Source organism: Corylus avellana, chromosome 6 (assembly GCF_965113065.1).
Source record: "Corylus avellana chromosome 6, dhCorAvel1.hap1.2, whole genome shotgun sequence".
In the NCBI taxonomy this organism is placed as follows: Eukaryota; Viridiplantae; Streptophyta; class Magnoliopsida; order Fagales; family Betulaceae; genus Corylus; species Corylus avellana.
The window spans coordinates 25,962,579-26,073,210 of NC_142495.1; the positions used below are offsets into that span (position 1 = coordinate 25,962,579).

At 34.2% G+C, this 110,632-nt stretch overlaps 8 protein-coding genes and 2 pseudogenes across 12 annotated transcripts; 3 read left to right on the plus strand and 7 right to left on the minus strand.

Annotated features, from left to right (window-relative positions):
* Window positions 1-6,528: 6,528 nt before the first annotated feature.
* LOC132163245 (FAD-binding protein) lies at window positions 6,529-13,233 on the minus strand. 3 transcript variants are annotated; one of them, XM_088517463.1, is made up of 9 exons: window positions 12,930-13,233; window positions 12,670-12,747; window positions 12,366-12,433; window positions 12,118-12,258; window positions 11,636-11,677; window positions 10,321-10,460; window positions 8,787-8,888; window positions 8,529-8,670; window positions 6,529-6,965 (listed from the first exon to the last, which is right to left on the minus strand). In XM_088517463.1, the coding sequence occupies exons 2-8, from the start codon at window positions 12,744-12,746 to the stop codon at window positions 8,542-8,544; spliced, it is 699 nt and encodes a 232-aa protein (XP_088373589.1). In that variant the 5' UTR covers window position 12,747; window positions 12,930-13,233; the 3' UTR covers window positions 6,529-6,965; window positions 8,529-8,541. The 3 variants fall into 3 exon arrangements, with proteins under 3 accessions (XP_088373589.1, XP_059429439.2, XP_059429436.2); XM_059573456.2 differs by lacking the exon at window positions 6,529-6,965 and having other exon boundaries at window positions 8,409-8,670; window positions 8,787-8,885; XM_059573453.2 differs by lacking the exon at window positions 6,529-6,965 and having other exon boundaries at window positions 8,409-8,670.
* A 1,422-nt stretch (window positions 13,234-14,655) lies between these two features.
* Window positions 14,656-16,145, minus strand: LHCA1 (chlorophyll a-b binding protein 6). The gene is made up of 4 exons (XM_059574432.2): window positions 15,880-16,145; window positions 15,593-15,695; window positions 15,031-15,319; window positions 14,656-14,920 (listed from the first exon to the last, which is right to left on the minus strand). Exons 1-4 carry the CDS (start codon window positions 16,074-16,076, stop codon window positions 14,769-14,771), a joined length of 741 nt encoding a protein of 246 aa, XP_059430415.1. The 5' UTR covers window positions 16,077-16,145; the 3' UTR covers window positions 14,656-14,768.
* A 4,169-nt stretch (window positions 16,146-20,314) lies between these two features.
* On the plus strand, window positions 20,315-31,845 carry ATATH8 (Protein kinase superfamily protein). The gene is made up of 16 exons (XM_059600119.2): window positions 20,315-21,134; window positions 21,276-21,451; window positions 22,145-22,310; window positions 22,558-22,610; window positions 23,125-23,268; window positions 23,387-23,491; window positions 23,572-23,697; window positions 24,699-24,899; window positions 25,442-25,548; window positions 25,671-25,833; window positions 25,971-26,036; window positions 26,709-26,802; window positions 27,659-27,771; window positions 29,598-29,668; window positions 29,884-30,037; window positions 30,638-31,845. The coding sequence occupies exons 1-16, from the start codon at window positions 20,819-20,821 to the stop codon at window positions 31,076-31,078; spliced, it is 2,496 nt and encodes an 831-aa protein (XP_059456102.2). The 5' UTR covers window positions 20,315-20,818; the 3' UTR covers window positions 31,079-31,845.
* An 801-nt stretch (window positions 31,846-32,646) lies between these two features.
* On the plus strand, window positions 32,647-37,093 carry LOC132188736 (rhomboid protein-like protein). The gene is made up of 8 exons (XM_059603267.2): window positions 32,647-32,830; window positions 32,954-33,078; window positions 34,249-34,309; window positions 34,442-34,608; window positions 34,937-35,042; window positions 35,171-35,373; window positions 35,510-35,647; window positions 36,589-37,093. Exons 1-8 carry the CDS (start codon window positions 32,819-32,821, stop codon window positions 36,689-36,691), a joined length of 915 nt encoding a protein of 304 aa, XP_059459250.1. The 5' UTR covers window positions 32,647-32,818; the 3' UTR covers window positions 36,692-37,093.
* Window positions 37,094-39,403: 2,310 nt separating this feature from the next.
* On the plus strand, window positions 39,404-43,723 carry LOC132188649 (uncharacterized). Its single transcript, XM_059603166.2, has 3 exons — window positions 39,404-40,528; window positions 40,617-41,521; window positions 42,752-43,723. The coding sequence occupies exons 1-2, from the start codon at window positions 39,919-39,921 to the stop codon at window positions 41,492-41,494; spliced, it is 1,488 nt and encodes a 495-aa protein (XP_059459149.2). The 5' UTR covers window positions 39,404-39,918; the 3' UTR covers window positions 41,495-41,521; window positions 42,752-43,723.
* A 1,001-nt stretch (window positions 43,724-44,724) lies between these two features.
* Window positions 44,725-46,344, minus strand: LOC148585081 (ubiquitin-conjugating enzyme E2 20-like; annotated as a pseudogene).
* A 976-nt stretch (window positions 46,345-47,320) lies between these two features.
* On the minus strand, window positions 47,321-51,820 carry LOC132186047 (MLO-like protein 6). Its single transcript, XM_088517295.1, has 15 exons — window positions 51,628-51,820; window positions 51,483-51,540; window positions 51,136-51,392; window positions 50,921-51,037; window positions 50,771-50,831; window positions 50,039-50,127; window positions 49,406-49,480; window positions 49,128-49,222; window positions 48,992-49,041; window positions 48,747-48,787; window positions 48,442-48,615; window positions 48,309-48,344; window positions 48,127-48,194; window positions 47,973-48,033; window positions 47,321-47,882 (listed from the first exon to the last, which is right to left on the minus strand). The coding sequence occupies exons 1-15, from the start codon at window positions 51,748-51,750 to the stop codon at window positions 47,415-47,417; spliced, it is 1,773 nt and encodes a 590-aa protein (XP_088373421.1). The 5' UTR covers window positions 51,751-51,820; the 3' UTR covers window positions 47,321-47,414.
* An 8,670-nt stretch (window positions 51,821-60,490) lies between these two features.
* LOC132186046 (MLO-like protein 6) lies at window positions 60,491-69,470 on the minus strand. 3 transcript variants are annotated; one of them, XM_088517294.1, is made up of 16 exons: window positions 69,256-69,470; window positions 69,111-69,168; window positions 68,764-69,020; window positions 68,545-68,661; window positions 68,395-68,455; window positions 66,769-66,857; window positions 66,136-66,210; window positions 65,857-65,951; window positions 65,721-65,770; window positions 65,477-65,517; window positions 65,172-65,345; window positions 65,039-65,074; window positions 64,856-64,923; window positions 64,702-64,762; window positions 64,357-64,611; window positions 60,491-60,750 (listed from the first exon to the last, which is right to left on the minus strand). In XM_088517294.1, the coding sequence occupies exons 1-16, from the start codon at window positions 69,376-69,378 to the stop codon at window positions 60,577-60,579; spliced, it is 1,734 nt and encodes a 577-aa protein (XP_088373420.1). In that variant the 5' UTR covers window positions 69,379-69,470; the 3' UTR covers window positions 60,491-60,576. The 3 variants fall into 3 exon arrangements, with proteins under 3 accessions (XP_088373420.1, XP_059455810.2, XP_088373419.1); XM_059599827.2 differs by lacking the exon at window positions 60,491-60,750 and having other exon boundaries at window positions 63,995-64,611; XM_088517293.1 differs by lacking the exons at window positions 60,491-60,750; window positions 69,111-69,168 and having other exon boundaries at window positions 63,995-64,611; window positions 69,256-69,346.
* Window positions 69,471-80,063: 10,593 nt separating this feature from the next.
* On the minus strand, window positions 80,064-86,928 carry LOC132186049 (MLO-like protein 12; annotated as a pseudogene).
* A 2,307-nt stretch (window positions 86,929-89,235) lies between these two features.
* Window positions 89,236-101,139, minus strand: LOC132188063 (MLO-like protein 6). The gene is made up of 15 exons (XM_088517296.1): window positions 100,963-101,139; window positions 100,818-100,875; window positions 100,471-100,727; window positions 100,260-100,376; window positions 92,877-92,937; window positions 91,948-92,036; window positions 91,319-91,393; window positions 91,040-91,134; window positions 90,904-90,953; window positions 90,659-90,699; window positions 90,354-90,527; window positions 90,221-90,256; window positions 90,038-90,105; window positions 89,884-89,944; window positions 89,236-89,793 (listed from the first exon to the last, which is right to left on the minus strand). Exons 1-15 carry the CDS (start codon window positions 101,083-101,085, stop codon window positions 89,326-89,328), a joined length of 1,773 nt encoding a protein of 590 aa, XP_088373422.1. The 5' UTR covers window positions 101,086-101,139; the 3' UTR covers window positions 89,236-89,325.
* Window positions 101,140-110,632: the final 9,493 nt, after the last annotated feature.

Consider the following 110,632-nt stretch of genomic DNA (forward strand, 5'->3'; position numbering starts at 1 on the left):
TTGTGGAGTTATCATTTTCACCTACAAAAAATTATTGAATTTTAATTTATAGATATAGTCGTCGACGCGTCGTGAAAGAGGATGATCGTGCTACCAACACTTAAGACAACTATCCTTAATATATGTCTACATGAGACCTTAGCGTGTAGTGTGTGATTGTTTTGAAAAAGACAACTATAGTTGTAGTTGTCCCATGTGACACTTTTGAAAAAACCCTTGCCATATGTTTTTCATGTGTTTTCACAATTCAACATGTTTTTAACCATTTTCAACGACATCTTAGATAAGATCTCTAGTCCTCACTTTGTCTTCAAATTTATACTTTATCCTTGATCTCTTCAATCAACCAACCATATAGAATAGAATTCCTTGATTGCAATTATGTTCCAAAAGAAATTTAGAGGAAAAAAACAAACCAGTGGCACTATTAATGAGCTATTACAGTCCATAATTAAAGTTTTGGTGCCATATGGGTTATGATTAAGGTTAATTATCTACAATTCAAATCAACCGCGCGAGCATGATATTTCTTCTTCTCTACGATTCAAATCGCAAGTAATTATGAAGCTTTTGTAATCACCCAAGATCACGACCCAACTAAGAAGACCCATATATTGACTTCAACTAGCTAGTTTTGTAATTGACACCCAAAATTCACCATTTTTTTTTCAAATAATAATAATAATAATAATAATCAAGATATGAAGATATCAAAATTGCAATGGATCCTTCCTTTGGTTCCAAATACAATACATGCACAAATGTCATTTTCAAATCCATTTGCTTCGATTGGCCTTCGGGGGTTCTCGTGATTAGAGGACGGAGAGAGAGAGAAATGGAAAAGACTAGTAGGGTTTGTACGATTTGGGAGAGAAATGAGAAAGAGGGATTTACAAATTAGGGTAAAAAAAAAGAAAGTTTTTAGGTAGATAAGATTATGTGAGTAACGCATAATTGACGTAAATTAAATCTTGACGATTATGATAAATAATTTGGTGCATGGGACACTGGTCAAATTCTGAAAGGATATGACATGCCACTAAATCCATTTGCTTCGATTGGCCTTCGGGGGTTCGTGTGATTAGTGGGTGGAGAGAGAGAGAGAGAGAAATGGGAAAGACTAGTAGGGTTCGGACGATTTGGGAGAGAAATGAGAAAGAAGGATTTACAAATTAGGGTAAAAAAAAAAGTTTTTGGGTAAATATGATTATGTGAGTAACGCGTAATTGACGTAGATTAAATCTTAGGATAAATCATGTGACGCATGGGACACTTGTCAAATTATGAAAGGTCTTGATATGACATGCCTCTAAATTTTTTGATGGAACATGAACATAGAGACTAAATTAATAACACTATATTCCCAAGTACTAGCTAGGTGTGATAATTTATTAAACAAAAGTGTTTATTTAATATAATGGTCCAAAGCATAATTACCAAAATAACATTTTTTTATTTAAAAAAAAAAAAGAAAAAAAAAAAAAAAAAAAAAAAAAGAGAAAAAGAGTAATGGGATTTCTTTTTCTATTGTTTAATCGCTTTTGTACCTTGCTCCTTAGTGCTAGCTAGCAGGTATTGTCCCTACCATGTTGGATGTTCCTCAATCACAAAATTGGGGGTTGAGCCCTATTCAAACATTAAAAGAAAGCTTTGAAGTATGAAAAGGAAGCAAAAACTAGTGTTGTACAGACACACATACCCACGTGCCACACAATAAAACTGCCATACCAGGTACTGCCTCAGTAAATAATAAAATTATATATATATATATATATATATATATATTGTAAATTAATGAACCAAACTCCACCGAACCACCACTTGTATATTAATTAATTAAGAATTAAAGAATATAGAATTAACGAGTAAAAAATAGTATATACGAAAATGGACATATCAAAAGAAAAGCATTGTTTTGATTGGTCAATCAAACCAGAGACAGATCTTCCAGTTTATTAAGACTTTATTTATTTTGTGTTGTTTAATTTTAAAGCGATTCTCCTTCTCCCTCAATCAATGGAATGGAAAGGACGTAGTGCTGCGCTTGGACTTTGGCCTACGTGGTTAACGGGTGGAGTGGAATTTTTTTATTTTTTATTTTTTATTTTTAGGACCACCTTAGGCCTTGGGGGGTCCAGGGTCCCCCCCGAGGCCCAACGTGGTTCCACCCTTAGTGGTTATAGAAGCACTCGATCATTTATTTTATCTAAGCCTAATCTTAATCTCAGTACCACTCTCCTTTGGGCATGATAACGGTTAGCATTGAATGCCAATTGAATTATATCATAACGAAGATTGTCGGGGACATCCCATGTAATAGTTGATGACGGCAAATCATGGACAACCCACACGCATGCGGCCCGGCCATTTAAGGGGTAACACATGGCATAATTGTACAAGCTGGCCGGGGAGAATAACTTTGGCCTAAAACAAGACAAGACCAAAAATGAATGTAAGCCCCTCACCCCATTCATTTATTATATATAAAAAATAAAAAAAAAATTTCGAGAAGAATTAACTTATTGACTTAGGCATCAAAAGTATCATAGCCAGCTCACACCCGTAGGCCTCAGAACTAATTTGTCTCATGATTTCGAGTGTTCCTAGCCGTGGACTTGGTAGTGTGGATTTCAGCATCATTAATGTAAACGTTACTAAAAAAGTAATTATGGGTTAGTCTATATATCGAGAAGATTTTTGAAACATTATACTTGCTTTTATTTAATAAGTTACCTTATGAAATTGGGCTGTCAACTATGAATTGCAATAAAGTTGTGTCTTTCACTTAAAGAGTACTGCTTTAATTAAGGGTATTAGCTTTTACTGCAAGTTTCTTACCAATTGACATGGCGCCGACCCACGTGGTAATTATCACATTAATTAATTAACCACCAGAATATAGACTAACATGTAACATTCATCTTCATATAATGTGGAATATCACGTGAGTTTGCAAGAGCTTATAAGGTAAGTACCTCAAATATTTTCCTTACTTCAACAAATAGTGATAGTTTCACTTAAAGAGTGTTTTTTGTTAAAGTAATGATTAAGGGATTAAATTTACCTTTTCTTATCAGCTTAAGCTTTTAGGACAAGTGGTGATTTAATATGGTATCAGAGCCAAAGGTCCAGGGATCGAACCTTGACTCCGTCAATTCATCCTCCAATTAAATATTCCACATGTTGGGCATCACCTATTAAAAAAAAGAGTTTGCACACACGTGAGGGGAAGTGTTAAAGTAATGAATAAGGGATTAAATTTACCTTTTCTTATCAGCTTAAGCTTTTAGGACAAGTGATGATTTAACACTTTTAGGGGTATTAGTTTTTATTGTAAGTTTCTTACCAACGAACATGGCCGGCGCTGACCCACATGGAAATTACCATATTAATTAACCACAAAAATACATACTGACATATAACATTCATCTTTATATGATGTGGACTATCACGTGAGTTTGCAAGAGCTTACAAGGTAAGTACCCCAAACATTTTCCTTACTTCAAATAGTTGACGGTTTCTCATCCCAAACATGATTACTATATTGCAATGTCAAGTTGTATGCATTCAATCTAGCCTGATTGAAACTTCGAATCTTCGTTACTTACTTTTATAATATTAATTAAATGAGTAAATTTATACTCTTCTATTAGCTTAAAATTTTGGAATAAGTAATGATTTAATATGTTATAATGAATTCGAACTTATCTCCGCCATTTACCTAGCACTCATTTTAATTCAATATTCCATATAATTCTCTAGATTTTACTCTAAATATTTCAAAAGGAAGTGAAGTGTAGCATTACTCTAAATTATCCTTTATCTCCACTTATTTTTGAAATATATTTAATATATTCCATGTAAGCCATGCATTGTGACATAAATATGATAAATGAGTGCTATATATATATATATGATGAATGAGTGCAATATGTGTATATATGTGTGTGATTAATGCAGAATTAGTGTAAAAGAAATTAAAAACATATAGAAACGCATGCTAAAAGGGAGCATTGACATTGGTTATAACATCCTAACACCAAAAAGAAAGTAGACAAAAGAATAAAAAAAAAAAAAAAAAAAAACAAACAAACAAACAAAGCACCAACTCATTCACCACACTAGCTTGTACTCCCACGTCGCCATCTCCCATACTAAAACGTCAGCCTACCTAAACCCTCGAGGATACTTGAAGCCTGAAGTGAGTGGTTGAATGAAACCAATATTAAATAAATAATTAATTCAGAATTAGCAAGGCAGCTGCATGGTCGAAGTGGAGTACAAGGCAGAAAAAGCGTTTCTACATACTTGTTCCTCACATAAAGTTAACCCCGTAAGGACAAAGAAAGATTAATATATACATCAAAAACAGGAGTAAATTAAAAAAGCTAGCAAGGAATGCATCATCATCATCATCATCATCATAATATGTCTGATGAGAGAGAGAGAGAGAGAGAGAGAGATTATGTGTAGAAGAAAAGGCTGCAACTGCAAGAATGGAGGGAGGGAGGGAGGGATATGTAAAAAATGGTAAGAGAAGAAAAAGAATTAAGGAAGAAAAAAGAGGAGAAGAGAGGAATATTATTAAAAATGGAAAAATAATTTTATCGTGTAGAGTGTTGGAAGCAACAAGTGTGGGAATCCTGGTGTCAGACTTTCCCTCCCTTTGCTGTTTGTATCTAAGTGTCTCACGGTTAGATTCTACTCCCTCCATCTCTCTCTCTCTCTCTCTCCCTCTCTCTTGAAACAATGGAGTTAGAGTCACTGCCATTGTTTCAAACCTTCTCTGCTTCTACACGCCTCGAACGCCACGCAACCACATTCGCGCACAGATTCATATGCTGCGCATGCCCCTAAACCCCTTCTCTCTCTCTCTCTCTCAATTTTGGACTATATATTGAAAAAACTATTTAAAAAAAAAAAATTTACTGTAATTTCAAATCATTTATTTTAAATCCTACTGGGGGAAGCAAAAATAATAAAAATACCCCTTTTATCAAATTAAAAAAAAAAGAATTGAATTTTAATAGTAAGAATTAACTAAGCGTATAATTTTCCCATTAATTAAATTGATGAATTTATATAATGGATTGTAATTATAAAAACTATAGTATACCATATTTATGTGATATGAGCATTGCATCTATGATCTATGCCGGCCTGCTACATGAGACCGGTATTTTCTTAAATGAGTGACGTCATTTAATTTAGACATAAATAATTTTCATTTTCTTATTTCTTTTAAATCCAGGACAATTGACATACAACAGAATATTGGATTATGCGTATGACACATGGGCTAGCTTCTCAATTGTCATGGCAAGTAAGAAAAAACGTTTGAGGTATTACAATTTTTACTACCATTTTTTTTACAAATTTACATGGTATAGTTTATATGAGTGTTATTTGGTGTGCCCACATGGGTGAAAACTAAGCAACAGATTTTTTGAAAGTAAATTTAATTGTTTAGTGGATGACGTAATAGTTACTTTATAGGAGAAATTGTAGTACTATAAGTAGCACTCAAGCAAGAAAGTCACTATTTTTGTAAGAAAAATATTGTATACTACAGTCATTTCATTTTCATTCCACTGGACTGATGTGACAATGTTCATTAGTCTTTATTTTTTAATAAGGGCTGATTTAAAAATTTATAAGCAATGCCACGTCAACTTGGTGAAATGGGGTGAGATGATGTGTAGTATATAACACTACTCTTCTTTGGAAACAAAATACAATTTCGTGGTGAAGAGAGTTGATATACATGTTATTCGACTACTCAAAATAATTAGGAAATGAGAAAAACCCTCCTCTCTCCCTCTCTCCCTTTTCATGTAATTTGCTTAAGAAAAAAAAAACTGAAAAAGGAAATGTTTTTGGCCATTCTTATAAACAGTTAAGGCAGTTAAGGAGTACCAAATGAAGTGAATTTGAAGTACATTATTGCACTCTGCTTAGAGATATGCGTGAAAAGAACCACTCTGCCCAAAATAAAGTGTAAAAAAGCACAAATCTGTTGTAGTCTCTCTTATGACCCAGATTTCAATATTCATCACTTTCATTTTGAACAATATTACAAGTTTCAAACCCCAATCACATACTTCAACCATTAATCGATTATAAACATGTTTTTAATTGAATACTTATGTTAGATTGCAGTGAGTAATGAACTGATCAACGTCTTTTTCTTGGATTTGGCTTAGGTGCTGTAAAAACCTACAATAGTTACGATCTAGTTTTAGTTTTATGTTTTATGCATTTAAAAATCAATTACTAACAGCTTAAATTACTCTTTTCCAATATCCAATTTATTAAAAAATTGCCAAAGAAAATTATTATATGCTGAGACCCATATTGCCCAAAACTGCTCTCAAAGTGTGTAAACTCTGATTCTTTTATTATTAATATATCAATTAGGGTAAACAATAATCCAGAGGATAAGAGCGTGCTACACATTATCAAACTCTTTATTGGCATCAGCTGCGGGCTACAAAGAGCCGTAGTGGGCTTTGGGCCTTACATCATATCTGGACCAACTCCAGCATGGGCCTTTACATACATTAATATGTGGACAGCATTGGGCCTTGATATTTTATAAGTTTTTACGAACCAACTTCGTTCCATATATTGTATTGCATTTTCTCTAATATATGTAAATACTAAAATTATTTTGAAAAATTCCTTTATAATATGAATTATCATAATGTTGCGTATAGACCTATTCAAATTTAAATGTGTGTATGCCATCTAAAGAGTAATTATAACAAAATAAGGAAAGTGCGGCTAGGGTTTCTGATTGTCCAAAGGCGGTGCCGTCACTGCCGTGTGCTATATAAAGAGAATATAGAAGAGGGTAATTCATGCGAGTGCTATTGAGCCTATTGTTGTCAGTTTCCTTGAGATCCTGCGATTGTATTGTTGCTGTAAGATCCATGGAGGCTGAGAAAAGGAAAATTTCACTGAATCTGAATCCAGAATTGAAGAATGGATTAGTGAAATACCACAAACAAGTTGTGGAGAGTGATGGTTTTGATTTTGAATCCATACCTGGTGGTTCCGAGCTTTTATTCGTAATTGTACCATTAAATCTACTCTAGAGAGGGAGATTCAATATAGAGAGTGACTTCTATATGAAGGTGGCACAAAGTCACCCTCAGCAAGTGACACCTCAGCATATTAGAATAAATCTAATTTAAAGAAAAAACACTACCACACCAAATTATACCAAATATAAAAATAAATAAATAAAAAATTAATTGATTAATTAATTTTTTTTAAAAAAAAATATAGCCTGGGGTGGCTTGCCGGCCACCCTAGATGGGCTGGGGGTGGCGGCGAGCCACCCTCACCCCTCCTGCACATTCTTAAAATAAAAAAAAAAAAAAAAAAATGAAGAAACCTAATATAATCCGGTGTTTTGGGCTTATATTTCTAATATGCTCTATTCTAAGGTATCAAATCCTCATTGGTGGGCACAAAGGGGTGGCTTTGTGCCACACCCGTATAGAAGTTATGCTCTTCGATGTAACGAGTGCAAAGAATATTCACTGCGCACAATTGACGCATACCACGATCACATTCGTGGGAAGAACAAATTTTCCCGACTGGAGTTTGTCAAGGTTTTGAAAGCAGCGCATCAGGTATACGTCAGAATCAAGTACGTTTTAGCCTTTGAGGCGAGGGAGGATGGAGGCCAGACCAGTTTCGATCAAGCTGTGGTGCGTTTCTTTACACCCGCCATGTCTGTGCAATCTATTAGGCGTAAACCGTCCGAGCATGATCAAGGTTCGGGCAATCATGGGAATCAATGGATTTGGGAAGGTCACCTCAACAATGGCAAATTGTGTTGATGGGAAGATTTCTCAGCATATGGACTGTTTAAGGAGATTTTTGAAAAATATGTAATATCTAAGCTAAAGTTAATAATAGTAGTACTAAGTATTTTGATGGGTTTTTGAATTGTTAGTTACAAGTAAAGATCAACAAGATTTATAATTCATTAGTTTAGAAAGATATTAAAAACTTTTTTAAGCCTTAATTTAGGCATTTTATTGTTTTTGACCCATCATCTTTGGGACTACTTAGCTTGAATATTTGTTTGCTACTTTTTGCTTTTTGAAGGTGCATACTTAATGTTGTTAATTATCAAGAGAAATTTAAGTGGACCCAAACCCATTAGCTTAGGCTTTTGGGCTAGACTGATACTCTTCATGGATCTGGTCTAATGTGCTTGCTGGTTCCATGTTTTTTAGAGAGAGGGAGAGAGAGAGAGAGAGAGAGCAAATGCAGTGGGAGAGAAAATCAAGAGAAAGGTGATGAAGCATGCTCCCCTTTCCAACATAGTATGGTCAGCAAGTTTTCGATTGTGATGCGGGTAGAGTTAAATTCTATGATTCTGATAAATTAAATTTCATGAAATCGGAAATATGGCTTCTGCTCAAAGGGGAAAAAACCCCCCCACAATTTTGTGAAATGAATTGAGATGTCAGATAACAAATCTGTCAATAAAGAAAAAAATTGGCACTCACAAGTCAGTGATGGTCAAGGAATGAGTTTCCAAGCTTGATGCATAGTTTCATCATTCACAAAAGGACGTAAAGACCACATTTGGCAGTAGCCCTCCAATTCTCCTGGTGATGCCTTGAAATTTAGAGCAGAAACAATTTTTTCCTGCAACAAGGTATAATACTATATTCAACCGTTGTAGACCCCAAAAAGATATTAGATGTTTGTAATGTTTATCCAGATTGGAGAAATGACACAAGGGGAGGTATGGAGCTCATTACCTGCATCTCATAGTCTTTTTTAAGCATACTGTACACAAACGCCATCAGGACAGCACAATCAGCTACCTCAGGTCTTTGAAGTTGAGATGATGCCACTTCCTTCTAAAAGAGAAGAAGTTGTCAGCATACTGAGGCTAAAAACATAAGGAAAAAATCAAATTTAGTCCTTAGGTTTTTAATTTCGACAATTTGGTACTTTAGTTTTCTTCTAGTTTGAAATAGGGATCTCCATCAATCTATTATCCAATTAATTAACAATATGGCACATCAAACCAATTAATCAATGTTACATGACTCACGTTTGGCAAGTCATGTAGTAAGGGAAAGCCTCCCTCACCAATTAGTGGTGATCGGCCACCCCTCTTTTCTTTTTTTCTTTTTTCATCTTTTTTTTCTTTTTTTAAATTGTTTTTAATTATTTTGACTTTTTATTTAAGATGTATTGATAATTTAAAATAACTGTGTCACGTGATACATACAGTTGGCACATAACATGCCAAATGAGAGCTGCATGATATTAATTGATTGGTCTAACATGGCATACCATTAATTAATTGGACTTTGACGGAGGGACCTATCTGAAACTACAGAAAAGCCTAAAGACTTAATTGTTCAAAATTGAAAATCCACGGATTAAATTAAAATTGCATAAAAACCTAGAGACTCAATTGATTTTTTTCCAAAACATAGTAAACATCCCGTCAAATCAAATTACAGTGTAAGAATCCTTTTGCAATTTATACAAATCTGCATGAGGTTCAAGGCTAAAAATAACTAAACTTTTAGTCAAACAAAAGGAATTATAAAGAAAAAAAAAAGAAGATTTAACAAAAACAGTTTTGCCAAACTTCTGCAAAATCCAAAGGTTATATTTTTCTTTTCCACAATAATACTTGCAGACAAACATTTTGGTGACCCAAAAGATAATAAAATAAATTTGCTATACAGAGAATCTTAGGCAAGAATTTCTTAGTTCAAGGAAATTTTTAACTACATGGCTGACCAAATTTTGGCCAAAAATATGCAAATTACAAGCATGGATTAAACCCAAGTTACTCATAAGGAAAGATGAGGAATGTTCCCAACAACCAGGCTCCCCTTGTAGTTGATAAAGCTTGCAGGCATAGAAAGAGAATCTGGGGTACCAATAAATGACTCCAACCTAAGAGATATGTTGTCATATGTTGTCATATTTTACATTTTTCAACTAGCCCTCCATAAGATCCCGAAAAATTTTAAGGCTATAATCATCTGCTTAGATACTTGGACATATTTTGACTAATATATCAGGAAAGGACGGAGATAGTCTGTACCTAAACAAGCTGAATCAGATGGTACTGTAAACCCATCAGGTTTCAAAGGGTGGAAAGAGCAGTGTAAATGGTGAAATTACTAAGGAATAAAGAAATATGACATTTGCAAAAGACAAACATTGAAACATACGGATTTGTGACATTGAATTAATATAAATATATTTTTTAACCAAATTGATAAGAAAAGAAAGAGATTGAACAAATATGAAAAGATAGGCTACCTTGGTATTAGAAATTGCTTGTTCATTCAACCCATCACCAAAATATTCATCATTAATGGGTGATAAAGTACCATTGACATTTTGCATTGCACCAGTTACATCCTCCAGGAGGGATTCAGCTTCACTAAGTATGTTTTTTGCTGCAACTCCCATTACAAATTTAAACATAAATTTAAAGCTGCATAAAAAAGAAAAAGAAAAAAAGAGCAGAAACAAGCAAAGAACGATAGCCTCCAAATGACAATGGCAAGAGGAATAAACACTATTATCCTTAAAGAAAACAAGGGGATTGATTGCCACTTTTTAAACATTGGAGGTGAGATCGAAAAAGTGGTCCAACTTATGGGGGTAGAATGTATTTTCTCCTCTCTATTTATCCTAATATAAGTAACTCACACATTCCACATGACTTGAACCTGTAACCCCACCCTACCACCCATGGGGAATAGAGTTGCCATTTGACCAAAGGCTGCTGGCATTGGCACTCCTCTGAGTCTCTGACTACTAAAAGGCATTAATCCATCACAGATGACCACACACAAAAGGAAAAACTGAATAAGGAACCTTTCATCTTCCAGCCCTTATAAACACAAATCTCTACATAGATACCCCCAATCCCCAACTTAAAATGAAATAACATTCTCTTCTTAAGAGATATGCACTTAAATAAAAAGAGGACAATTTTTTAAACATGCAATAATAATAAAACACAAAGGTAGGAAACTATTCACCCATTTGTTTTTCATGTGAAGTGGAACTTTCTAGAAAAAAAAAATAATGGATAGAATAAAGAAGGAAGTTTTTCCACAAGATGAAGTTGGGGGGCGGGGAGAGGAGGTAATAAGCACGATTCTCAAAGCTTAGTGGATCCTCATCTAGCTAAGACTTTCAATCACATATGTATGGTGGGGGAGACTAACATGACAGCTTTTATTATCATATATCCAGTGTTCAACATGGTTCAGAATCTTTCTGAAAATCATTGCACGTATAAGTTAAGTCATGAGCTAATGTCACTTGGGATTGAGCTATTAAGCCATTTTCTATAGGATGGGTTAGCATTGGTAGATATTCCAAGAAAACTGGTAGCATTTTGGAGATGGTTACAATGTGGCATTAACCAAGTATACAGTGCAAACATTAATGAATAACAGAGACAACAGACACAGGAGATGAAGTCCAATTCTATAAACATAGAAGATCGGATATCACTGTTGAGGCATCACAGGTTCGTACCAAAAACTTTACAAGTTCCCATTGGGAATGAGAATATATAAAAGAACAGAAAATAGTAAAATTTGGAAGGAGAAGTTACCTTTACTCAAGTGGTCATGAAGTCCAAGTACGCATGTTTGCACTTGTATATGCACATTTTCCCCACATATGAACAATCATTGCAGTCAGAACAATAATTTTAGGTGAACAAAAGTTCAAAGTGGAAATTTTAACTTGAAACATTGTAGCAAACACACACACAGAGACGCCAGGGATGGGGGGTTACAAACATTTTTTTTTGACACACAGATTATGAGTCAATAAACCAAGTGCTGAATGAATTTGCTGGGGTGACTTCTAGCAGAGAATGTGAGAAAGATGACAAGAGGCAGGGATGGACACAGGGGAGTCCTAAGCCAATACATTCCAAGTAAAGGAGATGATCTTATTTCAAACCAATAATATGCTGTGAATAGAAGAAAAGGCCAATGTCTACAAGCCATTCAGAAAATAAGAAACAAGGAAACAAGGAACTTAAAGTAGCACTGTATCACAAGAAAGACAGAAAACAATTGCACTTACACTTGCTTACATTTTGCACACCATCATGTGCATTGATACATCCAGCATCAAAATATGATTTAAGTCTCTTTGTTTCATTAGCTTCAATGATGTTCTTAACCAACGCAGATGTTCTGTCTATTGGACACCGCCGAAGATACTCTATATAAGAATTTTAAGAAAATAATGTTATGAGAATTGCAAAAATAAACCTTTTTAGAAACACAATAATCACAAGACAAATAACCATAATTCTTGAGAACATTTACCCAGCCCTTGCTGAAAGCCAGCAAGTAACCTGGCTCCTACAGCCACCAATTCCTCAAACTTCGTAACCCTACCAAAGCATTGCCATTTAAAACCATTAAACAACATAAGCATGCACTCCAATAAAAACAAATAAATATGCTAGCTAAACGCCTTTTAATTTATGCACTCAATGAGTTCTGAACTCACAACCTCACCCTCAACCTTGTTCTTACAATGAGAGGACATGTCATCTGAGCAAGAGCTCATTGGCACATTTCACTATTCTTGCAAGAATCATTCTGGAAAGGCTATGCAAGGGATTACCTCAACAAAAAATCCTTATAAATCAGGTAAATTTTATCCTCTAATTCGGAATTCAATTCGCCTTGCTCCATTCCCATTCTGCAAAAAACATACAAAAAACAGATAGCTCACATAAAAAGCAACCTACAATCACAACCAAACCAACATTCGGCCATTCTCACCACAGCAAAATACTCGTAAACAACCAAGCCCAACATTCAAACATAATAACAAAAATATTCTCAAATCAGACTTTAAATAAAACTTGAGGGAGGAGTTACCAATCAAGAAGACCTTGAGCATGAAAGCTGCCGGAGCTGGTGTTTCACCGTCGTCCACTGCGTCTACCAACCCACCGGGATCCTCTCTCTCTCGGTCTCTCTTCTCTATCTCACTCTCTCGATCGTCTTTCTCACTCTCGTGGTCTCTCTATCCAACGGCGCGGCTGAACGGCTGGCTGTTTGGGTTGTGGATGGTGATTGGTGGTGGAAGACTTCTGCGATGGTCGATGGGGCTGCTAACTTGCTAGCTTGCGGTGAGTGGGAGACGGAGAGAGAGAGAGAGAGAGGGAGAGAGGAGAATAGAGTACAGAGAGAAATACAAGAAAACAATAAATTAAAAAAAAAAAAAAAAAAAAAAAAAAAAAAAAGGCAAAATGCAATATAAGTAAATTGATTTACTTGATTTGCAATTAATATACCAAAAAAATAATTTAGTATTTACAGCCAACTTTCGTTCACTAAATTAACAAATTCTGATAGCGTGAACGATAGAACCAATAAAATTGTGATATTTGTCCTATTTAAATCAATTTCACACAAATAAAATATGTTAAATTAGTTAACGGAATTTGACTGTAATGACTAAATTATTTTTTTTGGCATACGTCGGACCTTTAAATTCATTTTGATACCACATGGAGCTAATTGTAAATCAGATAAACCACTAGGACTAATTTTGCATTTTTTCCCAAATAAAATAGATAGAATAATATAGGGGTGAAAAGGAGTTGCACTTAGCGGCTATTGGCTAAAATCGGTAACTGCAACCACCTAAGCGGTTAGTAAAATCGGATAACCGCTTCGGCTAACTGCATTTTTTTATAAAAAATTTAAAAAACAAAAAAAACGATAATACAATAATAACCTATTACATATCGTTTCATATATATATATATGATTTTTTTTAATCGCCTTCAAAAGCAATTAGAGCGGTTAACGGACGGTTAATTTCAGCCTTAGTAGAATATACAAATTGTTAGAGTGTGTACTGAAAAACTGGAGTTAAAGTAAAAAAATTGTATTTTTTTAGTAACTTGCTTAACTACTATTGCTTTTACAATTATTACTTAAACTTTAAAAACTCACAATTTAATTTAATGTATCTAACTTTAAAAAGTTTATGATGTCACCCGTCATTAAGCTGATCTAGCACTTGATTAGCTACTCGGCTTGTGACCATTGTCGAGTTTGAGCTAAACTCAAACATGGCTAGGGTCCTGACAAGCCAAATTCGAACAAGGTTTGAAAACTCGACTAGAGTTTGATTACAATCGTGATGTAATTGAGTTGAGTCCGAACATGCAATACTCAGCTAGGATCTACCACAATCCTAATTATCATCATCCCTATTAGAATTGCAAAATTTCATTTTAATTATATCAAAGAAATTTATTTTAATATAGTTTATAAATTGATGTGTTCTAAAAAATGATGCAATCTTTATAGACATTTTAGAAACACATACAAGGATCTCATGGTGTACTAAAAATGTACGTGAAAATTACATACATTTTAAACACACGTCAATTTAATAATTTGAATTGGAAGAAATCTTCAAAAATCCTATTAAGAGGAAAACTTCATCATTTTTATTTGTAAAATCATAATTTTCATATTGAGAATTATGCTATTTAAATTAAATAATTTTCATAAAATCGTATTAATAATCTGTTAACTAGATATGAGACAAATAATTTTCATAGTATTTTTAGGTACTCATAGCAGCAAAATAATCAGTTGGAAACTTAACAACACAGACAAAACATTCGAAGTCCTGATTAAATATTACAGATTGTTACATCGAATTTTACAGAGGAAGTATGATTAAAATTCCATGATTCATGGATAAAGCGATCTGGGGATGATGATATCTCCAATGTTGTTGTGCCATGGGTCAGCCAAGTGAGTAGCCAAGTTCTCCAATGGCCCTGTGCCAGGATAAGCTGATTGTTGAACGCAGAACCCCACAAAAGCCAAAATTGCGAGCCGGCCTACATAAAAGCAAACGATTAATTACATAACAAATCAATCACTCTAAAAGCAAATGAAAATGTATATATATATATATATATGGGTTTGCAGAGAGGTAATTAATTCTAACCATTTTTGATCTCTTTGACCTTGTACTCCTTGAACTTTTCGGGATCCTTGGAGTACCCCAAGGGGTCAAAAGCACCACCAGGGTACTTCTTCTTCTCAGGATCTTTCTCCATGCTGCGTTGGTGCTCAACAAAGGCGATGGCAAGGAATTCAATGGCCAAAATGGTGGGGAGGTTGCCCCATGGCACTGGGTTGCCCAAGTAGGTGGCTTGGCCTCCTGGAACGGCAGCCCACTCTTGAGCCTGCACCCAATTCCCCAATCCCAAGGCCTCCGGTACTAGAACTCCGGGCTGCATGCAAAAATATATGGAAATCTCAAACTTCAATTAGAAGACAAACTAATGCTTTTGTCAAAACCCCGTTCGAAGGAAAAGAATCCGATCGGTAAAAACAACTTAAAAGCAATTTTAAGAGTTCAAGAACCCAAAAAAACAAATCAAATACGCACTTTTTGAAAAAAAACTTAAAAATAAAACTTTTGAGAAAAACGGTTTATTTTTTTACTTAAAATCACTATTTCTCGAACACAATCACAATCGCGGGCAAGCAAAACGGACACTTACAACAGCAAGCATACACCATCTGCAGTGAATGAGTTCAGATTCCTTAAATCTTTCAAGGTTCTCTGGGACTTCACCAAGCCGAAGTGGGTCAAAACCAAAGTCACTGCCAGATAAAAACAAACACATGCAACGCAAACTTCACATCATCATGATTACACAAACACAACAGGAACAAAATGATGCTCACGAAAGAAAGTAACAATATTCAAGTGCTTTTCTCTTTTCTCTTCATGTTTTGATTTCTGAGAGCCAAACCAAAATTTTCACTGTTCACTATGATCAATTACCCGGGTGCTGAGCCATCGAGGTACGGAGGCCGGGGCTGGCCCGGCATCCAATCGGCCGTCATGGTGAAGCGGGACGAGGCATTGGCAGCAACGCTAGGGAGTGGGAGAGAGGCGGCGAACTTGGATTTTGAAGAGGAGAGGACTGATGGGAAGGCGGTGGTGGCGACGCCATAGCTCATCAATGTGTTGGAAGCCATGGCTCTCAGGAATTGAAGTTGGGTGAGATGGATGTGGGCTGCATAGGAAGAACGAGCAGTACAAGTATGTGCAAGCGGGATAGAGGCGAATCCAGTTCTGGATTGCGATTGGCTAGTGGTGCTTGGTTTTGCTATGTCATTGGGCCAGGTGTCCTCTCTTAATCCAATAGACTACGTGGAATATCCCGTGGATATCAGATATCTATATTTGTTTTTGCGTGGTGGAGGTTGACTGCCATGACAAAAATCAACTTTGTTTGTTACTGGTTAGTTGGTTAGTGGTTGCCGTATAAGGCATGCGTCGGCTGTGCCTTTGAGAGGCTCAACAATGGATTTAAAACTTAAAAAAATGAGTTTGAAAATATATATTAGGTAAAAAAAAAATAAAAGTGTTTTTAAAGGTCAAAAAATAATTAAAATTATGTGAGATTATATTTGAGAAATAAAATTTTTAAGTCAAAAAATACTTTTTGGCAAAAACTTAAAATTAAAGGTATATTTTGACAATTTTTAAGAGTTTTAAATCTTTAAAAGTGCTTTCAATTTTTTTTACCAAACCAATATTTTTTTCTTTAAATAAATTTTTTGAGTCTTAAACGCACTTTTAGCCTTTATGCCACTTAAATGCACATTCAAACAAGCTCTAAAAATACTTTTGTTAAAAGTGTTTTTTTAAGTTAAAAACTTAATTTCTCAGACATAACGTAAATGTGGAAACAAAGAAAATATATGAATTAATGAAAAAAAAAAAAAAAAAAAAAGTGTTTCTCGTGTATCTAGGGGACACATTTCACTGAAATTGAAAGAATTTTTATAACCAATTTGTTAATATATATATATATATATATAACGCTACGGTATATTTTTATTTAACTTTATTGATATAACGCTGCCAATCAGTTTTATCTTTTACGTTTTCAACAATAATTGATGACAGTGCTACATCAATTGCTACTCTAGTTTGGTTTGGTTTCTTACATTTCTCTTTAATTGATGGCAGTGCTATGAAGTAGGATAAAAATGAAATAAAAGTATAGTTTCTTACATTTCTCATTGCGAAGGACTTCCGAAATGTAGAAATGTGAGGAGGTTAATTCATGTGAGATCATATCAAATGAATTATTGTCGGAGAAATGTTGCTCATCTAAAAAAGTTATCCAAAAATTGGTTCATAAATGATATGTTAACGTTTCATGAGTTTGTGACACATTTTTCAAAATAATAAATTTTATGATGTTGTGACATATTATTTGATAACCAATATTTGAACCCAAAAAAAAAAGAAAAGAAAAGAAAAGAAAAGTGTAGCACTTCTCTTATTGTTTGCTGAAAATGCTTGTCTTAAGGCCAAACAGCCTAGATAAACTGAATAATGTTATAATTCACTCTTGTTCTTTTCTTGTGTTACTCAAAAAAAATGATGTGGTTCTTAAAATCACCATTGAGCTTGTAAATGGTCATTATTAAATTTTGATTAAATTGTGATTTTAAAAACCACCTCATTTTTTGAAGGACATGAAAGTGACTTTAGGATTACTCAGATAAACTTGTCTCGCTCCTTGTAGTAATGATGTAACACCATGGTCCCATATTGAGAAGATGAGAAGAAGCCCACTAGAGTGAGTGGTTTATAAAGATAATCATGAGTGCTAAGTCCCATATTGCTTAGTTACCAGGTGAAACTGATCTTTATAATGAATTATAGAGACGCTCCAGATTGACTAGTTATTTTGGAGTAATAGTGTAGATGTGACTATCACTTTTTCTTGAGTCATTACAAATAATGTTTGCAAAACCAGGATGGCTTGTAATTGTTTGGAAAATCTTATGTTTGATTGCTAACATCGAACAAACCTAGAGTTCCAATCATAATTGTTGATTCTCAAACTTTGTACCTGAGTTCCTTTCTTCAAATATTTTGTTGTCTTAAGCATCAGAGTTTGATTATGACAGTACCGTTGGTTTTTTTTTTTTTTTTTTTTTTTTTTGTTTTAAGTCTAAATTATTTAGCGTTCAACAAGAAAAAAAAACTGTTATAACTCTTAAAAACCCACATGCAACTTACATACTCTTGGATTCCAAGTGAAAGCCAAAGGCCTTGTCTTTATTTTATTTTTAAAAACGGTTATCTTATAGCATTAATTTAAATAATATAGAGAAATAATAAAGAAAAAAAATTGTAGAATTTATTTAAATAAGAAAGTAAAAAGTACCTTAATTTTCTAAATTTTTTTTAAAATATATATATAAAAAAAAATTGCTCTTGTTGCTGTAAAAGAGTCCCACAAATATGAACCTACCTTTGGGCCGATATGCATCATATTCGCCCACCGCGATAACCAATTTGTACGATGCAAATTATTTTTCCAAGCAAACAACAGGGACAAAATGGATGGATAATTACAACATCACAAACACAAATGGGCTAGGCAACCAAATAATAAGGCTATACAACAATATTAATGTGGACAAGCATAAAGTAAGAGGGATTGTGCACATGATATTATACATTCTTGCCTTCTTGGCATGACGCCAAGAAAAATGGGCACCTTAACTGGTGGTTTCAGGTAAGAAATCGACTCGAATCATAAAAAATCTTTCAACCTTTCTAAGAGATATGAGAAGGGACACAAACTTCGAAAGGTTCTTCAACTTGTGTCAAATATTCATCGTAAAACCATTGTTGAAGCATATATATATATATATATATATATATATATATATATGAAAGAGAATCGCATGACACAAATGACACTCATAGAGGTCAGATCAAAGTTACCAGCAAAAGATACCATCTCGGTGTTCGGATGACACCTCCAAGCCACCTGCAATTGAAAAATGATATTACTATAGGCAAAAACAATAAATAAATATTAGGAGTACTAAATCTTTTACTAAAACAATCTTACTAAACTGATGTGTAACTTATTTATTGAAGAAAAACAAAACAAGTAATTAAAATAAATATAACAGATACTAATAAATGAGTTACACATCAATTTGATAAAATTCTTTTAATAAAAGATTTGGTACTGCTAGAATTTCTCAAAACAATATCCTAACTACAAAGATTTGACATGGGAGAGAGCGAGGGAACAAAGACCAGACGCATGAACATCAAACCTGCAAGGATGGCGATTACACGTACACCATACATGCGTTAGAGCGGCGCATGGAGTAGTGGTTAAGAGTGCTGCTGCTATACGGTCAAGGCAGAAAACATGAGTTTTTTGCCTTCCACTCAAATGCTGCCACCTCATATTATTTCAACATACAAAATAAGTTTGGTTTTACAGGATAATAACCCACACACAGCTTCTGCTAAAAAGACAAACAAAAAGACCCAAACACCAAACTTTACCGAGAAGCTTGGTTTCACGCTTCCCCCTCCCCGCGAAGCCCATGCCGCCACCTCCCGCGAAGCCCACGCCGCCCAGCTTTGCACCGACCAACCACCCAGCTCCGCCCACGCCCAGCTCCACCAAGCCCACACCGCCAGACTACTCCGGCAATTCTCCACCATTGCTCCGGCCGAGGGAATTAGAAAAAATCATTCCTCCGCCCGTGAGTTCTGCGAAATTTTGTGATTACTACATGTGTTTTGAGTTGGGGCTGTAACTTTAGTTTGAAAAATATTTTGTGTAGTATTAGTGTCCCTTTTTTTTTGTGCCCTCAGTGCCAATTTTTTGTGCCCTCATGGCCTACTGGGCGGTGGGCAGTGGGCAGCCGGTGGGCAAGGGCTTCTTGTAAGAGAGCTGGTGGGTTTTTGCGAGAAATTTTGTAACGATGGTTTCATTTTAAGAGTAGGGGGTGGTATATTCTGGTGTGGGTAAGTGCAATTTGTAAGTTAAAACAAGCTTAGTTGTCATCTTCTGGTTGGTGGGCGTAAATTTGGCCATTTACGCCATGACCGAACGGAAGATAAACTCAGTGGTTAAAGCATGTCGAAAAGCGACCCGAATTTTCTCAATTTCAAAGAAAATGAAAAGGAGCTAATCCCTTATTTTGCAAGGGTAAAGTGGTCATTTTACTTTTTTTTTGTTTTTGGGGACCATTCTATTTTATAGAAAGAAAGACTGCGATCCTTCGGTGGGTTGCGTCTACGGAGGAGGAGGCCAAAACGTGGCAGATTGGACTCCATGCATTTTTTTTTAAAAAAACACAAAAACAAAAACAAAAACAAAAGTCGACAGAGAAAAAGAGAGAACAGGACAAAGGAGGATCTCTTCCCTCACCTTGCAAACGGCGAAAAGAAGGTGGTTTGCGAAGGATTGAGAACTGGTAGTGAGCACAAGAGAAGAGAGAGACAATAAAACGGTAATCTCTCTTAACTCCCAGAATCACCGACTATCCCAAAAAGAAAATAACTAAAATGACGAGCCGTACGAGTTATGCGATTGACCGCGTGTCAAAACATAACTGGCTCAGAGTAGTACCAAAGCCAATTTAACAGTATCAAGGCCAACGACCTTTTAAAACACCTCCGAGCTCACCAAATCACCACCCCAGGTGATCCCCACTCTTCCAGTGCCCTCTCCCTCTCACACCTGGGAGCTCACTCACAGACACCCACACACACACCACGCTTCTCCGGTGTGAATTTTGAGCCATTCATTCACTCCATTCACGTTTTTATCTCCTCCTTAGCCATAATCTCAAATACAATCACGAAATTAACCGAAAAACGATAATTAATCCAGACTGAACCACGCCATTTCCGTACGCGAAGCTAAGCTACCCGAATGGCGATGGCGGCAACGATTTCGTTTACTTCCTCACCGACTCCAATCCCCGTACGCTTCTCGACGCGGGCCTCCACAACGACGTCGCAGAAGCGGGGACACGTGGTGGGCAGCATGGGGCACTTGGCTGAGGTGGTTCGCAAGGACGTGGAGTTTCTGAAGAAGGGAATCGGCAGAGGAGTGGAGTGGGCGAACGAGGCTCTCCACATTCCTAGGGTTTTTAAAACCCTAGACGACGTCTTGTGGCTCCGGAGTCTCGAAGAACCCCACGCCCCTCCGTTAGAGCCTCGTCCGTGGCCTCAACCTTGCTATCCAGGTTTCGCTTTCCTTATCTCTCTCTCTCTTTCTCTATCTCACACTCTCTCAAACACACAATATGATAATATACATGTGTGTGATGAATATATGTATATATTGGTTTACCTGTATTGATATTGGAAGGTTCGTCTGGTGACAGAACTGTCTGGTGTGGATTTGTTGATGGCTGATCTCAAAGCCTTGGAGGCGTATGCTGGTTATTTCTACTATCTGTCTAAGATTTGGTCTAAGCCACTTCCTGAAGCCTATGACCCACAAGATGTTGCTGACTATTTCAGTTGCAGGCCTCACGTAGTGGCCCTTAGACTTCTTGAGGTAGTTGAAATCAACTTATAGTAATACGAATTTATGATATTCTAGAGGTCTGGCTCTTGTCTTGATAAATTAATCAGTCGAAGCGTTATGCCAGGAATGAAACATGTCAATTTTAACGGTGTATGGTGCTGAACTACTCATGTTTTCAAGCAATGGCAGTCTTTTAAGCATGCAGATGTGTATTCTCTGAAAAATGTCTGTCTTACTCCAAGCTCACTTGGACAAAATTTCCCTTAATAATTTGCCCCTCCTTTTCAGTTTGGATAATTTAACTTAAACCAAATTGAAGGATCAGCTTGTGACAGTTCTCATCCTAAATTTTGATCTATGCCCATGTATAAGTATAACTAGGGCTACTTGTTAGTCATACCATGTCATGTGTCCGTCCACACATCATGTGCATTATATTGGATTGGACTGAATAGAATGCTCTCCATCTCTGCCAAGAACTATCCCACATCTTCTTGGATTAGAGGAAATAACGTGGGAATATATATAATGATTTTCTCAGTTTTAGTATGAGATGTGTTCTACCTTTCGGGCCACTGCTCTCCGGTATGCGCCATGTCTTGTGCTTGGTTTTTAGTTCACCTTTTTTTCAGGGCAGCTATATCGTTGTTATAAGCAAGTTGTTCTCTAGGGCACTTTGTGAAATACTTCCTTATCTCTTATACGATGTTTGTGCACTGGAAGGTATTTTCCTCCTTTGCATCTGCTGCAATCAGAATTCGAAGCCCTGGTATCAGAAAGTTCTTAAGACTCAGTTCAGATAAGGATGTTGATGGGAGTGTATCACAATACAATTTTGGTATGGTGTTAAAAGAGACAATGCTAAGCCTTGGTCCTACCTTTATCAAAGGTAAGGAATATTGTCTGATTGAAGTTTAAATTTCATCGTTAAAGGTTTACTTCAATTTGTTAATTTACTTACGAAAAAAAAAATTTCATTGTTAAAGGTCCATTTCCTTTGCATTTATATTCTTTTTCCCCAATTACTCTTTCTGCTTCCCTTATTGCTCTTCAAATTATATGCTGGGCCTTTATTTTTCTCCTGCAGTCACAAGATTACCAATATGCTAGTTACATGCCTTTGCTTACTGATGCAGTTGGTCAGTCCCTTGCCACAAGGCCAGATATTATTGGTCCTGAGATTTCCAAGGTAGATTGAAGAGATTTCTTTGTCTTTCTTTTTATTAGTGTAGTTTCTGCCAGCAATTTGAAAGGTTGTATGTTAATTTTAAATTTTTAATTCGTGTAAGTATTAACAATAACAACGTTATTTACTTCTGGCAATGAAGAGACTCTTAATGTGCTTCTCTTTTTTTCCTTTCTGGTGTTATTTGTATGAATGCCTATGTAAATTATGTAATACTGATAATACCTTATCAAATGTTCATGCATCTTGTCATGTTGTGTGACAATAATGATAGGGATTGTTCAATGCTTTGTAATTCTGCTAAATGCATCTCTATTTTTGTGGTGTTGTGTGCTACTGTGCTTGTAGTTTTCATATGGTGTCAACTATCAGGATTATGAAACTTTCTGGGATACAAAAGTTATTTTGTGCATTTTATACTTATTCGTGCAAATTCTTCTACGTTCTTGTCTTTGTATAATGAAAGTAACTGCTAGATCTTTTTTTTTTTTTTTTGTTGGTTGAGTTATGATTGCAGGCATTGTCTGAGCTGCATGATCAAATACCTCCTTTTCCCAGGACTGTGGCTATGAAAATTATTGAGGAAGAATTAGGTTCTCCTGTGGAATCATTCTTTTGCTACATATCTAATGAACCTGTTGCTGCAGCATCATTTGGTCAGGTGGCTCTTTACGCCACTATATGTATGAGTACATACATGCATATTTGCATGTATATTCATCTAGAAATTTTCTGATTTGGGTTTGTTTTTATTTTGTTTGTGTTTTTACACAATCAAGGTCTACCGCGGGAATACTATTGATGGTTTTAATGTTGCGGTGAAAGTTCAGCGTCCTAATTTGCATCATCTGGTTGTGCGGGACGTCTATATTCTTCGCCTTGGGGTTTGTATTCACCTCTAGTAGTCTTAGATATCTGTTTCTAGTATGAAGTTATTTTATGATTGATTGAAAAAATGTTTCAGCTGGAGATATTTCAAAAGATAGCAAAGAGAAAAAGTGACCTTCGCCTATATGCCGATGAGCTTGGGAAAGGTTTAGTTGGGGAATTGGATTACACTTTGGAGGCTGCAAATGCTTCAGAGTTTATGGTAATAATCACGTTTTCCATTAAAGTTTAATCTGTCTTTGTATAGTAATGATGGCTGTGAAAGTTTTTATAAATAATAACTAAAATTCTTTTTCATGGGGCTTGCAACTTTCTTCAACTATGGAGATGAAATCAATTTTTTAAAGGTTTGTGACATTTTGGGGCAGAAATAGGATGGATTGATCCGCTAACCTTCTCCACCCTGCCTCCTATTACAGGGTTGCGTTTTTGTAGTTGAGGTTAGGTGGGGGTTGGACACTTTGGCTTGGAATAGGTTAGGGATTTATTAGCCTGTCCCGAATGCCTCTTCTAGATGTAAATCTGACACAAAATTGGACTGAAGTTTCAAAATTCATGTTTAATGGTCGGGTGATTGTAATGTGACTAGTTCACCTTGAATTGCACTAATGGCATCAATCATAGGGTCTGGTTGGTATACTTTGAGAAGTTTAAGGGTGGTATACAATTGAAACCACCAAGTGGGTCTGTGTTACTGACCGAAAGAGTGGATTTCTGTCCCAATATTTTGACTTTATAATCGATTTTGATATCATTTTTTGGAAAAAAAATTACTGGTTAAGGCCATATTTGGAATAGTGCTACTTTAGGGACCTATGCCCAAAGCAAAAGGGTAAAGAAGACAGGTGAGAAGAAACTCCTCTTATATAGAACTGTAAAACATTTCCTTTCATGTGTAGTTTTGATGAGTAGTTGGGTAGAGAGTGGTATCAACCATTGAGTTTGGCATGGAGATAACAGTGTTTTCAGCTTCACTTGGTAAAAATGACAGTTTCTTCTTATTAGAAACAACCTTTTAAGATTTTCAAAAGCTGGTTTGCTCAGTAGAGCCTCTATCTTAAAAAAGTGATATTGTGGGTTAGCCAATCTAGTGAAAGGGGAAAAAACTAAGATACATACTTTAACAATTCTTTGAAGTGCTGTGTCAATTTCTTGGATAAGATACTTGTAATGCTTACTGACTATCTAATGCTGTCCATACAGGAAGCTCATTTGCCCTTTCCATTTATTCGTGTGCCAAAAATGTTTGTGCATTTAACTCGAAAGAGAGTTCTGACTATGGAGTGGATTGCTGGTGAAAGTCCAACTGATTTACTTTCTGTATCTACTGGAAATGCTGTTGATGATGGCTCTCCTTATTCAGGGAGGCAGAAACTTGATGCAAAAAAGCGTCTTCTTGATCTGGTGCGTAATAATGACATGCATGCTTAGACTCCATGCTTAGCTTAAACTGTAGTGTATCCTGTGCTCTGGGTGTGAAGCCTGTTTTTGATAATTATCATTATTCCTGGAGCTCAAATGAGATTTGGCAATAATTTGTAGTCTTACAGTAGTAAGAAAAGCACTAGTTGAAAGTCATACAAGTAGAAAATTCAGAGCCAAAAAGGGATGACTAGTTAAACAAAACAGGACATGTTCCCCCAGATAGAATGGTGCTGCCAGACTAGGGTTTTGCAACCTACTGAAATAATTTGGATGAGGCCATGACCTAAAGTTGAGATCAATGAGTTAATGTTGGAAATGTGGTAATCAGTCAATTAGTCGAAGTGCCCGCGGGGGGGTTGTGGGGGTGGGTTCCGTCATAAAAAAGAATCGGTCAATTAGTGGGTCAAATAAAAATATGTGCCAAGTTGTCAATCTAACTGTCTTGATGCTACACCAGCGAGATTTCTAGCCATATTGATATGCCAATTGATTAATAGTTACTTGTGTATTTACTGTTTAAGGTTAGGAAAGGAGTGGAGGCATCGTTAGTTCAACTCCTTGAAACAGGCCTATTGCATGCTGATCCACATTCAGGAAACTTGCGGTACACGGCCTCGGGACAAATAGGGTAAATATATATTTTTTGCCTTCCCTTTCCAATTGGATAAGGATGAGGTTCCGATTGTCCTGTATCAGAATATATGGTCATGCCTAGCTTTTACTCACCCCTCCAGGTAATTTCTTCTCCAGGTTTCTGGATTTTGGTTTGCTTTGTCGGATGGAAAAGAAGCATCAGTTTGCTATGCTTGCATCTATAGTGCACATAGTAAATGGGGACTGGGCATCCCTTGTTCATGCCCTGACTGAAATGGATGTTGTAAGGCCAGGGACTAACATCCGGCGTGTGACAATGGTATTATACTTGGTTCTCTTTGGCTTCAGTTTATGGCACTTTCTTAGTATATAAGTTACCAAGAAAAAACTTTTAGCAGACAACCAGTTTGAGACACCACTTCACATAATTAACTGTTATTTGTAACTATATTTCAGGATCTGGAATATGCCTTGGGAGAAGTAGAATTTAAAGATGGAATTCCCGATGTCAAGTTCAGCAGGGTGAGATTCATGTCTTGAAATCGCTAGCATTTTGTAATCTTATTGCTTGCCTGATCACCTATATGTACGTAAGAGCTACAGCAGTTCTCATAGGCAGTAAATTGTGGTGTTCCGTTTGTGATGGGTGGACAGATCTAATGTCTAAAGCTAAAAGAACCTTCAAATGTTTTGTATTAGTCAATTGCTCAGTGCCAAGGACCCACTTTTTCGGGGGGCTTTAACCCGAGGACTTCAAATGCAGTTCATGTTTCACTTATTGAGGAAAGCGGTGAAGTTTTGTGAGAAGTTTGGAAAATATCACTGGCCTCTAATTATTTATTTGGGTTAACCTTTTGTTCAAAGCTTTCCCACTCATTCCTTGAATGCAATTTCGGTTTATGTGTGGCCTCATGTGCTGTGGAATGTTGGAACAGCATGCCAACGTCCTCTTTCATTTAGTGCACATAGTGTTAATTTAAATGCTCAAATTTTGTATATGGGCTTACTCAAGGTGAATATTTATAATGCATACTGTATATACTTCAATATTTTGACCAACCCCTTGTCCTAACTGCTAGGATTTGTAATCATTGTTTTTTTAAACCCGTAGCTCTTTCTGTACTAGTTTTATACACAATCTTGTTTGCTGCTTCATATACATTAGTGGCTCACTGTTGCTATAATTTTTTCTAGGTTCTGGGTAAAATCTTGTCCGTAGCCTTCAAATATCATTTTCGCATGCCACCATACTACACACTTGTCCTACGTTCTCTAGCTTCCTTGGAAGGTGAGGTTTTTGTGGCCATATGCATCACTGTCTTTTGCTTACAAATTGTTATATTTGTAGGAGCTTCAGTATGTTGTGTACTACTTCCATGCATTACTGTCTTAATTACAAGTTAAAGTGTTAAACTAACTTTATATATGTTTACTTACTTTTTTATTAGTGAACTCTCCTTGGTGCTGTATGATATATGAAGTTATGCCATATTCCTTCACAAACCTATACAATTATAAATTGCATGGTCTTTAAAGAGAGAATGTGTAATGTAATTTAAAGTTGACTGTTTTGTTTTCTTTTTGGAATTGGTGCACTTGGATCTGTGTAGCGCTCTAGGTGATTCAAACAGCTGGAATAACTGCTCATATAATGTTTTGGGCTAGATAATTTGGTTTGAGGTTGACAATATATGTTCAACCATTACAGCTTTTGCCTCCTTCTCCCCCAATGCCTGTGTTGTTGCATGAGGACCAGTATTAAAGTCACCTTAACAAGTCTTAGTTTAGTTTCAACTAATTGGATTTCACTAGTTGTGTGAAGTCTATAGCGACAATGAATATTGCTTTACGCAATACGCATCAAAAAAAGCATGAAGGCTGTAGCATCAATTTATTTACTTATTTAAAAAACTGTGAAGATCTGTAGTGAGGTTTACTTGACAGGAAGTGTAAACAGGATATGATGTCTGTAATAATGTTCAGAAGCATCTGACATTTGTATGGTACTATTCCATATTTTAAGAATGTCTTGCTTTTAAATTTTATTTTGTATCTATATATCATTGAGGGTAGTTCATGTCAAATTTTCCTGATTACATCCATTTTGCCTCAATCCATATTTACTCTCTGTCACTGTCTCTCAGGTCTGGCAGTAGCTGCAGATGACAATTTTAAGACATTTGAAGCTGCATACCCTTATGTTGTTCAGAAACTTCTCACTGATAATTCAGCAGCAACGAGGAAGATTTTGCACTCGGTATGCAATGTTCTAATAAATGACTAAATTTTTTGCTGCTTGCTATGGGGTTTGTTGGAATTTCAGAAACCATGATGTGGAAAATAAAGCATGGGCCTAAGTTTAGAGGACATTGGAGGTGCATGAAGAGGATGTTAAAACCTGTCTCATGGTCCTTACCCCATATGTCTATTTCAAAAACGTGTATGTTTTATAATTACAGGTATCTGGGAATGTCATTTTATGGATGATGAAACAGTATTGTTGCACTATTAGAATGATTTAGATGTATTTATTTACCCAGATATATTTCAACCCAATTAGGGACCATTTTTGGGTACAATGGTAGAGGTCTTGAATTGCCAAACACAAGTATGTAGATTTAATTTTTAAGAGTGGCCACTTCAAGCAAATTTGCTGGAGGTTAGGACCGTCTCTAGATGTTCCATCCCAAGACCCTGCTTTGACAGGGTCAATGCTGGTAATGTCCTTTACTCATTTTTGCCAAATTCCTGATTTCTCTGCATGGCACATGCTACATGATGTTCTTTATGCTAGTTGCATTACTATTCACTATTAGATTTTAGTGTTAGCAAATTCAATATCAAAACATGTTAGGTTGTAGATTTTGGTTTAGGGTTGAGTCGGTATAAAATGTGGTTAAAAAAAAGGCTGGAATTGAAGAATTGAAGACTTCAATCGCTAACTAGATCGCAATCCAACGATTGAGCCACAAAAACCTGAGATGTTCGATCGCAAGGTTGATTGTAGTTCGTTCGATCGAAGTGGTGTAGCAGTTCACATTCAAATTCCGGAGAGATTCGATTGAAGTTTGTTCGATTGAAGATGCACATCATGTTCCATACTTCAACACGAGAGCGTTGATCATAATTCGGATTGTAGTTTGTTCGGTCGAATGGATGCGCTATTTTGAAACCATAAAGTTTGTTCAATCGAACTTGACCTTTGTTCAATGGAATGGGTCTGAAACTGATTTGTTTTTTAGCCGACTTGACTTTTAAACCTCAATTTTCTACTTACCTATATAAGCCTTTTGAGCTACGATTTTCATAAGGTGTGAAGGCACTTATTCTTTGTTCATGGAGAGTTACCAAACCTTCCTAAGTTTAAACTGAAACACAAACCCCTCATTGAACCTTATTAAACCACATAAAAACTTTCAGTCACCGGAGTTTCAGGTTGCAGAAGTGATTCTATAGAAAAAAGGCAAGAGTTGTGGAGCTATTTGTAGAAGACAAATTGGTCGTTTGTTGGGTTCAAGTCAATGTCTATTCTACAAAGATTTTGTAAGTATAGACTAATTGTAAGTTATTTCTTCTATAGTGGAAAATTTACTGGGGTTGGCTGTCCCAGAGTATTTTTTTCTTTTGAAGAGTTCTTCAAAAGTTTTCATTTTGTTACCAAAATCCCTATGTTGAATTTGTTTAATGCTTTACTTGATTATGGTAATCATTGTTGTGGTTATGAAATTTTTTAATTTGTTGTGATAGTCCGCAAACACCTATTCACCCCCCTCTAGGTGTTGTTACTTGTTTGGGGTCATATTGCGAATTTTAATTGGTTTCAAAGTTACCAAATTCTTGTGTTGATCTTATTTTATGCTTTGTTGAGATTTTATATATGGTGTTTGGATTGAAAATTGATAAACTTGATAATTTGTCTTATATGATAAGATTGAGATATTATCTGTTAATTAAAAGATTGGGGTCAATCCGCAGTTTTCATATACGATACTGAAACTTATTTTTTTCTCTGCTGGGATATTTTAATGTATGTATGAAGATTCCTGGATCATTTTTTTGTTTAATTTTATTCTTCCTATTCAGGTGATTTTAAATAAAAAGAAGGAGTTCCAGTGGCAGAGGCTTGCTCTTTTCTTAAGAGTAGGTGCGACTAGGTATGTTCAATAGATCTTGTTGAGTCAAAGCTAAAGATGGAACCAAATTTTACGTTTGAGTATAATACTCTCTCTCTCTCTCAGAGGCATAGACAGCCCTATTCTTCATAAATGGGCTCTTGGCCTGGTCTTTTACTAGTCTCTGTTGATTTGTCTGGTAGCTTATGTGTAGCAATTTTTTCACATCTATAGTTTGGTTCTTATTTTGGTTGCAGGAAAGGCTTGTCCAAGGTGATAGCATCCACCAGTGAGACTTCCCTTGATTATGCACCGAATAGCGCTACTGGTGTTTTTGATGTTGCAAACTTAATCATGAGGCTTCTACCATCTAAAGATGGTGTTGTGCTAAGAAGACTCTTAATGACTGCAGTGAGTGCCTATAGCCCCTTCTCCCCCATAAATGCAGATTTATATAACACATTGTTATTAACATATTCCTTTATGAGGTGCTATAAGATCTCTTATGAGATGAATTGTCATTTTCCCACATCTGCTATATGTGATTGGCATGTTAGTTATGGGGTGCTATAAGATCTCTTATGAGAGATGAATTGTCATATTCCCCCCATCTATATATGATGGCATTTTAGTTAGCTTTTAAGATCGAGGTCAGTTAGTTATCTATAGATTCACGATGGTATTTTGAGCGTTGTGTAATTTTTACGTTCATGAAAAGAATGGATTCTAAGTTTGTGTAGTATTCTTCATACATGTGTAAGTACTTGGCCCGGCTTTTGAGGAAAATACACTCCCTTGGTCTTGGGAGCATTTTCCTTCAGAAGAACAAATATTTGCCATGGTTAGAGAGTGGATAAGTTCGGACTAGAATATCTCTTATAGGGGTACCAATCTCTTTGATGACAATGGGGAAGGCAGATTGAGGTCAAAGTGCCTGAAGTAACTTCTGCATATTGGCCAAATCCAGTAGTCTTGCATTTTAAAATTCTCATATTGCATTTTAATGCACAGGATGGAGCTTCATTAATCCAAGCAATGGTTTCCAAGGAGGCAAAATTCTTCCGCCAGCAACTCTGCACAATCATTGCTGACATATTGTACCAATGGATGTGTGAAGCACTCGGACAAGACATTGCAATAACCCAGTCTAGTTCGCAGTTGAGATTCATGAGCGGACCTGACAACAGAGAGCTAGGTTCATCTTCCAGATTATCCACACCCATATGTGATTACAATTCCATCTTGAGGGATCGGCGGCTCAAAGTGATCTTTTTGAAAGCTCTAAACTCGACAAGGAGACGTCCAGTATTGTTTGCGAGGTTCTGCTTGGCTTCCTTTGTAATGTTTGTAACAGCTTCTGCTGTGGCTTGTCATCGGATCCTAGTCTCTCTGTCCGAAACCTACATTGGCCGGGTACCAGTTTCTCCCAAGCGATTTGCTTTCAGTGCATGATATTTCCACCTGTAAAGTACTTGGGCCGGCGGAGAACATTCATCACCAGGAATACATATTTGAGCCGTCCAGTAATTTCAGAGTTCCTCTTTTGAAGAAGATTGAATGCAGACACTATCACCAGGAGTACATCTTTGACCCTTCTAGTAATTTTACGATATAAAGATGATTGGAGCCACTTTTGGGAAAGAAGGCTGACAAGTAGATCAGTATATATGGCTTGACTTGGGATTTATGGTGCGAGTCACACTGATACCTTCCCTTGCAACTTGTTCTCAGATTCAATGTGAGGTCCAATACTTTGTTGGGTATTGGCGATGGTAAGGGTCCTAAGGGATATACATGGTGAGATATCAAGGTTGGATGCAGAAAGACGCCAAGAGCTCGTGAATGTTCTCTGGTAATGGAAATATATATATATATAAACTCTGTAATATGTTTAGAGAAGAAAATTGTATACAAATTGATATCGTGCGTAAAAAGATACCAAATCATTGATGGGATGACGATTATTGACGGATGTTGTATTGGAAACATGTCATGCTGCGATTTATTTATGAAATGATAAAAATTGATATCCAACATTTTATACTAATAACACATCAAGACTGCACATTGTTCAGCCGCTTCGCACCTAGTGCTTGGAAGCATTCTCATAGCCGCTTCCCACCTAGTGTTTGGAAGCATTCTCATAAGATCATTTATTCTCTCGTCTATTCGAATTAAGAGTGGTAAAGATCCCCCTCGGAACCTTTTCCCCCCTTCAATTGAAAAAAAAAAAAAAAAATTATCAAGTCTGATGTTGCCACCAAAAAAAATCATCAAGACTGATGTTGCTGCCATTAATGGCAGTTTTTGTGAAAAGCATAAATGAGACAAGTGAGCTGGCAGGACCGTGGATCCCAATCAAATATATTTCGCGTATTACAACTTTTATTATTACAATCCAATTCAATATATAGTTTTTTTACAACACTTAAGCCAAATCTTTCATGTTTTAGTAATTGACGTAGTAAAAGTGCCATATAAGCTATTATGTAATATCCCACACATTTTAGTAACTAACATAATAAGTGTTACTTTTAGTTTGTAAATGTGATAATTACTAAGAATACTGTCATGCAATATCTTATATTTTAGGAGTAATGTTGTATATTACATCATTATATCACTGTATCCCTATGTTGACATGACATTGTCAAAAGAAAGAAAAAAAAAATTGTAAATTAGTATTGCCACTTTAATAATAATAAAATATTAATGTAGTGTACTCATATTTTAATAGTTGATATGATAATTGTCACCTGAACTATTGTGTCAGAAAGCATCAATTAAATCCGCAGTTCCCTTAGATGAACTCCACCTTAAGAGGACTAAAAATCTTATCACTTGAGGTAATTCACATCCACATTCCAATTTAAATTCCATTTCATACGTTTTACATAAATAAATGAATCCATTTAATTTGATGTCAATGGTCTCATCAACGTGAAGTAAACTATGCGGGGGTGGGCCATTTGGCCCATTTCTTTAGAATAAATCCTCTATTAATTACCGAACTTAAAACCTCCTCTAGTCCCTCGCATAAAAGCCAAAAACCAACGCATTTGTCTACTCTTCTGTAGCTTCTCCGATCTACAACCCTTCCCGCACAGATCTCCGGGTCAAAAACACACGCGGATTATCGGCGTTGAAGTCCCAACCCTCAAATCGAACGCCTTCCATTCAATCTCTACCGCCATGAGCACTCCAGTAAGCACAATCAGATCTTGCCTCTCAGATCTCTGCTTTCGAAGATTTTTTTCCCTAATTTTGAGTAGCGTATGTTTAAGAATTGAAAAGGCTAATTAACGTGTAAATGTGTGCTTGGAGTAGGGCACGAGCTTCTATTCTGGGTTCACTCGGCTATGCAAGGGCCTTGCGGTGGTACTCGTCGGCGGCCACATTGTGGTCCAGCTTTTCCCTTCCGCTATTGCTTATGTTGCTCTTATTCCCGCCAGGTAATCCTTTTGATCCGCAACTCGAAGTTCTGAAGTTTTATCCATTTCCTAGTTTGCTTGTCTTGGGTTAAAAACTTAAAATGACAATGATGTCATGTGTGAAAGTTGGACGTGGAGGCAATATGGGTGCCAGGGAAATGTTGGAAATATCATAGAATAGAGGGATAAATTATGAAAAGACTGCTTAAAGCTGTAGAGTTAGCGATAAGGGTGTCATGGAAATCCTGTGTCCGTGTAGTTTCGGATTGGAAGGCGGTTTCTGCTTAAGAGCTCTAGATTATTACTGTGATTTAGATTTATTTTCAGAGTCAACTCGGGCCGGTTCTGCTTGGTTGTGTGGATTGGTTGGGCACATGTATCTCACTTGTTTATAATTTGAGGCATGCAAAAGAAAATGTTTAGATATTGAGATTTTGATTTTTTAATCAGAAGGATATGAAATTCAATTTACTTGGCGTGCCTGTTAATTGAAAACCATGGGCTTGAGGGGGTGGGGGTTTGAGGCTCTACCTGCTGATATTTGCAACATTAAAATATGCCTTGTTAAGGTTCTACAAAGGAATGAATTTGATTTGGGTTCAAATCAGTATCCACGCTCTCTCTGTACATTCACAGATCCAAAATGCTACCTTAGAAATCTTTTGGTGGACTGCATTAATCTTTTTTTTTTTTTTTTTTTTTTCTTTGGCTGACTTGTGGAAAGGCATCTGTATATTATGAGGGATACAGTTTACGGGCTTCCTTTTCCATAGGTTCAGCAGTCAAAGATGTAGAAGCAAAGTTTATAACTAAGCTCAGTGCTGTGTCCTTAAAAATCTTTAATGGATCATATTGCTGTGTGCGCAATTTATTGATGCTTATCAGTGTTAAGGGCTCTACCTGCCCCTTTTAAAGACGTGATGGTTATTGCTTTGTTCAAAGAAAACAGAAAAGGCAGGGAATACGATTCAGTTATAAGAGAGGAGGATGAAAATCTAATACCTATGGAGAAGCATAACCAAAGGATTTCTAACCATTATAAATTATTAAAGGCATTTATTGCTATTGCATACAACTATATTTGATATTTTCCTTATGGATAGTAATGATTTTAAGCCCAGTGCTATAGGGTGCAAGATTTACTTAAATGAATTCCGAATCTTTATTCCTGTATGAACTTATCTTTTGCAGGACAATTCCTTTTGCTTGGAACCTCCTAACAGCTGGTTATATTGAACAATCAGTGTCTGGGGTATGCACTTCTATTGCTATGAACAGTATCTTCACGATTTACTAATCATATTGCCTCAAATGTCTCCTATTATTTGTTTGTTTTCTTTATAAATTGAATAAGTAATATCTGATGGTTCCACTTGTTTTGTAGGTGTTTGCCAGCACAATTGGTCTCCTTTTCATTGGGAAGCTGCTTGAGCCAGTATGGGGATCTCGGGAATTCTTGAAGTTCATCTTTGTAGTTAACTTTCTGACTTCTGTATGCGTTTTTATCACTGCTATTGCCTTGTACTACATTACCACACAGGAAAATTACCTGTAAGTACTTAAAAATCTTTATGGATTTGTCTGTCTTTACTCTCTTTGTAGTTTTTCAGCTTTTCCCAATCCTCAGTCTTGACTTATTAGCAGCTGTATTGTACCATCAGTATATTTAAAGTTTAATTGTAATAAAGCAAATTGCACTTAGATTGAATCAGATCAGTGTGCAACCGTCAATCCATCTGTTGTTGAGTACTCCCAATATTGTTCATCTATTGAATCTTGTATAATGCTTGTTTGTGTTTTACATCTTTTGATCATATGTCTCATCCTTAACGATTTTTTTTTTTTTTTTTTTTTTTTTTTTAATTCATTGTTGTGCTAGTTATATGCCTCTTTCTGGGTTCCATGGGGTTCTTTCGGGGTTCTTGGTTGGCATCAAGCAGATCATACCTGACCAAGAGCTGCCTTTGTTGAAGATAAAAGCTAAGGTATGAACCTTTTTACAATAATGCTCCTCAAAAAAGATCACCCCTTAAGAAATCATTCAATAGAAACTTCTGCTCGTTGAGGAATTGTCTCTCACTCCCACTTTTTGGCGCATTCCAATTCTATGCAGTGGTTGCCATCTCTTACAGTATTGCTGTCCATTGCTGTAAGCTTCTTCACTCTTGAGTCGGTGAAATATCTTCCAACCATAATATTTGGCACGTACATAAGCTGGATTTACCTCAGATACTGGCAGAGGAAACCAGAAACAAAACTTAAGGGTGATCCAAGTGATGATTTTGCATTCTCTACATTCTTCCCTGAATTTTTAAGGTAATCTACTGTTTTGTTTTGGTTATCATAGCTCATAATATAAAGGTTCAAAAAAAAAAAGTGCTGTCATGACTCTCTCCCTCTCCCTCTCCCTCTCCCTCTCTTTCTCTCATGTTTCTTGCTGGTTGAAATGCAGACCAGTCATTGATCCCATTTCATCTATATTTCATCGAATGCTCTGTGGGAGGACTGAAGCTTCTAATGAAGCTCAGGGTTACACGCTGGGAGGTGCCCCATTACCTGGTTCTGACCCTATTGAGGCATCTAGGAGGAGGTAACATTACTTTTTCTATGCTGTCATTAGAAATCTCCAGCTAGCATGGTGAAGTAGTACACATGCTATGTAATTTGTCTTCTATTAGCTAATTTACACATTGCATCTGGAATTAGTACAAAGGTTATCTCAAATTGACAGCTCTAAATAGTCTTATGGTAGCTAGGGACACCCAAAATACCACAAAAAGGTAAAGAAAATAAACGAAAACAAAAACGCAAGCAGCACAGTACATAAGAAGGTAGCCCCTACCCTACACATCATCAACTGCAAATCCAAAGAAAAGGCTGGATTTAATCTCAAGCCTATGTTTTGGCACCTTTGCCCTTGTGTTTCAGCTTATTTTGGAAGATAGTGCCTTCTTGTCTTTCATGGTATATTTAAAGGGAAATGAATGATAGGAGTTTTGAAGATCATGAAAGGACAATAGAGGAGCTTAAGTCTTTTTTCTTCAATACTCTTTATTTGTGGACAACTGCATATATTTCTCCTTTGGTCCTAAGTTTTCATGATTTTCTTGCTCCTGTTTCTTCTTCTAACTAGGTGTTTTCTCTTATATACTTTTTGTGTACTTGAGAGCGCCTTATGCTTTTAATGATATCTCGATTGATTATAAAAAAAAAAAATAGAAAATAATGTTCTCTCTTTCCGGAGATAGTGGAATTTACATCTTTTAAAATGGTAAAACTCTTAAATCTCTAAAATTATTGAGATAAACCATTTAAAGGTTTTAAAAAATAACATGGTTTCCATAATATTTGAAGGCAAAATGCATGTTCCAAGGCGGGCTTTCCACTAGACAAAAAGATCCAAGTGATGAAATTAGAAGTCATTAACAAAATTGATAATAAAAAGGCGCCCTTATGAAAAGCTACTACAATGAAACTAATTATTAGGTAGAAAGAGAGAATCTACAGTCTGACCAATCCTATCCTCTGCAGAGAAAGGGGAGCTCGAGCGCTTGAAGAAAGATTGGCCACTGAGAGGTTGGCTTCTGCAGGGAGTGCAGAAGAGGCACTGAAAGATGCTACAGAGAATGTTTGATTGCTTGGAAACGCTACTTCTGAATCCATTTAACCAGCACAATTGTGTCCTTTCATTACAATCTATAGAGGTTTTGCTGTATCAGCGTAGAAGCTTGGATTCTGGAGGAAGGTTCTATTGTACATTTTGCCTTGGATTTTAATCCTCAGTATACAAAATTTCCCATCTTTTATGTTTCCTTGCATGATAATTCATTTGTGTTCTTGGTCAAGATTTGTAGAATAGAGATGCAAAAGAAGTTCCCCCATATGTTTTTCCTTATACATATAAGTAGAACTTTTCAACTGTTTTGGACTGTTTAGTGCATCCATAATTGTAAAAACATATTTCCAGATCGCAAGGCAGTTTCACTTTATGAGAAAGTATCTTCTATAATATTACGGTCTTTGGGGAATTAGCTTTTCCAGCATAGTCTGCCTTAAGCTTTCAGGTTCTTGCAACTGCATGGATGCTAGTTTGGTTTTCCTATTTGCAGTTGGAATAGCTCTGCACTGTGCTGCCGAGTCAATCATTACACCAAGGAAAAGTTTGTGAAACTAGTTTGGACAAAAACTTCATCCAAACTGAGTTGGAAAAAAATTTTATTCTACAAAACTTATGTATCTCTTGATCATGTAAGAAGTACATGATTTAATAATTCTATTAAAAATTGTGTGCTTTTCACATGTTAATTAAAAAAACAAGTGTTCCTTATAGGGGTGAAAAGGTGGTTGCTGCCTAGGCAGTTAGTAAATTTTACTAACCGCCTCCGCTAACCGTTAGGCGGTTAACCGCATCCGAATGACCATTTTTTAACTAACCGCCTTTTTTGGACCTTTTATTGGGCTTTTTTTTTGTGCCGGTTTTAGGGCTCACTTTAAACAAATTTTCTTTTCCTTTTTTTCATGGCCATTTTAGCATTAAAAATTGTTATATACTAAAATCCTTGTTGGTCACCTTCTACGAATTTATACAACATATAATACAAATAAAATTACAACAATTTTTTTAAATCATCACTTCACTTGATATATATATATATATATATATATATATAAAGTGGTTAAGGTTAGCGGTTTTTAAAAATACAATAACTGCTAACCGCTTTTAAAAGCGGTTAGCGGTTCTAAATTTTCACCCTTAGTTCCTTACGTGTTAAATGATATATGGCAAATTTGTAGATTGAGTTTGAGAAAATTTCACCTACCCAATTAGATTATGGGGTTTGAGGATGTGACAAATAATTAAGGGTTTTAAAAATGATAAATAATTATATGCCTTTATAATAAATGATTTTTCTGTACAAATTGTTTTTGTTGAGGTTATAAATTCACCTGAAAAATAAATTATAAAAAAAGATAGAAAAACACATTTACCACACACTGCACGGCTTCGACAATTGGACGCACGACTTAAGTTTTTTCTTAACAAAAAATGAATATTTAATCTTAACCCTGTAATCCTAACCTTGTAAGGATAAGACTTATTAATGTAATATCTTAATTTAAAAAAAAAAAGAAAAAAAAGAAAAAAAAAAAAAACTGGTTTGAGGCAACTTGAGGCGATAGGCAACATGACTGATACATTATAGCACCTTATAAGGTTTCATAGAATCGAGGTGAAAGCTTCTTAGAGAGATAGACATTGACAGATATTTGACGGTAAGGTTGCAATATGAGAAATACACAATCCCCTACTTCAAACTCTTGCTTGCTTCGATGCTTGTTAACATGTTTCATTCGGACTTAAGCGACATTGAGATTGTCCTCGAGGAGCTGTAAGATTTTAGTTCAATCTTGAAGGGTAAGGTTCAGGCTGTCCAGCTCATCAATTGATGAAGATCATGTAGTATAAGTAGGGATAATCGACAAGGCTCAACCATATACTACTTCAAACGGAGTCATTTTGATTGTTGAATGATAGGTGGTATTATACCACCATTCGGTCCATGGAAGCTAACAAATCCACTCCCTAGGTTTATCTCTCACAAAACATTATAAGTAATTTTTTAAGCATCAATTCACCACTTCATTTTGTCCTTTTACCAATAGTTCACCCATTGACTGTTTATGGCTCTTGTTCATATGTTCTTTCACTAGAATCTTCTATTAATCCCTTTACCTGTTGAACATGAAGCCTCGTCTAGTGAAACGTTGTTACTAGAGGTCAATAGCGTATTGGCTTAGGTCGGTAATACCAAAATCTCTTTTATGAGGTGAAGGTCAAAATTATTTTATTTTATTTATTGCCCTTACAAAAGATAAGCTGTTCACATTGTACAATAAATTGGGACAAGGGCACTTAATCCCGCAGCCAAAAATTGAAGCCACGTACTCCTTGCAAGCTTTGCATCTTACTTTCTTGAGCTTCAAAAAAAAGTCAGCTTCAAAAAGAAAACGACTACGTTTAATTAAAAGGGGCTTGATTAAATCTGAGCCCTCTATTATTTTTTTAGGAGAAACTTCACTTACCCCTTATACTTTTGCGCTTTTTGCAGGCACTCTCTCATTGTTCAAAACTTCTCACTTTAGTATATCAAACTTTCGTTTCCTTTCAAATACTCCTACCGTTAGCTTTTGACCTTTCTATTTCTAAATTTTTTTTAAAAAAAATTAATTTTAATAAAAAATAAAGATACGATTGTAATTCTCCACCCTTTCTTTTAGAATTTAACAGAAAATCTTAACGGAATAAGCAAAATGAAAGGAAAGGAAAGTTGGATACATTAAAGTGAGAGGTTTTGACAGAAACCGGATCCTCTTCCGCAAATAAACGCAATCGCAGCCACCACACGCACGGCTGCCACCACCGCTTCCAAACTTCGCCGAAACCGGAGAGGACTCCGTCAGCCCACCACCGACTGCCATACCCGCACTCAGCCCAGCGACGCTTAGGCTCCGAAGTTGCAGCACCGCGCAATCCACCGCTCGGGTCCACCGTCAGCCTTCCTCGATGGCTCGAGACCACTGAGCAGCACCCTCACCAACGTGACAGCAACCACAAACACCCACGCACGGCGGAGAGCAACAACCCGGCTTTCGCACAACCTCTGAACAGGTAAACCACTCAAGAACGCTCACTGCACCGTACAGAAAAACCCCCCAAGAAGTAACAGCCGTAGTTCTTATCAACTAAATTGAGGGAAAACGAAAGAAAAGCAGAAAAAGAAAAGGGAATTGGCGTCGGCCTCCACAAATTTCTTATAGCAATTGACTGAAATTTCTGGCATCTAGCGAGGAAACGAATTAATGGACGAGGATGCATCATTGTTGGAGTTATCTCTTCCACGAGATATTCTCTCGCCATTGTTTAGTGCTTCCAACTTATCTTCCTTGGAAGAAGCTTTAGAAAATCTTATAGAAGCTTCTAGAACTGATGTTGGCCGCAAGGACCTTGCTTCCAAGAAGATCCTGCCAACAGTTCTTCAGCTCGCTCATTCTCTCCCTTACCCTTCTGGTCATCACCTTCTCATATCGTCTTTGAAGCTCATCAGAAATCTCTGTGCGGGAGAAGTTGCAAACCAGGATGCTTTTATCGAACGAAATGGAGTTGGTGTTGTTTCGAATGTTTTGAGGTCTGCTGCAGCTTTGTCCCATCGGGATTACGGGATTGTGCGTATGGGGTTGCAGGTTTTGGCGAATGCTTCTTTGGCAGGAGAAGAACATCAGCGTGCTATTTGGCATTGTTTCTTTCCGGAGGAGTTTGCTGCTCTTGCGAGAGTCCGAAGCAGGGAGACTTGTGATCCTTTGTGTATGGTTATTTATACCTGTTGTGATGGAAGCACGGGACTGTTTACAGAGCTTTGCAGTGATGCGGGGTTGTCTGTTGTGGAGGAAATTGTACGGACTGCATCTGCTGGTAATTTGGAGCTGTTTGTGCTTGTTTATTTGTTACATTTCTTTTTGTTTGAACTAATTTTGTGTGTTCTCTGGTTTCTATCTTACAGTTGGATTTGGAGAGGATTGGTTGAAGTTGATCCTTTCTAGAATCTGCTTAGAAGAACCTTACTTCCCTCGATTGTTCTCTAAATTAACCCTTGTCGATGATTCTAAAATTGGTGAAGATATTGGATCTGGAGATGATCTTGTTTTGTCAGAACAAGCATTTCTTCTGAGAGTTGTATCAGAGATCTTGAATGAGCGGCTTAACGAGATTAATTTTCCCAATGATTTTGCTTTATTTGTTTTTGGGATATTCAAGAGATCTGTTGGGGTTAGTAATTCTGGTTCGAGATGCAAGTCTGGTCTTCCATCCGGCTCTTCTGCAATAGATGTTCTTGGATACTCGCTAACCATCTTGAGAGATATTTGCGCATGCAATAGCGAGAGTGGCTTGAAGAAGGAGGATTCAGTGGATGCTGTTGATGTGCTACTATCCTCTGGACTCATAGAATTGCTTTTGTGCTTGCTTGGCGAGCTTGAGCCTCCAGCTATAATCAGGAAAGCTCTCAAACATGGTGAGAACAGAGAGAGAATGAGTTCTTATTCATCGAAGCCTTGTCATTATAGAGGATTTAGGAGAGACATTGTTGCAGTCATTGGCAATTGTGCATATGGAAGGAAAAATGTTCAAGATCAAATCAGACAAAAGAATGGGATTCTTCTGCTCTTACAACAGTGTGTTACTGATGAAGACAATCCTTTCTTGAGGGAATGGGGCATATGGTGTGTGAGGAATTTATTGGAATGGAACGCAGAAAATCAACAAGCAGTAGCAGAATTGGAGCTTCAAGGATCTGTTGATATGCCTGAATTAGCTGGACTTGGTCTCCGAGTGGAGGTGGATCCAAATAATCATCGTGCAAAGCTTGTAAATGTCTCATGATGAAGTTTCACGCTGCAAAAAGAGCTGGTATGCCTTTTTCTTTTAGTGAAAAGGTTGGCAATATGATAAAATTCGAGCCTATGGGTATATAGAATTTATTGTTTATCAAATGTTGACCCAAAAGGTTAATTTTTTTGAGAGTTTTGGGGTACCACTTTCATTGTATTCTAAAATCTATAGATGAATAGATGAATAGGTGGTTTACTTTTTTATTTTTCTTATTTTTTTTCACAAACAGGGAGCTATATTGCAGGAATTCTATATTAAAAATGACAAGTTTCTGTAACTTGATGATCATCCTTGTACTTGCCTCTTTATCTCTTCCTCTCAGGTTGTAGGTAGAAGCAATATTTTCTGTTCTAGAGGAGTTATACTCCTCAGTTTGTGTATTTGTACCTTCTGCTTCTAATAAAAATGTGGGTTTTCTTTATAATTTTTTTCCTTGTTAGACTAAAGCCATTTGAATTAAAAATCACAATTTGCATGGAGGCACAAGGAGAGTGTACAATTTAAATAAAGCCGATAGAAGAGAATAATCAAAATAATATGATGTACATGGGATTGTGCTAAACACATCAATAACAAAATCACTGGTACCTAGAAAGTGAAGTTGAAACAGAAAAAAGAGGAAAGAAAAGAAAAGAAAAGAAAATAAAGAAAACTCCCCTCTAATAGGACCATGTTGGTGAGATTTTATGGAAGGATCTCATTGAATAAAGATACTAACATTAAAGATCAAGTAAATATGGCAATGCTTTTGTTGTTGATAAGTAATCAGAATATCATTAAGGCGTAAGGTGTCCTCGGGTACACAAGAAGTATATATGAGAAAACACATAATTAGAAGGAGAAAAGAAAACAAGAAAATCATAATAACTAATCACCAAAGGAGAAACAAAAGCTATTGTCCAAAGATATAGAGTATAGAAAAATAACGACTTATTCTCCTCCAAAGTCTTCTCATGGCCCTTAAAGCTTCTATCATTCATTTCCTTCCATTGACATCACAAAAGGCACAAAAGCACCGTCTTCCACACATCACCAGTCCGAGCGCTACTGGCAATCCACCAACATGCATATAAGTCGACTACTCGTCTGGGCATAAACCCAAGACAACCCAAATTAATTGAAGCAAATATCCTATAAGGCACCGACAACCTCAAAATAGAGAAGGAATTGGTCAAGAGACTCATCACTCTTTTTACTTTTCTTATTCATTCTTCTGCCACATTTCTGATTTTTTTTTTTTTTTTTCAGAAAACAATGGTGTGAGCCATGAGATGAATCAGTTTCTTGTGGGAGGAAGTACTGTTGATATTGGTAATTTCCATCATCATTCTGTTCCAATCAGAAATCATGTTTGACCTCCACAATATCCTTACGGTATCCATGCTCGGGCCACAAGGTCATGGTAATTATTCTTGAAGAGCTATATCTTCATACAGACCCTGTCCAAGTTGCTCCTGATTTGGGACATGAAGCAGCTCGCTTAGAAATGGTCTGCAGTTTCTCTCAGAAACTTATTCTTCCAGATATTTAAGGCCATCATCTGCCAGAGGCTGGCGTAACATGATTGGGGATCAAACGTCAAGGATAACGATTGACATATTCGAATCACTTTCTAATGCTGGGGATGCACATGATAGAATGGGACCTGAGGTCTGTAATTGCCATTTTCAAGTTTTACTTGTGCTATGGAGGGAGCAATATCTGGTACTACCACTAGGTATTGGCAGCCACAACTAATCAGGCTTTGAGCTTTCATGGTTTCAACTTTGGAGATTTCTGAGTCCTAGAATTGAGATGATAAAATCATCTTGTATCTTTATAAATATCGCCAAAGGCTTTTTTCATAGCCATAATGTCAATACTGATCGGATCAAAAGCCATCTAAGACATCTTCATTGGTATATTTTGAAGAAAGTACTGTAATTATGACCGTGCTAAGATTCTATGCAGTTATGCATGTTGATACCTGTCATTGTGACAGCAGAAGGGATAAAAGGATTTTTTTTTTTCAAAAGAAAATTGATGAGAATGAGGCAGAGGGAAAGCATTATGGGGGGAGTGATTTCTTTGGCTTGCTTTTTCAGATTTGTAATCTCTTGATGGCATCTATGTTGGGACATGTATTTTGGAAGACATCTTGGTTGTCCTTTTGTTCGGTCTAACAGTTCCATGGATATACTTGTTCTTTTCATTTATAATGCATGTGCTTTTCTGATTCTATAGTTAAAGGAGGTTGATAAATCTTAACATAAAAACTTAAGTAATTTATTATATAGAAAGGAAATTAGAATGATGAGTCGGAGTTATTGTCATTACCCTTTTGTCATAACCACATAACATTGAAGCAAGTCATCATGGTTCAGTGAGTTTAGCCATTTTATTGCTTTATTTGAGTTTTTAGACCTTCTTGTTGGTGGAACCAAGTTCTTGAAGGGTGCTCTGAGACACAGCCAGTTGCACATTCAATGGCTTTCACCTCTGAACATGTCTTTGCCAAGCGTCTGACTCTGTTCCATCCGTATGATGATATATGTTTGACATATATGCAGGTTATAGTGATGGTGGATCGCTCTTCTTAAGATTCCAATTTAAATTCTCTGGGGTCCAAAATTTGATGATAATTTAATGTAGACATGCATCCAGTGATATGCATATGCAAGTACATGAATACATAGTCCTGAGTTATAATGTATCACTGAATAGGAGGAGGCGTCTGGGTTCTATTTTCATGTATTTTCGTAAAACATGAAGTGTTTCATTGAAATATATAGAAGGATAAAGTTTTTCTCTAACCCAAACTGACATCTATTCTTAGAGCATACGATTTTCACTTGCATTTTTTATAGAGCATGCGATTTTCATATGCATTTTTTAAAATGAATGTGAGAATTACATGCTTAAAACATTCACATCTGGCTGAGTAAATTTATTCTCCATTTTAGCTAAAAAATCACATTTTTTTTAAAAAAAATTTTAAATTTTAAATTTTAGCTATTCACTTTCCAAAAGCACCTATATCTCTCTTTATCTTAATGGTCATATTTTTTTTAAAAAAATCATCCTTTCCTAACGGTCATTTTTTCAAAATTTGTCTTTTTCGAACAGTAATTTTTTTAAAATTTTGTGTAGAGAGGGAGAGTATGCTTAAGAGAAGAGAGTAAAAGAGAGGAGAGGAGAAAAGAGAGCACCGTAGTAGCTTATCAAATTTTTTGCTAAAATAGCTAGCTGGATGTAGGTGGTTTTTCACCTACATCTAACCAGCAAGAACATCTAAAAATAAATATATGTATCTGACCTTCCTTATTGTTTCACAATGCTGCAGCATAGCTGTTGAGAGGACTCTCTGGGTTGGGCTCTGAATGTGAGAATTTAAAAGCTAGGCACTAAAATGCAGAAATAGAGAAAGCTTCAATATATAGGTTAGGGCAGCCAGACCTCCCAATAGACTCTGAATGGACAAAAGAATGGTTCTGCATTCATAAGCTGAAGACCATTTGTCCTAAAACAACAAATGGAGAATATCACATCAATTGTATATGACAAAATAGAGATTGAAAGTAAGGAAACTGAATGAAATAAGTGGCCCTGCATAAAAAAAAGAAGAGTCCCATACAGAGACAAAGATAATCATAAAATCTTGTTAAGGTTTGAACTTCCGTTTCTTTTTAGTAAGTAATTACAAATTCATTAAAAAGCGCAATTCAAGTACACAAGGAAAAAAAAAAACAAGAGAGACACCTAGATAGAAGCAAAAAAAAGATCTAAAAAACATGATAGTTCAGAATACAAAAATCTGAGGCAGTAGCCCAATGAAAAAGAGTCTGGAAGAATAACTAAGATCCTCTCATAACCCTCAAAGCTCCAATCATTTCTTTCCCTCTAGAGACACCACACAAGGTAGGGGTGGTATCATCTTCCAAACCGCATCAAGCTGAAACCTAGAAACCCTCTCACTGTGATACCATACGGGTAATCTATGCCTAGATGTTTTTCTTTGAATAAGTACAAGTGTTCACCTAATCTACAAGTAAGTCATATATGGTAGAATATTCTAAATATAACTTATTTTAATTTCGATCAGGATATCACTATCCATTAAACCATAAAACAATTGGTCCAAACCCTAAAGAGTGAAAAATTTGTTTCTTCACTTTCATTCTCTATGAGTTTAGTCGCCCAAGACTTTGCTCATCATAGTAAACTACTCTCTTAATTGATACCTGAAGTATGTCAAGACAAATGTTGCCAAACTGATCAATGTTTGGATGGAAGCACATTGTCTCAAACTTGACTTGGGGTGGTTTGAAAGGGTAGTTGGGGGAAAAACGCAAGGAGAGCTTGTAAGATAAGCCCTCACACATAGTCCCTTTACCACCCTCAACTGTGCCAATCCATGTAAAAATGCTCTCGCCCGCAGGAAATGCTGATACTCCAAGATCTCCTCCACTCATCTGCAGAAACAAAAGCTATTAGAGAACAAAGAACACCAGCCAAGAAAATGATAAGAAAAAAAGCATAACATGGAGGAGAAGGCAGACAGAATTACTCTCTTTTTCGTTGAATTGATGACAGCGTTCTTATCTAATTGGATTTTCTTGTAATTGGCCAAAATTTCTTAATGATCTACTTGCTATTTTTTGAATTAAGTTTATGAGTTTTTCAAAAAAAAAAAAAAAACAAACCCTAAACGAGCCGAGTTGCCCAAATAAGGTTTGAACGGGGTTTTTAACTAAGCTTAGGCTCGAACTGGGTTTGTATCAGACAATTCAAAAGTCTAGTTTGAACTCATTGAAAATGTTGAGAAATAATCTCATATTGCCTGTGGACATGACCTTGGGCATGTTTATAAGGAATATGCAATCTTCTCCTATTAAATTGGTTTTATGAGATAAGTTAGGCCTATGAATTTTTTCATGGTATCAGAGCCTACCACAGGACGAATGGAGCCCACACTACTTACCCTGTAACAAGGACCATAAAAAATACTAGCCTACACGTGAGGGAGAGTGTTGAGAAATAATCTCACATTGCCTGTGGACAAGACCTTATGCATGTTTATAAGGAATGTGTAACTCTCTCTTATTGAACCGGTTTTATTAGATGAGTTAGGCTCACGAATTTCTTCAGAAAACACCATTCGAGCCAATAGCTCGACTCGAGCTCGAGCTATGCTAAGCCTCTCGCAAGCTGAGTTGGGACACACAATTCTTAATTTGGCTTGAGCTCAAACTCGACTCGAGACACAATTCTTGGTTCGGTTCGAGCTTAAACTCGACTCGAATAAGGGTCCTTATAAACAAATCAGTCTTGAAATTCTAAAATTCGGCTCGATTAATGCCGACGTATGCATTTAGTACTTTTGAACTGTTAAAAAATACCCAAGTAATACTGAACATTTATAAATCAACCCATATGCCTGAAAGTCTAACCTTTTTGACGACAATTTGTGGCTGCAAAGCATTTAGTGCTCTTGTATAGCAACACACAAAATGTATTTAATTTGATCCTTACATCAAAAAATAACCTATAAAAAAAGGAAAATGTATAAGATGGATAATAAGAGCAAAATTTTGTGCTAGAATTATTCATACGTTCTTGGCCTAGAATCAATGTTACTGTCAGTAAGTGTTTCTGCTTAAAATCATGTTACTAATTTTTAATTTTTAATTTTTGGGGGCCATCCATCAGTCAACTTTTATTATTATTATTAAAGAAATGTAAAGCTTCATTAACAAAAGAAGACTTACTATCTCAAAAAATAAAATAAAATTAAAATTAAAATAAAAAACAAAAAGAAGATTACAAGTGAGAGGAGAAGTTATGTCATGGACAAAAAAAAAATGTACATTGTGGTATAAGTGAACAACATTCTCCTATGATCCAAACTCTATTGGTGGGTATATATATATATTCATCTGCGAAATGTGAATTCCGAGAGACTAATGTTGACTTCATGTTGGGTACGGATGGCTCCCGGTGTTTGCGGCAATTGCAATGGGCTTTGCTCTTGAATCTCCCTCTCTTGCTGCTGCTCAGAGTGCACAGAATCTTCTTTTTTGTATGAATAATGCGAAGAATCTTCTTCTCCACTAATTTGTTTCCTACGGAATCCCAACTCCACCACGCCTAAATGATCATTCTCAACATTTGACTTTCTTGGAGACGTGTGCAAGCTGTCGAGGCTACTGTGCTGATAGTTATGCAGGAGGTGAACAGGGGACATCCCGTGCGTGGGAGTGGCCGGCCTACTTGAAAATGGTGAATTTGTCTCAGAATGATGATGGCTTTGCCTTGTGTTCTTTCTGGCAGTCCGATGCCAGCTTCTTAATGCATCCGCCACTCGATCGTTGAAGATGGTGGGCTTCATGGAAGACCCCATCTGTCAAATCAAAGCAAAGAATCATTAGTCTCAAGTTGTTGTTAATTATCATAACATGTTTTGTTGTGTTAATGTGTAATCATGTCTCACCTGAGTCACTAGAGCATAGAGTGGTAAAGTCACATAACTGCAGAGAACTTGTATGATGACCCTGAAGAAATTAAGTGGCAATTAATGTTAATCAGCCAGATAATAACATCTTAACAATGGCAGCAGCATATGGAATTAATTGATAAGAACTCACCCCATTGAGAGTTTGATGACCTTATCTGCAGTGCGTTCGTGGAAGCAAGAATCTGTGCCAAATTCATACTGAAAGAGAAGAAAAAAATATGGCGGGAAAGTTAGGGAAAAGCAGTGTGTTGGCATCTTCTAAGCATGCACCAAATTGATAGAATAGATAAGTAGAAGTGAAAGGCTAATTACCACACCCCAAGCAAAGAAGGCCAGTTGAAATGCATTCTGCAATTAAAGAGGGCAAAAGCAGAAGGAAGATGTTAGAATTAGTATCCCAGATAGACTATTATGTAATTTATCGATGAATGTGAGAAAATTGTACCTGAAAGAGAACGAAGTGAATGAGAAAGAGAAGGAACCGAGGGCGTCCAAACCAGAAGAGGTCATCACCTGGCTGTACCACAGGTGTACCCTTGATCACATCTCCTCTCTCTTGAATTCTTAGCCCCATTTTTGTAATTATCACTTGTAGCTTTGTCCCCACCAACAGGATTATCTGTAAAAGTCACAGCAAACTACATGAGATCTTCTATTAAACCAACAACCCAAATGCTTAGATTGTATAAAGAGCTCCAACCCAGATAAAAAGAATGTAGGAAACAAGTTTGTCTCTGTTTTGGAGCTTACAAACAATGGTACAAATGGTAGCCATAGAGAAGAATGCCATCCTGTCGACACATACAAGGAAACATTTCTTAGTCAGTTGTAGTCCCCAAGGCAATCTATGATGAATTTGGACTCAGAAATAATGAGAATCGGGCTCGCGAGAGTTAGCTCGAATGGTTAACTCGTTTGGTTAATACCACGAAATCAGCTGTTCGAGTTTTCACTCAACTGATACACAGTTTTTGCATGTTGGGCCATATGCTTACCATATGCATTGGACAATAGGAATAACACTGCAAAGCCCCATATGATTGGACTGCACATGAAAAGTAAGGTTAGAATTTTAAGATAATTGAAAATCAATCAAAGAAGCAAACCCCTTTTAAATTCTTGAGCACCAACCTGATCTCCACCACAACTTTAAAATCCTCTTCAAGTGATCTCTTGATGTACTTTTGAAAATCAAACTTTGTTTCACTTTCTGGTGCCAAGTGTGCCTTAAGTCACATAACATTGGAGCTTCAATTATCAATGTGAATTGGAATCCCCAAGTGCACAATCAACCTTTGAATTTTTTATTTTTAACCAAGACTGATTGGCATTGGTTCATCACATCAGCAAAATAAAATAGTTGTAGGATAAAAGTGTGATTTCTAGCATTATTTCTAAATTAAACGTACCATGATAAATCCATGTCTAAGTGTAATGTAATCAACCTTAGTAACTGTTCTGACGAATTGTCTGAAGAAACACACCTGATAAGAGGAGGAGAAAAGGGTCTTTCAAACAAGTGTAACACAACCAACTCTTTATGCCCTTAAAGTTCAAAATTGAAAAATAAACACAAGTTTCTCATTATTAAGAAAAGGTACTTGGACGTCCCTATTATACTTAAAACTAGTCACTTTTAGAAACTTGTGGTGATGCAGACGGAAGATTGATGGGCCTACTCAAACTTTTGATGAGGCAACCAGTCAGTCGGCCCTACTCAAAATGATCATTTTGAAAATTTACCTAAAGAATGCGTTTGACCTGCAATTTTGCAAGATAAATATGCATTTTTAAACAAAATTGCCTAAAGTATCCCGTTTAAAAGTGCAGTTGAACAAAATAATGGTTGCAAAACACAAAAAAAAATAAAAATTTATGCTTTAAAATATTAGTCAAATCGCAAATTTTGAAAGCACGTCAGGTACGTATTATAAATATACAGAGTAAATTTATGTAACAAATCATCCAAATAAAACTTAATTCCTGAGTCTTTGTTAATTATGATTGTAAAAGTCACATAACCGTGATGAGACATTACTGACCACCCAAAGAGAAACCGTTGACTTGGTCCAGAAGCTCATATGCCTTCGCCCAAACGAAGTTTCCCTTGCAAACCTAAACCTCTCTGGATCTGCATCAAATAAATCATTTTCCATAAGCATATGTTACCCCCCTTGAAGTCCATATGATCTCTTTCACCACACTATCAAAAAATTTTTTTTAAAAAAAATTAAAGATTTTTTCATACAGAATTTGCTCACAAAAGCAATTTACAAAGTCATCTATTAGTTGACTTTGTATTAGACAAAAAACAAAATAAATAAATAAAGAAAAGATGATGGGATGCAAAGTCATCTAATCAGTTGACAATGTGAGTCACTCTTTGGTAAATTAATTTTGTGTTTGTTATCACTTTTCAAGAAAGAGGGGTGCCTGATTCCTCTGTAGAGCAGCTGACCAAGTCCATAAAATGTTGGCCAAATTGACTATAATGTTTTTACAAATGGACGTAATAATTTATAATTAGTAAAATAATTAAAAAGTTGGCTAATAACAAATTAGATTGGAGGGTATATTTTTTTCTTAATCATTTTACTAATTAATCATAATCTCTTAACAACACACTTTTTTTTAAAGAAAATTTTGGAAGAGCCGATGTGCATTTTGAGTTCCACGTCAGCAAACGGATAAGTATTTTAATTTAAATTAAGTGGAAAAGAAGCAATTGATTTAGGAGACGTGAGTAGATGGTTTGAAAGTCAAAGAGGAGTTACCATTATGATATTGATATTCAAGTGTTCTCGTTTCGTCCTCCCAAAGCTTCCATCTTCTCATCTGCAATTCAAAGAGGGATTTAGAATCTACACAATTCAAAGAAGAAGAATTTATAGATCTCCATAGAAGGAGAAAGGGTAAAAGGGTACCTTCGTTCTGCCCAAAGCAAGGGTGAGTATGCAAAAAATCACATGAAAAAGTGCCAAGACGAAGATGAACACATGGAGCTGGTGAATCGCATATGCAGACATGAAGGCAACTTTTCCCTGCAAAATAGGCAACCCAAATGATTATTCCATGGAATTAAATCAATTAGATCTTCATTGGTAATACCCATTTGGAAAGAAAGAAAGAAAGAAATTACATTTTCTTTGCACTTGTCGTATCCTTTTGTAGCTAATCTCCGACGAGCAGAGAAGCCAGAATCCAAAAATTGGAGCAGTTTCCGACCATTGCTGTCCTCAGAATCCTCGGAATCTCCAGAATCTATGTTGGTTGTCCCATTCTTCACCGTTTCACAGGGATGCCACGTGGCTCCGACTCTCTTGGGTATGCATATGGTAGAAATGGGATCTTGTAACACTGTCAGGAGCAAGGATATGAATCCCAACAGCATAAGCTCTGCCCAAAAAAACCCATGAAAGAAAAATGGTTAGGCGACTGAATCCTGATCGATCATCTTAATGTGTGAGGTAGAGAATCTAGAGATACCTGCTTTGATCTTTTCAAGCGCTTCGTAAAGAGCTCGTTTGTGTTTGTGTTTTAGCCACTATTAAAGGAATCAAGAAATGATTTCAGCAATTAATTAAACAACACAAACAAAAACAGAGACTGTGAGCAGAGCAGAGCAGCTTACCTTTCCAATAGCATGAAGAATATGTTCAATGAAGATTGAAATGGCAAGCAACACGAAGCACACCGCCGCAACTGCCCATGTTGAAGTTTCCTCCATTGTACTTTCCTTCTGCTTGTCCGCCATGACCACAGTTTATGTGTGTTGCGGAAGCTCTGTTTATAAGAGATTACAGAGATGAAAGTGGAGGCCAACGCTTTCCGAAGCAGCTCTCTGGGTGTGTATATATATATATAGTAACATAATACGTGTTTGGCGAGTGCTTGTTATTTACAGAAATCAGAAACTGTGCGAATAAATGTGCCCAGTCAAAAAATACAGGACTTTGACATTTTCAAAGGAGGTGTTCATGAGAGCACCGGAATTCATAATTTTTTATCTATTTAAATATAAAAAGGAAAGAAATTTCTTTCCGACTAATTAAAATGGATAATTCACATTATATATATATATATAAAATTTGGTCTTCATAAGTCACTGGTCCTCTTACGGAATATGATACGTCGATACGACAACTATTCATCCTTTTCAAGGGATGTCTTGGAATACAATTTTATACGTAAGCTAAATATTATTTTTCTTTTTGTTAACGTTAGAGAGTTGATTGTAATGCATTCCTCATTTCTGATATATTGAATAATCAAATGTTTTAGTGCAATTTATAATTTTAAATTTTTAAAAATTGGATCTAATTATATTAACTAATCATTCACTTTTTTTCTTTTTCGTTCACTCATATAATACAATTTTAATGTAGAACTCAATTTTTTTATATTTATAAGTAAGGTTGGTGAAACAAGCTCATATGTCGAGGTCGTGTCAACCCAGTTAACTTTAAACCAGTTTATGTCACCCCAAACCCAAAAATGTTTATCAAACGGGTTATAACTCATTTATGATTCAAACCCGTTTAACTTAAACTTTAATATTAAAACTACGTATCAGATTCACGGGTTAAATTGTCGGTTAAACTAAAAATTTATTTCAAAAAAATTATACAAAAGGGTTGACCCGTGTGACATGTTTATTAAACCGGTCACTCTTTTATGATTCAAACCGATTTAATCTAAAACTTAACTCTAAAATTAGGTATCGAGTTCGCAGGTGGTGAATTAAATTGCCAGCTCTACTTACAAGACTGCTAGCTAGTTCTATCAACATAAGCTTTTGAAATAATTTTTTATTTTTTATTTTTATTTTTGGGTTAAAGACAGGTGCATTTGAGGAAGCGCACTTTTTTTTTTCTTCTTATTTTGATTTTGTTTGAATAATAATTTAAAAAAAGAAAAAGAAAAGAAAAAGTGAAAGAGCTTGCCAAACACGGCCGTCGTCTCTCAATAATATGTGGTCAATATTTTCAAACGAGACCAGAGATGTCTTTTAAATTTAATAATCTGTGCGGCCATCGTGAGGGGCAAGAATAAAGATAGTGCACGTAAGTGTCCGAAGAGTTCTCAAAGTCGTTGCATAATTAATTTCCCTTAAACAGGACTAGTTTTGTTGCGCTTGCAACGGTATAATATTTTTTTTTTATTTTCATGGGTTGAAAAGATGGCCATTAATCACATTATTCCTTGATGATTAACATTAAAAACTATTGTTCTTTTATATATATACATTTGTTCTGTTGATATTGACGTTGGCCTAATCAATTTCTATGTCAGCTAAGAACAAGTAACGTGTGGCAGATTTTAAATTAAACTTATAAGAGAATAGTATGATGTTTTGTTTTTCTTGTTTTTTTTTTCTGGGTGAGGTAGAAGTAGAACGACGATGTTGTATATTTGTTCTGTTGATATTGACGTTGGCCTAATCAATTTCTATGTCAGCTAAGAACAAGTAACATGTGGCAGATTCTAAAACTTATAAGAGAATAGTATGATGTTTTGTTTTTCTTTTTTTTTTTTTTTTTTTTTTTTTTTTTGGGTGAGGTAGAAGTAGAACGACGATGTTGTACTTGTCGCATAAGATTAAACTCTTTCAAATTCAAACATGAGTATATACTTAATTAGTTCACATGCGTAATCTTAAGGGTTTTGATTGATCCAATTCAGCATTTTAATATATATATATATATATATATATATATATATATAATAATAAAATTAAAATAAAAATAAAAAAAGCTTCTAGAATTTTATATTGTTCTTCAGTCATCAAAATCAATCTTCTTGTCTAAAATTCTAAACTCACTTCTTGGGAATCTAAATCAAATTATTTGCATTAGCTTTCGATCAAATTTGTCATGCTAGAAGATATGATACTCATATCCTCAGGGAATCCACACATCTTGCAATATTGCATTGACCATATTAAAGCATATCTTAAAGAGTTTTGGGTCATTAAGATGTTACATTTTGTGAAGATGACATGAAATCCCATTGAAAAAGAGCAGAGAACCAATCGATTAAGAACAAGTCAAAATGAGATTAATTCTATGATTATTCCAAGCTGTAAAACGCCAATCACTCATTATTCAAGTAATAGAGAAGCTTCCCATCTGGGTATACAAGTGGAAGACGATTATTCAAATATTCAAAGTCTTTGATATATTAATATTAAAATTGGTCAATCAAACAGGCGGCACTTCCGGCCATGCCCATGCCAAAGATCCCCCGAAGACTTTTCTTCATATCTCTAGGCCTCCGGCCGCCGAAAAAGAGAGAAAAAGACCGTTGGCGACGAAAGGGTATTTCAATTAATTTGACTGCATTAAGACTAGAGATGCCGTAAATATTGGTGGATTTGAGTTTTTTAACGTCTAATCCATGTGCTTTACATCCTACAGGACTTCGTGTTTTTACAGAAGCTAACGAGAGTCTCTTGTCTCTCAGAACCTTCGGTGGTCCCTCGCGTGGACATTTGCTGCTTCATCATTATTTTCCTGGAAACAAATGCTAATTATCTCGGAAGTTTCTCGATATGGAAAAAAGAGATGTTCTTACAAGGTATTAGGGCATTGTACTATTCTTTTTACTTACTATATTATATGATACCTAGTGTGGTTGAACAGTTTTCTTCGTATCGTGCCAATACGAATCGATAGTTTTTATATTTTTACGAGTGTTTTGTATTTTAAGTTGTTTATTAATATTTTTGACTTAGAGAACATAAAACAAAAAATCATTAACAAACATGACCTAATTAATTATGTATTTAAACCACAAAATAATGATTAGGATTTTAAGAACTCTATCTTATAAAGTTTTTTATTCTAAAAAATCCCGATTCATAAAAATAATACAAAAATAGAATTATTTAACAATCACTAGCTGGCTATACAATTAAGAAAGCCACGTAACTTTTTCCCTCCAAATCCCTTCCCACTATCCTATTTAATAAATTTCGGATTTTTTTTATTAACCAAAATGTTCTAATCAGACACTTAATCATGTGTATATAATATTTTATTTTATTTTTTTTCTATTTTAAAAAAGAAACTCTAAATTCCTAACCAATTAACCGTTGACAGATTTATTTCTTCCTTTTGAAATATATATATATATATATGACAACTACTTATCGAATATTAAATATTTCTTCCACGTTAACAAGATACATGTTGCACAAAAAAACAAAAAACTAAAAAACAAGATACATATAAATTTTTTAACGATTCAGATGTTGACATTACCTCACCATTATTGCAATGGACCACGAGTCAATTAAATACAAGTGGATTCTTAATTTAGGAAAGTAATTATTTTAAAAATTACTATTAAAAAATAAGGATTTTAAAATACACTATTTGAAAACACAATTTTTAAAAACTTAGTTACGTGTTTAAAAAAAATCGTTGTTTGATATTTAAAATCGTAGTTTTAACTTTTAAAATAGTGTGTTTTTAAAACCGCACCATCTTGCATGCGATTTAAAAACGCACACGCAATCAATATACTTTCTATGAATTGTTTTAAAATTGTAGGAAAATGCTAGGCATTTTTCTCTTGTTCTCATGGTTCTAGGTGGATATTATTTTTTAAAAATAAAAGCAAAAAAGAAAAAAGAAACTCACCCTACCGATCTCTTATTTCTCTCACCCAATTTTTAAAAAATAATATCCGCATAGGATCAAGAGAATACCTAACATTCTCCAAAATTATATTTTTGAATCACATTCTCCAATGCACTCTTACAAGAATCGATAGCATTAATTAGAAATTAGTTAAGAGATATCACTCGTTTATATAATTCAAATGAAATATAATTCAAATGAAATAGAGAGCATAATCCCTTTTAAGAAGGTTAATCATACAAAAATTAAGCTAAGTACTACAATTAATTAAAGCATGAAGCATTAAAGAAGATGGAAGAAGATGCATGGGTACGAAAAGTAGAGGGGTGGTTGAAACTGAGATATCAAACTCTTGCTTTTTCTTGATCCAGTTTTGTTGTACCTAATTCCTCCATCAAGTTGGTTGCTGCCATCCTAATTCCTATGGCAGCAGAGAATTAGAGGTACCGTCCAATTGAAGAAAACATTGTCAATCTTTTTTTTTAAGGGTGCAAAGGCGGTTACGGTTAGCGGTTAGTGGCAATAACCGCTAACCGTAACCGCCCTAGCGGTTAGTAAATTTCACTAACCGCAACCGCTAACCGCCTAGCGGTTAGCGGTTAGCGGTTAGTGGCCGGTTAGCGGTTAGTGAAATAGATAACCGCCCGCTAACCGCTTTTTTAAAATTGGGCTTTTTTTTTGGGCTTATTTTTTTGGGCTTTTTTTTACCCTCATTTTTTTTTCTTGTATTTTTAATATCTTCTTGGGCCCAATTGCTATAAATATTTGAATTGTCATTGGATCATATGATTAAGTGTTGATCTTATAAACTTACAAACAAACAAAAATACTTCAATTGTAGTTATAAGTAACACATTGTTTAATCCAATGTCAATTACTTAATTTGATATTATATGAATCACATTGTCATTGTCATTGTACATGAATAATTGATAAGTATTGGAATTGTAATTGGATCATATAGTTAAATATTTATCTTATACATTTATATTATTCAATATGCATATAATATAACTATAAGCAATTATATATATAAAATTCAAAATTGTTCAAAATTGTTAATTTTCTTTTTTTTGTTTCTTTCAAAAAATGGTTAAATTTCTTTTTCTAAAAAATGTTCAAAAAATACATTAATACTTCAATTGTGATTATAAGTAACACATTGTTGAATCTAATGTCAATTACTTAATTTGATATTATATAATCATATAGTCTTATTAAATTATATCATATGATTCATATGATTAATTATTTAAATTCTTATCATATTTACTTATAATCTTTTTTCTTTGAATTGAACTTAATATCTAATGGTAAATGGCAATGTTCAAACTCCTAAATCCTAAATTTCTAAAGTATCTAATAATGCTTTAATTAAATTGTAGACTTGTAGTTATAAGTAACATATTGTTTAATTCAATTGAATCAATTGTGATTATCATTGTACATGAATCATATGATTAACTTGTAGACTTATGACTTATGAGTTATGTCATATTATATATGTATTATTTATTATTATATAATCATATGATTTAATGATCAAGTCATCATGTGATATAATCATATCAATTATAGTGATAATATATAAATTACTAAAATTATAATGATAATACATTAGTACTTAAATTATGTTTATAAGTAACACATTGGTCATTGTTTAATCCAATGTCAATTACTTAATTTGATATTATACGAATCATATCATCATTGTACATTAATAATATGATTCACTTGAAGTCTTGAATAAAGTATTTGAATTGTCATTGAATCATATGATTAACTATTGATATTATACATTTATATTATTCATATACATATGTAGACTTATATAGACTTATAGGTTTATAACATACATTGGAAATAAGTCTCTAGATATTTAATTGTTGTATTAGTATGAATTAGTATACTTATGAGTTATGTCATATTATATATGTATAATTTGTTATTATATAATCAAATGATTTAATAATCAATCTCATGTGATATAATCATATAAATTATAGTGATAATATATTAATACTCAAATTGTGATTTAATTATTTTTTAAAAAAATTGTGATTTAATGATCAAGTGATTATGTTATATGTATAAATATTTTTATAATTATAATTATAAAAATATATTATATAAAAAGGCGGTTAGCGGTTAGCGGTTACGGTTAGTAGACCCAATAACCGCCGGTTAGGCGGTTATGGCGGTTAGGCGGTTAGCGGTTAATGCGGTTAGACGGTTAGGCGGTTAGGCGGTTGGCGGTTATAGCGGTTAGCGGTTAGCGGGCGGTTAAAAACCGCCCGCCTTTGCACCCCTATTTTTTTTTCAAACAGCAGTTAATATCCTGAAAAACAACTTCATCTAAAACAAATGCATTTTACATTTTATTTATAATGTTTATTCAAATATAAGGAAGCATGCATGTTTATTCAAAGGGTAGATGAGTACCATGTCTCATGAAACGGAGGTCTTTAGTTTGAAATCCCTCACGTCAAAAAAAAAAAAAAAAAAATTACCCTTCAACCAAAAACTAATTTCTACGTACCAAATGCTACAGAGAATCACGCTATGGGCCTGTTTAGGTGTGCGTACAGAGAACCAAGCTATGAGCCTGTTTGGGTGTGCATTTGAGGAGTCTAAAAGTGCGTTTAATACTTAAAAAATCTGTTTGAAAAAAAAATACCCGTTTAGTAAAAAAAAATTAAAAGCGCTTTTAAGGATCTAAAAAGCCTAAAAGATATAAATATATATTAAATATATTAAAAAGCAGAAGAAGGAGAAAAAAGAGAGAGAGCGGAAGTATATAATGGACTACATTGTATTAAGACTGATTAAAATAAAGAGTATTATAGAGGTCTCTAGAGAGGCTATGAGTGATAAGCAAGTAACTTAATAGACTAAAGAAAAATAAACTTAGTAGGCTAAAAAAACTCTATAATCCATAAGAAAGGAAATAACCCTAGAATAATATCTATTATATTCTTAACAAATTAAGCCCCAATGTCAATTCTGCTGACGTGACCGATGATTTTGGTAGTTCTGGTAGATTTTGATATTAAAGATGGTATAATGAATAAAGGACATATTTGCCATGATTTGTGAATCGTGAAAGTAAATTCGTTGATCAAATATGAAAAAAGTGAAACTTTTGTGGGTGAAATGATAATATTATGCAATACGAGTCTTATTGCAAAAGAATATTGTTGAGTTGGCTGAATTACCTTTTTGAATAGTACGGCGACCCATAAACGATCACCTTCAAACTAGCTATTGAGAATAGCTTAATCATCCCGTGACAAAGGGCCCTTGGGGTTGGGGGTGGTAGCTGCAAAATGGGAGTGGTTTTAATTTTAATTTTTTTTTAATTTTTTATTAGGCATATGGACACGTGTCGAGTTTTAGGGTGCTATCGTGAATTTTTGTCAAATTTTAGAAGGAAGTTAGACAAAGGTATTATCTTCATCTTTATCCATAACGGAGGTAATAGCTGTGATAAAAACGAAAACCGAATGAGCAAAAAATAAAGTTGTTAAAAAATAAGGATCGGGGCAAAAAAATATTTAACCCACTACAAAAAAAGGCCATTTTTTGACGTGGCAAAAAATTCCTTTTGACGTGGCAAACAGTAAGAATTTTTTGCCACGTCAGTAAATGCTGACGTGTCAAAAGTGGCATGTCAACAAATTTGACACGTTAGTAAATTTCAATCTAATTTAATTTTACAATATTTTAAAATAAATAACTAATTAATCTTATATTTACTGACGTGTCAAATCTTGACACGTCAGTAACTGTTGACGTGCTGTTTTGACACGTCAGCAATTTACTGACGTGGCAAAACAGCAAGTCAACAATTATTGACGTGTCAAATTGACACGTCAGAAACTATTGACGTGTCAAATTTGACACGTCAATAATATATATATATATATATATATATATATATATATATATATATATATATGGTTTAATTCATTTATATTATTGATATAAATAATATATAATATATATGATCCCAACATTATCAGGTTTAATATTGTACAATATGATCGATCCCAATTAACATTCAATAAAATTAATTTTTTACAAAACAAACACCAGTACTTTACTTCTCTTTTATAACACCGTAACCCATTTCAACATTCAAAAATATAAGAGAATTAATTTCTGACTGTTAGTCATGCTTTAATTGGTGTTGAAGTTAGTTTTGGTGGATATATAGTTTGTGATTGATGTTAATGGATATGATGTATGTTATTTGATGGAAAAATTGTATATTATTTACATGGAATTGATGGCCGGATAGATTGAATATCAGGTTAATCGTAATACAAAATTCGGGTATAGTCCCGAAAAAATTCACAAAAAATATAGGGGGGGAGGAAAAAAAAATTTATAAACTAACCAAATTTTCTGACGTGCCAAAAAATGACACGTCAAGAATTTCTGACGTGTCATTTTTTGACACGTCAGAAAGCATTTTTGACGTGCCAAAAATGACACGTCAGAAATTTCTGACGTGTTGGATTTAACACGTCAGGAATGTCTGACGTGCCATATTTGGCACATCAGAAATTCCCAATTCCTGACACCCACAATCTTGACGCATAAAACACGTCAAAATTGTCCCATCATGAGGGTTTACTGACATGTCAGACAACCTGACACGTCAGAAAACGTATGTCAATAAAAAATCGTTTTCTTGTAGTGACCTTTAATTCTCCTATTACCCAAACTCTATTTGTTGCCTTATATATATATATATATATATATATATATATATATATATATATATAATGTGCCACCTTTATAAAATAGGCCCTTCGGACTCACCCCTATAAAGTAAACTCCAGACACTTACAATATACCACCCGTCCTGACTCGAACACAAGACCTTGAGGTATAACATTCGAACGGCCGGTGCAGGACATTTGTTTGCTTATTCATCTACAAAAAGCGAAATCTGACGGACTAACATTGATTTCGTGTTGGGTTCGAATGGTTCCTGGTGATGGAGGCAATTGCAATGATCTTTGCTCTTGAATCTCCTTCTCTTGCTCGGAATGCATAGAGTCTTCGTGTCCACTTTGTTTCCTTTGGAATTCTAAGTCTTCCATCTCAAAATGATCATTAGGAGATGTGTGCAAGCTGTCGAGGCTGCCATACTGATAGTTATGCTAGAGGTGAATTGGTGAATTTGCCTCAGAATGATGGCCATGCTTAGATTTCTTTTTGGCCTTGCGATGCCAGCTTTTTAATACTGTTGCCACTCCATCATTAAAAATGGTAGAATTCATGGAAGAGCCCATCTGCAAAAAATCAGTCCAAAGAATAATTAGTCAAAGGCTATGCATATTAATTTTTAAAAAAATTTTTCTTAACCCCAAAAGGTTGGCCTAGTGGTTGACGATTGTGGTCTTAGGGAGTATCACCCATTAGATTCCAAGTTTGAGACTTGCTAGGTACAAACTCCCCGTTATGGCCACACCCTCTGGTGTAAAAGTTAGAGATTTATTTTGGTCCGTGTAGGAAAACTTTCGAGAATGCGGTGCACGGGTTCGAGGTTTACTCTGTAGAAGTGGGTCCTTCCCCATCATAAAAAATTAAAAAAAAAAAAAAAAAAAATTGTGTTTTCTTATATTCTCACAAAAATGTGAAAACTGCTTTTTAATGATTTGTGTTTTTTGCAAATATATTTGCTTCTATATTTGTATTATTTAACCTTTGAAGCCATATTATCATTAATTTCTCACCCGAATCACGAGAGCATAGAGCGGCAAAGTCACATAACTGCATAGAACTTGTGTGATGATCCTGAAGAAAGTGCCAAAGTCGTATAGCATTAGCAATTCTTAAACTTAATTAACGCATTAATCATCCAAATAACTACATCTTAACAATGGCACCATGCATGGCATATGGAATTCCATGGATGTGCATTAATTTGTGAAAGAACTCACCCCGTTGAGAGTCTGATGACCTTATCTTCAGTGCGCTTATGGAAGCAAGAATTTATGCCAAATGCCTACTGAAAGAGAAGAAAAAAATATGACAGGAAAGTGAGGGAAAGCTCTAGCATAAGCTTCTCTTGTTGCTCAATTCTAAATTCTAAAAATAGATGCTTTTCAGCAATGCCAATGTCACATGTGCCGGGACTTTTTTTCTTAGTAAAGACAACATTAAGAGTATGTTTGTGATTGCATTTGAGAAATAGAACTTTTAAATCAAAAAGCGTTTTCTGACAAAAGCTTCATTTTTAAGCTTTTGCCAAAAGTGCGTTTTGGTCATTTTTTTGGCTTTTTAGGTCCTTAAAAACACTTCCAAAATTTTTTACGAAACCGATACTTTTTTCTTTAAATAGACTTTGCGAGCGTTCAATACACTTTTAAGCCTCTTAAACGTAACCCAAACAGCCCCTAAGTACTTTGTGAATTGATTGATTAAAGAAGTGAAAGGCTTACCATACTCCACGCATAGAAGGCGAGTTGAAATGCATTCTGCAATTAAAGTCAAGACAAAGAGGGCAAAAGCCAAAGGCTGATATTAGAATCCAGATAGCTTGAAAGCGTTTGAGATTGCATTAAAAAGTTTAAAAAGTATTTTTAGTACATAAAAAGATGTACCAAGCAAAAATGGATCTAATGGGTAAAAACTTAAAAAGCACGTTTTGACTTTTTTGCTCTAAAAAAAACTCGAAACTACATTTTGAGCAAAGCTTGAAAATGAGGTTTTTTTTTTTTTTTAAAAAAAAAAAAAATTATTTTAGAATTTTTCTGTAAACAAAAGCTTTATTTCTCGACGCAATCTCAAAGAGACCGTAATATGTAATTTGTTGATGTATTTGAGAAATACCTGAAAGAGAACGAAGTGAATGAGATAGAGAAGGAACCGAGGGTTTCCAAACCAGAAGAGGTCATCACCTGGTTGTACCACATGTGTACCCTTAATCACATCTCCTCTCTCTTGAATTCTTAGCCCCATTTTTGTAATTATCACTTGTAGCTGTGTACCCACCAAGAGGATTACCTGTAAAATCACAACAAACCACATGATTTTCCATTAAACCAACAACCCAAAAGCTTAGATTGTAAACAGAGCCGATACTCCAAGATCTCCTCCACTCATCTGCAGAAACAAAAGCTATTAGAGAACAAAGAACACCAGCCAAGAAAATGATAAGAAAAAAAGCATAACATGGAAGAGAAGGCAGACAAAATTACTCTCTTTTTCGTTGAATTGATGACAGCGCTCTTATCTAATTGGATTTTCTTGTAATTGGCCAAAATTTCTTACTGATTTATTTGCTATTTTTTGAATTAAGTTTATGAGTTTTTCAAAAAAAAAAAAAAAATTGATCACAATTAAAAAAACAAAAAACAAACATAAACAAACCCTAAACGAGCCAAGTTGCCCAAATAAAGTTTGAACGGGCTTTTTAACTAAGCTTAGGCTCAAACTGGGTTTGGATCAGACAATTCAAAAGTCTAGTTTGAACTCGTTGAAAATGTTGAGAAATAATCTCACATTGCCTATGGATAAGACCTTGGGCATGTTTATAAGGAATAGGCAACTCTCTCTTATTGAACCGGTTTTATGAGATGAGTTAGACCCACGAATTTCTTCATGGTATCAGAGCCTACCACAGGGCGAATAGGGCTCACACTACTTACCCCATGACAAAGACCATAAAAAATACTGGCCTACACGTGAGGGAGGGTATTGAAAAATAATCTCACATTGCTTGTAGACAAGACCTTAGGCATGTTTATAAGGAATGAACAACCCTCTCTTATTGAACCGGTTTTATGAGATATGTAGGCCCACGAATATCTTCAGAAAACACCATTCGAGCCAATAGCTCGACTCAAGCTCGAGCTATACTAAGCCTCTCGCAAGCCGAGTTGGGACACACAATTCTTAGTTCAGCTCGAGCTCAAACTCGACTTGAATAAGGGTCCTTATAAACAAATCAGTCTTGAAATTCTAAAGTTCGGCTCGATTACCGCCGACGTATGCATTTAGTACTTTTGACCTGTTAAAAAATACCCAAGTAATACTGAACATTTATAAATCAACCCATATGCCTGAAAATCTAACCTTTTTGACGACAATATGTGGTTGCAAAGCATTTAGTGCTCTTGTATAGCTACACACAAAATGTATTTAATTTGATCCTTACATCAAAAAACAACCTATAAAAAATGGAAAATGTATAAGATGGATAATAAGAGCAAAATTTTGTGCTAAAATCTGCTTAAAATCATGTTACTGATTTTTAATTTTTATTATTATTATTATTATTAAAAGAAATGTAAAGCTTCATTAACAAAAGAAGACTTACTATCTCAAAATAAAAGAAAATAAATTAAAATAAAAATAAAAATAAAAAACAAAAAAAGATTACAAGTGAGAGGAGAAGTTATGTCAAGGACAAAAAAAAAATTTACATCGTGGTATAAGTTAACAACATTCTCCTATGATCCAAACTCTATTGGTGGGTATATATATATTCATCTGCGAAATGTGAATTCCGAGAGACTATTGTTGACTTCATGTTGGGTACGGATGGCTCCCGGTGCTTGCAGCAATTGCAATGGACTTTGCCCTTGAATCTCCCTCTCTTGCTGCTGCTCAGAATGCATAGAATCTTCTTTTTTGTATGAATAATGCGAAGAATCTTCTTCTCCACTTATTTGTTTCTTACGAAATCCCAACTCCACCACGTCCAAATGATCGTTCTCAACATTTGACTTTCGCGGAGACGCGTCCAAGATGTCAAGGCTGCTGTGCTGATAGTTATGCAGGAGGTGAACAGGGGACATCCCGTGCGTGGGAGAGGCCGGCCTACTTGAAAATGGTGAATTTGTCTCAGAATGATGATGGCTCTGCCTTGTGTTCTTTCTGGCTGTCCGATGCCAGCTTCTTAATGCATCCGCCACTCGATCGTTGAAGATGGTGGGCTTCATGGAAGACCCCATCTGTCAAATCAGAGCAAAGAACCATTAGTCTCAAGTTGTTGTTAATTATCATAACATGTTTTGTTGTGTTAATGTGTAATCATGTCTCACCTGAGTCACTAGAGCATAGAGTGGCAAAGTCACATAACTGCAGAGAACTTGTATGATGACCCTGAAGAAATTAAGTGGCAATTAATGTTAATCAGCCAGATAATAACATCTTAACAATGGCAGCAGCATATGGAGTTAATTGATAAGAACTGACCCCGTCGAGAGTTTGATGACCTGATCTGCAGTGCGTTTGTTGAAGCAAGAACTTGTGCCAAATGCATACTGAAAGAGAGGAAAAAAATATGGCAGGAAAGTTAGGGAAAAGCAAGTGTGTTGGCATCTTCTAAGCATGCACCAAATTGATAGAATAGATAAGTAGAAGTGAAAGGCTAATTACCACACTCCAAGCAAAGAAGGCCAGTTGAAATGCATTCTGCAATTAAAGAGGGCAAAGGCAAAAGGAAGATGTTAGAATTAGTATCCCAGATAGACTATTATGTAATTTGTTGATGAATGTGAGAAAATTGTACCTGAAAGAGAACGAAGTGAATGAGAAAGAGAAGGAACCGAGGGCGTCCAAACCAGAAGAGGTCATCACCTGGCTGTACCACAGGTGTACCCTTAATCACATCTCCTCTCTCTTGAATTCTTAGCCCCATTTTTGTAATTATTACTTGTAGCTTTGTCCCCACCAACAGGATTATCTGCAAAAGTCACAGCAAACTACATGAGATCTTCTATTAAACCAACAACCCAAATGCTTAGATTGTATAAAGAGCTCCAACCCAAATAAAAAGAACGTAGGAAACAAGTTTGTCTCTGTTTTGGAGCTTACAAACAATGGTACAAATGGTAGCCATAGAGAAGAATGCCATCCTGTCGACACATACAAGGAAACATTTCTTAGTCAGTTGTAGTCCCCAAGGCAATCTATGATAAATTTGGACTCAAAAATAATGAGAATCGGGCTCGCGAGAGTTAGCTCGAATGGTCGACTCATTTGGTTAATACCACGAAATCGGCTGTTCGAGTCTTCACTCAACTGATACACAGTTTTTCATGTTGGGCCATATGCTTACCATATGCATTGGACAATAGGAATAACACTGCAAAGCCCCATATGATTGGACTGCAAATGAAAAGTAAGGTTAGAATTTTAAGATAATTGAAAATCAATCAAAGAAGCAAACCCCTTTTAAGTGCTTGAGCACCAACCTGATCTCCACCACAACTTTAAAATCCTCTTCAAGTGATCTCTTGATGTACTTTTGAAAATCAAACTTTGTTTCACTTTCTGGTGCCAAGTGTGCCTAAAGTCACATAACATTGGAGCTTCAATTATTAATGTGAATTTGGAATCCCCAAGTACACAATTAACCCTTGAATTTTTTATTTTTAACTGAGGTTGATTGGCACAGGTTTATGACATCAACAAAATAAAATAGCTATGAGATAAAAGTGTAGTTTCTAGCATTATTTCTAAATTAAACGTACCATAATAAATCCATGTCTGAGTGTAATGTAATCAACCTTAGTAACTGTTTTGACGAATTGTCTGAAGAAACACACCTGATAAGAGGAGGAGAATCGGGTCTTTCAAATAGCTGTACCACAACAAACTCTTTATGCCCTTAAAAGTCCAAAATTGAAAAATAAACACGAGTTTCTCATTACTAAGAAAATGTACTTGGAAGTCCCTATTGTACTTAAAACCAGTCACTTTAATAAAAGATTGATGGGCCTACTCAAACTTTTGATGAGGCAACGAGTCAATATCAGAATGGGCCCTACTCAAAATGATCATTTTGAAAATTTACCTAAAAAATGCGTTCGGCCTGCAATTTTGCATGATAAATACGCATTTTTAAACAAAATTGCCTAAAGAATCCCGTTTAAAAGTGAAATTGAACAAAATATCGGTTGCAAAACACGAAAAAAAAAAAAAATCAAAAAATCTATGCTTTTTAAAATACTAGTAAAATCATACGTTTTAAAAGTACGTCAGGTACCATATTATAAATATACAGAGTAAATTTATGTAACAAATTATCCAAATATAACTTAATTCCTAAGTCTTTGTTAATTATGATTGTAAAATTCACATAATCGTGATGGGACATTACTGACCACCCAAAGAGAAACCGTTGACTTGCTCCAGAAGCTCATATGCCTTCGCCCAAATGAAGTTTCCTTTGCAAACCTAAACCTCTGTGGATCTGCATCATATAAATCATTTTCCATAAGCATATGCCACCCCCCTTGAAGTCCATATGATCTCTTTCACCACGCTATCAAAATTAAAAAAATTAAAAGATTTTTTCATACCAAATTTGCTCACAAAAGCAATTTACAAAGTCATCTATCAGTTGACTTTGCATTAGACAAAAAATAAAATTAAATAAATAAATAAATAAAGAAAAGATGATCGGATGCAAAGTCATCTATTCAGTTGACAATGTGAGTCACTTTTTGGTAAATTAATTTTGTGTTTTGCTATCACTTTTCGAGAAAGAGGGGTGTCTAATTCCTCTGTAGAGCAGCTGACCAAGTCCATAAAATGACTAAAAATTTATTCTCCAAGGAAAATAACCGAACCGACACCATTTTTACTATAATTTTTTTACAAATTGACATAATAATTTATAATTAGTAAAATGATTAAAACGTTGGCCAATAACTAATTAGATTAGCGGGTATATTTTTTTCTTAATCATAATCTCTTAACAACACACTTTTTTTTTAAGAGATATGTTATGGTATGATAAAAATATCATTGGAAAAACTTCAGAAAGCCCCTTTGAACTTTCCGCCATTTTGACATACCCCCCTAAATTTTCAAAACTCTCACTTAAGCCCCTTGAACTTTGGTTTTCTCTCACTTTGGACCCTTTTAACGTTAAAGTCAAACAATTTGACTTTTTATACCCATTTTACCCTCCCCAAAACTATGTTGTTTTGTGTCCTAAAACTACAACACCTACTCAGCCCAAAACGACGTCGTTTTAGGCATTAATTTTTTTTTATTTATTTTTTAAAAAAAAGAGAAGCAAAATAAATAAATAAATTTAATGCCTAAAACGACGTCATTTTGGGCTAGGTAGGTGTTGTAGTTTTAGGACACAAAACGACGTAGTTTTGGGGGAGGGTAAAATGGGTATAAAAAGTTAAAAGGATCCAAAGTGAGAGAAAACCAAAGTTCAGGGGGCCTGAGTAAGAGTTTTGAAAATTCAGGGAGGATATGTCAAAACGGCTGGAAGTTCAGGAGGGCTTTCTGAAGTTTTCCCAATATCATTTTTGGCCCATAAAAGCCTTAAGTGATAAGAAGTTACGGGCTAATCAATGGGTGGGGCCACAGCAACTACAGATGGGGTGTCTTGCCTCTTGCCACCTAAAACTTTTATAGGCAAAAAATTGTCTTTTTTTTTAAGAGATATGCTATAGTGTAATAAAAATATCATTTTTTGCCCATAAAAGTCTTAGGTAACAAGAAGTCATAAGTTAATCAGTGGATAGGGCCACAACAACTACAGATGAGGCCTCTTGCCTCTTGCCATTAAAAGAAAGACAAAAAATAGATTGGGTTGTTTCAGACATTTTTTTCATTTTTTATTTTATAAAAAAAATAAGGTAAAAATTTGCCTAAAATTGAACAAAATAGTTGAGTGACTATCATCACTCGTTTAAATTAAGTGGAAAAGAAGCAATTGATTTAGGAGACGTGAGTAGATGGTTTGAAAGTCAAAGAGAAGTTACCATTATGATATTGATATTCAAGTGTTCTTGTTTCATCCTCCCAAGCCTTCCATCTTCTCATCTGCAATTCAAAGAGGGATTTAGAATCTGCACAATTCAAAGAAGAAGAATTTATAGATCTCCATAGAAGGAGAAAGGGTAAAAGGGTACCTTCGTTCTGCCCAAAGCCAGGGTGAGTATGGAGAAAATCACATGAAAAACGGCCAAGACGAAGATGAACACATGGAGCTGGTGAATTGCATATGCAGACATGAAGGCCACTTTTCCCTGCAAAATAGGCAACGCAAATGATTATTCCATGGAATTAAATCATTTAGATCTTCATTGGTAATGCCCTTTTGGAAAGAAATAAAGAAAGAAAGAAATTACATTTTCTGTGCACTTGTCGTATCCTTTTGTAGCTAATCTCCGACGAGCAGAGAAGCCAGAATCCAAAAATTGGAGCAGTTTCCGACCATTGCTGTCCTCAGAATCCTCGGAATCTCCAGAATCTTTTTTGGTCGTCCCACTCTTCACCGTTTCACAGGGATGCCACGTGGCTCCGACTCTCTTGGGTATGCATATGGTAGAAATGGGATCTTGTAACACTGTCAGGAGCAAGGATATGAATCCCAACAGCATAAGCTCTGCCCAAAAAAACCCATGAAAGAAAAATGGTTAGGCGACTGAATCCTGATCGATCATCTTAATGTGTGAGGTAGAGAATCTAGAGATACCTGCTTTGATCTTTTCAAGCGCTTCGTAAAGAGCTCGTTTGTGTTTGTTTTTTAGCCACTATTAAAGGAATCAAGAAATGATTTCTGCAATTAATTAAACAACACAAACAAAAACAGAGACTGTGAGCAGAGCAGAGCAGATTACCTTTCCAATAGAATGAAGAAAATGTTCAATGAAGATTGAAACGGCAAGCAAGACGAAGCACACCGCCGCAACTGCCCATGTTGAAGTTTCCTCCATTGTACTTTCCTTCTCCGCGACCGCCATGATCACAGTTCTTGTGTGTTGCGGAAGCTCTGTTTATAAGAGATTACAGAGATGAAAGTGGAGACCAACGCTTTCCGAAGCAGCTCTCTGGGTGTGTATGTATATATGGTAACATAATACGTGTTTGGGGAGTGTCTGTTATTTATAGAAATCAGAAAGTCTGAGAGTAAATATGAGACCGAGATGGCCAGTCAAGAAATACAGGACTTTGACATTTTCAAAGGAGGTGTTCAAATAATTAAAATGGATAATTTCACATAATATATATATAATTTGGTCTTGATAAGTGACTGTTCCTCTTACGGAATATGATACGACAACTATTCATCCCTTTCAAGGGATGTCTTGGAATACAATTTTATCCGTAAGCTAAATATTTTTGTTGTTGTTGTTGTTGTTTAACAGAGGGTTGATTGTGATGCATTCCTCATTTCTGATAGAGTATTGAATAATCAAATGTTTTAGTGCAATTTATAATTTTAAATTTTTAAAAATTGGATCAATATAATCATTCACTCTCTTCTTTTTTTTCTTTTCTTTTTTTCAACTAATCATTCACTCATATAATACAATTATAGTGTAGAACTCAATTTTTTTATATTTATAAGTAAGGTTGGCAAAACAGGCTCACATGTCGAGGTCGTGTCAACCCAGTTAACCTTTAAACCAGTTTATGTCAACCAGAACCCAAAAACGTTTATTAAACGGGTCATAACTCGTTTATGATCCGAATCCATTTAACTTAAACCCTAATTTTAAAACTACGTATCGGATTAGTGGGTTGTCCGTTGAACTTAAATTTACTTTAAAAAAATTAGACAAAAGGGTTGACCCGTGTGGCATGTTTATTAAACAGGTCACTCATTTATGATTCAAACCGATTTAACCTAAAACTTAACCTTAAAATTAGGTATCGAGTTCTCCGGTGGTGAATTAAATTGTCAGCTCTACTTACAAGACTGATAGTTCTATTCTATCAACATAAGCTTTTGAAATAATTTCTTTTCTTTATTTTTTTTTTTGGTTAAAGACGGGAGAATTTGAGAAAGGGCATTTTTTTTCTTATTTTGATTTTGTTTGAATAATAATTTTTTTTTTTAAAGAAAAAAAAAAAGTGAAAGAGCTTGCCAAACACGGCCGTCGTCTCTCAGTAATATGTGGTCAATTTTTGCAAACGAGACCACAGATATCATTTAAATTTAATAATCTGTGCGGCCAGGGCAAGAGAGTGCACGTAAAGAGTTCTCAAAAAGTCGTTGCATAATTTCCCTTAAACAGGACTAGTTTGTTGCGCAACGGTATAATATTTTTTTTTATTTTCATGGGTTGAAAAGATGGCCATTAATCACATTATTCCTTAATGATTAACATTATAAACTATTGTTCTTATATATATATATATATATATATATATATATATATATATATATATATATTCTGCTGATATTGACGTTGGCCTAATCGTAAGATGTTTTGTTTTTCTTGTTTTTTTCTGGGTGAGGTAGAAGTAGCAAGAACGATGATGTTGTACTTGTCGCATAAGATTAAACTCTTTCAAATTCAAACATGAGTATATACTCAATTAACTTTCACATGCGTAATCTTAAGGGTTTTGATTGGTCCAATTCAGCATTTTAATATATTATTATAAAAAAATAAGAAAAATAAAAAAAGAAGAAGCTTCTAGAATTTTATATTGTTCTTCAGTCATCAAAAATCAATCTTCTTGTCTAAAATTCTTAGTGAAATGTATATATACCCAAATCAAAAAATCTAATATTTAATTATTTAATTTTTGTACGTACAATAGGTTTTCCCGTTGCAGTATTTTTGTTCTAATACGCACATTAATTGTAGTAGGGCAGCTTCATGTAAGAGCTTGCTCGGTCACAAGCTCGAACAAGTGAAACTTAACACTTGTCCAAATAGGTAAAAATTCTCACATAAGTTTTCTTATTGTAATGCAATACAACAACTATATTCCTCAAAATCAAAATCTTTGCAGTACTGCTCTAATACGTTAATTGTAATAAGGCAGCTTTATGTAAGAGTTTGCTCGGTCACTAGCGATCGGTGGAGCATGACATCTGTCCAAATAAGTAAAGACTCACATGAATTTTCTTATTGCAAAGCAATAAAAGAACCCTATTCCTCAAAATCAAAATCTATCACAATAGAACAACTCTCTTCTTGGGAATCTAAATCAAATTATTTGAATTAGCATTCGATCAAGTGTGTCATGCTAGAAGATATGATACTCATATCCTCAGGGAATCCACACATCTTGCAATATTGCATTGACCATATTAAAGCATATCTTAAAGAGTTTTGGGTCATTAAGATGTTACATTTTGTGAAGATGACATGACATCCCATTGAAAAAGAGCAGAGAACCAATCGATTAAGAACAAGTCTAAATGAAATTAATTCTATGATTATTCCAAGCTGTTAAACGCCAATCACTCATTATTCAAGTAATAGAGAAGCTTCCCATCTGGGGATACAAGTGGAAGACGATTATTCAAATATTCAAAGTATTTGATATATTAATATTAAAATTGGTCAATCAAACAGGCGGCACTTCCGGCCATGCCCATGCCAAAGATCCCCCGAAGACTTTTCTTCATATCTCTAGGCCTCCGGCCGCCGGAAAAGAGAGAAAAAGAGCGTTGGCGACGAAAGGGTATTTCAATTAATTTGATTGCATTAAGACTTAAGAGATGCCGTAAATATTGGTGGATTTGAGTTTTTTAACGTCTAATCCATGTGTTTTACATCCTACAGGACTTCGTGTTTTTACAGAAGCTAACGAGAGTCTCTTGTCTCTCAGAACCTTCGGTGGTCCCTCGCGTGGACATTTGCTGCTTCATCATTATTTTCCTGGAAACAAATGCTAATTATCTCGGAAGTTTCTCGATATGGAAAAAAGAGATGTTCTTACAAGGTAGTGCATTGTTCTGTTTTTTTTTTTAGTTACTATATTATATCATACCAAAGTATGGTTGAACAGTTTTCTTCGTGTGTGGATCGATAATTTTTATATTTTGACGAGTGTTTTGTGTTTTAAATTGTTTGTTAATATTTTTTGACTTTGAGAACATAAAACAAAAAATCATTAACAAACATGACCTAATTATGTATTTAAACTACAAAATAATGATTAGGATTTTAAGAACTTTTTAATTCTAAAAAATCCCGATTCATAAAAATAATACAAAAAGATAATTATTTAACAATCACTAGTGGCTATACAATTAAGAAAGCCACGTAACTTTTCCCCTCCAAATCCCTTCCCACTATCCTATTTAATAAATTTCCGATTTTTTTTACTAACCAAATGTTCTAAACAGACACTTAATCATGTGTATATAATTTTTTTTTTCTATTTTAAAAAAGAAACTCTAAATGCCTAACCATTTAACCGTTGACAGATTTATTTCTTCCTTTTGAAAATATATATATATATATATATATATATATATATATATATATATATATATATATATATGACAATTACTTATCGAATATTAAATATTTCTTAACCTTTACTCTAGGGCCCACGTTAACAAGATACATGTTGCACAAAAAAAAAAAAAAAAAAAAAACAAGATACATATAAATTTTTTAACGATTCAGATGTTGTCATTCCCTCACCATTATTGCAATGGACCACGAGTCAATTTTTTTTTTTTTTTTTTAATCAAATGCGGGAAAAGGTTACAAGGGAACCACGAGTCAATTAAATACAAGTGGATACATATAAATTTTTTAACGATTGACATTCTCTCACCATCATTGCAATGGACCACGAGTCAATTAAATACAAGTGGATTCTTAATTTAGGAAATTAATTATTTTAAAAATTATTATTAAAAAATACGAATTTTAAAATACGCTATGTGAAAACACAATTTTTAAAAACTCAATTAAGTATTTAAAAAAAAAATCGTTGTTTGATATTTAAAATCGTAGCTTTAACTTTTAAAATAGTGTTTTTTTAAAACCGCACATTCTTGCATGCGATTTAAAAACGTACACGCAATCAATATACTTTTTGTGAATTGTTTTAAAATTATAGGAAAATGCTAGGTATTTTTCTCTTGTTCTCATGGTTCTAGGTGAATATTATTTTTTAAAAACAAAAGCAAAAAAGAAAAAAGAAACTCGCTCCACGGGTCCCTTATTTCTATCACCTAATTTTTAAAAAATAATATTCACATAAGATCAAGAGAACACTTAACATTTTCCAAAATTATATTTTTGAATCACATTCCCCACGGCACTCTTATAAGAATAGATAGCATTAATTCGGAATTAGTTAAAAGATATCACTAGTCATATATATATAAGCCGAGTTTTGACATAGAAAATGCTTAGAATTACGACACGTGTCCTGAACTCATGTTTTAGAGAGTGTTTAGAATTGCGACACATGGTGTTTTAAAGAATGAACAAGTTTTGAGCATTTAAAACCTATGAATTTTATTTGTGAAACATTTAATTATTTTAATGAAGAAAATAGAAGGTTCCAAAATTCTCTCTCTTTATATTGTGAGACAACTGAAACTTAGAAATTTTATTTGTTTAGGGTTTAGCTTACAAGTTTGAGGCAGTTGAATTTTGTGAATTCCCTCAAACTAAACAAGAATTGCTAGATCCTGAAACTTTTTGATGAGAACAAAAACACCCTTTTTTTTATCAGTAGATTGATAATCACAGATAGAGATTATTGAGATATAATTTAATGGGTTTGGCAGTGTAGGACAGTCGGTATTAGGGAGGACCATTTGACAGCTCTTCATTTATTTTTGCAATGATTACTGGTGGTTACTGCTGACCAACTTAATCGGTGCAGTTGGTTGTCTCCCCTTGCCAGTAAATTCAAGTGACCTGTATTTATTTCTTCACATGGTTTGGGTGTCAATTCTATTTCAAAAAAATTTCATTTTTTTTTATTTAATACATTTTGAAGAATATTGCATTTAATGTACTATCATCATTAAAATTTTTAAATAATACTACCCTTTAAAATGCACTAAATAAAAAAAATGAAAGAATTTTGAAATGAAAAAGATCATTTTCCGTGGCAATTGGGGGATAAATACGGAAGGAAGATGGATTTTTAGACTTTTATAATATTTCTATAAAAGTCTAAAAGTGAAATTTATTTTCTTTCTAAAAAAAAACTATTTCTAACTTTAAAAACTATATTTTCTAACACAATCACCTCTTAGAGTCAGGGAAATAGTTACTCTCAAGGAGGAGAATTTGGCGTAAAAGTTGGATCGAGATTGACGTAGTCGTAGAGAGTAACAATATATATCTCTTTAATTGATATATAAAAGTCGAGTTTTGACGTAGAGAGTGCTTAGAATTACGACACGTATTTTGAACCCATGTTTTAGATAGTGCCTGAAATTGCGACATGTGGCGTTTTAAAGAATGAACAAGTTTTGGGCATTTAAAACCTAGGAATTTTATTTGTAATGCATTTAATTATTTTAATGAAGAAAATAAAAGGTTCCGAAATTCTCTCTCTTTATATATCAATATTGTGAGACAATTAAAACCTAGGAATTTTATTTGTAATATATTTAATTTTATATATATATATATATATATATATATATATATATATATATAAGCAGAGTTTAGACGTAGAGAGTGCTTAGAGTTACGACACGTGTCTTGAACCTATGTTTTAAAGAGTGCCTAAAATTGCGACACGTAGCGTTTTAAAGAATGAACAAGTTTTGGGCATTTAAAACCTAGGGGTTTTATTTGTAATTCATTTAATTATTTTAATGAAGAAAACAAAATTTCCAAAATTCTCTCTCTTTATATATCAATATTGTGAGACAATTAAAACATAAAAATTTTATTTGTGATATATTTAATGTCTTAGTGAATAAAATAAAAGGTTCCCAAATCAACTGGGATGTCGCGGTGGACCCTTCTAACAAGATCATTGGCCTGGGCATCAAACATGACCTAATTATGTATTTAAACTACAAAATAACAATTAGGATTTTAAGAACTCTATCTTATAAAGTTTTTAATTCTAAAAAATCCCGATTCATGAAAATAATACGAAAAGAGAATTATTTAACAATCACTAGTAGCTATACAATTAAGAAAGCCACGTAACTTTTTCCCTCCAAATCCCTTCCCATGACTATCCTATTTAATAAATTTCGGATTTTTTTTTATTAACCAAATGTTCTAAATAGACACTTAATCATGTGTATATAATATTTTATTTTTTTTCTATTTTTTTTTAAAAAAGAAACTCTAAATGCCTAACCATTTAACCGTTGACAGATTTATTTCTTCCTTTTGAAAAAAAAAAAAATATATATATATATATATATATACTACTTATCGAATATTAAATATTTCTTAACCTTTACTCTAGGGCCCACGTTAACAAGATACATGTTACCAAAAAAAAAAACCAAGATATATATAAATTTTTTAACGATTCAGATGTTGTCATGTTGACATAATTCCTCACCATTATTGCAATGGACCACGAGTCAATTAAATACAAGTGGATACATATAAATTTTTCAACGATTGACATTCCCTCACAATCATTGCAATGGACCACGAGTCAATTAAATACAAGTGGACTCTTAATTTAGGAAATTAATTATTTTAAAAATTACTATTAAAAAATAAGGATTTTAAAATACGCTATGTGAAAACACAATTTTTAAAAACTCCATTAAGTGTTTAAAAAAAATCGTTGTTTGATATTTAAAATCGTAGCTTTAACTTTTAAAATATTGTATTTTTAAAACCGCACATTCTTGCATGCGATTTAAAAACGCACATGCAATCAATATACTTTCTGTGAATTGTTTTAAAATTACAGGAAAATATTAGGTATTTTCCTTTTGTTCTTATACGTGAATATTATTTTTTTAAAATAAAAGCAAAAAAGAAAAAAGAAACTCGTCCCACCAATCCCTTATTTCTTTTACTCAATTTTTAGAAAATAATATCTACATAGAATTAAGAGAGCACATAGTATTCTCTAAAATTATATTTTTGAATCACATTTCCCAATGCACTCTTATAAAAATCAATAGCATTAATTAGGAGTTAGTTAAGAGATATCACTCGTATATATAATTCAAATGAAATGGAGAGCATAATCTCTTTTAAGAAGGTTAATCATACAAAATTAAGCTAAGTACTACAATTAATTAAAGCATGAAGCATTAAAGAAGATGGAAGAAGATGCATGGGTACGAAAAGTAAAGGAGTGGTTGAAACTGAGATATCAAACTCTTCCTTTTTCTTGATCCAGTTTTGTTGTACCTAATTCCTCCATCAAGTTGGTTGCCGACATCCTAATTCCTATGGCGGCAGAGAATTAGAGGTACCGTTCAATTGAGGAAAACATTCTCATTCTTTTTTTTCAAACAGCAGTTAATATCCTGAAAAACAACTTCACCTAGCTAGAACAAATGCATTTTACATTTTATTTATAATGTTTATTCAAATATAAGGAAGCATGCATGTTTATTCAAAGGGTAGCTGAGTATCACGTCTCATGAAGCGGAGGTCTCTAGTTTGAAACATTTTTTATGCATAAAAAAAAAAAAAAAATTACCCTTCAACCAAAAACTAATTTCTATGTACTAAATGCTACAGATAACCACGCTATAGGCATGTTTGGGTGTGCGTTTGAAGAACCTAAAAGTACGTTTAACACTCAAAAAAATCCGTTTGAAAAAAAAAAGTATCCGCTTAGTAAAAAAAAATTGAAAGCGCTTTTAAGTGTCCAAAAAGCCTAAAAATGATAAAACGCACTTTTTGGCAAAAGCTTTAAAAAAGTAATTTTTTTTCTTAAAAACTATATTTCTCAAATGTAATTCCAAACTGACTCTACGTAGCAACTTGATCTTGTCGTTTAAATGATTGGACCTAATTTATTTATTGGGTGGCCGAACTAGGTAGAGTATTGAATAATTCATTAAATTATTCAATTGGCATTGAATTCATTCAGATATTCGCTTATCGTTGAATTTTTTTTTTTTTTAAAAAAAAAAGCTTATCATTGAAATTACTCGGTGAATCAATCACTATTCCCAAATTAATGTTTGGACCATGAAAAGCCAATCAAAAACATCAAAAGTCAAGTTGGAAGCACAACTTGGGAATAAGGATTTGGTCTTATATTTATGAGCCCCCATGCCACCAGACTTTTATTAATTTGTAGGCACCCACGGTGACAAGAAAACAGTTTTGATTTTTTTTTTGGCTAAAAAACCTACAACATATTTAACGGTTCATTATCCAAATATAAGACCAATTTTTTTGTGATATAATATTATCCAAATATTATTTAAGGGATTAGGTGCTGTAATTTTTTTTTTAAGTAAATCAATTTAATTTTGTATGTATGTTTATTTAGAGTGTTTTGTATTTTAGTTTGTTTGTTAATATTTTTGTTTTAGAAAGAAAAAAAAAAAAGAATACTACTCGATCTAAAAGTATAAGCTTATAAATTTGAATCCAATTATATTATATTAATCATTCAATCATATAATATATTTCTAATATAGAACTTCATCTTGTTATAATAAAGTTCTTTAAAAGAATAGTCAAATATTTAATAATAGTCAAATCTAACCATTATGGGTGTTTTTTTGTCACTAGCAGAATAGACAACTTAACTTTTTTTTTTTTTTTCCTAGTTTGAACAATAAATAGGCTGATTAGTTATTCATTATTCATACTATAAAAAATAAAATTAACAAAATTAACAATCTTTATTAATTTATTTCTTCAAATAACATATAACCCAAATTGGCCTAATGAAATCATGATCCGGTGAGCGTCGTCCTAATTTGAAAATTGAATTTAGCTTGGGTCGAATTTCAATTAGATGTTTTGGGACTAGAACAAGTGTCCTATAGTAACACACAAGAGACACGTGTTTCAATTTTAACCTATTCAGTTCAAATTGAAACTAGACCTAACCCAAATCTGTGATAATTTATGCATGTTTTAATAATTGTTTACCATATGTAGCCAACTAAATTAGAGAACTCAGGCATGGGACCCATAATGTGACAAAAGTTCTATTTTAGAGAAAAATATGATCCTTGGCCCCAAAAAAAGAAGAAAAAAAAATGGTACTCTCCCAATTTCTAGCCACCCATAATAGTGAAAGTGCCTCCATTGAACTATATTGAAGTTACAAAACTTGTGTTATTGGTAAAAAATAAAATAAAATAAAAGCAGCTAAGCAACATATGCATATGCTTTGTGACCACAAACACCAACAATTTATTGATTAAAAAAAGAAAAGGAAGACCACGTTGCATATACTTAAGTCTTTAACCTCTGCTATATGTATTAAATCATCACCCAATTTCAAAAGGCAGTAAAGTGAAAGTAAAAGCTAGTGGTATGACCTTTGAAATAAAGTCAAATACATGAGTGAACAAAAAAAAAAAAAAGGAGAAGAAGAAGAAGAAGAAGAAGAAGCAGCAGCAGCAGCAAAAGAAAGTGTGTAAAAAGAAGGCTTTGAGACCTGTATAGGCCTTACACTGGAAAATAAACTGAATTGTCTCCTCTTTACTCAGCATCCAAGAACACAAACGTGGGAGATACTGAGAGAAGATAAAAGAAACTCTTCAGCTAATAAAGCTGTTCTCTTTTGTCATGCCACCATCTATAGACCCTTTGATCCACCCTTTGGATCAAACACTGGCGTGGTAGCTCTGATATCACGTAAAACATATATATATATATATATATATATATTAAAACGCGGAAGAAAAAGAGAGCGAAAATATGTACTAAACTATATTGTATTAAGACTGATTAAAATAAAAATATTACAGATGCCTCTATTTATAGAGAGGCTATGAGTGATAGGCAAGTAACGTAGTAGACTAAGAAAAGATAAACCTAGTAGGCTAAAGAAACTCTATAATCCATAAGAAAATAAATAATCCTAGAATAATATCTATTATATTCTTTAACAAATTGAGCCCCAATGTCAATCCTGTTGACGTAACCAATGATTTTGGTAGTTCTGGTCGATTTTGATATTAAAGATAATATAATGAATAAAGGACATATTTGCCATGATTTGTGAATCGTGAAAGTAAATCCGTTGATCAAATATGAAAAAAGTGAAACTTTTGTGGGTGAAATAATAGTATTATGCAATACAAGTCTTATTGCAAAAAAAAAAGAAAGAAGCTGAATTACCTTTTTGAATAGTGCGGCCACCCATAAACGACCACCTTCAAACTAACTATTGAGAATAGCTTAATCATCCCGGGGAAAAGTGCCCTTGGGGTTGGGGGTAGTGCCCTTGGGGTTGGGGGTGGTTACCCCCAAGCTGCAAAATGAGAGTGGTTTTAATTTTAATCATTTTAATTTTAATTTTTTTTTTATTAGGTACATAGACACGTGTCGAGTTTTTAGAGGTGTTGCCATGGATTTTTGTCAAATTTTAGAAGAAAGTTAGACAAATGTATTATCTCCATCTTTATCCATAACAGAGGTACTAGCTGTGATAAAAACAAAAACTGAATGAGCAAAAAATAAAGTTGTTAAAAAACAAGGGCCCGGGCAAAGAAATATTTAACCTTTAATTCTCCTATTACCCAAACTCTATTTGTTGCCTTATATATATATATATATATATATATATATATATATCGTGCCACCTGTATAAAATAGGCCCTTCAGACTCGCCCATATAAACTCTAGACACTTACAATATACCACCCATCCTGACTCGAACACAAGACCTTGAGGTATAACATTTGAGTGGCTGGTGCAGGACATTTGTTTGCTTATTCATCTGCGAAAAGAGAAATCTGACGGACTAATGTTGATTTCGTGTTAGGTTCGAATGGTTCCTAGTGATGGAGGCAATTGCAATGATCTTTGCTCTTGAATCTCCGTCTCTTGCTCAGAATGCATAGAGTCTTCGTGTCCACTTTGTTTCCTTTGGAAATCTAAGTCTTCCATTTCAAAATGATCATTAGGAGATGTGTGCAAGCTGTCAAGGCTACGATGCTGATAGTTATGCAAGAGGTGAATTGGTGAATTTGCCTCAGAATGATGGACATGCTTAGATTTCTTCTTGGCCTTGCAATGCCAGCTTTTTAATGCTGTTGCCACTCCATCATTAAAAATGGTAGAATTCATGGAAGAGCCCATCTGCAAAAAATCAGTCCAAAGAATAATTAGTCAAAGGCTATGCATATTCATTTTTATTTTTATTTTTTTAACCCCAAAGGGTTGGCCTAATGGTTGAGGCTTGTGGTCTTAGGGAGTATCACGCATTAGATCTTAAGTTTGAGACTTGTTAGGTACAAACACCCCATTAGGGCGCCACACTCCCTGGTGTAAAAGTTAGGGATTTACCCTGGTCCGTGTAGGGAAACTTTCGAGAATGCAGCGTATGGGTTCGAGATTTACTCGGTAGAGGTAGGTCTGAGAAACCCTTCTCCATCATAAAAAAAAATAAAAAATAAAAAATAAATAAAAATTGTGTTTTCTTATATTCTCATATAAATGTGAAAACTGCTTTTTAATGATTTGTGTTGTTTGCTAATATATTTGCTTCTATATTTGTATTATTTAACCTTTGAAGCCATATTATCATTAATTTCTCACCTGAATCACTAGAGCATAGAGAGGCAAAGTCACATAACTGCATTGAACTTGTGTGATGATCCTGAAGAAAGTGCCAAAGTCGTATAGCATTAGCAATTCTTAAACTTAATTAACACATTAATCATCCAAATAACTACATCTTAACAATGGCACCATGCATGGCATATGGAATTCCATGGATGTGCATTAATTTGTGAAAGAACTCACCCCGTTGAGAGTCTGATGACCTTATCTTCAGTGCGCTTATGGAAGCAAGAATTTATGCCAAATGCATACTGAAAGAGAACAAAAAATATGACAGGAAAGTTAGGGATCGAAAGCTCTCAGCATAAGCTTCTCTTGTTGCTCAATTCTAAATTCTAAAAGTAGAGGCTTTTGAGCGATGCCAATGTCACATGTGATGGGACTTTGTTTTGTAGTACAGACACCATTAAAAGCATGTTTGTGATTGCGTTTGAGAAATAAAACTTTTTAATCAAAAAGCGTTTTCTGACAAAAGCTTCATTTTTAAGTTTTTGCCAAAAGTGAGTTTTGGTTATTTTTTAACTTTTTGGATCCTCAAAAACGCTTTCAAAATTTTTTACGAAACCGATACTTTTTTTCTTTAAATGAGCTTTTTGAGTATTAAATGCACTTTTAGGCCCTTCAAACGCAACCCGAACAGTCCCTAAGTACTTTGTGAATTGATGGATTAAAGAAGTGAAAGGCTTACCACACTCCATGCATAGAAGGCCAGTTGAAATGCATTATGCAATTAAAATCAAGACAAAGAGGGCAAAAGCCAAAGGCTGATATTAGAATCCAGAGAGCTCAAAAGCGTTTGAAATTGCGTTAAAAAGTTTAAAAGGTATTTTTAGTACATAAAAAGATGTACCAAGCAAAAATGGATCTGATGGGTAAAAACTTAAAAAACACTTTCTGACTTTTTTGCTCTAAAAAAAAACTCAAAACTGCATTTTGAGAAAAGCTTGAAAATGATGTTTTTTTTTTTTTTTTTCCTATAAAAGTTATTATAGACTTTTTCTGTAAACAAAAGCTCTATTTCTCGACGCAATCTCAAAGAGATTGTAATATGTAATTTGTTGATGTATTTGAGAAACACCCGAAAGAGAACGAAGTGAATGAGCTAGAGAAGGAACCGAGGGTTTCCAAACCAGAAGAGGTCATCACCTGGTTGTACCACAGGTGTACCCTTAATTACATCTCCTCTCTCTTGAATTCTTAGCCCCATTTTTGTAATTATCACTTGTAGCTGTGTACCCACCAAGAGGATTACGTGTAAAATCACAACAAACCACATGATTTTCCATTAAACCAACAACCCAAAAGCTTAGATTGTAAACAGAGCCGATAAAAGAACAAAGTTTTCCTCCAAACCCTGGCTATTAAACTGGGTTGGAGGAACCAGACAAAAAAAAAAAAAATTAGGAAACCAGTTGGTTTCTGTAATTGAGCTTACAATCAATGGGAGAAATGGTAGCCATAGATAAGAATATCATCCTGTCCAAACATCGATATTTCTTAGTCAGTAGTAGTTACTAAGGCAGCCCACAACATATTTGGGCTCAAAAATGAGAATGGCACACAAAGAATGAACACTACTTGGCCCGCAACGGGACAGCTCGAATGATCGACTCGTTTGCTTAATATCATCGGTTATTCGAGTCTTCACTCAACCGATATACGGTTCTTACGGACAAGGTCGTGTATTTAGAGTTTGCCCAACAAGAATATCAGGAATTGGCCTTGCCTTCAAGGGTTCTACGTCATTAAAAAGAGAGATAGTATGATAACCAAAAGGTAGTATTTAGCTTACCATATGCGTTGGACAATAGGGATAAAACTGCAAAGCACCATATTTTTGGACTGCAAATGAGAGGTAAAGTTGGGATTTTAAGATAATTAAAAATCAATCAAAGAAGCAAAGGCCTTTTAAGTGCTTGAGCACCAACCTTATCCCCACCACGAATTTAAAATCAGCTTCAAGTGCTCTCTGGATGTATTTTTGAAAATCAAACATTGTTTCACTTCCGGGTGCCAAATGTGCCTGAAGTCATATAATGTAATAAAATAACATTGGAATCTCTTTCCCAACTACATGTACAAAAAATCTGACTTTTAGTGGATTAAACGTACCACGATAAATCCATATCTCAATGTAATGTAATCAACCTTAGTAATTGATCTGAAGAATTGTCTGAAGAAACAAACCTGATAGGAGGAGAAAAGAGTCATCAAACAACTGTAACCTTTTATGCCCTTAAATTTCAAAATTGAAAAATAAACACAAGTTTCATTACTAAGGCTTCGTTTGTTTCGGCATCAAATTTTTTTCTCAAAAAATGTTTTTAGCTGTGATGTAGACTGTGCAAATGTAGATAGTAATTGCATTATGTGGATGTGGATATCCTTTCCTCTACATTTATCCCCGCAGATGGTGACTTCAGGGGTTTTAAGGGGAGGAATTTGTAACACCCTAGTTCCATATTGAAAAGATGAGTTGCTTACGTTGGCACATTTAGTCAATTTGGAACTTCCTTAAAATTACTTTTAAAGTTCAATTTTACCTAATAAATAAGCAATGTGGAACGACTTAGCGCCAATGAACATATCTTATAAACTATTAACTCTGTGTGACCTACACATCTTTTCTCAATATGAAACTAGAGTGTTACGCTAATGATATCTTGAAAATCGAACATTGTTCTTAAAAAAATTAAAATAAAAAAAATCCAACATGTAATATAGAGCGCTCCACCAATTATTAATTATGGCATACATTTTGGGGGAGATTGATATTTTCCATCGATTATCATTCCTCCCACCTCACCCATTGATAATTGCTTCAATTGCAGGACTAAGACCAAGAAATAGGGTTGTAATAAACTAGTCTCTTCGACAATCGGCTTGTTTAAACTCGATCTTAACTCAACTCGTGATTACAGAAATTGGCTCATGACGGTAGAAACTCGCTTGATTATTAAGTGATACATACCCGACTTACTCGCCCGACTCGATTAAGGCTTGTGAGCCTAACTCAAACATACACATATAAACATGTTTATATATATATACACACACATATACTAACTTAATATTATTATTAAGCAACAAACTAACTATGTAGTTAAGTAGTTAATTATAGGATTTCAATACTGACCATCCAAAGGGAAACCGTTGACTTGCTCCAGTAGGTTAAGTGCCTTCGTCCAAATGATGTTTCCCTTGCAAACCTAAACCGCTCGTGATCTGCATCATATAAATCATTTTCCATAACCATATATAATCTCTTTTACCAAACTATATTAAAAATAAAAAAATAAAAATCCTACAATTTATTTTAAATTAAATTAGCAACAGCAAATCGTGACATATGAAATAAAAAATAAAAAATAATGAATAATAAAAAAAGAGATATTAATCTTTTTTTTTTCATACAAAATTTGCTCACAAAAGCAATTTACAAAGTCATCTATAATGTTGACTTTGTAGTAGAAAAAAAGTGGACAAGTCTTTAACGGCATAGATCGACAGTGCGATCGAGTCACTTTCGGTAAATTAGTTTTGTGTTCATATATAGCATTATCCAAGAAAGAGAGGGGTTTGACTACTCTGTGGAGCACCTGACCAACTCCGTAAGTGACATTAATTTCATTAATTGAGTAAAAAAAAAAAAAAATTAAAAAAAGATGTTTCAATTACTACTGCTTTTACTATAATTTATTTTACAAATTAACGTGACATAATTAAAGAATCTATGGTTAAAACCAGTCACTAACTAATTTAATTGAAAAAAAAAATTCTTAATTATTTCATCAATTATAGCCTATGACCTTAGTTTATAAGAAAACTTATAATAAAAACTGTAGCACTTAGAAGTAGTCTTTTGTTTTTTAAGCAAGTTTTTGAAGAGCCGATTTGTTACCAATATGGCCTTGAGATTCAAGTGTCCTTGTTTCTTCCTCCCAAACCTTCCATCTTTTGATCTGCAATTTCCAAGAAGAATTTATCAAATCCGATTACAATCAATGCTGAAATTAAATCCTATAATATATTCTAACAAGAATCTATTCAAAGAAGAATTTAGATCTCGAGAGAAAGAGAAAGGGGTTGCAATTTGTGCATGTATATTAAAAAAGTACCTACCTTGGTTGTGCCCAAAGCCAGGGTGATTATGCAGTAGAGCACATGAAAAACGGCTAAGACAAAGATGAATATATGCAGCTGGTGAATCGAATACGCAGACATGAAGGCCACTTTACCCTGCAAACAACTCATCCCTCTAAATTCATATATATGAAAGCTCTGCTAGAAAAAAAACAAACAAACAAACTTATAAATTCAGCTTACCTTTTTGCATTTGTCGTATCCTTTTGTAGCTAATCTTCGACGACCACTGAAGCCAGAATAAAATAACTGGAGCAATTTCCGACCACTTTTGTCAGAATCTTTCTTCTCATCTATACGGGGATGCTAAGTGTCTCCCACACTCATGGGTATACACATCCTAGAAATGGGCTCTTGGAGCACTGTTAGGAGTAGGGATATGAATCCCAACAGCATAAGCTCTGACCAAAAACAAGAAAATAAAAATAAAAATAAAAAATCCAAGAAATTAAGAAAAATGGTTAATTAACCATTTTTTTGATGATCTTAATGTGTGAGATATATATATGTTTGGAAATAATTTTGGATAGTGCACAAATTTTCATTGATATAAAATAATTACAATATGAAAATTAACAATAAAATCAATAAAATACAAGAGATAAAAAGTAGAGTATGGAAAGATCTCACAATGCTATAGAATCACGTAAGAGCGTTGTCCTTAAAGGTTGATTCGTGCCCCCCGGAATATATAACTCGGTGCAATCGGATCTTTTGATATGCAACCTCCCAAGATTAGAATATAGCGTCTACCTTCGTTAAGGACGCACTTTCAAGAACGAAGACTAATAGAACAACCATTTTATCAAAATAGATGAGGGACTTAAAAATAAAGAGATAATGATATAACATATAGTTTTATAACTTGAAATATATTTTTCTCAACGTGTTTGGCAACACCGTATCATTTCTCACAAAAAGTGATTTTTTTTTTTTTTTTTTGGACATGTCCGTACAAGAAGAGGGAGGGGGATTCGAACTAGTGACCTCCACTTCATTAAGTGTGGTCCCAGCCGATTGAACTACCTCTTGGGGACCACAAAAAGTGATCTTATATATAGGCATAAGTGCTGGAAAACTTTTTAATATCATAAAGAAGTTCTAATGACCAAACGGTCATAAAGTAAAAAACTACAACTATAAAACTTGGTTCTCAAAATCCCATAAAAGGTTGATAACTCCAAAGGTTTAATAAATGGGTTAATGACCAAATGGTCATAACGTCAAAACTGGAAAACATTTGTTAATGCTTCAAATGATTTCCATAAAAGCTTGGCAATTAATTCCAACGGTCAAAACTGTAAAACTGAATTAAAACTCAAATAATATCAAATCATAAAATGTTTCCAAACAAATGTTTGTAACATATACTACGACAATATATATAGAGGTACCTGATTTGATCTTTTCAAGGGCTTCGTGAAGAGGTCCCTTGTGTTTGGCTTTTAGCCACTATAATTAATATATAAAGCATGCAAGAATTTTCAGTAATCAATCAAGAAAACAATACAAACAAAAGAGAATATATATATACAACCTTAATCAATAATATTTACCTTTCCAGTAGTTTCAATAATATGTTCAATGTTTCTCAAAAAAAAAATAATAATAATAATAATATGTTCAATGAAGATTGAAATGGCAAGCAACATGAAGCAAACCACCGCAACTGCGCGCCCATGTTGGAGTTTCCGCCATTGTACGTTCATACTCACCTTTGTCCATCACACTGTATGTTGAGCAGGCTCTTGAGGAGATCACAAAGATCGATGATTATGTATATATACACGCGTGAATATATATACTTGTAGGTGTTGAGTTTCACGTTGAAAAAGTATAAAGAAAAATAATAGTTAATAAATCTAAATCGACCAAAACCTATTAGCTGAGGTTTTTGGACTAAAGTGGTGTTTAAATATGTATATTAATGTACTCTTGGTAAAAATTCTCAAACAATTGGATTAAGATTCCCTGAAATTCATTTTGAATTTGAGATTCTCAAATTCATAAATCTCAAAGTTCAGTGAAAAAGAATCTTAAAGAATAACTAAGATCCTCTCACAGCCCTCGAAGCTCCAATCGTTTCTTTTTCTCTAAAGACACCACATAAGCTAGGCTGGGGTGGTATCATCTTCCTAACTGCATCAAACTGAAACCTAGAAACCCTCCCACTGTGATACCATATAGGTAATCTATGCTTAGATGTTTTTCTTTAAATAAGTACAAGTGATCCATGCGCAAGTGTTCACCTAATCTACAAGTCATATATGGTAGAATATTCTAAATATAACTTATTTTAATTTCGCTAAGGATATCGCTATCCATTAAACCATAAAACAATTGGTCCAAACCCTAAAGAGTGAAAAGTTTGTTTCTTCACTTTCATTCTCTATGAGTTTAGTCGCCCAAGAATTTGCTCATCATAGTAAACTACTCTCTTAATTGATACCTGAAGTATGTCAAGACAAATGTTGCCAAACTGATCGATCAATGTTTGGATGGAAGCACATTGTCTCAAACTTGACTTGGGGTGGTTTGAAAGGGTAGTTGGGGGGAAAACGCAAGGAGAGCTTGTAAGATAAGCCATCATACATGGTCCCTTTACCACCCTCAATTGTGCCAATCCATGTAAAAATGCTCTCGCCCGCAGGAAATGCTGATACTCCAAGATCTCCTCCACTCATCTGCAGAAACAAAAGCTATTAGAGAACAAAGAACACCAGCCAAGAAAATGATAAGAAAAAAAGCATAACATGGAAGAGAAGGCAGACAGAATTACTCTCTTTTTCGTTGAATTGATGACAGCGTTCTTATCTAATTGGATTTTCTTGTAATTGGCCAAAATTTCTTAATGATTTATTTGCTATTTTTTAAATTAAGTTTATGAGTTTTTCAAAAAAAAAAAAAATTACAATTAAAAAAACAAAAAACAAACATAAACAAATCCTAAACGAGCCGAGTTGCCCAAATAAGGTTTGAACGGGCTTTTTAACTAAGCTTAGGCTCAAACTGGGTTTGGATCAGACAATTCAAAAGTCTAGTTCGAACTCGTTGAAAATGTTGAGAAATAATCCCACTTTGCCTGTGGATAAAACATTGGGTATGTTTATAAGGAATAGGCAACTCTTTCTTATTGAACCGGTTTTATGAGATGAGTTAGGCTCACGAATTTTATCATGGTATGAGAGCCTACCACAGGACGAATAGGGCCCATACTACTTACCCCATGACAAGGACCATAAAAAATACCGGCCTATATGTGAGGGAGGGTGTTGAAAAATAATTATACATTGCCTGTAGACAAGACCTTAGGCATGTTTATAAGAAATGTGCAACTCTCTTTAATTGAACCGGTTTTATGAGATGAGTTAGACCCACAAATTTATTCAAAAAACACCATTCGAGCCAATAGCTCGACTCAAGCTCGAGCTATGCCAAGCCGAATTGGGACACACAAATCTTAGTTCGGCTCGAGCTCAAACTCGACTCGAATAAGGGTCCTTATAAACAAATCAGTCTTGAAATTCTAAAGTTCGGCTCGATTACCGCCGACATATGCATTTAGTACTTTTGAACTGTTAAAAAATACCCAAGTAATACTGAACATTTATAAATCAACCCATATGCCTGAAAATCTAACCTTTTTGACGACAATATGTGGTTGCAAAGCATTTAGTGCTCTTGTATAGCAACACACAAAATGTATTTAATTTGATCCTTACATCAAAAAACAACCTATAAAAAAAGGAAAATGTATAAGATGGATAATAAGAGCAAAATTTTGTGCTAGAATTATTCATATGTTCTTGGTCTAGAATCAATGTTAGTGTTTGTAAGTGTTTCTGCTTAAAATCATATTACTGATTTTTTATTTTTTATTTTTGTGGGCCATCCATCAGTCAACTTTTGTTATTATTATTATTAAATAAATGTAAAGCTTCATTAACAAAAGAAGACTTACTATCTCAAAAAATAAAATAAAATAAAAATAAAAATAAAAAACAAAAAGAAGATTACAAGTGAGAGGAGAAGTTATGTCATGGACAAAAAAAAATGTACATTGTGGTATAAGTGAACAACATTCTCCTATGATCCAAACTCTATTGGTGGGTATATATATATTCATCTGCGAAATGTGAATTCCGAGAGACTAATGTTGACTTCATGTTGGGTACGGATGGCTCCCGGTGTTTGCGGCAATTGCAATGGGCTTTGCTCTTGAATCTCCCTCTCTTGCTGCTGCTCAGAATGCATATAATCTTCTTTTTTGTATGAATAATGTGAAGAATCTTCCTCTCCGCTAATTTTTTCCCTACGGAATCCCAACTCCACCACATCCAAATGATCATTCTCAACATTTGACTTTCTCGGAGACGCGTGCAAGCTGTCGAGGCTGCTGTGCTGATAGTTATGCAGGAGGTGAACAGGGGACATCCTGTGCGTGGGACTGGCCGGCCTACTTGAAAATGGTGAATTTGTCTCAGAATGATGATGGCTTTGCCTTGTGTTCTTTCTGGCCGTCCGATGCCAGCTTCTTAATGCACCTGCCACTCGATCGTTGAAGATGGTGGGCTTCATGGAAGACCCCATCTGTCAAATCAGAGCAAAGAATCATTAGTCTCAAGTTGTTGTTAATTATCATAACTTGTTTTGTTGTGTTAATGTGTAATCGTGTCTCACCTGAGTCACTAGAGCATAGAGTGGCAAAGTCACATAACTGCAGAGAACTTGTATGATGACCCTGAAGAAATTAAGTGGCAATTAATGTTAATCAGCCAGATAATAACATCTTAACAATGGCAGCAGCATATGGAGTTAATTGATAAGAACTCACCCCACTGAGAGTTTGATGACCTTATCTGCAGTGCGTTGGTGGAAGCAAGAACCTGTGCCAAATGCCAACTGAAAGAGAAGAAAAAAATATGGCAGGAAAGTTAGGGAAAAGCAAGTGTGTTGGCATCTTCTAAGCATGCACCAAATTGATAGAATAGATAAGTAGAAGTGAAGGGCTAATTACCACACTCCAAGCAAAGAAAGCCAGTTGAAATGCATTCTGCAATTAAAGAGGGCAAAAGCGAAAGGAAGATGTTAGAATTAGTATCCCAGATAGACTATTATGTAATTTGTTGATGAATGTGAGAAAATTGTACCTGAAAGAGAACGAAGTGTATGAGAAAGAGAAGGAGCCGAGGGCGTCCAAACCAGAAGAGGTCATCACCTGGCTGTACCACAGGTGTACCCTTAATCACATCTCCTCTCTCTTGAATTCTTAGCCCCATTTTTGTAATTATCACTTGTAGCTTTGTCCCCACCAACAGGATTATCTGTAAAAGTCACAGCAAACTACATGAGATCTTCTATTAAACCAACAACACAAATGCTTAGATTGTATAAAGAGCTCCAACCCAGATAAAAAGAATGTAGGAAACAAGTTTGTCTCTGATTTGGAGCTTACAAACAATGGTACAAATGGTAGCCATAGATTAGAATGCCATCCTGTCAACACATAGAAGGAAACATTTCTTAGTCAGTTGTAGTCACCAAGGCAGTCTATGATAAATTTGGACTCAAAAATAATGAGAATGGGGCTCGCGAGAGTTAGCTCGAATGGTCCACTCGTTTGGTTAATACCACGAAATCGGCTATTCGAGTCTTCACTCAACCAATACACAGTTTTTGTGTGTCGGGTCGTATGCTTACCATATGCCTTGGACAGTAGGAATAACACTGCAAAGCCCCATATGATTGGACTACACATGAAATGTAAGGTTAGAATTTTAAGATAATTGAAAATCAATCAAAGAAGCAAATCCCTTTTAAGTGCTTGAGCACCAACCTGATCTCCACCACAACTTTAAAATCCTCTTCGAGTGATCTCTTGATGTACTTTTGAAAATCAAACTTTGTTTCACTTTCTGGTGCCAAGTGTGCCTAAAGTCACATAACATTGGAGCTTCAATTATCAATGTGAATTTGGAATCCCCAAGTGCACAATCAACCTTTGAATTTTTTATTTTTAACTGAGGCTGATTGGCACTAGTTTATAACATTAGCAAAATAAAATAGCTGTGGGATAAAAGTGTGGTTTCTAGCATTATTTTTAAATTAAACGTACCATAATAAATCCATGTCTCAGCGTAATGTAATCAACCTTAGTAACTGTTCTGACGAATTGTCTAAAGAAACACACCTGATAAGAGGAGAAAAGAGTCTTTCAAACAATTGTACCACAACAAACTCTTTATGCCCTTAAAAGTTCAAAACTGAAAAATAAAAACAACTTTCTCATTACTAGGAAAATGTACTTGGAAGTCCCTATTGTACTTAAAACCGGTCACTTTAATAATTTTGGTGAGGCAGACAGAAGATTGATGGGCCTACTCAAACTTTTGATGAGGCAACCAGTCAGTATCATTATGGGGCATTTTGAAAATTTACCTAAAGAATATGTTTCGCCTGCAATTTTGCAAGATAAATGCGCATTTTTAAACAAAATCACCTAAAGTATTCCGTTTGAAAGTGAAGTTGAACAAAATATCGGTTGCAAAACACGAAGAAAAAAGAAAAAAAAAGTTATGGTTTTAAAATACTGGTCAAATCGCACGTTTTGAAAGCACGCCAGGTTTCGTATTATAAATATATAGAGTAAATTTATGTAACAAATCATCCAAATACAACTTAATTCCTGAGTCTTTGTTAATTATGATTGTAAAATTTACATAATCGTGATGAGACATTACTGACCACCCAAAGATAAACCGTGGACTTGCTCCAGAAGCTCAAATGCCTTCGCCCAAATGAAGTTTCCTTTGCAAACCTAAACCTCTCTGGATCTGCATCAAATAAATCATTTTCCATAAGCATATGTCACCCCCCTTGAAGTCCATATGAGATCTTTCACCACACTAAAAAAAAAATTAAATATTTTTTCATACAGAATTTGCTCACAAAAGCATTTACAAAGTCATCTATCAGTTGACTTTGCATTAGACAAAAAATAAAATAAAATAAATAAATAAAGAAAAGATGATGGGATGCAAAGTCATCTATTCAGTTGACAATGTGAGTCACTTGTTGGTAAATTAATTTTGTGTTTTGCTATCACTTTTCAAGAAAGAAGGGTGTCTAATTCCTCTGTAGAGCAGCTGACCAAGTCCATAAAATGACTAAAAATTTATTCTCCAAGGAAAATAACCGAACCGACACTATTTTTACTATAATTTTTTTACAAATTGACATAATAATTTATAATTAATAAAATGATTCAAATGTTGGCCAATAACTAATTAGATTGGCGGGTATATTTTTTTCTTAATCATTTTAACAACCCACTTTTTTTTTTTTTAAGAGATATGTTATAGTGTAATAAAAATACCATTTTTTACTTACAAAAGTCTTAAGTGATAAGAAGCCACAGCCTAATTAGTGGGTAGAGCCACAACAATTACAGATGGAGCCTCTTGCCTCTTGTCACCTAAGACTTTATATGCTAAAAATGATATTTTTATTACACTATAGCATTTCTCTATTTTTAAAGAAAATTTTGGAAGAGCGATGTGCATTTTGAGTTCCACGTCGCCAAACAGATAAGTATTTTAATTTAAATTAAGTGGAAAGGAAGCAATTGATTTAGGAGACGTGAGTAGATGGTTTGAAAGTCAAAGAGGAGTTACCATTATGATATTGATATTCAAGTGTTCTTGTTTCGTCCTCCCAAACCTTCCATCTTCTCATCTGCAATTCAAAGAGGGATTTAGAATCTGCACAATTCAAAGAAGAAGAATTTATAGATCTCCATGTAAGAAATTGAATATATATAAATGCTAATTAACAATATAATTAGCAGCGGAAATTTAATATATATATGTATATGTACCTCCAGCCATTGCTTTGCTCAAGCAGCTTGAAGAATGACTCCACAGCAATCAAACTAAAACTAAACAATTTTATTGAGAGGTTCTTCTGACCTATGCCTACCAGTGAGTGCCAATTGATGGAATACACATGCCTTATTTATAGGTAGGTCAGGGGACCCTCAATTAGAGCTGTTACCTTAATTATTCCTCCCATCAAGGAATAAAAAATCAATCAATACAGCTAATTGATTCCACAAACATTAAATCATTAATTAAATCAAATACTTGTTCCACAAGAATTAAATCAGTGATTTAATTCAGAATATTTGATTGAAATCAAATACTTGTTCCACAAGAATTAAATCAGACATTTAATTCATAATATTTGATTTACATAATAAGCTTCAAATTGGAATAGAATATTGAACACCGTAATTTTATAATTACAATAATATATGTGATATAAGGGACATACTTAAATGGAATTTCTTACATTCTCCCACTTGGCCCTTATGACACATAAATTCCTTATGGTGTTCAGTTCTATGATTTGGCCAATACTTTATCTATTCCAACCATTCATGGAATCCTCCCACTCATTCAAGGAATACTACACACGAATCATGGCGGTAAAGCTTTTATGTAATAAGCCGTCCCTTCCATGTATCACGATGTCTAATACCTCCCTAAATGAGTACTTTATGGATAATGTACTTTATGAATGAACTTCCTATAAGTCATTCGGGTCCAACTTTAATTTTATCCCCACGGATAAGAATGATATATATGCGCACAAAAATCTTTATAACATAACCTTTATGTCTATAGACCAATTAAAGAGAAACTAAGCACAAATGAATTAATGAATCTCATATATTCCACATGACTTTATACTTTCTTTACCGGTAAACCTTTAGTCATGGGATCCGCAATCATTAATTCAATACTTATATGCTCAATAGACACGTATTATCACTTAATGTTCTCTTTCATAGTGATACTTTATATCGATATACATACTTCTGTTTCTACTCAGTTTATTCTTAGAAAAGATAACTGTAGTAGAATTAAATCAGAAGATCTTTATGGGTCTAATTATAAAATCGACAATCTTGAGACCTTTAACAAAAAATGTCTCAACCATAATGCCTGTGTAATTAATTCACAGCATGTAATGACTTTTGCTTTCATGGTAGATGTAGTAACTGTAGTTTGCTTACTGCATCTTCAGTACATATATACTGAAGTTGATTCTCTACTATCTACACATTTAGCAAAAATCAAACCTGAAAAAACACCACCAAATGGTAAGTGTATCTGTAGTTCTTGGTTCATTGCATATTCCACAATACTATATTGACCCAATAGTTCAACTGCTATTTCAATGCCAGGTCTAATGTAGACCTGTGCATACACATGGAATATCTGTCTTTGTTCCAATACATTTTGGGACATTATCCCCCTTAATAATAGGTGCTACTGAAGATTCATAGTTCTTCATTCTGAATCTCTCCCAAAAACTTTAGTGAGATGAACTTTATGTAGCAAACCTAAATTAATGCTTGCAAACAAAATATTATCTATATACAGGACTAAAAGAAATGTAACTTTACTCCCACTGACCTTAAGGTATATTCAATGATTAACAAGGTTCTCAATAAACCTATGTGAGGTAATAACCTTGTAAAAATTTTGTATATCATTGATGAGAGACATATTTTAGTCCATTAATAGATATCCTTAATTTGCAAGCTTTCTGACTGTTATTAATAAAACCCCTTAAGTTGTCTTATGTACACCTCCTCCTTAAGATCCTTATTCAGGAAAATTGTTTTTCACATCCTTTTGATATAGCTCTAAAACAAAATGAGCTACTCATACCATGATAATCAATGCCTTCCTTTTTAGTAAGATCATTGGCTACAAGTCTAACTTTATATCATTCAACATTACCCGGAAGCATCCTTTTAGGTTTTATAAACTCATTTGCAGCCTATGGCTACAACTCCCTTTGGTAAGTCAACAAGATTGCAGACTTGAATTTTAGCCAAAGATTTCATCTCCTCCTTCATGGCATTGAAACACAATGTGAAGTTATCTCCACCCAAAAAGATGTGAAAACAAATTTTTGATCGTCCTTAGGTCCGACATAAAAATCAGACTCCTAGAAGTATACAACATAATCACTAGAGATTGTTGGTCGCCTTATTTTAGAAAATCTTCTTAATCTACTTCATTTACTTTTGACAAAGTCTGAGTAGGTTCATTCTGAACTTGTTCCTTATGAGTTGACTGTTTCTGAAACCGATTGTGCTTGAAGATAATCAATTTGAATTTTCTTAAGCACAATCAAACACCCTTCATGTGAAGGGGCTTCAGTCAACTCTTGTGCTTCCTCTAATTTAATCCCTTAAGGATAAGCACTCCCATTAAGTTCAGCGTTCTCTAGAAATTTTTAATATTAGACTCAACAATTCTAGGACTAAATGAAGAACAGTAAAGCCTAAACCCCTTGGAGTTTACTATATAACCTATAAAATTCCGCTAGTTATCCTTAAAGCTAATTACCTTAGGTGTGGATTATAAATCCTCACTATAGCAAGACAACCCCATATGCGTAAACAATTTGAACTTGATTCCTTTCATTCCTTAATTTAGGTGTCTTATGGACAACTCTGATTGGAATCGAGTTAAATGTATACACAGCGATTTTCAAGGCTTCACTCTATTAGGAGAATAGAACATTACCTTTCATGTCCCATTTTCGTGTACCTACCATAATACTATCTGCCTCTATCAGATCTTACGATCTTGATTTTCTTTTGTTTTGTTTCTCTACTTCTACCTTATAGGTACTGGAAGCATTAATGCTCAAACCTTATGATTTAGAAGATAGAGATACATAAACCTTATATGGTTATTACCGGAAGAGATAGGATATCTCTAACCATTTAGGCAAGAAGTATGGAAAAGGTTACACTTGTACATGATCTCAAGAATTTCAAAAATCCTTTTGTTGGCACCTTTAGTGGTATAGTTGGTCTACTTTTCCTTAATGCTGTCCACATAAATACCAAAGGTAGTAAATTTCAAGAGTCGTAAAAACTCTATCATTTATCGACCTTTTATTTTTTATAGAGATATATTTCAATCTCCAATGCCATAACATAGAGGATTTTCTCATTCATAAGACTCTCCTTTATGTCAACATTTATATGCAGGGATTAATTTTCCAAAAATTGGGATCTAGATTAATTTTAAATAGACCATTAATTTAATATTCCACCAAAAAAAATTTAACAATATTCAAATTTGATTTTAACAAACTAAAATAGAAATTAAATTTCTAAAATAATTGTGGAATATATAAAAACATTATTAAGGTCAAAATGACATAACTGAATTTTTAAAATTAATCTATAGATCCCAACAACCTCCAATTGTAAATAAGTATTATTTAGAAAACCCTGCATTATGTTGACAACGTGGACTGCTAAACCAAATTTAATCCACATAGTCCTTAAGAGAGTCAATAAAAGAGATTCATGACACACTAGGTGTATGAGATTACCTTTATTTCAAGTCATTTATGATACTTTATGCAATCATGCTTTATATGCCCATAATTTTCCTTAGTGTAAGAGAAACAAGTATCTTAATTGCCATAACACTTTGTTGGCACCTTGTTCTCATTCATCAACTATTGGACATGATTGCCTATAAAGGTCTTTCCCTTAACATGAGTAACTTTCTGGATTCTCATGTTTAATCTCTCATCTTCTTGAACACACATGATCAGAAGTTGCTTTATTGATCAGTTATCCTTATGTGTGCCACAAGATATTTGAAAAATACCATATTTAGATGAGAGAATTTAAAATAAAATTTACCACAATGACTCAAAAATCTCAACCTTTAGGGACTTTATAATGAGCTGTTATGTCCTTCATTTCCATAATGTGCTCAGGCACATTTGAAACTGTAAAAAGTTTTACTTTAAAGCTTTTCTATTAGGGTGCAGGCCAAAGCCTTATTGGAACTCACTAAATGTTCCGCAATGACCTTTCTTTGGCCATAAAACATTAAGGAATAAAATCCTAATGCTGTCCTTGATATAAGATTTCATGAACGCTAAACCTTAAGCGATTTAAATCACTACAATCGTTCATGTTTAATAATCTCATGCGGCGTACTTGATTTCGTCCATACGAAACGCCAATTCAGTTTCCAAATACCCCAAAGTGAAAAGCACATTTTCTTTTCAGTCAGGAAAAAATTACCACTAGGAATTATTGGAACATAAAATACTAATAATTAAAGCAGTAGGAATACATCCAGTAACCAAGAAAAAATTATATACTTTAACGCTATGAAATAACCTTATTTAAATTAACCAATGTTAATTTAATAGTAAATTTCAACCTACCTGTGGGCAAAGGTGCATCACGCATGAAATTTACTCTTTATTAATAAGACTAATAAATTTAGCATTAATAAATAAAATTTTCCGTACCTGTGGGCCTAAGAGAAATTTTATTTTCAATGTTAAATTTACTATCTTATTCTAATTAACTCATAAAAATAAAAATGTCCCTGTGGGGATTGGCAAATTAAATTTATGAATTAATTACAACACGATGCTAATTTTCTTTATGAAGTTCATATGTATAATCTTGATGCAATTATCATTATAAAATCGGGATGCTGTGGCTCTCCCAAAAATTATTATGACAATTACGACTTCATTAACATCGAATTTATTTAAATTAACCAATGCTAATTTTAATAGTAAATTTCAACCTACCTGTGGGCAAAGGTTGCATCACGCATGAAATTTACTCTTTAATAGGACTAATAAATTTAACATTAATAAATAAAATTCTCCGTACCTGTGGGCCTAAGAGAAATTTTATTTTATTTTTAAAGTTAAATTTATTATCTTATTCTAATTAAATCATAAAAATAATAACGTCCCTGTGGGGATTAGTAATTAAATTTATGAATTAATTACAACAGGATGTTAATTTTCCTTATGAAGTTCACATATATGATTTTGATGCAATTATCATTATAAAATCGGGATGCTGTGGTTCTCCCAAAATTATTATGATAATCACTACTTCATTAACATCCAATAACTGTATAGATGCCATAAATAAAGTTCTCAAGAATAAAAGACAAAACCATCATGTTAGTGGGTAAACAGTATTTTTCCAAAGTACAATCGGATAGTGTCCCAGATAAGTGAGGGGGCGCACAACGGCACACTTAAGTCCCAAGACTTACCTTGCCAGAGCTTTCCGATTGCAATTTTGGATAGTACCATAAACATTCACCAACACATGAGGCTTAGTTAATTATTCTCAGGTCCAGGCATCAAACACTTTATATTTAAACAATTAAAAGAATAAATATATCCTCAAGTTCATGCATTAAAGAAACAATAATTTAATACTGAACAATTTAAATGATAAGATGAATAAAAATGTAATATTAAAGCATCAAAAACTGAATAGCCTAATGGTCTTGAAGTGACCTAAGGCCTTTTATACCTTAAGAGCCCAAGTTCTAAACCCAATGAGCCCTTTTTTTTTTTTTAACTGAATGGGCTATCGGGTTGGGCTTCCTTATTGGGCCAGCCTTTGGTTTCTATATTGGGTTGGCCCAATCGGGTTAGCCCACTTAATAAACCTTTTTTTTTTTTTAAACTGAATTGGGTTTGGGTAAAGTAAAGCCCATACCCAATGGCCCAAAACCACTAGACCCGGTTTCCTTATGGGTTTGAAAACCCTACCCGAATGATAATACCCGAACCCGAAAAACTTAACACCCAAACCCGGAAAGCTAGCCCCTTGCGCCGCTGCATCTTCCCCTTCCCCATTCTCCGGTCACCGGCGCCGGTTCCTTAATGCGCCGGCCAAAAAACAGCAGGCACCCCGTGTGGGGCTGCCGGCAGTTTTTTTTTTTTTTGTGGGTAGCCCGGTGAAATGACCACCGTTCCGGCCAAAAATCGGCAGCCTGTGTAGGCGCCGTTTCTGCCCATCACAGGCGGCCCCTTATGGGGCTTCCTCCGTCAACAGCTCACCTTATGCGGCCAACGCCGCTGCTGTGGGAGAGGGGGAGACCGGTGCTGCAGAAAAAAAAAAAAAAAAAATCGGCACTGCAGGTAGGGGCGTTTCTGTAGCTTGTCTCCAGTAAATTCTCATCGAAAGAGACCCAGAGGAAAGTGAAGGACCAAGGGTCCTGATCACCCATTGGCCCCACATAATTTTGTTTTAAGAAACAATACCACATGAGCAATTTTGTCAAAACAAATAAAACATATATGTACACGTGGGTTTCATGGTTGTTGAGAACAAATGGTTCTCAGTTTCAATAAGCATGGGTTTCGTACAGGGAGCATGGCAATATGGTCAAAAAATAAAAGTAAACAGACCAGTGAGTGGTCGTGGCTTTCATTCAATTTCGATATACTTTATGCTCCTCACCATGTATTTTGTTTCAATAATCAATAAACAAAATAAAGTATTATTGAAACAAAAAATAAAATTTTATAGCAGGCATATCTCAAAATTAAACTGAGCAAATATGGATTAGAGGTGGCTCTGATACCAAATGTAAGAAATTGAATATATATAAATGCTAATTAACAATATAATTAGTAGCGGAAATTTAATATATATATGTATATGTACCTCCAGCCATTGCTTTGCTCAAGCAGCTTGAAGAATGACTCCACAGCAATCAAACTAAAACTAATCAATTTTATTGAGAGGTTCTTCTGACCTATGCCTACCAGTGAGTGCCAATTGATGGAATACACAGGCCTTATTTATAGGTAGGTCAGGGGACTCTCAATTAGAGCTGTTACCTTAATTATTCCTCCCATCAAGGAATAAAAAATCAATCAATACAGCTAATTGATTCCACAAACATTAAATCATTAATTAAATCAAATACTTGTTCCACAAGAATTAAATCAGTGATTTAATTCAGAATATTTGATTGAAATTAAATACTTGTTCCACAAGAATTAAATCAGTCATTTAATTCATAATATTTGATTTACATAATAAGCTTCAAATTGGAATAGAATATTGAACACCATAATTTTATAATTACAATAATATATGTAATATAAGGGACATACTTAAATGGAATTTCTTACACTCCATAGAAGGAGAAAGGGTAAAAGGGTACCTTCGTTCTGCCCAAAGCCAGGGTGAGTATGGAGAAAATCACATGAGAAACGGCCAAGACGAAGATGAACACATGGAGCTGGTGAATCGCATATGCAGACATGAAGGCCACTTTTCCCTGCAAAATAGGCATCCCAAATGATTATTCCATAGAATTAAATCATTTAGATCTTCATTGGTAATACCCATTTGGAAAGAAAGAAAGAAATTACATTTTCTTTGCACTTGTCGTATCCTTTTGTAGCTAATCTCCGACGAGCAGAGAAGCCAGAATCCAAAAATTGGAGCAGTTTCCGACCATTGCTGTCCTCAGAATCCTCGGAATCTCCAGAATCTTTGTTGGTTGTCTCACTCTTCACCGTTTCACAGGGATGCCACGTGGCTCCGACTCTCTTGGGTATGCATATGGTAGAAATGGGATCTTGTAACACTGTCAGAAGCAAGGATATGAATCCCAACAGCATAAGCTCTGCCCAAAAAAACGCATGAAAGAAAAACGGTTAGGCGACTGAATCCTGATCGATCATCTTAATGTGTGAGGTAGAGAATCTAGAGATACCTGCTTTGATCTTTTCAAGCGCTTCGTAAAGAGCTCGTTTGTGTTTGTTTTTTAGCCACTATTAAAGGAATCAAGAAATGATTTCAGCAATTAATTAAACAACACAAACAAAAACAGAGACTGTGAGCAGAGCAGAGCAGCTTACCTTTCCAATAGCATGAAGAATATGTTCAATGAAGATTGAAATGGCAAGCAACACGAAGCACACCGCCGCAACTGCCCATGTTGAAGTTTCCTCCATTGTACTTTCCTTCTCCTTGCCCGCCATGACCACAGTTTATGTGTGTTGCGGAAGCTCTGTTTATAAGAGATTACAGAGATGAAAGTGGAGGCCAACGCTTTCCGAAGCAGCTCTCTGGGTGTATATATATAGTAACATTATACACGTGTTTGGGGAGTGTCTGTTATTTGCTAAATATTATTATTATTTTTTGTTTAACGTTAGAGGGTTGATTGTGATGCATTCCTCATTTCTGATAGAGTATTGAATAATCAAATGTTTTAGTGCAATTTATAATTTTAAATTTTTAAAAATTGGATCTAATTATATTAACTAATCATTCACTCTCTTCTTCTTCTTTTTTTCTTCTTTTTTATTATTTTTTATTATTTTTTTATTTTCAACTAATCATTCACTCATATACTACAATTATAATGTAGAACTCAATTTTTTATATTTACTAGCTTAGAGTCCGTGCTATGCGCGTGATTATTCATTATAATTTGATTTTAAAGCTTAAAACACATCAATATATTGTTGAACATAGTGACACAATTACACATAAGTTTGCATGAATATATAAATCACATAAAAATATATTATCAAAAAAACCATATATAATTTTAGTTTTAATCTATTTAAAATAAAACATATTAAAAAATTCTCATATGTGTAATTTAAAACCAGCTGAAATGAGTTAAAACATAAGACCCATAAAACATATTAAAATATTTATTCTCCTAGGAGTAGTTTTATTTCTTTCATCAAAGAAAGAGATAAAAAATCGTAGAATGAATATTGAAACACAAAAAAACATAATAAACAACAAAGTCAATTAAATTTACAAAAGAACAATAAGAAATTTGAGTGAAAAATAATATATAAATTAGAACATAAAATAAGGAAAAAGTAACTCTAGACCCTATAACAATATATTGAGAATGGTAGCAAAATTGAGAATAACCCTAAACTCAATAGGTTTTTGTGTAATACCTATTATATTTAAATACAAATAAAACTCATAAAATTTTGGACATTTAAAAAATAATATAAAGCAAAATAACACTACAAAAAAATGGCTATTTTCTGACGTGGCAAACAGTACATGATTTTTGCTACGTCAGCATTTTCTGTTGTGCTAAAAAATAGCACTTCAAAAAATTCTGACGTGCCAATTTGACACGTCATAAATTTTTTGACGTGCTAAATATTACGCGTCAAAAAAAAAAAAAAAAAAAGGGCCAAAATTTTGAAATTTTTCCCCCTTCTTATTTTCCCTCCACTTTTTTACTCTTTTTATTCTTCCCTCTTCATTTATTTTTCCCACACTCTCTCTCTCTTCTCCCTTCTCTCCACGGCAGGTCGAAGAAATTTTTTTTTTTTTGAAATAGGCAGATCGAAGAAATTAGGCAGAAGAAGGAGAACAAAAAGAAAAGGAGAAGAGAAGAACAAAAAGAAAAAGAAAGGGAGAAGAGAAGCAGAAGAAAAAAAAAAAAAAAAAAAAACAAAGAGGAGAAGAAGAAGAAGATCGAGGAAGAAGAAGAGATCGCACAATCTCTACACACCATGGTGCAGAGATGGTGCGATCTCTGCACCATGGTGCAGCTGTGTTGAGAAACACAGATCTGCATGGCAGCTCCTCACGCTGTCGTGCAGAGGAATACGAGAAAAAAAAAAATTTTAATTAATAAATTTTTAATTCAAAAAAAAAATCCCAGAAAAATTTTTTTAAAAAAAAAAACTTAATTTTTTAATTTTCTGACATGCGTCAGAACTACCACGTCAAAAAATTTTCTGATGTGGTGGTTCTCTTACGTCAGAAAGTTTTCTGATGAGTGAGACAGTAGAACGTTAGAAAATTCTGACGTTCTACCCACTGGCACGTCAGGAAAAAAATTTTCCTGTCACTTATGCTTCTGACAATCAACACGCGTCAGAAACGCCACGTCAGAAAACTCCAGTGAGAAAAAAATTATTTTTTTGTAGTGTAACAAATCTTCTTTTTTTTTTTTATGGATACAAAAATAACAAAATCTTTCACTCAATATTTAATACAATCAAATAAATCATTTCAATCTTCCCTTAATCTAAAAAATACATTAAGACAACCTAAATTCGTTCTCATATGTGTAGTTTAAAATGAAAAGCATAAAAAATAAAAAAAATAAAAATTTTAAGAAAAAAGCACGAAAAAAGTATACTTCAACCGTCAACCTCTATATTTCCATAAAACGATCAAATAAACTTTGTGCAACCGTCAACTTCTATAGGAAAGTGTTTTGAAACGTTGTTGCCGTAGAAGGGGAGGGTGAGTTTAGAGTGAGAGAGACCGATGTGAGTTAGGGTGAGAGAGATAAATATAAGTTAATAAAACGAAAGGTCAAAATGAATTAATTAAGGGAAAAAAAAAAAAAAAACTGAACAAAAAATTTCACAAAACAAAACAAAAATATATTCATCTCTATCTAATCTCTAATTTAAAACGGTGTTTGGTACAACAAAAAATTTTCAAGAAACAAACTAAAGATCATTAATTCACAGTTGCCAAAAATTTATATATTAAAGTACAAAGATACATTCATCTCGAATATCTCATACCTCAAATCATAATTCGGAGTCACATATATTTTCATCAAACTGATCAAATAAACTTTGTGCAACCGTCAACTTCTATAGAAAAGTGTTTTGAAACGTTGTTGCCGTAGAAAGAGAGGGTGAGTTTAGAGTGAGAGAGATATATGTGAGTTAATAAAACGAAATGTCAAAATGAATTAATTAAGGAAAAATTGTGTTTTAATAAAGGGAGAGATATTAATGAATTAAGACACTTAATTTATTTTAAAAAATCGTGATTTAGGGTGAGAGAGATAAACATGAGTTAATAAAAAGAATGGTCAAAATGAATTAATTAAGAAAAAATCATACACTTAATTCATTAAAAAAATAGAAAAAGGAAAAACCCCTTTCAATATTTGCACGATTCAATTATTAAAAATTATGAGTAAAAAAATTTAAATTTTTTTTAAAAAAAACATGGACACGTGAGTTAATAAAAAAAAAAAGGTCAAAAGGAATTAATTAAGGAAAAATCATACACTTAATTCATTAAAAAAATAGAAAAAGGAAAAACCCTTTCAATATATGCACGGTTCAATTATTAAAAATTATGAGTAAAAAAATTTAAAATTTAAATAAAATATTGTTGGTGTGAAAAAAAAAAAGTTATAATTTCATTTATATTATTTGTTTTCTTATTTGATTCGGATATTAATAATACTTAATTTATTGAATAATTTATGTATGGAAAACTCTTGAAATATAATCAACACAATTAATTACGTTAATTAATGACCAGAGGTATAAAAAAAAAAAAAAAAAAAAAAAAAAAAAAAAAAAAGGGTTCAGATATTAAAAACATGGACACGTGTTGCAATTCTAAGCATTCTCTACGTCAAAACTCGGCTTTTATATATATATATATATATGATAAGTAAGGTTGGCAAAACAAGCTTACATGTCGAGTTCGTGTCAACCCAGTTAACCTTAAACCAGTTTATGTAAACCCGAACCCGAAAACGTTTATTAAACGGGTCATAACCCGTTTATGATCCGAATCCATTTAACTTAAACCATAATCTTAAAACTATGTATCAAATTAGTGAGTTGTCCGTTAAACTTAAAATTTACTTTAAAACAATTATTCAAAAGGGTTGACCCATGTGACATGTTTATTAAATGGGTCACTCATTTATGATTCAAACCGATTTAACCTAAAACTTAACCCTAAAATTAGGTATCAAGTTCGGGGGCGGTGAATTAAATTGCCAACTCTACTTACAAGATTGCTAGTTCTATCAACCTAAGCTTTTGAAATAACTTCTTTTTTTTTTTTTTTGGTTAAAGACGGGCGCATTTGAGAAAGTGCACTTTTTTTTCTTATTTTGATTTTGTTTTGAATGATAATTTTTTTTTTTAAAAAAAAAAAAAAAAAAAAAAAAAAAAAAAAGTGAAAGAGCTTGCCAAACACGGCCGTTGTCTCTCAATAATATGTGGTTATATATATATATATATATATTTGTTCTGTTGATATTGACGTTGGCCTAATCGTATGGCGTTTTGTTTTTCTTGTTTTTTTTTTATTTTTTTCTGGGTGAGGTAGAAGTTGCTAGAACGATGATGTTGTACTTGTCGCGTCGTGGCCTTGATTCTAAGCACGCCGGTGTGCCATGCTTTTTTTTTTTTCTTTTTTTTAATTTTTTAATATTAAAAAAAAAATTGCCAGCGTGCACGTTCTATTTTACTTCACTCTATCGCATAAGATTAAACTCTTTCACATTCAAACATGAGCATATACTCAATTAACTTTCACATGCGTAATCTTAAGGGTTTTGATTGGTCCAATTCAGCATTTTAATATATTATTTTAAAAAAAGAAAAAAAAAAAAAAAAAAAAAAAAAAGAAGCTTCTAGAATTTTATATTGTTCTTCAGTCATCAAAAATCGTTCTTCTTGTCTAAAATTCTTTGTGAAATGTATATATACCCAAATCGAAAAATCTAATATTTATTTAATTTTTGTACTTACAATAGGTTGTCTATTATTGCTCTAATATGCACATTAATTGTAATAGGGCAGCTCCATGTAAGAGCTTGCTCAGTCACAAGTTTGAACAAGTGAAACCTGACACCTGTCCAAACAAGTAAAGATTCTCACATAAGTTTTCTTATTGTAATGCAATACAACAATTATATTCCTCAAAATCAAAATCTTTGCAGTATTGCTCTAATACGTTAATTGTAACAGAGCAGCTTCATGTAAGAGTTTGCTTGGTGATTAGCTCGGTGGAGCATAACATCTGTTTAAATAAGTAAAGACTCTCACATGAATTTTCTTATTGCAATGCAATAAAACAACCCTGTTCCTCAAAATCAAAATCCATCACAGTAGAACGAGTCTCTTCTTGGGAGTCTAAATCAAATTATTTGAATTAGCATTCGATCAAGTTTGTCATGCTAGAAGATATGATACTCATATCCTCAGGGAATCCACACATCTTGCATTACTGCATTGACCATATTAAAGCATATCTTAAAGAGTTTTGGGTCATTAAAATGTTACATTTTGTGAAGATGACATGACATCCCATTGAAAAAGTCTTCAAGAGCAGAGAACCAATCGATTGAGAAACAAGTCTAAATGAGATGCTATGATTATTCCAAGCTGTTAAACGCCAATCACTCATTATTCAAGTAGTAGAAAATCTTCACATCTGGGGACACAAATGGAAGACGACTATTCAAATATTCAAAGTCTTTGATATTAATTTTAAGGGTTAATAATTTTTTCGGTACCTGAGTTTTTACTTTTTTATTTTTTCCCTTCTGAGTTTTAAAACATGACAAATCTAGTACCCAACCTATGGGAGAAAAACAAAATCAATACCTCTATTAGTTCCGTCAATCCTACTTAACAGGTTTAGTAAGAAAATCAACAAGGAAAGTTTGGAACCCTAAAAAGTAAAAATAATGTTTTTTTTTTTTTAAAAAAAAAAAAAAAAAAAAAACGAGCTTCCTCTATTTGGTTGCCGAGAAAACAAGGAAAATAATGTATTGCCGAGTTGACAAGAATTTATTTTTATTTCAGACACTATTACATGTCCAAGTTCTTTCGGATAATTTCAGAGACTAGTTCCAAGCTTTCCTTGTTGATTTTCCTACTAAACCCGTTAAGTAGGACTGACCGAACTAATGGAGGTATTGATTTTGTCTTTTCCCCATAAGTTAAATATTAGATTTGTCATGTTTTAAAACTCAGGAAAAAAAAAAAAAAAAAAAAAAAAAAAAAAGTGAAAACTCAAGTATCAAAAAAGTTATTAACCCCAATTTTAAAATTGGACAGTCAAACAGGCAGCACTTCCGACCATGCCCATGCCAAAGATCCCCCGAAGACTTTTCTTCATATCTCTAGGCCTCCGCTCACCGGAAAAGGGAGAAAAAGAGCGTTGACAACGAAAGGGTATTTCAATTTGACTGCATTAAGACTTAAGAGATGTCGTAAATGGTGGATTTGAGTTTTTTAAAATCTAATCCATGTGCTTTACATCCTACAGGACTTCGTGTTTTTACAGAAGCTGACGAGAGTCTCTTGTCTCTCAGAACCTTCGGTGGTCCCTCGCATGGACATTTGCTGCTTCATGATCATTTTCCTGGAAACAAATGCTAATCTCGGAAGTTTCTCGATATGGAAAAAAGTGATGTTCTTACAAGGTAACGCATTGTTCTGTTCTTTTTAGTTACTATATTATATGATACCTAGTATGGTTGAACAGTTTTCTTCTCTATAATTTTTATATTTTGATGAGTGTTTTGTATTTTAAGTTGTTTGTTAATATTTTTGACTTAGAGAACATAAAATAAAAAATCATTAACAAACATGACCTAATTAATTATGTATTTAAACTACAAAATAACGATTAGGATTTTAAGAACTCCATCTTATAAAGTTTTTAATTCTAAAAAATCCCGATTCATAAAAATAATACAAAAAGAGAATTATTTAACAATCACTAGCTATACAATTAAGAAAGCCACGTAATTTTTTCCCTCCAAATCGCTTCAATTCCCACTATCCTATTTAATAAATTTCGGATTTTTTTTTTATTAACCAAATGTTCTAAACAGACACTTGATCATGTGTATATAATATTTTATTTTATTTTTTTCTATTTTAAAAAAGAAACTCTAAATGCCTAACCATTTAACCGTTGACAGATTTATTTCTTCCTTTTGAAAATATATATATATGACAACTACTTATCGAAGATACATGTTGCACAAAAAAACAAAAAAAAAAAAAAACAAGATACATATAAATTTTTTAACGATTCAGATCCATGTTGACATTCCCTCACCATTATTGCAATGGACCACGAGTCAAGAGGCCGGGCTGGCAGTGTAGCTGGAACGGCACTGTACCAGTTACAGTGTCAGCAGCAAAAATTGACTTTTTGCTTAATTTTTTTTTTTTTAAAAAAGTAAAATATTAAAAAAAAAAGAAAAAATGATGAGAAAGGGGTGGCTGGTTTTTTTTTTAAAAAAAAAAATTAAGCAAAAAGTCAATTTTTGCTGCTGGCACTGTAGCTGGAACAGTGCCATTCCAGCTACAGTGCCGGCCCGGCCTGTTGCCAAATATAGCCATAAATTTTTCAACGATTGACATTCCCTCACCATTATTGCAATGGACCACGAGTCAATTAAATACAAGTGGATACATATAAATTTTGTAACGATTGGCATTCCCTCACCATCATTGCAATCGACCACGAGTCAATTAAATACAAGTGGATGCATATAAATTTTGTAACGATTGGCATTCCCTCACCATCATTGCAATGGACCACGAGTCAATTAAATACAAGTGGATTCTTAATTTGGGAAATTAATTATTTTAAAAATTACTATTAAAAAATAAGGATTTTAAAATGCGCTATGTGAAAACACAATTTTTAAAAATTAAATTAAGTGTTTTAAAAAAATCATTGTTTGATATTTAAAATCGTAGCTTTAACTTTTAAAATAGTGTGTTTTTAAAACTGCACATTCTTGCATGCGATTTAAAAATGCACACGCAATCAATATACTTTCTGTGAATTGTTTTAAAATTATAGGAAAATGCTAGGTGTTCTCATGGTCTAACGTGAATATTATTTTTTTTAAATAAAAGCAAAAAAGAAACTCGCCCCACCGATCCCTTATTTCTCTTACCCAATTTTTAGAAAATAATATCCATATAAAATTAAGAGAAAGGGTTAAATACTCCATACCCCCCTGGGGTTTTCCAACTTTATTTTTTCGCCTCTGTGGTTTCACTTTTATCACAAGAGGTCCCTGTGGTTTTGATAAGTGACCAAATTAGTCCATCCGTTAGTTGACCGTTTGGACTGACACGTGGACCAATCAGACGTCGACACGTGGCACATATTTAATTTTTTTATTTTCTTTTTTAAATTAAAAAAAATGTATATTTAAAAAAAAAAATGGAAAAAACTGGGGGTGGCTCATCTGGCCGCACCAGGGGTGGCCGAGCCACCCCCTTGGGCTCCAAGGGGGTGGCCGAAACCACCCCCTGGTGCCCTCGGCCACCCCCAATTATTTTCCGTTTCTTTTTTTTTTTTAAATATACAATTTTTTTTAATTGAAAAAAAAAATAATAAATTAAATAGGTGCCACGTGTCAACATCTGATTGGTCCACGTGTCAGTCTTAACGGTCAACTAATGGTCAACTAACGGATGGACTAAATTAGTCTTTATCAAAACCCCAGGGGGGTCCTGTAATAAAAGTGAAACCCTAGGGGGGAAAAAATAAAGTTACTAAACCCTAGGGGGGTTTGAGGTATTTAACCCTAAGAGAAAACCTAGTATTCTCCAAAATTATATTTTTGAATCACATTCCCCAATACACTCTTATAAGACTCGGTAGCATTAATTAAGAGATATCACTCATTTATATAATTCAAATGAAATGGAGAGAATAATCTCTTTTTCTTTTTCTTTTTTTGATATGTTCGCACAAGAGGATGGGAGAGATATTCGAATTAGTGATCTCCACGTCATTAAGTGTGGTCCCAGCCGATTGAGCTACCTCTTGGGGACGAGAATAATCCCTTTTAAGAAGGTTAATCCTACAAAAATTAAGCTAAGTACTACAATTAATTAAAGCATGAAGCATTAAAGAAGATGGAAGAAGATGCATGGGTACGAAAAGTAGAGGGGTGGTTGAAACTGAGATATCAAACTCTTCCTTTTTCTTGATCCAGTTTTGTTGTACCTAATTCCTCCATCAAGTTGGTTGCTGCCATCCTAATTCCTATGACAGCAGAGACTTAGAGGTACCGTTCAATTTGGGAAAACATTCTCAATCTTTTTTTCAAACAGCAGTTAATATCCTGAAAAACAACTTCATCTAGCTAGAACAAATGCATTTTACATTTTATTTATAATTTTTATTCAAATATAAGGAAGCATGCATGTTTATTCAAAGGGTAGCTAAGTATCACATCTCATGAAGCGGAAGTCTCTATTTTAAAATTCTTCTCGACCTTTTCTGTGCATCAAAAAAAAAAAAAAAATTACCCTTCAACCAAAAACTAATTTCTACTACCAAATGCTACAGATAACCACGCTATGGGCCTTTGGCGGCAGAGAATTAGAGGTAGCGTTCAATTGAGGAAAACATTCTAAATCTTTTTTTTCAAACAGCAGTTAATATCCTGAAAAACAACTTCATCTAGCTAGAACAAATGCATTTTACATTTTATTTATAATGTTTATTCAAATATAAGGAAGCATGCATGTTTATTCAAAGGGTAGCTAAGTATTACGTCTCATGAAGAGAACGTCTCTAGTTTGAAATCCTTCTCGACCTTTTCTGTGCATCAAAAAAAAAAAAAAAAAATTACCCTTCAACCAAAAACTAATTTCCACGTACCAAATGCTACAGATAACCACGCTATGGGCCTATGGCAGCAGAGAATTAGAGGTACCGTTTAATTGAGGAAAACATTCTAAATCTTTTTTTTCAAACAGCAGTTAATAT

Coding starts and splice junctions, on each gene's coding strand:
- LOC132163245 (XM_088517463.1), bottom strand. CDS start 12,746: ATGGGAATGGAGCAAGGCGAATTGAATTCCGAATTAGAGGATAAAATT. Junction 12,434..12,669: donor TATAAGGATTTTTTGTTGAG/GTAATCCCTTGC, acceptor ATGCTTTGGTAG/GGTTACGAAGTTTGAGGAAT. Junction 8,889..10,320: donor AAGCAATTTCTAATACCAAG/GTAGCCTATCTT, acceptor CTTCTCTTTTAG/AAGGAAGTGGCATCATCTCA.
- LHCA1 (XM_059574432.2), bottom strand. CDS start 16,076: ATGGCTTCCAACACATTGATGAGCTATGGCGTCGCCACCACCGCCTTC. Junction 15,320..15,592: donor GATGGTGTATGCTTGCTGTT/GTAAGTGTCCGT, acceptor TTTTGCATGCAG/CCCGGAGTTCTAGTACCGGA. Junction 14,921..15,030: donor GGTCAAAGAGATCAAAAATG/GTTAGAATTAAT, acceptor GCTTTTATGTAG/GCCGGCTCGCAATTTTGGCT.
- ATATH8 (XM_059600119.2), top strand. CDS start 20,819: ATGGCGATGGCGGCAACGATTTCGTTTACTTCCTCACCGACTCCAATC. Junction 26,803..27,658: donor TTCTCTAGCTTCCTTGGAAG/GTGAGGTTTTTG, acceptor ACTGTCTCTCAG/GTCTGGCAGTAGCTGCAGAT. Junction 29,669..29,883: donor TTAAGAGTAGGTGCGACTAG/GTATGTTCAATA, acceptor TTTTGGTTGCAG/GAAAGGCTTGTCCAAGGTGA.
- LOC132188736 (XM_059603267.2), top strand. Junction 33,079..34,248: donor GTTGCTCTTATTCCCGCCAG/GTAATCCTTTTG, acceptor TATCTTTTGCAG/GACAATTCCTTTTGCTTGGA. Junction 34,609..34,936: donor ACCACACAGGAAAATTACCT/GTAAGTACTTAA, acceptor TTGTTGTGCTAG/TTATATGCCTCTTTCTGGGT.
- LOC132188649 (XM_059603166.2), top strand. CDS start 39,919: ATGGACGAGGATGCATCATTGTTGGAGTTATCTCTTCCACGAGATATT. Junction 40,529..40,616: donor TGTACGGACTGCATCTGCTG/GTAATTTGGAGC, acceptor TCTATCTTACAG/TTGGATTTGGAGAGGATTGG.
- LOC132186047 (XM_088517295.1), bottom strand. CDS start 51,750: ATGGCGGACAAGCAGAAGGAAAGTACAATGGAGGAAACTTCAACATGG. Junction 51,541..51,627: donor TTCTTCATGCTATTGGAAAG/GTAAGCTGCTCT, acceptor TTCCTTTAATAG/TGGCTAAAACACAAACACAA. Junction 49,481..50,038: donor CAACGGTTTCTCTTTGGGTG/GTCAGTAATGTC, acceptor TCCTCTTATCAG/GTGTGTTTCTTCAGACAATT.
- LOC132186046 (XM_059599827.2), bottom strand. CDS start 69,378: ATGGCGGTCGCGGAGAAGGAAAGTACAATGGAGGAAACTTCAACATGG. Junction 69,169..69,255: donor TTCTTCATTCTATTGGAAAG/GTAATCTGCTCT, acceptor TTCCTTTAATAG/TGGCTAAAAAACAAACACAA. Junction 64,612..64,701: donor TCTATGCTCTAGTGACTCAG/GTGAGACATGAT, acceptor CTGATTTGACAG/ATGGGGTCTTCCATGAAGCC.
- LOC132188063 (XM_088517296.1), bottom strand. CDS start 101,085: ATGGCGGGCAAGGAGAAGGAAAGTACAATGGAGGAAACTTCAACATGG. Junction 92,037..92,876: donor TGAATATCAATATCATAATG/GTAACTCCTCTT, acceptor TATTTGATGCAG/ATCCAGAGAGGTTTAGGTTT. Junction 90,106..90,220: donor CTTTCTTTGCTTGGAGTGTG/GTAATTAGCCCT, acceptor CTTCTCTTTCAG/TTGGCATTTGGCACAGGTTC.